This window comes from Pseudonaja textilis, chromosome 4, assembly GCF_049901715.1.
Source record: "Pseudonaja textilis isolate UNSWEBS1 chromosome 4, rPseTex1.2, whole genome shotgun sequence".
Classification (NCBI taxonomy): domain Eukaryota; kingdom Metazoa; phylum Chordata; class Lepidosauria; order Squamata; family Elapidae; genus Pseudonaja; species Pseudonaja textilis.
The window spans coordinates 74158041-74302219 of NC_141993.1; the positions used below are offsets into that span (position 1 = coordinate 74158041).

Here is a 144179-nt window from a genome sequence, read left to right on the forward strand (position 1 = left end):
AGCTGCCTCCCTGCATGGATAGACAGTCCATCCAGGAACACGTTGTTCTTATACCTTCAATCTGTAACCTAATTTGGAAATGTTTCTACTGTCACATCTGGCACTCCCCTTGCACCTTTAGATGAATTAACTATGTTTTATGTATGCGTTAAGCAGCATTCAGATTTCTCAGTCTAATCCTAGAACAAAAATGCCCTAGCATTACCTTCTTGAGTTGTCTAACCTCGTGTGAATAGAATCAGTACAGGATCCAATCTAGGTCAGTCACTAGGATGAGAGGTTTAGTCATGCTGGTGCCTATCATCAAGGAACTTCTCTCCACCAGAATGTGCAGTAGAATGTGTGCTACCACACTAGAGGGAAGTTCCCTGATGATGGGTTCCAGCAAGAGTCTGAAAGCTTGGAAAACTAAACCTCTGGTCCTGGTAACTGACCCAAGTTGGATCCTTTAGCATTATCCTGGGACACGTATTCGATTTCATTTGTGAGAATCAATACAGTACTATGCCACTGATGCCTGACTAGATCATTCTCTGGAATATCCTAATTGACAATACTGAAAGCTTTTTGAAAGTCCTGAAGCAAAGAAAGGATTACATTCTTCTGTGCTGCTCCTGGTAAAGTTCTCCCACAAGTTGATCAAAGAATTTTCAGTACCAAAACAAATGATCTAAACAATCCATATACTTCCATTATGACTAGATCTAATTAGCTGTCATTTTCTTGAGCAAATGTTCTTGATCATGTTGTTGAGATTGGACAACCATTTGTCTGAAATGGTATAGGGTTTCTTGCCTAAGCAGGAGGTTGGACTTGAAGACCTCTAAGTTTCTTTCCAACTTTGTTATTTTATTTATATATTGCCCCAAAACATCATAACCAACTTGTAATTTTGGTCCAAGTACTATGAAATTAATTAAAGGATTATGCTTGATTTGAGGAATTCAAAGTAACTTTTGAATGACAGGTAACCAAGGATACTTAATTGGAATACCTTTTCCATGGCAGTGAAGGAAAACCCTATGTAATAATGCTAAGAGGGAGAAAAATTCACACAAACTTACACACTGGGATGCTTAATTCCTTTTCAAGGATGTATCTGGTCTTTAACTTGAATATTATTATAAGTATATTGTTCCTCTGGTCATGGTGAATTAATCTTTTGGACACAGTTTTCTACAACAAATAGCAACACATCAAAATCAGTGATGTTATTTCAAAATGAGTTATCCTCAGTGGGAGCCTAATGGAAAAGATGTTCTCCTTGAAGGATGAAAATGGGAGCAGGTGTGGAATTTTCTCACACCTGGGAGAATTTATTTATTCCAAAGAACAGCTGCCTGTGCTAAAAAGTCAGTCTCATCAGAAAGTGAGAAGGTATTTTCTTGATACAATTAAAGGTGGGTGAATTTAATGGAAAACCAATTTTCTGTGTAATACTAATATCAGGGAAGGTCCTTGAGGTTTATTTATTTATTTATGGCTTCTGGACATCTACTTTCCATCAATCTATTTTATTTTTTATAGATATTAGAATGAAAATTACCCAAAATATAGCCACACTGGAGGTTGCCATGGCAATAGAAGTGGGAAAATGTATTATACAACATGTAGCAAATGGTTCTTATTCAGACTCTACATGTGTAAAACTGCACAGCTGGGAAGGATTTCAGTTTTTCCATTTACCAATATAAACAGGGACATGGAGGGAATAAAACTGTGAAGTAACACACTACTTTATAGGAAAAAAATGTTATCGCTTATGTCCCTATGGCTGGTAGATTAAAGCACTTGAGAGCTTTCACACAATATTCTTAACCAGCTTTGATAAAAATCTAATAGATATATTTGTACAACATTATATGTTATACTAACATCAGCCTTATGTGTGAAGGGATGTGGTTAGTGTATAATGTTGGGCAAATCCAACCTGCTTTGTTTGTTTATGGTGTAAGATATTGCTTGTACTAAAGGTTTTTGTCTTTTTGAAAATACCTAATAGAATCTATTATTTTCTCCTGAATATCAATGGAGATTCTGAATAATCCAGATCATGGTGCTTTTCCAAAAGGCAACTGAACTTTCTTGATTTTTTTTCCTTGAAAATGTTTTGCTTCTCATCCAAGAAGCTTCTTCAATTATTTTATTTTTTTTCAAGGAAAAATTGTCCAGGAAAAAAATATTCAAAGTACAGCTACTTTTGGGAAAAAACTTTGGGACAAGGTAAATTCAAGTTTTCATTGCTGGAAGGATTACATCCCAGAGTATTATAAAACTAATCAGAGATTGTCACAGAATTTGGTGAACTTTATTAACTACTGGATGACTGCACGGTGCCAGAAAACTGAAGGAGAACACATGCCATCCCCATCTACAAAAGAATGGAAGAAAGAAAACCAGAAAAAGAATTGTCCTGCCAGTTTGATAGTTGTAAAGGAAAGATCTGTAATAGATAATCAAGCAGTGTATTTGTAATATTAACAGAAATCAGCATGGGTTTGTCACAAACCAATCATTTCAGACTAATCATATTTCTCTCTTTGATCATTATTTGCTTTCAAGGCATCCCATAGATGCAGTATACTTGGGCCACAGCAGAACAGATTGCCTCATGATATTCTTCTTGATAGCGTGATATAATAGGGACTTGAAGGTACCACTGTTAGATAGATTCAATGACTCTGATGGTTCTACTTTATCTTGGAACAAAGTATTGTGTGAAGTGCCGGGGGCTCTGTGCAGGGCCCTATGATGTTCAACCTTTTCATAATTGACTTGGGTGAAATGGTTTACCAATCCAGGCAAAAATAATAATTTGATACATACTTTTGATAATGATTTCTTTTACCTAGAATGGAAGATAGGGGTGGCAGTCGTGGTAATAATGGGATTCTAGGCAACACCTAAAATGGAAACAAGGTTTATTTTCTTTCATTCTGGGGAAAAATGCATATACAGAGAACTTATTTCATTCTGTATCCTTGAACAAATGAACAGACCTTCAGTTATCCTTTGAATTTGCACTATTCCACATTTTATGCTACAGCTTTGCAAGAGGGAAACCAAGAGACATAATGAGGAAAGTTAACAAGGACATGGACATATGAAAATAGAGAGTGTGCATTATATTATAGAAAAGTGCTTGGGGAAAAAAGATATTAAAAAAATGTTCATTGTATAAATATGCATACGTTAAGCAGTATATGTATAATATGCACAATTTCTACACATATAATTTTTGAAATATAAATAGCAAGCTGACACAGGAAATGAATAGTTTTGTTTCTTGTTTTTTTTTAAGTTATGTTTTAGAAGCAGCATTTTAATATAGCGATTCTAGTAATTTGAGGTTTTATGCTGATGTACAATTAGGAATGAACTACAAAACAATGGGTGATGCTTTTGCAATAAAAAGGCTCGACTGATGACCACAATTGAGCTCAGAATTTATGTTGCCAAGTGAGACATTTGTTAAGTGAGCTGTTTGTGACATTTTACGACTTTTCTTGCCACACATGTTAAATGAATCACTGCAATTGTTAAATTAGTAATACAGTTGTTAAGTGAATCTGGCTTCCCCATTGACTTTGCTTGTCAGAATGTCACAAAAGGAGATCACATGATCCTGGTACACTGTAACTGTCATAAATATGAACCAGTTGTCAAGCATCTGAATGTAAAACATGGGACCATGGAGATGCTGTAATCGCCATAAAAGAATGGTTACACTTTTTTCAGTGCCATTATAACTTTGAATAGTCACTAAACAGATTGTTGTAAGTTGAGGACTACCCGTATAGAAGCCTTACTAGAATAAAAATAGTTTTCATGGGTGAGGTAAATGTCCATATATGTTACTCCTGGAGAGAAAGGTCAAAGGATAGAAGGAAATTTAGATTAGCTCAGCACTGGATTAAGGCCAGTTGATTCCCCAAGCATAGCACAGAACTGGTACCCCTCAACGGAAGCAAAAGAAATGGAAACAAATAAAATATCCAGGGGTGGGATTCAGCCAGTACGGATCGGTTCAGGCGAACTGGTAGTTCCGGAGAACAGTTGGCCCCACCCACCTGCCCCTGCATTAGTCTGGCCTATATTTCCTTTGTTTGAAGCCCAGCTGATAGGTGTAGCAGAGTGGATTGCCGCGCCTCAGCTGTTTTACTCAGTGGGGCTGCTGTAGAAGGTAAGTTTTAGAGCATGCATACTCACTAAACTGGCTATTACACCACTGGAAATATCTGTTGACATCTTTAGACCCACACTTTTAAACTTTAGTTATTCACCATGCCAAAGAAAAGGTTTGTGTGTGTGTGTGTGTGTTTTAACAATGCAGAATAAGGTCAAACACACCAAATTGTATAGTGTGGCAGTGATCTTGTTAAAGGCATAATAGCTAGGAAGGGATAAAATCATCCTTGATGCTTTAAGTATATGCTTATTTTGCTTAATGGTTAAATGCAAGAGCTCTAAAGTGTCTACTGCATTTTGGGAAGAGTTCTTATCTACTTCTGACTGTTGTTAAGTGGAGTTTTCAGTGAATTGAAGAGCTGACAAAGCAGAGCTAAATAGGAAATGGAAATTGCCATCTAGCCATTTAGATTCCTCTATAAATATGGCTAGAAACCATTCATTGTCTTCCACTTGAAAAAGGAAGCCTTATCTTGTAACTAGGAATAATTAAATGCTCATTTGAGCTTACAAGTTAGATTATGGTCCTGATGGTGATCTTCAGTGAGTAATGCACATTCTTATTGTTTTTCTTCTGATGTGAGAATAATGACCCCATTTCCTTATCTGTTGGACTAAATGCATTTGAATCATCTTTTTTGTCATACCTATTTTATGAGAGTAAGGAATTTATTATCTTCAAAAGTTAAATTTATAAGGTAAAATGCAGTGCCATCCAAGTTTTTTCAGCAGAATGATTCCTATAAAAATAGGAATTTGCTTCCAAAGACTTCATTAGTTTATGCTAATCAGTTTTCCTTTCCATCTTTGAAAAGATCAGTCATGTAGAATTTGGTAGGTACATTACATTACTGAGTTTTATAAAATACTATTATAATAACACTAGGAGACTTCTGATTTTTTTTAAATCGAACCTAAAAGTATTTTCAAGTGAAAGTTTTAGTGAAATCATTATCATTATTCCAGTTGCAGAAATAGCAAAATGCAAGAAATTGGGTAGATTAAGGCTTTAGTTGCGTTGTTTATTAACTATCTACAATAAGAAAATTTTTTGTTAGATTAAAATTATAAAAAACTTTATAATTTTTAAATACTTTATCTTTGATCAGAGAAGGGATAACTGATTTTGCATTTCTATCTATACTTATAGATACTGTAAAGTTCAAGTAATAAGATAACTACAAGCTACTATTATTAGCTAATGGCATCAAATAAAATAATCCACAGGTTTTTAAATGTAAAAATTATTTGCAGATTGCATGTAAGATAATTTAAAATGAACCCACACAATGGATCTTAAACATTTTCCTAAATTCCAACAAACAAAACTTTTCTTTAAACACTTTTCTTAAAGTTTCAGGATTATTGACTTGAGGGTATTGTTGGACTTGCAACTCCCGTTTGAGGAACAGGTGGCAGTTGTGGCTAGGAGAGCTTTTGCACAACTTTGTGTTGTGTACCAGTTGTGGCCTTTCCTGTATCAGGATTTCCTGCTCTCAGTTGTTCAGTCCCTAGTCATCTCACAGCTGGATTATCGTAATGCACTCTACATGGGACTATCCTTAAAGATCATTCAGAAGCTACAACTGGTATAGAGTGTGGCAATGAGGGTAGTTTTGGGACTTCCCCAAGAATGCCACTGCTCAGTGAGCTGCATAAGTTACTAGTTTGCTTCCGAGTGCAATTCTAGATGTTGGTGATTGCCTTTAAAGGCCTTCATGACATGGATCCAGGTTACTTGAGGGACCATCTCACCCCACTGGGATTGGCCTGTACCACTCATGCCCACAGAGGAGGCATGTTTTCAGTCCAGTCAGCCCAATTATTCTGGCTGGAGTATAGGAGAAGGGCCTTCTCTGCTGTTGCTTCTGCCCTCTGGAACAAATTACCCCCTCCCCGCCAATGTGTGGCTGGTCCCAACCCTTCTATCTTTTCATAAGGGCTTAAAGACCTGACTCCATTAGTTGGCTTGGGGCCCCAGATGGGGAAGAGTGCAATGGAGGTGGTTGATTAATATAACAGACCCCACCTCTTCCCCCACAACTCTGTCCTTGCTCTTTTCATATGTCCTTGGTTTTAATGTATGAATTTAACTTTTTATGTTTTAATTGTAAATGTAATGTCAGGGTTCCATAACAAGCAGAACTCTGAGGCAAACAGGTTTCTCAAAGAACAGGTTTATTGGACATATTATATTGGTACAGACTGGTGAAAACCAATTCTAAAGGTTCCCATGGCTTTCAATTAATTAAAAGTAGAAGTTATTCCCTCTTTCCAATTGGATAATTGGTCACATGGTCCAATCAAGGTGCTGTTCAGTTACTTGGAAACTTCACTCCTTCTCTTTCATCCACCTGTGGGAATGTCCTTGGTTCTTATGGGATACCATTTTGTTTTGGCTACAAAACCCCCAGCTATCTCTATTCCCTCCTCCCTATCCCTCAGCTCCATTGTTGGACACTGAAGCCTCCAAGATGGGCTCAGTCAGGCCAGCTTCAGAGTTGCCCTGTAACTGTAAGTTGTCCAAGTTACCCTATGGTAAGATGGGTGGCCAATATATGTTTATAGCTTTATATTTATCTTCTGCTAATTTATAAAGACTTTTGATCTTATAATTAAGGGGTAGCGGCAAAAAACAGTGTATTGATGGGTTTTGAATGCTTATTTGTGTATGCCTGTGTGTAAGCTTGGAAGTAGAATAGAGACAACAGACTTAGATTGATGAATTATCACTTAAACCAAGTAGACACATGCAAAATATTATGAATTTGAAAATTGTTTTTGACCTTGCTTTTTGAAAATGTTCCAGAACCACAATGACCCTTTGAGAAATTCAAACAGGGGTTTAAAGCTCACAATAGAATTCTTAATAGCTGGAACAATGTCAGAATACCTTTGGGAAGGTCCAATCAGCTCTTTGGAGCTCAAAATCTTTTGCATAGAACTAAAGAAAGGATGCATTTTGTGTAAAAAAATTAAGCAAAGACTTCACTTAGCCATTTCTTTTTTCAGCTCCAAATCAAATTTATTTCAAAATAGTTATTGAGTTATATCTTATTTTAGATCAAATCTAATGCCATGATAATATATTTAGACTGTTTCTTTTCCAATACAGTGAGAAAACAGAACAGCATTTTCACACACACTTAAATTGCAATAACCTCAAAGCCCTTGGCAAGCTTTGCATTATCAAATTGCAATAAATATTAAAAGGCCAAAAGCAGGTAACTTTTATACTTACATAATTTCAGGATTTTACTGTCAGTCAAAGCACTGACAGAACTGCTGATCATGTCAGCAGTTGTCAACTTTCAAAGAAGTATGATTTGAATATTGCCAATAGCCAGTTATTTAGTAAAGCTTTGCTTGCCTCAAAGTTACATTAAAGTTAATGAACTGACTCCTTAAAGCGGCAACAACTACCTAAAATGGCACTGTAGTAAATAAATGTTCTGGACTGATCAGAGGTGGTATTCAGCAGATTCTGACCAATTCTGAAGAACCGGTAGCAGAAATTTTGAGTAGTTCGGAGAACCATCAAATACCACCTCTGACTGGAGATTTTACAGTATCCTTCCCCTGCCACTCCCACCAAGCCACACCCACAAAATTGGTAGTAAAAAAATTTGAATCCCACCACTAAGACTGATGCCTTATATGAACCACTCTTTCCAACTCATTGTTGAAGTGTGCACAATCATCTTATTTAGCACTGTGGGCAATATTTTCTATGAAGTTGAGAGTAGGTAAAATATTTCTGTTGTTTCTAATTAGTGACTTTTCAAGTATTAACATCTATCCCAAAAAGTGACTAAAGATCTACATTACAATTTCAGAACAGACTTTTAATAGTTGAAAGAGTAAGTTCTGTTTCTAAACCATAATTTAGAAAAAGGCTGATAATGGCTAAAATACTGAACACACTTTTAAGGAACTCCGTTCAGACACATTAACCATTATATTAGTCCTAAAAATTCATATTTGCAGATACATTTTTAATGGGATTTTGCCACCCTGGAATGTAAATGAGAAAAAAAGAAAGGTGAAATAGTTGAATACTTTTCTATATTATCCTCTGTAGTTCAATATTATTAAAGATCTACACTAGAATCAGCTGTCTGCATAGGGTTCCCCCCCCCCAAAGTTTTCATTATTTTTAATATGGAATATATAAGTGATAAGTTCATTTTTCAAAAATACCAACTTTCATTTCATAACACATCCAAGTTGAGTTTCTCAAGGCAAGATCAATATTTATTTAGTTATTTATTTGATTTCTGTCCTGCACTCAAACTTTACGCTTGATGTGTGCTTAGCCAAAGAATATGTGCAAGCACAATAGAAGATTAAATGAGAAAAAGTATACTTAAAATAATACACAGACTAGAACAGCTAGAACGTCTTAAGAAAATTCTTCAGAAAATTCCGCAGATCTCAGCATCCAAATAAGTCCCCAAGAGAACAAGAATATTTTAAATAACATTGATGGAATCTTCAACTGAGTCTGGAAATTATCTGTGAAGCACAACATATCATTTAATTTTGAATAATATGGCTGTGCTATCATGAAGTAGGCCATAGCAATACTATGGCAGATCCCACCTCAGATAAGCAAAGCTATAAGGTGTGCAAGATCTCCATATCATCTAGTGAAAGCCCTTTCCATGACCCCTATATCTCCTTGGTATCCTATCTAACTTTGTAAAAATAAAGCAGACCTAGAATACACAATGTTTTGGTCCTAGCCTACTTAACCACCACACCAAACTGTTTCTCTATATACAGTACATGTGTGTGTGTGTGTGTGTGTGTGTGTGTGTGTGCATGTACACACATAAAAACACACATATTGTTTCTTTGAGTACATATGAGCATTCCTAACAGAAGCAATCTGACAACAGTCATTGGCTGTTGTTTTCTTGTGCTGCCAAGTCCTCAGGTCCTAAGTACCTGAGAAGCTGGTGGTAAATCAGCAGTCCTGTTGACTGACAAGGGGTCTGTTTCACAGACTTCAACATTTCCCTGCCTATCTTTGTACCTGCTTGGCCAACAATCTTAGTAGCTGTGAAATCAAATGTATCTCCTTGTTGATTGCAAAGTGAGGCTATCAATGAGTTCGGTCTCTGACTTGATTCTGGACAGCCTTCTACATTATATCTCATCTTGAGAACACTGTTCTCAACTAGCACAGTTTTATTTCCTGATAGTTTGAGAGGTTTCTAAGTGTCACTTTTATGGAATGTTTGAATCTCCTTTTTGTCCTTTTCCTGTTTGTCTCCTTCAATATATACCATCCTTTCCATATCTTTTCAAGTATGGATTTCTTTTATTTGCTCTCTCTTGGCAATGTAAAACAGACTTCATCATGATACAACTCCTCTCTTGGGCCTTTTGGGGTATTTTGAATGACTAGAGTTAGAATTTTGTTTCTCTATCTCTATTGGCCGATCTGTTCCTGAGTACAGTTCTGAAAGTGATATACTTCAAATTCTTCTTTCATCTGGCCAGATGACTCATAATTTTCTCTTCTTTTTGGATATTCTACATATTTATTTGATGACTGAGCCTATATTGCTAGCATCTAATTGATCATTGGTTCTACGGTATGTCTACGTCTGTCCAAGAAGACAGCTAGAGAGCATATATTCTGTGCATGCATAGGTGGGGACAAAGGCAGAAAGAAGTGACATTAGGCTAGTAGTCTTGTTGACAATAAACAGGCAGAGTATAAGAAAAGAAGAGATGCCAAGGAAACAATTCAAAAGGTGATGATATGCTAAGATGGATAATGGTTGGTTGGCTGGTCAGAACTGAAGAAGCTGAGAAGTGAAATCTTCAAGAAAAACAAAGTCCAGTTGCCTTTTGAAGAAGCAACTTTGGGTGGGTAGGAGGAAGGAATGTATGAATGAAGATTCCTGGCTTTTGAATAAAAAGATTTGTATTATGATAATACTATGCATACGGGGATGCAGTGGCTCAGGAGTAAGATGCTAAGCTTCCCAATCAGAAGATTGGCAGTTCAGAGATTCAAATACCTAGCGCCGGGTAATGGAGTGAGCTCCCATTCCCTGTCCCAGCTTCTGCCAAACTAGCAGTTAAAAACATGTAAAAATGCAAGTAGAAAAATATGGACCACTTTGGTGGGAAGGTAACAGCACTCTGTGCTCCTTCGGTATTTAGTCATGCTGGTCACATGACCATGGTGACGTCTTCAGACAGCACTAGCTCTTTGAGTTAGAAACAGAGATAAACACCACCCCCTAGAGGTGGAAATGACTAGCATGCATGTGTGGAGGAACCTTTACTTTGAATACCATGCATGTTTCAGGAAAGAGTCTCTATGAAAATATGTTTCTTTGTCGAGAACTATATTTGTGTGGGAGCTGAAATACATTGCATATTTGGAACCTGTATATAAAAACACATTTTAAAATAAGGCAGAAAACAAAGAATCATGGAGGGGGGAAATGTTTATCTTGCACAAAAGTAATAGTAGTACATTAGTCTACTTTAATTACTTTGTTAATTTAAGTGAGTTGTGCATTTTTACTATAATTATGTTGCCATTTAAGCCACACATCTTACAGGAAAAAAAATAGAAAGAAAGAAATATCGTCTTACTTCAGGATATATTTTGGCTATTTGCTGGAGATATCAGTCTAGTCCCTTTTTCAACTAATTATTTAGAACTATTTTTGTCTTATTTATGTTGAATGATTCACAAAAAAAAAACACCACATCCAAATAGTGCTTAATGCAGTCAATTTGTATACTGTTTAGGCTTTCCCTTTGCCTAAATGAATCGTGAGATGCTACAGTATGTGGACATGTACGCTTTAAAATGCTGAGATGCAGTTTTTTCAAGCTGGTGATTTCTAGATAAGTTAACAAGTTGCTTAACAGAGAATTATGGGATTTGAAATCCAAAGCAAAAACTGTGTTGGGGAAAACTGTCGTGAGAATATTTTATTTATTTTCATCCCACCTTTATTATTTTTTATATTACAAACATATCTAATGTCCCTTTCTACCTCTATTTTCCCCACAATAACAGACCTGTGAAGTGAAAGAGTGATTGGCCCAAGGTTATCCATTTGGCTTTCATGTTTAAGTTGGAACAGTTTCATGGTTTCTAGCCTGATACCTTAATCACCAGACCAAACTAGCTTTCTTTCCATCGGAATGTTAGAAAAATAGACCGTTGGCTACCAACTTTAAGAAGTCAGATTAATAAATTGTTGAAGACCAATAGTTCAAATTTATTAAAAGAATGTTCTAGAGTAGAGGTGTTTTTAAAGGGGAGTGGGTAAGATTTGGGATCCATCTGGATTTCTATGAGGGCTAGTAATGGAGGGTTGTGAGAGTTTTGTGTTAGTTTGGAAGAGTGGTTTGGGATAATCTCCCGATTTTAAGAAATCAATTTTGAGAAGAAAAGCAGAAAAGCAAGTGAGAAGCAAGTTGATTAGAAGGATTGGCTTACTTGACTCCTTGGGTTCTATGCATGTTTTAACTTAGTTGGTTTGCCTTTGTAAAAAAATAAACCTAATGTTTTATTTATCTTCTATATGTTGTGTTTGCCTGCACCACCCAGCAGTCAGTTACTATGGCCACTTATCCAACTTTTTCAAAAATAGAGAGACTGGGACCTGCATTCCCCATCAATTTTTTACTTTGAGCTCTGTCATTCCCTTTGCTGAAATTGTAGATCAACTACAGGATAAAATCTGTTTCTGATGTCAGGTTAAAAACATATTGAATGAAGGAATAAACGAGCAATAAAGAAACATTTCTCAAAACAGACTACTAGAAACAGAAGCAGTTTGTTTTTTTCCTCAGATATTAGAAAGCATATTTCGAAGGGGCTTCTGATAAACACATGGTTTGGAAGCATGTGATTCTGCAGCTACTGCTGAAGTACAGTTACCAGTATCCTTTTATACTTACCTCAATGGATGTGATTATTTGTATAACATTTGGATACTACTTTCATTCTGACCCATCAGAATTCTTCTGATGCTTTTAGGCAATTGCTACTACTTATACTAATACACTGCTGTGTAGGTAGTCCTCGACTTATGACAGTAATGGAGTTTATTGTGGCAATTGTTCCAGTTATTGTGTCAAGGTCCACCACCCCTGGGCCTGCCAAGGCTTCCTCCACACAAAGACATCCCATGCTCAATGTCTTGCCCCTCAAGGTCTTTTCTATCAGCCCCCCACCATCTCCCCATCCCCAACTGGGTCCATGAAGAGTCAGAAGAGTCTTTCTAATAGACAACCTTCTTGGAGAGTAGAAGCCAAGGAATACTTAATTATTGCCAAATTTAGATAACTTCTATGTTCCAGATTTTGCATTTACTTAAGTGTATTATTGATGCAGTTGTTCATAAGAACAATTTGTATTTATGGACAACCAGTTTTGTTGCCCAGGCTGCATCTAATACCAACCCTGAAGTAGACCTGACTGAAGCCATTTTAGAGCTTCAGTGTTGCCACACTGAAACTGAGGGATAGGAAGGAGGAATTAAAAATAGCTGGGGTTTTGTAGCCAAAATAAAATTCTTTCACTTGGGAACCAAGGACATTTTCAGACCTGGCCTGAGGAAGAAGAAGTGATGTCACCAGGCAACCAGACAGCACCTTGATTGGACAATGTGACTTATTCTTTGGGTTTGAGGGAAAACTTTTACTTTTAATTATGTGAAATCCATGGGAATCTTCAGGGTCAGTTTTCACGAGATCTGTGCTAATATGATATATCCAATAAAGGTATTATTTGAAGAATCTTCAGAGTTTTGCTTGCTATGGGTCTAATACTTGGGAACCTGACATCTAATAGGTATGGGCATAGTACCACTTTTCAATGCTTCCTGTACATTTTTATTATTATTTACAAATGAAACTATTCCATCAACTATTTCATTCTGTATGTCTATGGGTCCATGTGCGTATGTATCTAAAATATTAAAATTGTGAAGCTTGATGATTCCTTGATCATTTTTAAATATATATATATATATATATATATATATATATATATATATATATATATATATATATATATATTTGGAGCATTGGTCAAGTGCCTTTGCATTGATTGAGAAGTAGTTTTTAATTTCACTTTCTTGTAGTAACATTGAATATTCTCAAGTTTTAAGAGATAGAATGAAGTTCATATTCCCTAATGTTGGCTAGTAAAAAATTAAACAGGCAGCAGGATGATCAATATTGCATTTTAGGCAAGTCAAGTTGCATCAATAGTTAGATCGATTAATCAAACTTATGGACCTCAGTTTCCCTGACTGATTTGAAGATCACATTACAGAAAAGTAAAATGCCGATTTGTGGAATTGTGAGAGTGCCTTTAAGGAAAGCATTTACCAGTTAGGAGCGGTGTGTGTTTTGTTTCTTGCTTTAATAATATGTAATGTTGTGGTTTACTATTTCCAATTGAAGTCAGTTTGAAGGAAGCATGGTAAAATTTCTAGACTGTTACCTGTGTATGCAATTTGCAACATCCAAGAATCACAAAGTAAAATGGACCATTCCCATTGCTTTTCTCTTTGCTCATTTTTTACATTGTTGCTTACATAGGATTTACATAGCCTGGGAAAAGATAGAGAAGGTCCTATACCATTAGCACATAGACTTACATACCACTTCACAGTGCTTTACAGCCCTTTCTAAGCAGTTTACAGTGTCAGCATACTGCTCCCAACAATCTGGGTCCTCATTTTACTGACCTTGGAAGGATGAAAGCCTGAGTCAGCTTTGAGCCTGGTGAGATTTGATTTGCCAAATTGCAGGCAGCTGGCAGTCAACAGAAATAGCTGCAGTACCTCATTCTAACCACTATGCCACTGTGGCTCATAGGTGGCAGACTTCAGCTGATCTTGGCTCAGGTCTAAAAGCTAAAAGTTGGATATGGTTAGTACTTGAAGGTGAAACCGCCAAGAAATCTTAAGCTGTACTTTATATTAGGAAGCCAATTTAAAAGAAAAAAATCTGGAAAAGACAGCGGCAAGTGAGTTCTGTATTATTGGCAACCTTAACTTTAAAAAAATGGACAGCTATATTTCAGATCTGTATTTTTCTGAATATTTAACATTAAGATCATTTGCCGTCAGGCTATTTATTTCCTAGAACCAGGGAATTCTTGATGCATCATGAAACTCTAAATATGGAAACCATCAGTGTCTTCTTTAGAGGATCATAGATTTCTATAGAATTAACACAGTTTTGATGGCTGAATAAGGCAGGAATTTCAGGAATATGAACATGAAAAGAACTCTATAGAAAGGAATGTGAAGGATGTATAGTTTTAGTTTAAGGCACTGATTAAAGCTTAAATAATTACTACATGGAAACCAAAATGAAAATATGTATATGACGTTTTGAAGATAAATATTTAAAACCTGGTTCATTTCTCACAACATTTATGGAACAACATCAGTCCATAGGTTCATTCAGGACTGGAATTAATGTTGGATCAAAATATTCAGAAAATATCTTCCCCGGTCCTCTGTCTAGTTTCTTATTCTGCTCTGAAGAATTCTCTTATCTATTACATAGAGCAACAATGTATCAGATTACAGACAAGAAAATGTGGCTGATATCTGACATCTTTGGCTCAGCCACTCTCATTGTACACATATTGTACTCTGACAATAAAGGTTGATTTGATTTGATTGGTAACTTGCAATCCTTAATTGAAAGCTTTTTTTAAAAAAAAGTTTGATGAAATAATAATGGCTGTAGAAAACATTCAGAGGCATTACAATAGTGCAAATGGGAAGTGACCAGAGCATGGGTGCCCGTGCAAATGCCATGTTTGTTTATTGACATTTAACAATTTATTGCATATGTTGTTAATAAATGGAAATTTTTCAGTGTTCTTGAAGTTTCAGTCTCAAAGCATCAAAAAATATTTATTTGGCTTTGTACATATTACCTATTTTCAGCACATTTTCAACCTATAAAAAGAATAACATCTACAGTGAAATGACCTTTATTTTTCTTGAACATGTCTGCAAAAGTTCACATTAATGCAAGAAAGTGAAGACAGCTGTGTATGCAAGTAGAAAAATCATTTTTGGCAGAAGAGATCTTACCAATCCTTTTCAGATCATTTTTGCTTAGTGAATCTTTAGCCTTCTTCAAGTTTTGATTCTGGCTCTAAACTTGCCATTAATTTTCACAAACCATGGATGGAATACAATATACCTCCAAATTTGACCTTGTGGATTATCAGAGACTTCTTTTTGTTTACGTTTGTATAGCAAATAGCAATGAAAATGGCATTTGTATGCTGTGAAAAGAGCCAAAGAACACCATATAGTTTTACTATTTTGTTAACAATGGTCCAGTGTATCCCTCCTACAAAAACTGGAGATGTGGTTTGGGTAGGGTGATTCAGCCAGATCAAAGCAAACCATAAACAATTTCACTATACCTTGCATTGGAAAATATGAGCATTTCCCAAGAACATAACTTTCAAATAATCAGGAAATTCACCATAATATCCATTAATAAACCCCCAAAATAATACCACTCATAATTCAAGTCAAAAAAATAGCATCAATGAAATCAGCTTTATGAAAATTCTGGGAGAATATAAAGGATTAATGCTTGAAAGGACACCAAAGCATCTCAATAGAAGAATTTGCTGATAGGTTGCTTTAACTAAGAGGATTCTTTTCTTATTCACCACCTCCTTCACTTTGAAGTACAAGGATGGGTCTTTGATGAAATTTTCAGCCTCCAGATGGGCTCGTGCTAAAGGACATCCTTCTGGCATCCATACTTAAGCTGGGCATGACTAAACACTGACTTCACCATTCTCCATTATTTTTAGCCACAGACTAGGAAGGCTATACATTTGTTTGAGCACCAAAGAGGCTTTAGCACCTGCTCTTCAGTTCAGTTTCTACAAGGCAGCTCCATAGCCTAGCTTCAAAAGCACAGTTTTTAAAAAAAATGAAGTGGAATTGATCACAGGTTGGAATGAAGAATAAAAGTAGATGTTTTTAGTTGATTGTTTTAGAGTCTTTCTATAGAAGATTGCCACCCAAAATGTATTTATGGATCTTGAAATAAGCATTCATCTAGATGCTTGATAGGTCCAGGTTGAAATTGTTGCTTGCATAGCAAAAGAAAATTAGGAAGGAAACGTGCTTAGTTTAACAGCATGTCTTTTAGTCCTGTTAAAAATTCCATCCCAATGATATAGTCAAAATGATTTCTTTCCTACTTGCAAAGTGTAAGAAAAACAATCTTTTCCTTCACTTCCTTTGTCATAACAAGTGGCAGCACCAAGGAGATTGTCTGATCTTAAAAGAAAACAAAAACAAGCTTATTCAGATATGGTTAATGCTTGGATGGGATTGCAAGGGGAAATAATAGGAGTATATGATAGATTAGGAATTTGAAGCAGAAAAAAGACCTGGGAGATTTATGTATTGTTGATTGCTGCATGGAAATGACATGCAAATACCAATAAAGTCATTAGGAACCTAGCTTGAGTTAGGGAAGGATTTATGATCACAATTTCTCTTCTCAACAGAGAAGAGTATTTTTCTTCAACAAATAGAGGATATTTTCTAAATATATGTTTGAGGGGGGAAAGGTTATTTTTCTGCAAAGGAAGGGAAATGCATAGGAAAATAGATATAAAAATATGGCATTTCCATAAGATTTAGGCAAAAAACAAAATCTTACTAAAAAGCAGAAACACCAACATTTGCCTATCCTGACATGATAAGATTGTGGCAACAGATATTTAATTCAGGACACAGTCTGAATCACTAATCCACATGGGGTAAAGGCCTCTTTTAATTGACATGAAAATTCTGCACATTAATAATCAGTTCAAGAGTGCATTTAGAAAGCACTTACAAAAGACATGAACATGAAGAGGGTTTTCTTTCTTTCACTTCTTGGGTATTCCAAAAAGAGAGAAAGACTCCTTCCTTCTAATCTTTTCCATAAAGCTCATTGCAATGCGTAACCTTTATTAATTCATTTTTAAAAATTAACTGAGATGTCTTGACTCTAAGTACTTTCCAAAGTCTTGTTATTTATTGCACTAGTATTAACTCTTATTTATATCAAATGAAAAATAAGACCTCTAAGTTCAAACTAAAGATATTTCATTTTTTCCCCTTTTATTAAAATCTTCCTATATTTGCAAAGTACATAGGAAAATCAGAAGTAACTTTATGTTGAATCAGATTTGCCTATCTACCCAAGGACAAACTATGATCCAGAGTCGGGAGAGCACATTGTTAAAATTTGGAAATAAAGTAGTCATTGTCAGATATACAGTATATTTAATGGTTTATCTTGGATTCTTTAACTTTTGGAACAATATTATGCAAAAGGGTTTGGCTACATAGATCTGGTTAGACCATCACGAGCCTTTAAGCTCAACTCCTATTGAAAAATAAACAAACAAGCAACCATACAAAGGGGGGGGGGGAGTTGTGTATTCCAGATTTAGCAACTAAATTTCTCTTCTCAACAGAGAAGTCTTTTTAGATTCCATAATGCCCAAGAATTTTAATAATTTTTTCTCAATGTTTAAATGGTTTTAACCTTCTTCCCACATCCACAATCACATCATTAAATAATCAGAGATGGATGAATCAAAATATTGCTGATATACAGTATGCCAGCTTTAAATATACTACGTCCTCTCCTAATTTTGCTTCTTTCTTAGAAAGCATGCAATTTTAAACAGACTTTTATCCTAATGCTTCTTCTTGTTGTTGAGTTCTTTATTACAAAATTTGGATAAGGGTGATAAAGGACAATTCATGTATCAAGGAACGTGTGGACATTTACATCACAGTTTACAAAGATCAAACGTTTCAAATGTCTCATTCAAGAGTTGTATGTAAATGTACAGATTATTGGTCTTTTTTATGACATATTATGAAGAGGAAAGCACAGGACAAAACATTTTTGGCGATGGGTATATGATCACATTGAAGCTGTTTTCTTGCAAAGTGCTTTTTTCTTTCCAGTAAAATGGGATTTGTTGTTTCAACATTTTTAATTCATTTCACAAAATTAAGAAAATGTGAAATGTCAGGAAAAACACAATAGGAAACTGACAGCTGCTTCCCCTACTTCCTATTAAGTAGAAACAAATATATTTAAATATATACCATGGTAATTAACTAACATTGCATTGCTACATATTGTGTTGAAAATATGCTGATAGGAGTAACTATATTCCCAAGGACAATAACAGTTGCCTATCTTTAGTTCCATATAATATATGCATTAAATGTTATTATTAAGAATACCCATTATCATTTGAAGGTATTCTTGAATAGCTTAAGTTAATATACCATTTTCCAATGTTATACTTTTAGAGAGCTTTTAATGAAAGAGTTTTAAACAAATCACATCCACATTTGTAGCTGTAGTGATGCAATTTCAATTTGTACTTATGGTGGTGCCATGAAAGAACTTTCATTCTTGTATGTATCTGAAGCTTCAAATAAGTCACAGGAAAAGACTACAACCTCCATACATTCTTAGACTAACTATTGACTAACCAATGCCAGAAATAGACATTCTGGATCCTTGCCACAAAGCTATGCTTTGATGAACAGAGCTAGAGTCATACACACATATGTTTACAGAAATAAATGTGGGTTCACATGCTCATAAAAATATCTTAGTTAAGCAGATGGATGGATGATACCTAGATTCTTAACCACTTTTGAACCCATGCATTTACACTGTTACAACTCGATCTTTCCTTTCTGTGATTACTGTTAGGAAGTATGAAAGTATTACTTTGATTTGTCAACCTACTTGAAATGAGCAAAAGAACTACCTAATAATATTAAGTGGTACCTTGGTACTCCTCAATAATTGGTTCTGGGAGGTGCAATGAGAACCAAAAACAATGAATACCAAACATTTTTTTTTCTATAATAAATAATGTAGTGAGTCACAAGGCAGCTGATACTGACAAGCTCTAGTTTGGCTGTTGAATACCAAACAGCAAGTACCAGGACAAAATATTCATGTCAAAATGGATTGAGTACCAAATTTGATGAATTTCAAAGCAGTTGGATACCAAGATATCAGTGTACAGTTATAGTCCAAATTATGTCAAATTTTCTCATATACAATATTACATCATATATTATGCATTTGATTTTAATAAAATGTTCCTTCTCAATACTTGAAAGCTTATTTGAATTTGTCCTAGCTTTAGTTGATTGCAGATACCTTAACTCTATACCACTGATATCATATTCACTGGTAGCATAGCTATATATCGCACCTCACTTTTGGATTTCCACAGCAGGAGACGTAGTAGTAAGTCACTACTGTCTGCCCTTTTCAGCAAATCAGAAACATTTTCTATGTTATTTGTGAAACTATTTTCTCAATCTCACAAGTCAAATACTATAGCAGTAGAACTAGAAATACCAATGGAATTATTGAAACTCATGTACAGAATTGAAACCTGATAGGCTTCCAAATGAGGAATTTGGCAAATCAAGATATCATTGAAGGATTGGTGCTGTGGGACAGATAGGGCCAGGCCATAAGATATCACCCACCCACATTCTGACAGCTATTTAATTACAATATGTCTCTAAACATTCCCAAGACACTGAAGTCAAATTAATCTGGAGTCTCCCAGACTGAGGAGGCTTATTTATTGCAATAAGGCTTATTGCTTTTCTGCTTGGATTTCTAACTTCAGGTAGTTTTCTTCATAATCATTATTTCAATGTTACTGAGGTGATCCCAAAGGTGTTTTTCAAAAGGCAACTAGACTTTGTTTTTCCTTGAAGATGTTTTGCTTCTTGTCCAAGAAGTTTATTCAGAACTGAAGAAGCTGCTTGGATGAAAACTTAAACAGCTTCAAGGAAAAACAAAGTCCAGTTGCCTTTTGAAAAAGTCCCTATGGGAGAACCATGACCTGGATGGCTGACAATACTCGTAGAAAAGTTACTGAGGAGAAAATTCTTAGAATCAAAGAGTTGAAGCGGTACTGACTTCATTGAAGTTAGCCTCCTGATCAGTGCCAGGAATCTACATCATAATAATGGCTCTCCAGTCTGTATATGAATCCTGCTTAAATATTCCACCATCTTTGGAAAGATTATTTAACCTCAATCTGCTTTTCTGTAACTTAAAATAATGTTCTCTGTTTTAAACCCGGGAAGATTAGAAAAACTTTTATTGCTGTATATGACACCTTTTCTGCTACTTGAAAACTGATATTGCATTTTCCTAAATATCAATCTTCTCTTCTTAAAACTAAAATATCTTGGGAAATATGAATGTTTTGTGGGGGAAAGAGTAATGTCCCTTACTTTAAAAGGCATAGTGTTACAGTCTTTTCTGAAGAAGCTCTCCCTGGAACTAGATGTTTCTTATAATTTTCCTCCAATTTCCAAACTTTCTTTGCAAATGATTAAGAAGGTAGTTGTGAACCAGGTTTAGAGGATCCTAGATAAAATGAATTATCTGGACACCTTTCAGTTACAATTCAAAAGTGGGTTATGGTTAGAAATGGCATTGATCAATCTAGTTGATGACTTGTATCAAAGGCTCGATGAACATGTATTACTTTTGATAGACTTGCCAGCAGCATGTCCTATCATTGACCACAGTGTCTTTCTAAACTGTCTGTCGTGTTTGGGAATTGGAGCATGCTTTATGACATTTGGACTATTTCAGACTGCAGTAATATGCAATCAGTGTTTGAAATGCTGGAAACTCAAATGTAGGGTGCTCCAGGACTCAATACATCCCCTGTATTATTTAAAATCTGGATGAGATTGCTGAGAAAAAAGTAATTTGATGGTTCAGGGTGTCCAAATTTTGGGAAGTTGTGTCTAAAGTTTGAAAGTGGAGATACCTGTCTCCAGTTCTACGTTAAAAGCAAAAAAATAAAAATAAAATAAACAGGAAACATTTAAACATTATGTGAAAATGAACAATTCTTTACACATCTAATTTTTGTCTGACTGTAGTACTGACCCTTGTGAATAACAGACACAAATTACAATTATCTCCCATCTGCAAAATGGACATACACTATTAATGTACAGTAGGCATAATTGTTTATAATAAGAACTACTAAAGTGACTACTGTGTCCTTCCTCACTGCAATAATAATAATTATTAATAATAATAATATCTTATAACCCAAGCATCAATTCATAAAGGTTTCTTTTTCCACATATGCTCATGGTTACATTCCTACACATAGCTATACCAAAGGAGCTTAAGAAAACGTAAGGAAAAATATCTGGATAAGGAAAAAAAATAAGTCCCATCTAAGTTCAGAGATTAAGAATGTGGAATATAGAAAATCCACAACTGTGACTACATTAGTCAGTTATTTATACTTTTCTTTAAATCTGAAACTATAGGTAAATCCAAGAGTTAGAAAATATTAAATGAAATATGTATATTCATATAAAATTACTATAAATAAAGACTGGCTGCATTAATTTTCACTTCCCAATTATCTCATTTTGTACACTTAGAAACCAATAGTTTGGAACTTTAACATAATCTTACTGAATAATAGCTTATTAAAAGACTATAAAATAGCCTATTATCACTACCTTTTTATTTGAAGCTTCAATGTATGGTCTCTGACAAAAATAAAGCTGTTCTCCCATACTTTGCCCTCATAGTAATCCTATGATGTAGCACATCAGTTGTCTTGCATCAGTTTTACAATTAAGCAGGAATTTGAAGCTTAAGTGTTGTCAGACTGAAAAAAATACTACCTTTACATTTTAAATAACATATATAATCTACAAGTTGCCACAAACTCACTCTTGCTTCCAGTACCTTCTACAAGAACATTCCTAACCATTCTTAATTATAGCAAGTTTATCTAGAACAAAGGTGCACTGACTGGGACCTTGTAATTATATATACCCCCCGTGTGTGTGTGTGTGTATGTGTGTGCATGCATATGTGTGTTTGTGTGTGTATTCACCAAACTGTATTTTTCTGTATTTTTTCTGCCCGTAGAATTCATATTTTAAATAATCTCAACAATAGGTTATTTTATTTTAATCCAAAAACTTTTTGATATTTTTTTTTGGGGGGGGGGCTGCCTCTCTTGATTTGCCTTTCTTGTCTTGACATGCCAAGGAGGAACACTTTTGCCACAATAGATAGATGCTTGGAATTGCCAATGAAGATTCTGTATAAATATCCCAGTTGCAATTCTTATAAGTGTTAGCCTATCTCATTGTAAGATGGAAATAATGAGCTCTTGCCTTAAGGAAAAAAAGAGTGTGTATTTTAAATCCTCTCTTTTCTTCCCCCTTTTCTTTTATTTCTTCTATCCATATACATACTTAGTTAAATCAAGTAAAACCTAATAGACCTATTAACACAACATACTAAGCTTCAGTGTTAACCTTATTCTGGTTTTCTGAAGGCTTGTTTTAATTTTCAATATATTGTGCCAATCCTGAAAATGAATTATTTCAGTTTAAGTGTATGTCATGGGAGAGCAATCAATGACTTGGTAACATTTAGGCAAGCTGAATGTGTAGCTGCAGCAATCCACCTCAGGGTTTTTAGGTTTGTTTGTTTGTTTTTTAAGAAAAACAAGAATGTTTTGTTCTCACAACAAACTTAAATGCACTGAAAATGAGGAGATACATGTTTAATAGGTAGCTTTACTTAGTATATGCCATAGATATGCAAAGAAGTGCTTTGCATATCTATGTGTGTAGTATGTTTACAATACTTCTTTTTTTTTTTCATTAAAGAAGCCGAACTTTTTTCAGGCTCCCATGCGAATCTGGAAAAAGTAATAAAATAAAATAAAGAATGCTTCTACTTTAAAAGACATATACCATCTAATTTTGGGCCTACGCAAAAGCCTGAAAAAACAAAACAGAGCATTTTAATGAACAGCAGATTAATGCTGTGCTTGTACCAGGCCCAAAGCACTTCTGAATAATTTGCAAAGTTCTGGTAAAGAAGTTCATCTAATGAAACATGTCCTATAAGCTGCAAAAAAACAACCCTCTAAATTCAGTGATGGTGCTTAAAAAATATGCAAGTAAATAAAATCAGAATACATTAGTTGTGTGCCTTAGCTGCTTTTCACCAACTTAGCATCACCCGATGTGTTTCAGTAGCATCTGTTAACACACCAGGAAAAAAAGTAACTGTGAGGGATAAACCAACTTGATGAGAAAATAATTTTAGCCTTCATTTATTCTGCCAGTAGAAGATGATCTGTAAATGTTTGTTTTCAAGGTAACATCCTACAAAGATAGGACTTTTTCTGCTAATACTGAGGGAAATTGGATTAAATTTTGTTCCACCTACCTGTGCTAAGAATTTTCTTTCAAATTTTGTTTGATTCAAGTGAACATAAATTAAATGACCTGTCCCTGAGTCAATGAATCTCATTTGCCATTTTTCAAATAGAAATGGAAATAATATATTTTGGAAGATTAATAGTTAATTTTCAATCATGTAAAATATTTGCATAGGTACCATTAGCAATAGCAATAGCACTTAGACTTAATATACTGCTTCACAGTATTTTACAGCCCTCTCTAAGCAGTTTGCCCCCAACAATCTGGGTCCTCATTTTACCGACCTCGGAAGGATGGAAGGCTGAGTCAACCTTCAGCCAGTGAGACTGCCAAACTGCTGGCAGCTGGGAGTCAGCAGAAGTAGCCTGCAGTGCTGCATTCTAACCACTGAACCACCATGGCTCCTACTTATTTTTGCAAGATATAATTTCAATTGAATAGACATTATCCCCAAATTTGGAAACCTCACATCCCTATATGAGTTTACAAAGAAATCCTGCTCTTTATGATAGGTTTCCTTGAAACATTGTTGACTGAAGTTTAACACTGAAGTCTGAACAAGTATTGGAAGCAAATCCCAAGAATAACAGAGCATGTTTTTGCAAAGGTAAAAATATTTCACATTCAGTTTGAAAAGATAGTTAGCCTAACCTTTTAATGTAAGAAGTTAATATTTTTTTAAATAAAGTAATTTAGGCCCTTGAGGTGAGAGGAAATCAAGTTAAATCTCCTATTTATGGGAATGAAAAAAAGTTATCTTTCCTAATAAAACATATAAAATAAAATCAGAAAAAAATATTCAAACAGTAATTTGTCAGTTTTCGAGAACAACAAAAACATTTTGCTCACCACATAAGAAACTTGAACATCAAAATAATTCTGGTGCTTTAAGGATCATCCAAGGTTATAACACTTATTCAATTGTTACACATCCATTGGAGAACTGACTACAATATGAACTTAATCTTGTACACCTGATTATTTCCCTGCTATAGCAAATGGTCCTTGTTCATCTGCAGTTTGTATAGCATTATAGCAAAATCATTGAATTATCACAATGTGCAGCTAATCATTCTCATAGGGAACATTATAGTCTGGAACAGAAAGGAGAAGCAGAATGATTATGAATATTATTACATACTTTGTGACTTTTTATAAAACTCACAACTCTAGCTCATTTGCGATGAAAAATCTTATTTCTAATATTCACACAGTGTCTTGGAATATTCTAAACTGACTGAAAAAGATCTTGCTAACTTGAATCATATCCCCTAAATAGTATTGAAAAAAAATATCAAGTGAAGGATCAGAAAGCTACATGTCCTTCTCCTATACATTAATTCAGGGGGAAAACGCATAGACACACAGAGATATACACTTTCCTACATCAACATAGTAATGTCAAACTATCAGGTCTTTGTTCTCATAATTATCTTATCTGTCTGTACTGTACTGGCCAAGACAGGACTTTCATCCCATATTCAAAATATAACTTACTTCTTTGTATATGCATAAAAATATTGTTTTTTATAAATAAAAAAAATGAAAACATTATCTTCTGCTGCAAAATTTATCGAGTTTAATACCTATGCAGCCTAGACAATAAATATTCATTCAGTTAGCAAATTGTAGAAGCTGGAATAAAAGCACCCTTGGAAGGTAACAGTATGGACAAGCTTGCACCTAGAATATACAAATCCCCTAAGGATGATGTTGATGAAAATGAAGGTAGAACAGGATATTTTACCGGTCCCTTCATTCCATATACCATGTTTTTCCTAGACAGGCAACTGAATTTTCCTTCCACGCTGGGGAAGTCCAGTGGGGCTACATTCTCATCATTTGTAGCACTTAGACAGATTTATATATCACTTCACAGTGCTTTACAGCCCTCTCTAAGTGGTTTACAGTATCAGCGTATTCCCCCCCCAACAACCTATGTCCTCATTTTACTGACCTTGGAAGGATGGAAGGCTGAGTTAACCTTGAGCCTTGTGAGATTTGAACTGCCAAATTGCAGGCAGCTAGCAGTCAGCAGAAGTAACCTGCCTTTTGCTCTCCAACCACTGCACCACCAAGATAAAAACAGTATGCTGCGTTTAGAGGCAAATTCCAGACTACATACTTTAGCACCAAGTCCTCTTAGCAGCATCTCCTTCTGCTGCTTCACTTTGTTTAAAGTGAAGTTTAAGTAAGTCACTCAATCATTTATAGCATTGATAACCTTTCAGTCAAATCCTCTGTGCTGGGCTGATTTTTCTAAACAACCTAAAAACCCTGGAAAAAGGGTTTTCCATCCCTTTCGACCATCCTTGCTTAGCTTTGATGTTCTGTGGTGCCAAAACTCCCAACAAAAGCTAGCACTTATTATGCTTGGCTATATTTCTGAAGGTAAATCCATAGGGGTGTTGTTTAATATTTAGTTTGACTTCAAATTGCACTGCAATTTGTAGGGAAATCTTTCAGCCGTTTTCATTTGACATCCAACCAGCTGTCACAAGCCATAATATTCCACTACAAAAATGATACCGAACAGTGAAATATTAATTGATAATACCTGTTTTACAGCTGCAGAGCAGACATGTTAATACTTAGGGGGAAAAGATTTTTTTCAACTTTAATTGCTCACATGCAGAGAATCCTACTGAAAAATACCATTTATTTAGCAGATTAACTACTAAACCAAGCTCTGACTTTTCAACACTGAGAAACTCTTCCATCATTGGGAGAAAAAAACCCTGTGTCATCTCTTTCAGTTGTCAACTCATTGAAAATCTCAGGATTTGATCAGTACTTTAAATTCCTATTGAAAATTCCTATTTTATTGTGGGTATATATACATGCTTAATCAGTTAATAACAAATCTTCAGCCCCTATTGCAATAACACTTAGATTTATATACCAATTCACAGTGTTTTTACAGTCCTCTCTAAGTGGTTTACAGGTTCAGCATACTGGCCCCCAGAAATCTGGGTCCTCATTTTACCCACCTCAGAAGGATGGAAGGCTGAGTCAACCTTGAGCCTAGTTAGACTCGAACTACCAAATTTCAGGCAGCCAGCAGGCAGCAGAAGTAGCTTGCAGTACTGCATTCTAACCATTGCACTACCATAGCTCTTATGTATATAAGCATTTATATATTTCATAATAAAATATTTAATTTCATGTATGAAAATTCATGCATGAGACTTTTTTTTTGTCCCAGAAATTAAATTTGTCCATCAGCTTCCCTGCATCTCAGAGGAACTGAAATCTAGCTGAAATACCACCTAATACAAGAATACACAGTTCACATATAAAATATGAGGTATAGGCACTAATTTATATTGGTGACTCAAAAAAAAACCCAGAAAAAAACTCATATCCAAGAGAAAGTAGGCCTTTATCTTTGCAGGTACTACCATTATACACTTCTTGGCAGTTTTTTTCCCCATCTTCACTGTTCAAATATTCCATTCTTAAAGAATATGGTCTAGGTTGTCTCTTGCCTTTTGTGATTTTTAATAGCTGTACGACTGCCAAGGATGTACATATGCCAGGGTTGCTAGGCAGCTGACATTTTTCTACCACCCCCCATGTATTCTACAGACACCACCTCCTCCTTCTGCTCATTGGTGAAGATTATCAAATATCTCTAAGAGGTCAGAATGGAAAATGTCTTTCAGGAAACTAAAATATAGTATGTAGTATAAGCATTGACAATGGCAATCATTTGCTTGAAAATGGTTGCTTAAAAATACAAGAATTCTATATAAAAGCCTTCACTGAAGCATATTTTCATAACACTTCCCTCCTATGAATATAATGTAATTTATTTTTCACAATTATTTCAATTAATATTATTGCTACTGCTATCTAACAAAACTGCTAATGGTGATAAACCATCTCCACTAATTACCCATCACTCAGATTAATGAATGAAAACAGTCACTGATGGGATGACCCACTTTAGAGAAATGAACAGCTATAGTTCTGCCCATTAGCCACTCAATCCTGTAATATTACCTCAATTAACAGTTATATTATATTGAGCAGCTTCATAGCTATGTCTTCAGACCCTTTGAATATGACAGACTTTATTGGATATTTAATAAGCAAGATAATTATTTATGCAAGGAAACAAACAAAATTCAGACTCCATGTTTTTCAAAAGCATACCTTTGAAAAGAAAAATTAGTCTTATACATTTGTTTTCACTTAATATTATTTCAGTGTTTCAGTTCAAAACCATTTTCTATATTTAAGCTTAGATGCCTTTGTGTTTGACAATATAGACAGAATAAAAATATTATTTATAACCATTTATCTCTACTAGATGCTCATGTGATGTTGTATTTCAAGACATAATGAACAATTCATCATGTTTTGAAGATTTTATAAAATCAAACCTTATCCATGCATGCAGCAAAAAAAGCAAAGGGGTCATAGCTGCCTTTAGAAAGTATCTTGGCTGTGATGAGTGGCTATAAAAATTTGAATAAAATTTGAATTATTTTAATTATAAAATAAATGCATATATATGCTTTCTGATAATTAAAAAAAGGCTTGCTGACCACCCAGCCAAATAGGAGAAACAAATGAGCTTATGAAGTGATAATGCTGCAATGACATCTCTATGTTAAAAAAAATCCACTTTTCTAATTTCAGAAACTCTACATTAGAAATGATGAGCTGCAAATGTTTTGGGTACTCAAATGTATTGGATTCACAGCCGGGGATCATTAAGATAAAACCCTTTTTGTACATCTCAAACTTACCATCTTGCCATCTATTATAACAATTATTATGCTGAATCTTGATATATTATTGCACTACAATCATATCCAAAGTTAGTTCTATCCAGCATTAAACTATTTTACCTGTGAATGCCACCCCTTTTAATCTAACTTCCAGTTGCTGGATTTTGAACAGTATTCTAATATAGCCAAATTCCCTAGATTCTTTCTTCCTATGTGAGACAGAGCTGTTGTTATTATGGAATAAAGTAATCATCATGATGATGTAGTCTAGGGAGGATTGTATCCACTTTGCACATGAAAACTCCCAGTAGTAAAAATAAGACATATGGGGAGAAGTCAATGACCATAGGCCTGAGTAAATTCTAGAAAGCTGCTGCAATTCAGACTAGATAAACCAGTGGCATAAATGTTCCTGGACCTGAAGCATACTTAACCAAAACCACAGTCAACTAAATTACACATTTGATGACTTGAGCTTTATACACAAGTTTACTTTGATTCAATATGTCCATGATTAATAGCACAAAGATATCACAAAGCAAAAACTGGGCTTTTGTTACTGCCTTGCTAATTGTAGATCATGAATCAATTATTGCAAATAAGATTCAGTAAGTTAATACAGCGTTGTACTGCGTTGTACACTGTCTGGGTGGAGGAATTTAAATTTAATTTCTATTATTCTTAAGTGGGATACATTTCATATTATCCCCGGGTAGGTGAATACACAGACAAAATTCAAGAGTAAAATCTTCAAGATAGTTCAACTGGCTTAATTTCGAGAGCTTTGATTATGACCTGGCTTTAGAACAGGGGAATAAAGTGAGTTTCCTATTCCAGTTTATTTTAATGTTCTTTTTAAAAGGAACACACCCCGAGTGATTAGCAACCATTTGAAGGAACATATCTTTTACGCCCAAGTTGCAATTTATGCACTAACTATATTAGAACAAATAAATCATGGATCAAAAGTGTGAGAGGCAGATAAATTCCCCACTCACCCCACCCCATTTTACAGTAAAGACATTTTAAATTCCCTGGATAACATTTTAGTAAGACAAATAAATTGCTTTTATGACTTATTTTATTTTTTAAATACATTTCCCCTCTCTTCATGAGTGTATGTCTGTGTGTCTGTGTTATATAAATATAAAAACCATTGCTTGAAATCATCAGAAACAGGGTACCACCACCATATTGGTACATACTAAAAGGAGGTACTTTCCACAGTTTCCCTTTAGTTTGATTTTTTATCTTCATGTAAGGCATTAGTGACATCTGGTGAATTACATTCAAGGTGATGATTTTCTATTAAGGGCAGATTCAGGACTCCAAATGGATAGGTTGTGTGCACCATTCAAAAGTAGCCTCTGGTCTCCGGGTGGCATTTCTGGAACTCGGGTGCCATCTACTGGCCATACGGGATGGATAATATTTTTTTTCTCCACCAAGGAAATCTTTTCCTTCGGATTTTTTTCAGTGTCAACTCAGTTCTACAAGAAACAAGATACCAGCTAGATACCTTGGAAAGGAAATAAACGAAACAAGCAAACTTTTTTTTTCTTTTCTGTAGCTTCTTTTCATACTAGTCAAAATGGTATGGGGCTCTAATGAAGTTAATTTGGCAATATGGCAATTATAAAGTAAAAGAGAAGAGATAGATATATAATAAAAATCCATAGCAAACACAACAAAACCACTTCATTATCTCAGCCCAAAGTATGATTTCAGTAAAACAGATGGGAGTTTGTAGGTTAAAAAGAGTTACTAGGCCTTATTTTCTCAACTGTTATAGAAAAAAAAAAAAACCATGCCCACACACTTTAAAAAAATGCCTCCTGGCCTAAAAATAATATATAATATATTCAATATATTTTTAAAATCTAAACTTAGGGTGGCGGGGAGGGTTTGAAATAAAATAAAATGACTTTTCCTTGCATTCCATGGAGCAGAACATAAATAATAGTACTGATAATTTCAAAGAGTTAAATAAATCTATTGCATATTATTACGTAGGAAGAAGCTCATTCCGATAAAAGCATAACAAATTGAAATGGAGGAAAATAGAAGGAGCAGAAGGGAAAAGGGAAGAGAAAGAAAGAGATTGAAAATCAGATTTTAAAAATCCAAAAGAGCAGTTTGATAGAAAAAAATGCAGATTGTTATTTTGTTATATTCTATTAACATCACAATAGATTGTACTGGTATTAATAAAACAACATGGACTTAACGGGAAGCAAGGGTATGAACAGGGTATAGCTCAAGTTTTTAAAATTCAAGCTTTTGTATCTTCTAATATATATATTTTTTTCAAAATGTTTTATTAGGAAAGCTATACCAGACGCATCACTGTACAATGATTAAACATTACCTTTACAATTGATATTTACTTGAAAGTACAGAATAAATATATGCACATTTGTATTTGTGTCTCTGTGTGAAAGAGTGTGTGTGAGAGCAAGGGAAGAGAAAAAAGAAAGAACATTAAAAGTGTTTCTTCTAAGAAATATTTGTGATTGGTATTTGTGATTATTTTTCCCCCACCTGTACACTTATTATGTTGGAGTCTCAATTAGAAGTGTGGCTGCTATTGAATAGAGCAGTAATAAACTTTTAAAATAATAATAATAATAATAATGGAACTGACCTTTTCTTCCCATAGGAATGCCACAAAACAGACCAAGAGCTGGAAAGCTTGGCTTCAAATAATATTTTTAGGCTAGCAATGTCTCTGATCTCCCTTACACAACTTTTCTTTTTATGTGGAAAAATGGAGGGAGAGTGGGCACCTTGCAGTATAATGGCAAAGGAAGCGGATTGAAGAAGGCTGGGAATAGAAAGTTAAGACTGAGATTGGGGACTTGTGTGTGCATGTAGGAGAAAAAGGAAAGAAGAGAACGAAAAACATTAATAGAGGACAACTCCACCCTCCCAAAAAAGCAGTTTCCAGACATGCAGCTAACTGCATTTTTGCTGTTATTCTTCCCACTTTTGTATTCTTTTAAATAAATGTACATAAACTGTGCCATGATAAAACGGGGGAGCTGAAGATGTTTTCTTGCGTCCACCTCCCACTGTTCAAATGTAAAAAATAGAATGGAAAGGTTTGTGTTTCTATAGTATTTTGTTTCTTAAAAGAAAGAGTGCAGGAGAGAGAGAGAGAGAGAGAGAGAGAGAGAGAGAGAGAGAGAGAGAGAGAGAGAGAGAGAGAGAGAGAAGAAGGAGAAAGAGGGGGAGGATAGTACACACAGAATTTTACTTTGTCAGGATCAAGACAAAGTTCCCCCATGATGCTAATTAATAATAATATTCTTATATCTTAGACAACATGGCACAGTCAAAGTCTCAGGTTTTTGTTTTTCAATATAAAAAAATAATGATTGATTAGCATCTGCTGGCAAAAGTCTGCAAAGGCACTTTTATCAATTAATGATCATCTGAGTTAGGCCCTTCCTCCAAACCAACAACTGGCAGGGGGGAAGCACAGAGCTGTATCTTCTGGTATCAGCATGCGGTGGTCAGGGGAGGAAAGGGAGAGGAGCAGATGTGATGTGAGGGTGCTCTGGGGCTGGGAAGGGAGTGGGATATGCTGGAATTTGGCTGTAAAAAGCTAGATGTTTTTCTCAAAACCTATAAGTGGTCTTCTCCAGGACTTCGAGGTAATCCGGCTTGGTTTGGAGTTTGGCCCTTAACTCGAGGTATTCACTTTGGGGGGGTTGATGATGTTCTGGGAAGCCCTTACCAGCTGAGAAGAGAAGAGTTTCTTTCAGTCTGGCATCCTGTTGTAGGTCTGGATATTGCATGCCAGGGGGGTGCACGTGCAGTTCCTTTAATTTGGGCACTGTGCCATATAGGCAGTCCACAAAGCCCACTGAGCATGGAGGGACCAATGGGGGCCTCTCCCTATTGTCTAGAACGGCACCAGTAGGAGGGAAGAGTACTACCCCACCATTCTTCTCATGGTGGAAGACAGGCGGCACCAGGGCTAGCTCCCCCAAGAGAGGAATCCCCACACCAATTCCTCCTCCAGATGGCTGAGGGTGTGGGTGATGATTGGTTGTCATTATGGTGTTGAGCTGCGAGCTGGACACTGCCACATTCCATTCCTTCTCCTTCTCCAGCAAGGTCCTATAGCAGCTACTGTTCCCACTCTCCTTAGTGGGGTCAACAAACTGTTCCCCAACACAGGTACTACCTCCATTGCCACCTCCTAGAAGTACATCCCCAGGTTGCCCAGATTCTCCTGCTATAACTTCATCTTCTTCGCGCGGCTTGTAGATGGGATTGTTGCACATCTGGGTTACCGGATGTGGGATGTAATCATAAACATGACCCATAGGGGGTGCCTTCTCTGGGGATGCACTCATTCCACCACCACCTCCTCCACTGCCTCCCTCCTCAAAGAGATGATGACATTGCATCTGGATTCCCGTTAAGTCAAGGGCTTCCTGCCGCTGTTTGTTCCGGAAAGGAAGCTTCTTGCGCCGTCGGCGTAAGACAAAGGCAAACAAGCCTGCAGCAATGAAGACTGCAGAGAAAAACAGCACAAGTAGACTAAGGATGAGCACAGAGAGTGGTACTGGCCCTCCTCCAGCTGGGGGTAGCTCATAGGGAGAGGGACTGGTAGGACTTGGGTGACCTGATGGTGGTGGGGCTGGCGAAGCAGTGGCAACATGTAACATTTCTGGACACAGCACCTCCAACTCCACAGAGCGGACATCTCTGTTAGTAAGGTTCTCTGGGCTGGCACAAAGGACATCCCCCACCACAATGACAGAACTGATCGTCTCGATCCACTGCTTGAGAGGCACCAGATCACATGTGCAATCCCAAGGATTGAGCTTCAGGTCAATCTGGACAATGGCATTAAGGTGCTCCAATACACCAGCCACAGGCAGGTACAGGAATTTGTTGTTCCGCAGGTTGAGTCTGGCCAAGGATGTGCCAGCAAAGGCATCAGTAGGCAGGGTCCTCAGGAGATTGTCATTGAGGAAGAGTAGCTTCAGGTTAGGCATGAGACTGAAGGCGGCAGGTTGGATCTCCCTGATCTGATTGTACTCAAAGTACAAATAATGCAAGCACTGCAGGCCTCTGAACATGCCTGGGGTCAATCTCTCAATGTCATTGCCATTCAAGTATAGGCTTTTCAGATTAGGCAAGTTAATAAAAGCCCCATCCTGCACATACGAGATCCGATTGTTCCCAAGATGCAGAAGATCCAAGGAAGAGAAATTCCAGAAATCTGAACGGTAAATTTTTTGTATCAAATTCCCGCTCAGATAGAGTTTCTTGGCATTGATGGGCCTGGGTAGGAGCTCAGAAATATTGTGGAACCCTCTTTCCTTGCAGTTGACAGTTAGGCCCAAATCATTGATGTGCAAACTACAAGAGCAGCCGGTAGGACATATGATGGGTATAGGTGGCCTCGTCTGGTATGCAGCAATCGGAGGCTGGTTGGGTGCAGGGTATAGGCCTCGAGGTGTAGGTGGTGGTTTGGGAGCCCTGGGCTGTTTTGTTGGCTTGGGCTGCTTAATGGATGTTTTATATTCAACAGAGGAAGCAGTGAAATGGAAGGAGGACAACATGGAAGAAGGTTTAGTAGGCCAAGCATGTTCCTTGCTTGAGGGTAACTGAGGGACACCAACGCTGACAAGTTCTGAGTCAGACAACATGGAGCAGAGTTTGTTTCTTTTGATTTCCCTCAAGTCCTTGCCATGGAAGTGAAAGGGGGTCTCACATGTAATGTCTCCCACAAGGGCAGTATACGGAATACGCTCCAGCCAGCTCTTCAGTTGAACTATTTCACAAGTACAGTTCCAAGGGTTCTCTTCCAACTGAATCTCCATCAAGCTCCTACCAATGTGGTCCAGCATCCCTCGATAGGAAAGCACCTTCAACCTATTCCCACGCAAGTCCAAGTGAGTCAGAGACACCGACTTAAACAAATTGGTCGGAAGCATGGGAATTAGATTGTCATTTAAGATCAGGACCCGGAGTTTACTCAGGTTTCGAAATGCCCCACTTTCAATTCGCTTAATAACATTGTAATCTGCCTGCAGATATTCCAGACTCTCTAATCCCAGGAAAGTATCATTTCGGAAAACGTCCAGTTTATTCTCATGCAGATACAGTCGCTTCAGAATTTTGAGCCCATTAAAGGCCCCCGTCTGAATGTCTTGCAGTGCGTTGTTGCCAAGGTTAATAGAAACAGCATTGTTCAAGTGGAGAAAACTGTTTGTGTATAATCTTCTCATGGAGTTTCTCTGCAGGTAAAGTTTGAAAGGTCTTGACCATGATTCCGTTATCTGGCTAATATTTATAAATCCCTTGTTGTCGCAGTGTATATGAAAAAGGCTTTCTTTGACTTCACAGTAACAAGGATCAAAGCAAGGTTCCTCAATTTCATCTGAATCCTCAATCAAAGGAATGGGGGTAGTCCATGCTACTGCAATTGTGCTTAGAAGGGTAATCCACAGCATCCTTCTCTGACGGGGTGGATCTTCCATCGAAGGCTTCATGGTTCGGATGGATTACAAGACTGTAATGAGAATCAACAACACAAAGGGATTACAACCTATCAGCATTTCTTTTAAAAATACATTTTCAAGCAATCTGACGAAGGGGTGAGGGAGAGAAGGAATGAGTTTGCAGGGATTCCTATCTTCATCACAAAAGAGGAAACAACAACAACAATCTAGCAGCACAATTCATATTTACTTACTTTCTTACTCAAGTGATTTAATCAGGCAGTGGCCTTCTTTCCTTTCCTAGCCTGTCCACTCATCTTTATCTAATGTTGTTTAGTACCTAACACCATAATGAGGAAGAAAATGAAGGCTGTAAGGCCCGTGTTATAAATGATCTAGAAACATTTTTTTCCCCAAAAAAACGACACAATGTTCAGGAAGCAGATGATGTGCACAAGCTCAGCCTCATATTTGCATTAATTAGAAATGAAAAGATGCAGCTGAAGAGATTCTTCCCCCCCTTTTTAATCTGTATACGGATAGTCAATTAAGGGTACAGGTTATCACCATAAGCAATAAGTAAACATGCACTTAACTTTCAAGGGAGGGGATCCCACCAGGGGAATATCCAATTTTATCTAACACCACAACATACAATACTGAAGAAAACGGGGACAAACAAGTTTCCAATACCTCTGATTCCTATAGAAATGCTTGCGTCTGGAATTAGAAACTAAATACTGTACTCAGCAGCAATGCCAGGCTCAAAACAAGAAGAAAATTAAGGCTCTGCTCTTCCCAGTGCCCAAAACCAAATTAACATAACTGGGATATAGTACTAGACTTTTTTTTTTTTTTAAAAAAAAAGCATGCTCCATATTCATCATTTCAGCTGATTAAAGCATTTAGAGATTATTAATCTTTGGAAAGAACCGGCTGTACCATCTACAGATCCAAGTTAAAGGCTAAGCAATGAAAAGGCTGATAGGGAGATTGTCTGGCTGCACATTGAAAGGGGTGGTGGTGGGGATACTTTGAATGATGATGGCTTATGCCCAGAAGTCTGCCCAGGGGTGATCCAACAAGGGAAAGGAGGAATGGAGGAAGACTGAAACTTGGGAGGAGATCAAAGACTTTTGCATTAACCGCAAGCAAAATAACCATCCCTTTCTAGTAAAAGCCAGCTTCCATCACCACCACACACATACAAGAATCAACTTAAAAGAGGCTTACCAGAACACAATGACCTACACAGGTTTCTCAGCTTGTCTTTGTTTCCTGAATTCCTTCTTCCACCCACCCCCTTTCCATTCCAATACAGAAGAATAGATCACTGTTAAAGACTAAGCATCCTGACAGTGGTTGGGAAGGGGGGGGGGCTTCGCTGCCCTCCAGCTACTGCCCATTCAAAGGTTTGCCAAGAGTCCTGGTATTTAGTGAGATACCCTGGAAGCAAAAGAGAGATGGATTCTCTCACACTCCCTCCATGCAGGAGAAGACACTTCAATTCCTCCCTCCCGATAAATAAAGCGGGGAGGAGAGAGAAACCTTCACGGTAAAAGGTCATATTTAGGAAGAAACACTGGGAGGGGAGGAGTTAGCGGGATTCACATTAGGAAAGAAAGCATAGGATCCATGTGGAAATGAAGGAAATTGGGGAGCCCCGGAGGAAGAGAATATACGAATAGGGAGGGGGAGGGGGGAAGGAAAGGGACTTCTCAGTTCAGCATTTTCATTTCACTCTTTGCCTAGACAAGCAAGTAAAGTGGCTTCTTCTTCTTCTTCTTCTTCTTCTTCTTCTTCTTATTATTATTATTATTATTATTATTATTATTATTATTATTATTTCTCTTCTATGTTTTTTTTTTAAAGATGTTTGATCCAGGCACACATGGGGGATGGGGAGGAAGAGAGAAAGAGAGAGAAAGAGAGAAGGAGATCCAGAAAACAAAAAGGAAAAAGGAAAAAGGCTTCTACTTACCGGGCTTGAAGGAGAGAGATTTTACCACATTGGGAGAGCAGAAAAAAAAAAGAGGGAGGGAAAAATATACCCTGGAAAATCTTACTTTAGAAAAATAAAGGAGGGAAAAAAAAAAAAAAACCTCTCAAAATGACATATATGCAGAGAATGTCCTCGGCTCTTTTTTTTTTTTTTAAAGTTGCAAAAATAAATAAATAAAGGATTGCTGGTTTCTCTTTCTCTCTGCTCTGATTCTATACTCTAGCTTGGGAGCTGAAGCAAAAGGGAAGGTGGGGGGGGGGGTGAGCAAGCACAGATGAGACGTGGTAGGAATGCAATGAGCCTCTTTAGGATGCAGAGATACTGTTTGGCACAGTCAATGGAGGAGGGAGGAGAAGGGGGCTGCTGCAGGCTTCCCAGTTTCTGCTCTTGCTAGGCTGCCTGGGCTGGGTATCACCAGCCCACATCTTTGGGGAAAGAAACAGAAGGAAGGGTCTGGGGTGGGGTGTGTGGGAAACCAACCAAGGAAGGGAAGAAGAGCTTCTCCCCTGAGCTCTGGATTCCTCTACGGATCTTATTGCCTCCGGATCGGTTTTCCCCACCATGTACTGGAGCTTCAGGAAGACGCACTTGGCACCCAATCGGGAGCACGCATCTGGGAAGTCCTGCCTGACTGTACAGGGTTTTCTCCCTTCTTCTGTAAAGAGGAGGACTGGGATGAAGAAAATATATCTATTCTTCATCTAGATATCTAGCTAGGAAGAGGTCAGAAGTGGGGGAACTCTGAGATGACGGGGGAGGCTGGGACTGAAATGCCAGAATGGATTTGAGCAGGAGGTGGTCCCTGCCCTCATTTCCCCTGAAAAATAATCTATTTGGGGGTGGGTGGGATGAATAGGGAAGCCCCTTGGGCTCTCAAACATTCAGATTCCACCAAATTCTTGAGAGTAGCAGACCTTAAGGCAAGGTATGGAATTATCTTACATTCAGGCAGGAACGATTCTTAGATTCTCTGCAGTTCTCCATCAAACCTAAATCTGTCCCGGGAGAAGAAAATACAAGAGGAGCTTTGTGTCTGTTTGTGTGTGTCTAGATATGTGTGTCTAAACAAGGACCTTTTTTCTTCCCTTACTTTTTCTTATTCTTCTCATCCTCCCTCCCCCCCGCTTTCCCTCTCCATTGCACTAGAAAGTCTTTGCTCTCCCTTCCAACAGGCTATTAAAAAACACACAACCCTCTAGAACGAAGGGTTGAGTGACAAGGGACCTCTTTCTCCCTTTCTGCCCAAATGGAAATAATAGACAAATTTAAGGGCTTGCTGCCCTTCCTCTTATCAAGGTATTTGCTTTCCCCTTTCTCCCCTTTTTACAATTCTTCCCTGAAATCTACCCCTGAGAATAGGCTGCATGGTGAAAAAAAAAAAGAAAAGGGAAAGGTCTAAGCAAATTTTCTGTCTGAATGCAAGAAGATGACAACAAAGACCAGGAGCCTGGAAGGTAAAAGAACATTCAGCCTGTGTAGAATATAGGGGGGCAAGAAACAAGGGAGGTGGCAAATGATGTTTACTCAAGACAATCCAAAAGAAGGTTTGCTGGTATAAGAATCTCCTCTGACCAATTCAGCAAATGGAGTTGATGCTCAGTTGTTGTTGCTTTTTAACCCAGGATCAGTTCCACCCTCAAGTTCTGTGAAAGCTGAGATTGTGATAGTCCATTGCGTGGCTTCCAAAACTGCCCACCTTCCTGGCCTGCCTAAAATTCTCCCCAGGTGGAAACCACAAACTTTATATTCACCAATTGCTCTCGTAAATCGACTTCATTTAGAGCAAATAGAAATATCATTGTTTATCAAATCGGTTTCAGTCAGGGAGGAAGGGGCCTTGTCAGCAAAATCCAGTTGCAGACTACAAAATGGATTTGGATGGTTGCTTCCTGCATTCCCCCTTGAAGCGGGGTAGAGGGAGGGGGCGGTGAGGCTGGCAGGTGGCAGTGTCATTGGATCCCTTGGGAAACCTCCCCCCCAACTCTATTTCTGCTCTCCCTATCACACTCAAAAGACCTGGGATTGTTAAGAACCATTTGAATGGTAGGTTGAGTGATGGGTTCAAAATCAGACAGGCTTGCAAGGAATGAGAGGCTCATGTGCCTGAATTATTCTCTTAGAAGGCCCCCACAAGGGTTACCCCCCCATGTGTGTCTGTCCCACCCCTCACACTTTAAATAGCTCCATAGGCAGTTGCAGCAACAGCCACCCTGTTACCTTGTCCTCTGGCACCATGGAAGTGTTCCTTACTTGTGGAGGAAAAAGCAGTGTGGTCCCTTATTGCTTAAAATGCAATGGACAGAAATCAGGGGTTTAAAAGGCAGGGATTTATGCGATTTCTTGGAGAGCTTGGGGAAAGGAGATAGATGGAGCGGTGGTGGTGGGAAGGACCTTAGAAATGAAATGGAGGAAAATTGGCCGGAGGCAGTACATACCACAGCTCTTTTCCTGCACGAACAGGTCTGGGGAAATCCTTCCTTGCAATGCAACCAGAGCAAAAAAGAAAAAAAGAAAGATGTACCTGTATCCCATTTTACTCGCGCGCTGTTTCCCAGGCATGCAGATACAAACAATCGCCCGGGGCAAATATATATATATATATATATATATATATATATATATATATATATATATATATATATATATATATATATATATATAATGCTGCAATCGAGCTTCAGTCGGTCGCCAGATCTACGGACAAAGAGCAAAGAAGGAAGGGCACCGAATACCTAAGGTGATCCGCGCAGGATGGGCTGTCTGGATATCGGTAGATCGTCCCCGGTGGCGCGGCTTTGCCGACGGAAGGACGGTCGCGTTTTCCTCCTCTTCTTCAGGAATCTGCTTGGCAACTTCCATCCTGGGCCGAAACGCAACCTGGCCAACTTCAGCCCTGCTGGCACGCCGCCGCCGCTGCCTTCATATGCCTCCCCTGCCCCCAGCCAAGCGCGCCCGGTTCCTGATTGTAATCCGTCCCCGCGAGCTCCTTTTCCCGCCTCCCTCTCCCCCTTTGCAAGTTGGCCCGAGGAGAGACGGGGAGCAGCGGCGAGGAAATGCTGGGCACGAGCGATCGCCTGGAGGAGGAAGAGAGCGCTGGATGCAAATCAGTCAAGCGGGTCATGGCGCCTTGGCAAAAAAACGCAGCTCGCCGGACGCGCCGCGCCTCGCCTCGCCTCGCCTTCTGCCTTTCCCACCGCTGCGTTGGCAGCCCGCTTCCAAGGACGAGCGCGTGGCTCCCGCCGCGGCGGCCCCGATGGAAGAGGCGAGCCAATAGCTCGATCCCGACCGTTGAATCGCCGGATGCATTGAGGATGCTCCTTGCCTTCACTTCTCTCTTTCGGGGAGGGGAAACTCGGCCTGAAGGTTTCCGGAATCTGAGGGAGGAGGGGGCATTTCAGCTCGCCCGGCTCAGCTGTATCCTTTTTTTTTTTCTTCCCTGTCTGAGGCAAAAAAACAAACCAAAACCTGGTATTAGTGGGAGGGTCTGCCGTGCCACAGTGATGGGGACTGAGCAAAAGAAGGAGGCAAAAGCTGGATCCGGTCAGCTTCTTATCCCAGTCTCTAGCAGAGCAGCAGCGAAATGGCTTTCGGGGGTGGGGTGGGGCGGAGGGGGGAAAGGAGAGAGCTTTTTTTTTTTTTTTGCCGACGCTTGTAAAAAACTGGGCTGGCGACAGAAAGCGGAGGAAGCCAAGAGAGCTTTGCAGCTTGGACCATCTGCTGGAATCTAGTTGCGGGGGACCATCCCACCTGCACTTCGTTTGGAGTAAGTCTCGCCTAACTTAATAAGACTAATTTGAGGAAACCAGGCGTCCTGAGGGAAAGGAGCTGAGTGGAGGGCGCACTCTTGTCATGTTCAGGTCCACCGTCATGGTGGAAGATGGGAGGGCTCTTGAGGGGAAGAGGGACATGACTTTTCACCTGGCAACCAAAGCCACTAGAGAAGGTTCATTCACATGATGGCAGGCAGTAAGGACCCTCCCACATGGCCACAACACACACACACACACACACACACACACACACACACACAGAGTGGGACCTTATCTGCATTGCACTTGGAGCATTGACTTTCTTCCAAGGAGGGTGAACATCAGAGGAAGTGGTCTTCTACATAGACCTAGGTCAGTATATCTACACTAAATATCAGTGGGGCTCTGAAGGCTTAGAGTAGGAATTTCCCCATCTCTCCCTAGAGATGACAAGGATTGAAATAAGTGTACGCCTCATATTTGTTGCTGACTTTCAGCACACTTTGCATGCAGCATGTAACGGTTGTTGATGGTGTTCTTGTTCTGTAGATGATCTCCTGCTTTTCCTCCTGGAGCTAACAAGATAGCACTTTCTTATCCCGTTTTTTACCATCACAGCTCTGGGAGGTAGGCTGGCTTGAAAGATAGTGGTTGCCAGCCACTGAAACATAATGAAGGTAGTTTTGTTCCCTACCTAAAGCAAACTTAGTCAGGATGCTTTCTTTCAGGCTGCCCAGCAAGCAGGGTGTTCAGTCTAATCTTCTTTGGCATGGCCCATCCCATAAGGATTTTCTCCAGGAGTTATTCCTTCCAACCAGAGTACAAAACAGTATCTACAGGTCTTAATAAGAATTATTCCATTGCAAGCTCAGTATTTGCCCTTTAGCCATACTTTTGTGTCACAGCTGTGAATATATGCTAGTACTTAACGCACTAAAGTGAAAGTGTTTATATGCACAGTCTTTTTCAGGTAGACCATTAGTGATGGTCCATTGCTGGGAGCATCAGGCAAGTGTCAAAATGATCAATTTCAACTGTATGCTTTAAGAGAAAGTGACAATCTCAGTTACTGTGACAGATCTGGATTAGATTAAATATAAAAACAATACAAGGTTTTGGTTTACAGTATCCCCTGCCCCTATATAGTTTATTGGATCTGTTTTTTGAGCTGAATTTGGAAAAGAAGATCAGCAATAGATTGATTCAGCAATGATTGTCAATATGAGAATAATATGAAAATGGAAAGCTTTTTTTTTATTATTCCAAGGATATCATTGGCATTTCACTGATGTATCAAGACCTACACCCCAAAAAGTGCATGGAAAAGAGATGAGAAATAGGCAGAGCCAACAGAGTGAAAACATACATTTGATTTAATTTAGATGTCATTTTAAATAGGATACAGATTATTGTAATTATTTTCCTGTTGTATTATTCTTCTTGTATTATTATTTGTATCAGAAACTAGAATTTTATGGCAACTATTTTGCATTACAGGTTTGATGGCTAAGACTGGGTTTCCTCTTTCAGTGAAGCCTTGTTTCTTTTCTGGACAGGGGTTGTGCACCTGAATTCTTAGTAGAACATTGCAGCTGCTTAGTTCATTTGCATTTGAAAGTAGCTAAGATCTCTGAGGGCTGAATTCTGATCCTCTGTTTTAATTCATGTGATGCATTTGAGAGAAGATCCTTAGCTTGAAAATGGGTGCTTGAAAATGGGTGCTTGGGGACTGAATTGGATCCAGGAAGCCAGTTGCTTATCCCAAATAAAACACCATTTTCTGTTGTATGAATATGCAACAAGGACATCCCAGATGATGGGTGAGGAATGAAGGACATCTTTCTCCGCATATTTTTCCTTAATAGTCCTATATATAGGATTATTCCTATATAGTTCCTTTTTTTAAAAAAAAAAAGTAAAATGTCTGAATTGGGTCTCTCTGGAGAAAGGGAAGAGACTTGGGGGGAAGTTACAAAATATAGGATCCATGTAAGCACGTTCTTTAGGATCCTAAAATGTTTAAAACACTGTTCATGGACTAGTTTCTTTACTGAAGTCACTATTAGAAATATAGTAATCATAAATACTGGGATTTTTCAATTTAATCTTTCTTTCTTTCTTTTTTTTTAAAGGCAATTTGCTCCACAGCCTAGATTATTCATCTGACTTTGTTGCTGAGGCTTTAAAACTACTGATTGTTTATAGCTAGTCCTTTTATATGCATTGCTGTTTGTTGCTTTGAAATGCACTGGACCCTGCAGATTTTAAATCTAGATCTATGCATTGGTTTTTCCAGGAAATAAAACAATACTGTTGCTAAGACCATTTAAATGTTTAGGGAACCAGATTAACCATTCTATGTCCTATGGGGCATTTTATTTGAAAATAGAGAGCCTCTATTTTTTTTTTAATCCTCTCTCCCTTGTGAAGATTCAAGCCACTGCCCAGGCTTGGACACAAACAAGGGCAGGGATGCTGATAAGGAAGTGCCCCTTTCTAAGAATCTTATTTGAGCATTACATTTCTACAGAGGCTTTCCATAAGGCTTACCACACCCCTCTGGAGTGCAGTCATTTTTAACCTTCCATCTTAAACTGTCAGATGAAATCTAATAGGACTTCTCCCTACATTCCTTTTCAAACTGGAACCAGGGAGAGAAAGGTTGGAGTGAAGAAGCTACAGCCACTGTACTGAGAAAAAAAATAAAGCAACTAAAGAAGAGAAAGAGTCACTGTAGGGCTGGCATCTAGTGAGTGGCAAAGCTTCTGCTGAAGCCTGGAGATTGGCAAAGAGCCCACGATTGCAACAGTGCAACCACCATTAGAACAGAGGCTTCTAGAAGTCCAGCAGTAATGTGGGATAATAATGTGTCATGTTGCCTGCTTGTTTTAATAATATAAAATGGTCCATGTGGCATAGCATTTGTTTTTTATTCAAAGGTACAATCAAACAGGTAAACTAGAAAAAGAAAGTGAAGAAATGAAAATAGAAACAAAAAGAAAACCAAAAAAATAAGAATAAAGAAAAAGAAAAGAAACATAAAGAAATAATTTCCCCTTTATCACAATAATTTTAGTAATTTATCACTTTTTCTTAAAATGCAAGTGATCTCTTCCCATATCTATACTTTTACCTATATACAAACCCTTAAAGCTTTTTGTTCAGTCCTGATCAGCAAAGTCCATTAAGGGTTACCAGAGATAAGAATGTCCCTGTTTAAACTTTGATCAAATAAACCAATTCTATATTCCTTTCTTTTACTTTTAGCAATATTGTTCTTTAGTCCCTTGGAATAATGGCATACTATAGAACTTGATTTAAAAAAAATATTTAAACCTTTTCACAAACTTCTTCAAGACTTTAACAAACCTCTTGCAAACCCAATACAGCACAATTATTCAAATTACTCTCTCTTTTTGTTGTTGTTACTTGTATATGCCTTGTAATTGTCCAGGGTAACATTTCTTATAGGATTCTTGTAGTCTTGTCATTTTAAAATCCACTTTCAGATAAGTTCCACCTGTCAGGTAAAACTTGTATCTCTTTCATAATGTCTTTGAAACATAATCTATATATACTGTATATAGAGGCAGACTTTTTAAAAATTAACTTCTAGGTTCATTGTTCAAAACTATCTTTCAGTATATGCAATATTAAAATATTTTGTTTCATTCTGTATTAATAGTCCAATTTAACTGTTCTTTAACTGTGACCTTTAGTTCCTCCTGATTCACTCTACTGTTTAACCTGCAAAGTCTGATCCTATCATCTTTTTTTTTAAAAAGAGAATTCATTTCTCTTATTTTAAAAAGATTTTCCCACAAAAGGATTGTTATAATTAATTCCAAAATCTTATTTCAAATCCATCTGGATCCTAAGTCCATTTATAGATTTCCAAAATCAAGTTCTAATCACCCTTTTGCTGTTTATTGCAAAAGAAAATAATTAAGTCATTAAACTTGTATTTAAAGAAAACTCACTTAGTACTATAAAACTTGTCGATCCAAAGGTTCCCAATAGCTGGAAAGCAGTTAACAAGCAATTTCCAAAAGTGATTAGAAAAAGAAGTATGCAAACCCCATATCCTTTTTAGGGCACTGAACATGGTTTGATCCAAAAGACTCCTATCCCCTTATTTCCCAGAGCTCTAAACCAATTGAGGACCCCTGTCTTATGGTCTCCTCATGAGGAGAACAGTCAGGGACACTTGTGATTGATCTGAAGTCCTTTCCTTGTCCAGAAAGGAATTATGAAGAGTTAGTCTACTTGCTAGCTCTTCATTCCACCACATTGTCTGCTCCACTTTTAGTAAACTGCCTTCAGTTCACAGTTTTTTTCCCTGTAAACTCATGATCTAGCATCTTTTCATCTGCAAGCCCATGAATAGCATTAAACAAATTCATCATCCCAATGCCCAATAAATGGTGCGGATATGCAGAATGTTGGCATTCTGACCCAGCTCATCATACATGAGTGCCATCTGCAGTCATCTATCTTAACTCCTCTTTATAAGCACTGAAGGCAGTAGACATGACAAGTTGGTGCTTGGATCCAACTATTACACTTTCTAGGACCAATTCAGCATTCAGTTATACAGGTATTTATATAAACTAGCCATGACTGAACTAATTTCATGAGCCATTCTGGCTTAACAAATGGTTACTTAGAGAACATTTGAAATTATGACGGATCTTCAAAAAGGTTCTTACAATCCAATTTACATGTTTGCTGAAAATATATTTCATACAGTTTCAAACTTACTGACTATGAGAGCTAGGTAACAAGAAGTAGATCTTATGCTACTAGCAAAATAAATAAATTTCTTCATCCTATGCATGATTTCAAAAAATTCAGTTCTACCCACTTTTTCATTTTTTAAATGAAAAGCCAGAAATGCTTCAGCTTTTCTTTTATTTTCTTTTTTTTTAGAAATTATGTGTGTTCTGCAGTGCCTTCAGCTTTCTGAGATACAACTGGGGGATCTAACAGCAATCAAAGCATTTAGATATATCTTCCCGGCTAAGGGAGATTATGAAAGATTACTTGCTCAAGGACTTACAACTTCTTGGTTCTAACAGTGAGTAATTTCTATCATTGCAGTTAAAGAAGGATTGGCCAGTATGATAAATTGATTAATGTATGTAGTGTAACGTATTTGGATTTTTTTATTCTCCTTGCATTTTTAAAATATTTAGATTCATAGCAACTTGAGGCTAAAGAGGTGGGAATAGAGACTAATTAAGAGATAGAAGACTGTCAAACACAAGCCCAGAGACAAGATAGCAAGATCCAATCAAGTTCAATCCTTTATTAGCTTACACCTAATGGACAGAATCTTGCCAAACTAAAGCTATAATGGTCTAGATATATCTGGAGAGATTCTAGGGTGTAGCTATCCTGAACATCTTCTCTTTTCCTCCATCCAGTAGGGACTGAAATTTTTTAATCTGGACCTCTTTCTGGGAAGGCTCTGAGTTGGCAAAATCTTCCCAACCGAAAAAGAAAAAGCTACTTTCCCAAGTCAACAGCAATCACTTACTGAAGTGATGGAACTTGATGTGAACTCTCTCCAAATCAAGCTAGATATGAGAAAGATAGGTAGAACATAGGGTAGAATGCTGTGGCATTCTGTGGAATATCATGGCAGTAAGGAATGAAATCAGTTGTTTGGACCAACTTGATGCCTTTCAGATATTTTGGATTTTAGTTCCCAAGGGTAATATGGCTCATGGCAATGAACCATGGAGCACATACTAAAACATCAGGAAGGCATATCTAACAAAATGTGTGGTAGATGTGTTGTAATTTTTAGTAATGAGGACATCTTCACTAGCATTCAGCCTCCTGCCTGTAAAATTCCTCTATTACATCACTATAGGTAAGTAGTTAGCAGTTATTCCTCGGTGAATTCAGATAGTCTGCATATGGCGAGAGGTTTTCTAGTTTCACTACAGATATATTTTTGACAGGTTCTAGTTCATAGCTCATAGTACAGCTCCAATCAAAGCCTGAAAGAGGGCATATTGAGGAATGATTGTGTTGTGACATCCCCTTATCCAGCCAAAATCTTTGCTCAAAAAGGAGCAAGAGCAAGAGCTTGGGAAGAATCAGGATTTACACTCTCAGTGCATTATTTTAGTCTCTATTTGCATGTCTAATAATATCCACAGTACAAGTATGAATATGTAGCTTCTCAAACACGTTTTCTGCAGAAAGAACAGAGTGGGTTCAGTGCAGTGATGAGATGGGATTCATCAGAAGAAGAGAACATGTGGCAATTCCAAGTAGGAGGGTAAAACATAGGCAGGGAAATCGTGAAGCTGATTCATTTGATGAAGTAAAAAGCATTTAGGGGAAATGACAAAGACAATCTCTCTCTGAAAATTTGAGTTCTCTGCTGACCATCTGCTATGCTGATCTGAAGTGGATATAATATAAGATCTTTTCTTTAATATACATATGCAATTATCCAGAGAAATATCTAGCACATCAATTTCAGAACCAGTTTACACAAATGTGATCCAGAAAAATATATCTGATGTATTTTTTTTTCTTTCCTACGTGTTATCAATACATCGATGAAGGAGCATTTTGTTTCAAATTTCCTTCCAAGGTCAACATTGTTGAAATTCTTGTGGTGTGAATGTGGTGGCCTTGTACAGATTTAGTTGTAAGGCAACTGAGAAATATGTATAAAAATGTTCTATCTTTCCTTACACATCAGTCAGGTAGATTTCAGAGTGATGGAATGTTGTGTGGAACAGAAAATGACAATTGTATCCTCCATCATCACTTTCAATCAAAAAGCACCAAGATTTTTTCTAAAAAAAAAAAAAAATCTCAAGTACCTTGAGAATCAGTTAAAGAGAAATATAGAAATTGGATACATAAGTAAGGCCAGTAAGTAGGGACTTAACAAAAATAATTTTAATTATTCTTCTTCCTCCTCCTCCTCCTCCTCCTCCTCCTCCTCCTCCTCCTCCTCCTCCTCCTCCTCCTCCTCCTCCTCCTCCTCCTCCTCCTCCTCCTCTTCCAAAAATGAACTTATTCATGTTGGCTTCTCTGAGAATTTTGTATCTGTTTACATAATTGTAACACAGCATGTCCAAACAGGTCTGGGCAATATAACATGAATTAGTGCTACAATTGATCCGTAGAGGCTCCTTGGATTGCATATTTTGCTAGGTGATGTGTAGAAATGACATATGAATTATAATCAGTATTATATATTATTAAGAAAGTTGGGGATTAATAAAATGCAGGAATTAGTCCAAATGGAAGAGATTGAAACTCTATAGCATAGGCAGTCCTTGGCTTTCAGCCATTTCTTCAGTGACGTTCAAAGTTACAATGGCATTGAAAAAATTGATTTACAACTGATCTTCATATTTATGACCATCGCAGCATCCCCAGTCCCATGGTCACGTGATTAAAATTTGGCTTTTTATTTATAATGGTTGCAGAGTCCTGGGGTCATGTGATCTTCCATTTATGATCTTCCATTTGTGAGCTTCTGACATGCAAAGAAAATGGGGGAACCTGGCTTCCCTTAACAACTGCATGATTCACATAACAACTGCAGCAATTTACTTAAATAAGTGTGCACCAAAAGGCACAACTCACTTAACAACTTCCTTGCTTAGTTACATAAATTCTGATCCTAATTGTGCTCATACATCAAGGGCTACCTGTATTAAGATGGTCTGTAAATAGAGAACCCCTAATACGACCAGTTTAACAAAAAGATTGAGCAGCAGCTGATGGGAAATGATACAGCAATCATATTAAAGCTAATTTGATCTGGATGGGACAAGCATCTGGAAAAGAAAACACATAGAGATTTTACTCCTGTCTTAGTTTTAGGATAGCTGGGGAGAGACATAGCTTTAAAAGTCAGGGCTTTCCATAATAAACTAATACATTGTATTAGCATGATTAGAACTCTATCTCTTATTGACATTTTATAACTTGATCCAGTCTTAGTTGGGCTACAACATAAAACAACCTTTAGGCTGATCATCATAAGGTTTACTGTACTGCATGGTGAATTTTATTTTGTAGTTAAACAAAAGGAATTATAGAAGAAATATGAAGTATTTTATCCTTTTTCCATACTAGCATACAAACCAAATAGGCTGCAACAGAGAGCCCAAAAGAGAAATGTTGTTTCTATTTTTCCCATTCCCAGCAGGCTGTTTAAGTATGGTAGGCTACTAACTCATGTTTGTTTATTTAGAAGACAGGTGTAAAAGCATAAACAGTTTCCTGGCCTACTCCAATCTTACAATAACATCTCTATAAATGCTTTTCTTTAAATTGAGAAATTCAATTTTGGTGCTAAAGCTCAGTCAAATCTTACCATTATGGTACTTCCAAATAATTGGCTGTACAAGTTTTTGCTGTAATGATATTTCAGGAAAAGGCTAACCTGAAATTTTAGTAATGAGAAAGACTATCTAATAAACATTTTTCCTATGTTTTTTTTTAACCTAAAGTACACAAACAAAGACAAGCTCGTTGCATGAACAGAGAATGGATCTTTATGGCTAATCACTTCAGTGGCAGATCTGTAACACTTCTTGTAGTTCAAGGCAATTGATTTACATGCAATCATATAAAGGTAATAGAAACACTAGACTTCTGCTTTCATCATTAATAGCAAGGCTTGTAAACCTCCATCTGTAGTGTATGCAATGAATTTTGCTGCTCTCAATGCAAGGCAGTACTATTGCATGATTTTCAGTTCTATGCATTGGGAAAAATTCTTAAAAGTATTTTATGTCAGAGGAAAACAACCAGAACCACTCATGAATACTGAAAGTCAGTAACACCTATGTTACAAGAATCTCACCAGAGTGCTTGCCTTTCCTTGGACCAAATAAGGCTTCATGGATCTTGGGGAGTGGGGCAGTGGTCAAGCTTTTGCCACTTATGACTGTGCAAGGACTCCAAGCTAGACCCTTGCTTGATTCCTCTCCTGGCTGGCAGTTTCCCAACCTCTTAAGAAAAATCACAGCTTTTTTTCAAGTATATTTCCAGTCTTTTTTTTCCCTCTAGTTTTCAGACCACAGTCTATCACAACCATGATTATCAAGGGTGCATATATAATTACATTCCAACAAATTATGGAAGTGTTATATTCTAAAGTGATCTAGAACAACTGCTGCCATAAAATCAGAGCAGCATTATTCCCAGCTCATTAAACTAGGGTGGGATATATTAAATATCATTTATTTATAATCTGTTATAATCAATTTTTCAACAATTCTTATTTAGGTCTTGTAATAAACCATAGGAGAAAACTCAGATGTGTGGTCTCAAATGCGAAAGAAAGGCAAAAAATTCAGGCTTTGCATCCAAATAGTTAAACATTGTATAACTAGAATAAGATTTTGCCAGATGGAAGAATGAAACTAATAGTTGAGTTTTACAGACAGACAAATACAAGTTTGGGGAACTGGCTTTAAATATAGTTCTTTGTGTAGTAGGAAGCAGATGCCAAATGAAGGGCATAACTCAAATGTAGTACAACATAATGCTTAATTCATAGTCATTAAATGGGAGCAAGGCAGTCTCTAGACAAAAACATTCTGTAGTATTCATAGGTTTCAATCATATTAATCATGTTTGAAGTTCTTAATGACTGTATATCTACTTATAAAGTAAGAGGAAGAAGACGTAAGTTCATATTTTCGATGGAATATACTTTTTTGTTGCTTTCCCCCTTTTGTCTAATTTTCTTTTTATCAATTTATCATTCTTCCTCTATCTTTAGGCATGAATTTATTATTCTGTTAGCGGTGACTTCTGAGGATCATAAGGTCACCTATTGGCAAAGAACCCAAAGGGCCATCTGTGTCCCAACTCTCCCAGATCAGCTCACAAATGACAGCATGCTTGAAAAAGGTAATTCAATATAAATAGCATCTGGATAAATAGCAATCAGACCTGGAAGCAAATGCCATCCTTTTCTTAGCAATGAGTGAGAGAATACAATAGTTCAGCGAGAGAATACAATCATTGCTGAGCTCAATTCCCTAGCATCTCTAAAGAATGTTAGGCAATAAGCTGGAGGAAGAGTCCTGTCTGAAAAGAGGCCCCTAGGATACATAGTTTGCATGAAGAAGGTCCCAAGCTTAATTTTTGAGATGTCCCAGTAGGGTTGGAAAAGCATCACCCCGAAACAGAGAAAAGTTGCTCCTGATAAAAGAGAGATTATTACATTCACAAGATGGAAAGCTACTGCCATCCTGGGAAGTCAGTCTTGGATTAAATATCTCAATAGGGCTATTCAGTGCAGACTGAACTAGGATAAAAAACTATATAGTAGGAAGAAGATAATCCTTTCCAGGTTTGTGGGTCCCCAGTCATCTGGTATAGCATCAGTGCTGATGTTGTATGGAATGTGCCAAAAAGAGCTCTGGGGAGCAATTCATTTTACATGCACGGCAGGTTAACTCACTCAAAATATCTACATGGATGTACTTGCCAACTTCATATGACTGTAAAAGAAGCCACCTCCTACAGCAGCTTCTCACCTTCTGGTACCCTACAGATGGGTTCAGAATGCAGTTTGCAGAATTGTCAGACAGCTTGATCTAAAGTTCCTGGGAATGATAGTGCCAACAAATAGGGTGGGCTTTGTTTTGGGAAAGGGCTGCTCTCGAGAATATTTGGAAAGAAAATTTCAGAGGTGAAAGTTCACATGATGTTACTGAAATATAACATATACATTTTGTAATTTAATTTAATTTTGATTAATTTAATTATTAATTTTCATCTCAGCTTTAATTTGTACATTGTCCAGGCAAGATGGATGAGAAGTAAGCAAAAGTCTTTCATTTCAGAGAAGTAACACATTCAAGAGGTCAGAACGTGACCTACTGTAGGCAGTGAATTTAGAGTTGCAGGGATTCAATCTGCTAAACTCTTCGAGAGAAAGCTCTAAAATTATCTGACAGGACACTATAGAACCATGGTGAGTTGTAATAAGAAAAAAATAATTATACACAAAGGTTGTAGAATGTAGGAAAGTTAATGAAGAAACTAAGACCATTCTGATTGCTGAACTACAACTCCCCTTCTTTCCACTCACCATGCAGATTACACTAGCAATAACACTAGCAATAGCACTAAGACTTATATACGGATTCATAGTGCTTTACAGCCCTCTCTAAGGAGTATGACAGTCAACATATTGCCCACAACAATTTTGGGTCCTCGGAAGGCTGAGTCAACCTTGACACTGGTGGGATTTGAACTGCCAAATTGCTGGCAGCCAACTGTCAGCAGAAGTAGCCTGCAGTATTGGGCCGAGGCTAAAGTTCTGAATCTCAGCTTTTAATAAAAGGTTGAAATTGTGTCCCTCTCCCTTTTTTCTTTTCATTAGGGGATTGGAGGCTAAAACATACAAATAATGGTTGCAAGAATTGTGTATGTCTTGTTTAACTAAAGGACTGGAGTAATATGATGGCAGTATTCCAATATCTAAGGTTGTCACAAATAAGGTGGGGGCCTATTATCCAAAGCACCCGAAGGATGGACAAGAAGCAATGAATGTAAACTAATAAAAGAAAGAACCAATTATATTTCCTGACCATTAGAACAATTAACCAGTGCAACAATTTTCCTGTCATCACTGGAGGTTTTTAAGAAGAAATTAGACAGAAATTAGACAAATTTGTCTGAAATGGTGTAGGGTTTCCTGCTTGAAGAGGGATTTGGACTAGAAGACCTCCAAGGTCCCTTCCAACTCCTGATATTTTGTTATTCATATTTCTTTCTTTCTATAAATTCTTTCCTTTTTTCCACCAGTACTGAGATTGACCCAAAATCACACTTTACTCTCAGCCTTTGAACTGACCCTCCCTCAATATAGTAAAGATCCTTATGAAACTTTGTAGGCAAGCTTTATTCTTCACTTTCCTGAATTTATTGTAATATGTGTGTATCATTTTTGTTTATTTATTGTTTATATGATTTTTTAAAATTTAAAAGTAAAAATAAATTTTAAATTAAAAAATGTGTATGCTGTTTAAACCTGGTTTAGTTCTTCTATTTCCCTTCTATATATTATAGCTGTAGCAACCTCATCCCGCCCAAAACCCCAAGCTCTATTAGTATCGAGATAGAATGATAACTTTTCACAGTGAGTCCACTGTAATATTAGTTCCAACCCTAGCAGATCTGCTCATCAGAGCATCAAAAAGTTGCAAGGAATTTCCTTCTAATCCAAACCTCTGCTTATTTTTTTACTATAGGTGGCTTTCCAGCCCCTATTTGAGGATCCTGGTAAAGACCTCATAATACTTGATGAGGCAACCTATTCCATTGGTTCTTAATGTCAGCAAACTCCTCCTGAAAGAAAAGTTGAATCTACTTCTCTATAATTTCAACCTGTTGGTTCTGGTACTTGCTGTACTTGCTAGAAAGAGTGCAGGAAAAACAACAACAAAGATGATTAGTGGACTGGAAGCACAGAACAGTTGCAGGAATTTAATGAAAAAAAAGGACTAGGGGTGACATGAGAGCAGTGTTCCAATATCTAGGGGATTGCCACAAAGAAGAGGGAGTCAAGCTATTCTCCAAAGCACCTGAAGGCAGAACAAGAAGCAATGGATGGAAACTAATCAAGGAGAGAACCATTTTAGAGATAAGGAGGGAATTGCCTGATAGTTAGAACAATTAATCAGTGGGATGGCTTGTCTTCAGAAGCTGTGGGTTCTCCAACACTAGAGGTTTTTAAGAAGAGATTGGACAATCATTTGTCTGAAATGGGTATATCATATATAGTCTCCTGCTTGAGCAGGGTTTGGACTAGAAGACCTCCAAGTATCCTGTTATTCTCTGTCTCAGACTGCTCCTTCATTCTTCTCTTCTGCTGCCTAAGCGTATTTTTAAAAAGTTTTCACTTGTAGAATTTTTTTCAATCTCCTGACTACTTTTATAGCCATCTTCTGAAGATTTTACTTTTTCATAGATTATGGGGCCCAGAACTGGACATGGTATTCCAAGTCAGACTGACCAAGGCCTAATAGAATGGGACAGTTACCAACCATTATGTATTCTTCTACATTCTCTTTGATTATCCTAAGTTCTAGCTCCATCACTCACTCAGCACATCAGCAGTCAATTAGATCTTTGTTTTCATTCTGAGAAGACACAAATCTACATTATGAGATGATGTTCTTAAAACATCTCACTACCAGTTCATTGTATTTTTTTTATAAAAGACCTATAGCTTATTTGTCTTTCCTTTTGCTTCTGATTACCCCCTCCCCCCTTGTGTTCTTTTGAACATTTGCCATAAGGCTCAGCACATAATGTGCTAAAGCCTTCTTGTTTCAGTCCCTGGTGATTGTACACATTTTCTTCCATTTTTCTATATGTGTTCTTTTTTAAGTATTTCAGAAATCTGTAGATGCCCATATTGGCCTCTTCCATGTCTTCCATTTTTCTTTCGTCTGTTCCTACCATTATGGGCAAGTGCACCTTCAGTGTTTTGCAGAATTTCCCAGACATGTTTCTCCTTCAGGATTTCATACCATTAGATCTGTCAAGCCTATATCAGCAGTGCATAACTGAAAAATCTAGACTCATACACAGATCTCAGTGATTAAACTTAATACCAAGAAAAATGGGTAGGATTCAGAATGTTGGATACTAAGTAAACTTTACTTACCCCAATGTTTATTAAGTAATAAGTACATTACTGTAAACCGTTTATGTTTCTATCACCTCTGTAATGGGTAGACTAAACTAAAAATAAGGCTGAAATTTCCATCTTGTCCTTGCCTGATAAATTTTGAAAATAATTTTCCTCTTTCCCTGACTCCCCTGCTGACCTTTTTTCTCTCTTATTTCACTTAAATCCATTTTTTTAAAATAATATAAATACACACACACACACACCAAACTCTTCAGTATATTATAATTTCAAGATTAGCATGGTTGATGGTAGATGATTCCCAAACTTTGAAGATAGATGATTCCCAAATTTCTTCAACCTGTCCTCCCTCTTGGAAAGAATCAAGTCTCAGATAGTTGATTAGATCCAGGATAGTTTCCTCTTCCAGCTTCTGACAAATGAAATTATTAGCAAGAGAGGGAAAGCATTTCTGAGAGCTCAGAGTTGTAGATATCAGGATAGTTGGCATCTCCCATCATTGAAATCAGATGCCTCCCACCTTTTAAAAACGGTTTGTGATATGGCATTGAAAAGCCTTATTCATATCTTGTACTTGTTCGGGTGCCCTGTAAATAACTTCAACAATGATATCATTTTTGTTTTACTTTCTTTTGATTCTTACCAAAACACTTTCAGGATTTCTGCAGTCTAATTTGTAAGGTTTTTTGCACAGGCATATTCCCTTTTTTACCTGCAGCAAAAAATTCTCTTGAATTTGTTTCTTTTGAATAAATTGTACCCATATAGGACCATGTTGCAATTGGGTTTCTCATCCCACCAAGTTTCAAGGATGCATGAGGCAACATATTTGTCCACTTTGGTTAGGATTTTTTCCTGTTTGTTTCCCATACTCCTTCACCATTGTAGTTTCTTGATAATCTCCAAGCATCTTCTCTGGCCTTATGCCTCCTCTTTTGTTTCTCGGGCTGTTGTCTTTGGCATTATAATTGGCTCTAGATTTTTGGTGTCTTCCTACTTCTGATGTAGTTTAATATCCTCCAGATAGATTTGATGACATTCTTTCTAGTCTTCTTGATGTGTAAATTGTTTCTTTTTTCTAAAAGTTCTAATGTTGGTAGTACACTCCATAGTTAAGGAACTCAAACAGTTTTGGTTAGCACCAGTTTTTCATTTCCAGAAGTTTGTTCTTTCTTCTTAGGGTTAGAGTTTGTTCTTTCCACAGTTGGAAAGATTGGTGAAATATACTTGCATTCCCAGATCTTTCACCTTTCTCAATAAATCCTCTCACTCCCAGTCTTTTTTTCTGGCAGTGTTGTTCATCATCATATGAATCAATAGGAAAGGATAGTCATTTGTGGGTTTGAAGAGCATTGCCTGTCCCATGCTAGATATGAGTACCAGGCAGGTAATGCATTCCTTGCAACATTATTTCAGCTCTCTGCTGATTGTCAGTTGTCTTCTTCTTGTCAAGAAATTACTCACCAATGTGTTTTCTTTGTAATAGCATGTGGGAATAACCTTGGGAAATGGGCAAGAGACATATAGCTAAGGGAATGGTCAGACTTGGTCCACATAAATAATGTGGGTATTACAAATGTCTTAGAAGAGACACCTCCCCCCCCCCCCCATAGTGTCTAAGGGCAATGGGGACAATTGTGCTGTCAAACCGCCAAGGTTCTGTTAATGTAACCTTAGTATAAAGTAGAGCTAGTATTTACACTACACTTGATCTTAGACAAAAGACCAAGAAGCGATCATTTCTAGGTGTGCTTTTTGCTTGGACTAACTCACAAGGCTGACATTCTCATTTTTGTTTCTTTGGATTAATAGTTTTAATTTATTTATTTTTTTATTTATTTAAAAAGATGTAAATTGTTTTGAGATATTTTAGTAAACAAGTGTTTAAAATATAGAAAATATATCACAATTCTGTTTACCAACAGAAGCTATTGGGTTGGTAAATTCCCCCTGCGTTTGACCACCTTAATTACACAAAGGCAGTTTTTTTAGAAGCAACTATGATTCAATGATAAGATGTCCACTAGCTTTATTGTCACTGTTTCTAATCACCCCAGGAATGAGAGTGGAGATCTTAAAAATGGCTCAGAAAATATAGATGAGGTATCCCATCTTCAGCCAGTTTGCTTTGAATGTCTCCATAACAATGAGGGATGGTTTCTGCCAACTTTATTCTCATTATGCCCTTTCCAATCTTTCATAAAGCATCATCTCACTGCAACTTTGCCTTGGACTTCCCTCTGGTGTGCTTTATTGTGTCACTATGCATAACTCAGAGCTCTTTCCTGTTCAGCATAGCTTTAACGCTGCAGGAATTCATTAAAATTCCCTTCCAGAGTCTTCACCCAATCTGGGTCAGTCACTTTGCCTGACAGGTGATCTTCCCTTAATGCTCCATAAATGCTCTCCTAGATATTATCCTGAAGGCATTTCTTCTTATCCAGGTAATTCTCTTGTGGCCTTCAAGCTGCAATGTTGGAAAATCAGCATGCCTCTGCACTATTTTGCCTCCTGCTTCCTGTTTTTGAGAATGTATCTTCAACAAACATGGTGCAGAGATCAGTTGCAATGCAAACCTGGGTACCTCAGGTCTACAATATAGGAAGATTCAATATTATGACAATTTATAACATGGATAGAAGGGTAGCAGCCTCCATTGTATGAGCTGTGAGATCACCAGTTCTGTGAAAGTAGATCTAGTCCTCCAATAAGACTTTTATAAGTACATTTTAGATATTTAGGAGATAACAATATAATGCAACAGACAGAAATATCTCTTTTGGCACACAGTTAACAGAATAACAGAGTTGGAAGGAACCTTAGAGATCTTAACCCATCTTATACAAACCATCAACACTGAATATAATCAATAATGTGACCCACCCATTCCTGGGAAATATTGATTCCAAAATATCTGCCAATTTCCTTAATTCATCAAAATTCATTTTTCATGTGAAAGTTATTGGTCACAAGTTATCCACTTGATTCTTTATCATACAAATCAGCTTGTCTCTGTTCATCGTCTTTTTCAATTTTTGATCCAGTGAAGCACAGTATTCACATCCACACAGATATCATCATAGCACAAAGTGCACACAATGCATTTAGTAGTGAAGTTCAGTTGAAGGGAACATCCTTTAATATTGGAGGATTTACTTTTTATCCAACCTCATTTATTACCAGCAATATTTTACTAGAAAGAGGCAGCAGGTCTAGATTCTATTACTTTGTGGCTGGGTTGGCAAATCATGCTAAATTGTGGTCTTTAAGCCATAAGCCATGAATCATACCGTCTGTGTTTGCACTTCATACTAAAGTATACATGGTAGTCATTCAGGTTTGAAGATACACCATTATGCAGTTCATCTGTGGAAGGAAAGTGGCTCTGCAATCCCAGTCTGGAAGTGTCTAGCACAGTAGGGGCACTGGAAGTCCTTTACTATAGTGAGTGTTATTTGGTGATGCTGCTCATGTTTTCTATCAGTTTTTGGTTGTACCTGTCTTCAAAACCAACTGAGACTTCATAGAACTAGATTCACCAGTGTATTCTGTCAGCAGCTGCAGTTTTACTCCCCTTGGTTAAATACCACAGAGGCTTAGGGTTTCTTTCATGGTGTCTTTGTGGCACTTGCATGTTCCACCTGGAGGTCTCAGCAAAATGAAGGATGGAGTGGAGAGTACCCATGTGAAATTTTTGCAGTTGTTTGTCAGGCCTTTGGTACAGAGTTCAGAATTCAAATCCATGCTAATCCTAGTCTATTTTTTTGTACAAAGACCAGTTGCTCAAGATGATGCTTCCCAAGTAGTTGAAACTGTTTATAGTTGTCAGCTGGGTATCATCAACAGTGATTTTTAGTTCTAAGGGATGGTAACTATTTCACATTGGCTGGTAAAGTATTTCAGTTTTGTTCAGGTGGACAACAGCATCTGAGAATTTGTTAAGCATGAACTATAGATCACTGCCTTTGTGCAGCAAAAGTGCACAGCCATCAATTAAGAGGGTTTTTTTTAAAAAAATAACTATATAAGGAGACATTTTGTACATTCAAGCAATGAAGGAAGGTTTAAGATGTTGTTTTTAGTTGTGAAGTCATGTCTGACCCTTTGCAACCCCATGGACAATGTTTCTCCAGACCTTCCTGACCTCTACCATCCCCCGGAGTCCATTTAAGCTCATGCCGACTGCTTCAGTGACTCCATCCAGCCACCTCATTCTCTGCTGCCCTGTTCTTTTTCTTTCTTTTTCTTTTTTTTATGTTGCCCTCAATTGTTCCCTGTATTAGGCTCTTCTCCAGTGAGTTCTTCCTTCTCATTAGGTGACCAAAGTATTTCAGTTTCATCAGGTCTAAGACAGAGCTGTCAGGTCTAACATAGAGCTAAGATAGAACTGTCCAATTGGTACCTGATGTATACTCTCTCCTTCAGAACTTGGACAGCACCTAACAACATGCAAGTGAAGAACACATTGAATAAAACTGGGGCTAGCATACAAACCTGTTTTATCTCATTGGAAATCAAAAGTGAAGCTGATGTATCACTGTTGTAAAGAGCCTGTCCTGACATTTTCTTGTGGAGTAGCTGAATCAATTTCACAAATTTCTTTGGACATATGTAACTTCTCAGGATTATCAGAGAAACTCCCTGTTTACAGTGTCAATAAAGAAACTACATTATAATGGTGCAAACACAGACTGTCTCAAATCACAAATAAACTACATATTTGCTGAATTCAATTTATATATCTTACTGTAGTTTAAGGGATGTGTTTATTCCATTAGAGTAGAACAACTTCATAGAATGGAGATTCAAACTGATCAACCAGACTCATGGATGACCTGATCTATACACCAACTAGTGAGTTTTTTGTTACTTAACTTTATTGCTTTCATCATATTTCTACATCTCCCAGAATTCCAGTCAGCATGGCAATAGTTGAACATTCTGGCATTTGAAATCCATACTTCTATAAAATGTCAGCATTTTCAGTTGCTGTTTAGAATAAGGCAGATTCAAAAGAAAACCATGGTCAGGTTTTAATCTGAATCCATTCTTTATTTTGTAACATGTGAAGATGGCTATTTCTGAGATGCCCTTTTGTGTTTCATGAATCCTTATGAACCCTCATGTGTGAGAAATTGTTAATAAAGTGCCATTTAACTTTGAAAAAGAAAATGGCAATCTTTATTTTAGATTGATAGACTCTCCCATCTCCCAAGTCATTGCTCTATTTAAAAAAAAAAATCAAAACATAATGAAAAGTTCTGAGATTTTAGCATGCTTTCATGCTTATACCCAAATGGCAATTGTTTTGATATCAACAACATTGTGTCTATGGAGATTCTCAGTCATCCAGGTCATGGTTGTCCCAAAAGTGCTTTTTCAAAAGGCAGCTGGACTTTCTTTGTTTTTCCTTGAAGATATTTCACTTCTCATCCAAGAAACTTCTTCAGTTCTCTCTGAAAGTCCGGTTGCGTCTTGAAAAAGTACCTTTGGGACAACAACATTGTGAACAGAGTTGACTTGAATATAAAGTACATGAAGAATGATACTGCTTTATTATCATGTGCTTCCTATTGTCTAGAATTATTGCCATGCTTTCACTCAATAGACATGAGGGTTAACTCGAACTCATCCTTATGGGAAAGCAATAACATTTGTGGTTTTGTTGTTGTTCAAATAAAAAAAATAGAATTTATGTTTCCATTTTAATTATTTAGCTGATAAGATAATATCCCATTCCAGTTCCAATTGCCGATCTTTCTCCCCTTAGGCCACCCTACTCTATGCTTTTCAAAATGTAAGCAACGTCAATTATAAAGTTACCTTAATTTGTTTATTCTGAAAGTATATAAAGTTGATGAGTTTGGAAAGGAAGAGATGGAAGGAAGAAATAGAGGAACTACTAAGTAATGGCAAAACATGCAGAAAATTATATATATTTTGCTTTCATCTATGGTTGCTTAAAGTTTTTCAGTGCACAAGTGTGGTGTGTGTGTGTGTGTGTGTGTGTGTGTAAGTGTGTAATAGGTAACCCTTCATTCAAAGCCAAAATTCCATATTTTGGTATCTTTCATATGCATTACCTTGTAACTCGAGTTTCATGACCTTTGCTCCAGATGACCAACAAATATGCTAGTTAAGAGATTGTGGAATTTCCTGACACTATGTGTCATAACAACTATTTTGATGTGTTGATTGTCTTAGGGCTATGAGCAACTATGCTTTACTTTATTATAGTTGTAGGAGCTTACTTTATCTATGAATTTTCCCAAAGTATTCCAAACAACTAGTCACAAGAGACAAGAGTGCTGCTCTCTCTGTCTCCAACCTTATTGTCCCCTTGGCAAGGGGACACTTTACAGTGGGAGTTGTCATTTGCATAGGGTGCCTTGCACAGGTTTCCATCTAGAAGCTTAGGAAACCTCCTGACAGGGTAATGGATGCTGGTGAATTTTCAATGCTTTTCTGCATCAGTTAGGAATTTAGATTATGTCAACAATCAGTATTTGATGGCTGTATATATTATTAGCTCTTTTTTTAAAACAAATATCTCACTCACCCTTGCAAATGAAGTGACTGGTGTGCCCTAACTTAAAACATATATCATTTTGCAGTTATTAATTTGGGCTAGCACCTCTCTTCTCTTTCTTCGTATTTTCTGGATGAAATTCTTACAGCTCTGCCAGTCCCATCTATCACTTGGAGGCAGCTGTACCATTGGCTTAAAAAGGATCCATTGAACAGTGCTCTACATACTGTTTCAGCCCTGAGGTAAAATCTGTTACAAACATAAATCTGTTGTTTTTCTCCCCCTTTTTCCATGAGCTCATTTATCACATGTAACAGGGTTTAAATTTATCCAAAATGCTCCCACAACTAAAATTTCCCACAAGTAAAATCTGAGTCATTGTGTTCTAGTTGGACAAAAAATAAAAATATAATTTAGAATCCAGCAGAAATAGCATACAAGCTCCAGGCAACATGCAAATAAGTGAGCCATTTTTTTTTGAGGCAGGAAATTGATTAAATAAGTAAGCTACAGGAGGGATGAGCAAGTCAAGATTATGGTATTTTAATTTCTAGCCTGCACTGAAATCTTGTTGAAATTATATAAGCCTGGTCTGGCTGAATCAGATAGTGGGAAATCTCACAAACTATCTTAATTTCAAGCACCAAAGATAGATAGGATGTAAGGCCACAACTATATAAATCAGTTTGAGACACTATGTATGACTCAGTAAAGAAGAGCTGTAGGTCTGTGGAGATTCTCAGTCATCCAGGTCATGGTTGTCCCAAAAATGCTTTTTCAAAAGGCAACTAGACTTTGTTTTTCCCTGAAGATGTTTCACTTCTCAGCCAAGAAGCTTCTTCAGTTCCTGTGTGCTGTCCAGTTGTGACCAACTGTAGGGGGAACTCATTTCCATTTTGATTGTAAAATTGAGCAAATTCACCTTGCTTAGAGATGGAAATTCTGCTCCTAACTGTGGTTGTAAATTGAGCACTACCTATAATGGAAAAGCATGTTTGTATTGTTACCAATAAAAGTACAGGGTCACAGGAGCTCAACTTTACTTGAAGAATACCTTCCCCTGTGTGTGATTATAATATTTTATCTGGAGATTTTTTTTCTAGCTCACTGTTTCTGAGAGATCAGTCATTTGCCCTTAAATAGATCCAAAAGAAGAATGTATGTACTTTGCTAAAGTAAAAGGCCAAGTCCACAGGGTCATGGCTAGCGGTAAAGCACATAAAGGGCAGTTTTCAGCATTTTAAGGAATGGATGGAAAAACTCCTGGCTGAAAGCCTGGAGAGACACTGCCAGTTAATGTTGGCAATGTTGAAATAGCTGTCTCAATACTCTGATTCACTATTAAGGAAGCTTCCTGTGCTCCATGATCACACCAAGATAACCTAAATGCACCAAAACATGAAGACTTTTGAGTGGAACAAGCAGATTAGTCATTGGTTTAACCATGTGAAAAAATGAGGATGCCAATCAATAGTGCAACTGGAGTACAGGGCAAATGTGAATTGTTTTACACCATCATCCCAACCTTCATCTGTTCTTAGCTGTAGAAAACCAACTTCTCCTGAGACCAGTGAAAGTATCTCCCTAGAGTCTATGGAGATTTTCAGTCATCCAGGTCATAATTGTCCCAAAGACGCTTTTTCAAAAGGCAGCTGGACTTGTATTTCCTTGGAGACATTTCACTTCTCATCCAAGGAGCTTCTCCAGTTTGAACAAAGTCTAGTTGCTTTTTGAAAAAGCACCTTCGGGATATCTCCCTAGAGATTACTGCAGTTCCAGGAGGTTCTGAATAGAACCAGGCATGGATGAGCTAATGTTCATCCTATCGTCATCCCCATGTCAAATATTTAGAAAAGGTTGGTGGAAACAAAATACATAAAATAATCAATTTAATGCCAAATCTGATATAATACGTAATGTATTGCTAGTAGTTTGCTGGTCCCTATATTTTGTATTTGCCTGATTTTGTATTGCAGATTCCTCAGTTTATACTGATTGATTGATTGATTGATTTACTGATCCTTGACTGAGCACTCTAATACATACCCTTCCCATTTAGTGACCATTTGAAGTTACAATGACACTGAAAATAGTGATTTATGACCATTTTCACCCTTATGACTATTGTAGCATGCCTATGATCATGTGATTTGCATTCAGATACTTGACAAGTGTTCCATATTTATATCGGTTGTAGGACTCCAGGGTCATGTGATAATCTTTTGTGACCTTCTGACAAGCAAGGTCAGTGGGGAAGCCAGATTCATTTAACAACCATGTTATTAGTTTAACAACTGCAGTGACTTAACCAATGTGGCAAGAAAAGTAATAAAAAAGGACAAAAGCCACTTAACAACATACATTCTGGGCTCAATTGTGGTCCTAAGTTGAGGACTATCTATATTAGACATATTAATTCTATTTAGAAGAGATACTTGTGGAAGTCCATGAAAGCCATACCACGTAAGATTTTTTAGATTAGACTTTTTAGACCCAGCACTTTACATTGTTGCAGAAGTACGTGAAAAGCCAAAAGAGGGTGCCTACGGTAATTGTCATCTATCAACAAATAAGCTGTCATAAAGGCAGACACTTGTATGGTTCATTGTAGTCTAAATTCTTATATTATGATCTGAGTTACTATTGCTGGTGCATATCAGTCCAGCTTAAGTGGCAATTGGTATTCCATCTGAAACTGAGGAACTAGTCATGATGTCCAGATGGCAATCTACTAGTAGCCAAGAAGCCAGAATGATCATCAATTCCACCCAGAATTAAGCATATGGTAACTCCCCATCAGCTACTTTGTTCCCTCCAGACCAGGTAGCCTCTAGACCAGATGTGGGGAACTATGGTCCTTTTATGATTTATGGACTTCAACTTCCAGAACTCCCATGCTGGCTCAGGAATTCTGGAAGTTGAAGGCCACAAGTCATAAAAGGGCCATAGTTCTCCACCCCTGCTCTAAATAATTGGTCAAGACTTGGTTATGGCACAAAAACAGCTTCTGACATGTAGCTACTGGAAACTCACACACAGGAAAGGAAGATGCAAACATTAAATATAATTTACTATTAAAAGTAGCATATTATTATGCAAAGCAAATTAAAATAAAAAAAATATTCCAGTGAATGAAGTGTATTTGTTTAGGAGCAGCAAGTGATATATTTGCTACTTGCAATCATTAGTCTTGGTGCAGAAGAATTCAGTCTTCATTCAGGCTGAATAGAAACCTCATATTAGTGTTCAGGGAAGAATTTCAAGAGCTATTTTCCATTTCTACAAAACCCAGGACCAGCAATTATAATTTTCAGCTACCTAAATTTCATTTAAAGATAAGGAAAAAACTTGATGGTAAGATCTGTATAATAGTAAAATTCTCTACCTAACAGAAGCTGTGAGTTTTCTATCTCTGGAGGCTTTTAAGAAGAATGGTTTAATTAGTTTCTCAAGAATGGTTTAATTAGTTTTCCTGCACACTGCAGAGGGTCAGATTAAATGTTCCTTTTGGTTCCTTCTAATTCCACAATTCTATGATTCTATAGATCAACATACTTTTGGAAATTATTAGGAGATGATAAAAGCAGCAGCAGGGATCTCAATAAATACAAGTTCTACAGATAAGCCTAACCAATCAGTAATTTATATGATATTGATACAATCTGTGCTTATCACAATCAAAAGTTTATTGTCCTTTCCTTGTTAAACTCAGGAACATAGTTCAGGCTTGAGAGATGCAATATGTAACACATATTTAGTAATTAATTAAACAATAATGTCAAAAATGTGGTTTGGCAAGTTAAAGCCAGACACCACTAGCACGACTAATCTTATTATTAAAAATATTTTTATTTATATTCATTAAGCATCTAAGATCTAATTACTTAAGCAATTTTGTTGTAGAATAGCAAAAATGCAACAAAGATATATTGATTTTATGTTAGAAATTAGGAGTCCAGTTCAGAATATATTTTGAAAATCCATATAAATTAAATGAGGCTCCTAAATAGGCTATTTGGTTTGAGTTTTTGGTTGCTTTTGTACACTTGGATAATCAAGAATGAACAGCAAGGATTTATAAAATGGAATAATGTGATACGAATAGTCCCTCTACTAGATGAGTTCATAGCTGATTAAACAACCATAGCAAGTGTGTAGTTCTTAATGAAACTCTATCTATACAAAGGGAGGTTCATAATGAGCTCTACATGTAATTTTGGATTGCCACAACACAACAATGCTTTATTCTGAGAAACTAGAAAGTGTAAGTGAAGACAAAAAGATGGTGAGAGGTTTAATGGCTACATCCTATGAATAATGGCTAAAAGAATTGCATATGTTTAGTCTAAAGAAAAGAAAACAGAGGGAGCATTATATAGATCTACTAATATTTGAAGGATTATCACAGGGAATAGGGTATTGATTTATTCTCTGTAATGGTCACAGTTAGAAGAATCAAAAGGCTTTACAGAGACAGTCCAAAATTCAAAGTGAGAAGGAATTTCATGAGTATGAAACTATTAATGAGTAAAACAGCCTTCTGGACATATGGATAATTTATCATGCAGGCTGTCAAAGACTGAAGATCATTTTTCTGTTTAAGAAAACATATTAAGCTGATTCTGGTAAAAATGGGAGAGACCCAATTTAGAGAGGCAGAACTCCTCTCTATAGAAAGATCAGAAGGTGCAAAAATTTTGCTTCCTAAAAGTCCTTTTGGACCAGTCTAAAGCTGAAGTAGTTGGTCAGGACCTAAGCCATAAGAAGAGGCCTCAGAACTTTTTCTTATTAGAACTCATAGGTATTTACAAAATGGGAGCAAGGTATGAATGAATGACATGTATCATGGAATTGTGCAAACTATACAAAATACATAATTGTGTCATACTCCAGACAACATTGTAGCTGCTAGATGCCTTTGTCAGCCTGGCATACATTTGGAAATTTTTTCATGCCTATTCCTAGCTGGAAACTGATCGCTTTAGTCTGTCTTTGTTTCACCAAACTGATTGTTATACTGGATCTATCTCTTGGCTGTATTAAGCACTGATGATTGTAATGTTTTTCTTTTGGATGTATGATGTATTTTAAGCTACTCAGAGTTATATCTTGAGAGGGACTGTTGTATAAATTGATTAAATAAATAAAATGTATCTGAAGAGGAAATATTTCTATAGGTTTGCTCTACTAGTTCAGGCACGAGGTTAGAAACCAGAAGACTGTGAGTTTTACTTCCACCTTAGCCACAAAAGTCAAATGGATAACTTTTGGCTGTCACTCTTTCTCATCCAACCCACCTCATAGGATTGTTGTTGTGGAGGAAATAGGAAAAGGAAGGAGTATTAGGTATGTTCACTGCCTTGAGTTATTTATTAAAAAATATACAGGATAAAAATAAATAAAAAATACCCTTGACTACCATTGAGATTGTGTTGCTATAATAGTTAAAACAAATATTCCTCCTCCCCACCCTAATTCTCATAGATTTGGAACTCCTGATCCCAAGACCGAAATAAACTTCTTTTTATAAACACTTTTTAAAGAATGTCTAGGCTTTTATCTCTCATTTTCACTTGTAACTCAGATAAATCCTGTAACAGTAGTCATTAAAGGGTGTTAAAATAGTTGCTGGTTTGTCCTTAATTAACTCATGAATGTGCCTTGTGCTCACATCCAAGGGCACATGTAGGAGTTGTCCAAAATCAAATCAGTTATTTCCTTTTAACAGCCTTTAATGACTTTATGATTGATTAAGAGCATTCACTTGACTTGAATGAAATGATCCTGTTATATTCACAACTGCCAAAGTAGGTGAAGGGTGGGGAGTTTCCTGCCTTGCATCTATCCCCATCCCATCATTCAAGTCTCTGTGTGAAGCAGAAATTCTCTTCTGCAGGAATTAACGGAGGATTTCACACTTTGCTGGGTAAGAAGATGATCTGAAGAAAGTCATTTAAAACATCAGATCAGGGGGAAAAAAACATGAAGATTTTTTTTTATTGCTAAAGATGTTATAGGAAACACATAACACATTTCTTTCTCCAGTAGTACAGCTTGACTGGCTGGCTGCTCCTTTACTTGAATTACTGATTGGAAAATAATCCATCTTTCCACATCAACAGTGAAAGATAATTGCCTAGCAGAACTCAAACCAAAAGTTTACTGAAAAGGTACAATGCAGATCATAGGAATTTGTATCAGGCATCAAGTTCCAAATTAATTTCTTTAGCAACTTAATTCTGTGTTGCTTAGTATAAATTCTAATTCAATTCAATGAGATTTCAATTTGATATTTAATTCTATATATCAACAGTGAAGTTGTTCTCTGCTGCTTCTGATGTAGTCAAATCCATATACAACAAGGAATATTAACAGACTTGGAGAAACAGATCTGCAGAAGCAGGAGAAAAAGTCAATAAATCAGTTAGGAAAACAGCCCTGTAAAAACAAAACATGCTCAGTGGCAAAATAAATCCAAAAAAGAATGATTTTTTTTTATAAAAAAAGGGATCTATAAATTCTAGATTACTGACTGCACCTCTAAAATGATGATATTAGTTGGCTTTGCTTTATTTCCAGCTTATAATATAAACAATATATTTGATTCCTCTTTTTACTGTATTTCATAAATGTGTATAATCAAATTCTGGAGTAAGTTGATGAATATCAAATGTAAAGAAATAGATTTATTTAGCATGTATACATACACTGGATAACTGTTCCTGTTTAATAGAATGAATGTCTATGGAGATTCTCAATCAACCAGGTCATGGTTGTCCCAAAGGTGTTTATTCTAAAAGGCAACTGACCTTAATTATTATTTTTTCTTCGAAAACATTTCACTTCTCATCCAAGAAGCTTCTTGGAGTAGTAGTTTAATAGAGCATTCCATGATCTAACCCAGCGGTCCCAACATTTCCATCTTGGCGGCCCGGCTTGGCATGGGGGTGGCATGTGAGTGGCAAGCATACAAATGCGCACACAGCTCCATTTGTGTCATGGCACTCGTGCACCTCTCCTCATGTAAATGGGGCTTCATGCATGAGCACTTGAGCAGAAGGAACTTGTGCTCACCAGCAAAGCTCCATTCGCACAAACAAATGGAGCTTCACATGCAAGTGCAAGCATCCTCTGCTCACATGCATGTGCTTGCCCATTTCTCCTGTGTCCTGGTTTTGAACAGGCTGCAGCCTGACATTCTGTTGCTATCTAAGGTTTTCTGTTGTGCTTATACTTTGATATCTTTGTTTACTGTAAATGACAAAGGCAACTGGTAAGAAGACTTTGTAATTGAATATTATTTGGACTGTTAAACATATATGACCTGGACCATTTTTGGACTGTGCTATTTCTTAAAGTAAACTTTGACTCAATTTAGTGTATCTGAATGTGGCTGAATAATTATTCATAACTACTCTCATGAATGTTTCCATGTACATATCCTTGTTACTCAAGGGTTATTCTGTACATATCATAACAGTTAGTTTGATCAGTATGAATGTAAACTCAATAAAACTTGGGATTCAAATACTTTAACAACTGGTTTTCTGCCCTAATGGTTTCTTCCAACAACCAGTTCACCAAATTGCTCAGAAAGTTAACAGCTGGTTCTCCTGAAGTGGTGCAAACTGGCTGAATCCCACCACTGCTTACAATCACAATTCAGAAGGGGGGAAAGTGGCTGTCAAATGAGTGGTATCTGATTTTACAACCTTTATTTCCACAGTTGTTAAATGAATCCCATTTTCCTTGTTAAATTTACTTGTTTGGAAGCCAGCTGGGAAATCACAAATGGTGATCACATGACCACAATCAAAAGTTTATTGTCCTTTCTTTGTTATGTTCAGCAACATAGTTCAGACTTAAGAGATACAGTTTGTAACACCTATTTAGTAATTAATTAAACAATGATGGCAAAAAGTGTTTTGGCAAGTAAAACCCAATCACCAGTTGCACATGCTGGTTGCTAAGCACCCTAAGCCATGATTATAGCAACACTGCAGTGATCATAAGTTGTAAGTCTGGTTGTAAGGCACTTTTTTCCATACCACTGTAACTTTGAATGATTGCTAAACAAATTGTTATAAATTGAGGACTATCAACTAGTAGTAACTAGTAATTAGCAAGTTCTTGCCATATCTTAAAAAGTTTCAACTATTTGGGCCAGGTTTGGAAATTGAGCTTACTGCTTTAGAAAATAGCACCCAGAGCAGATTTAAGCACAGAAACATTAGTTCTTTCAGCAGAAAAATACAAAGTCTTGATATCAGTGAAAAAGTAGAGAAAAGTAGCCTATAATGCTTCTTAGGCTCAGGGTATTTTTGGTTTTTAATGATATGCCAGTGGTGCATTCCAAAAAGTCACAGGGATTAGGACAAAAAAAATTGGATAGCAATAAGACAAAGGCTAAATTTAATTTAATTTAATTTAATGTACTTAATTATAGATGACCTGATTATTCTTCATGTGTTTAATAGCATTGTCCTACCACATTAAACATTAAAATCACATAGCGATTTTAGGAAATTCTCAAGAGACATTTGAAACTTCAAGGATCACATGTGACCTAAAGTGTTAGCTATATTAAGGCTGGGCAGAGCAATTCTACATCATTGCTTGTTCCTTTGTTGTTGGTCAGTTCATATTTATTTGATGGAAGGAATTTTCTATGGAAATTATTTGAGAAGATAGGATAATGTTATTTTTAGAGAAACTTTCAGAGATGAAGTGTGGTATTCCTGAACTCGGTTGAGGTAATCAAGGATGTATGTGAATCTCCTCTTTCATTTTATAATCATCTCTACTTTCCCAAATTAATCCCAAGAGAAGCTTTAATGAGGAAACTCCATTTGTAGGTCTTTCTCAGAAGTAATGTTAGTTTTTTTTTCCCCTAAAGCAATAGCAAATTTCTCCTAAAAGTTCAGAATTTTTTTTTTTACCAACTTCTCTGCTAATGGCTTTGGGAGAGAAATACAAAAGACAATTTTATTGTAGCTCCACTTTGAGTACCAAACAGTTTAAACTCACACTTGCCCAAGATGAGAGGAGTGGCCTTATCTTTGAGCAACTAATCAGAAAGTTTTATATGTGTATGTATTAATGGTAACAATAATGTAGAGATCCATCCTGAAAAGTAAATAGGAAAGATACTCCTAAAAATTAAAATGTTTTAATATTTGACAAATTCATATATGCATTTTGTATTAGAATGGTATACATTATTGTATAAAAATGAGAGCAAAGCCCAGACTTTCATGTTTAACTGTGATTACATTACAACATATAGAAATAGTTCTCTGCAACTGACTCACAAACAATTTTGCAAATTTTGCAAATATTGCAAAGAGGGTTTTTTTTGTAAATAATATTAAAAATGTTGATTAAAACTGAAATCTCAATTTTGTACATGTTTAAACAAGAGAGAAAGCAGTGCAGAATAAAACCTACTAGAATATCCTTGATAAAAGTAGCAAAAGATTTTTTTTCTTGACTTTCATTTGTAGTTTAAAATAGATCTATGATATTTTTAATTTATTTTCAGTTTTACTCTGATTGCTTGCATAAATATCTGGAAGGACACAACAGAACAATGCTGTTCATCTTTTCAGCAATTATTAATGTTGTATCTCATGCAATTTTATGAATTATCCCTATAAAGCATGTTTTAGGAAAAGCAGCTTACAGGGATTTGAGGGCACATTAATCCATGGGATTTTTCATTGAAATAGAGAAAGTACCAATCACATCATAGCAAACTTAATTGAAATAGACTTGCTCATATTTCAAACATCTTGAACATACTAAGTTGATTGGGAATGATGGAACTGCAAAAGGTTAAGGTCTTGATAAAACATTTTGCTCCCCAATTCCATCTAAAAACTAAGGAGTTCCAAGATAATAACAAAAAAACTATTGCACCAACAGCCTTGCATTTTTACCAAAGGTTCATTTGGATGATCAAAAAGATATCCAAAGGATATTTTATTTTGGATATTTTATACTGGTTGCCTTGATTAAACAAAACTGCTTTAGGTGAAGGATGCACAAAATTTATTAAGTTGAAAGTCAAGTCAGTTTTTCAATGATGTTAGGACTGCATTGCAAAAGAGAAACAAAATTCAAAGTGCTTTAAAATGCGAGGTGAGAACAAAAATGCACAATTTTTGTGTATTAATTAAATTAATTAAATGCTGTGCTACACTTTGTAGCTAGGCAAAAACATACTTTAGAGACTACCTGCAGTTCCTTAAACTAACTATGTGATCCAAGATGTAGCTGCTTTAAAGAGTTCTAGACGGGTTATGTGAGCAGCCTCATTTTTCCAAAGCATTCTTGCGCTCTCAAATCTGAAACATTGCACAGCCTACTCTATATTAATATTAACCTTTGTATTCAATCTAATGATATAACCGCTCAGTTTTAATGCACATGGACATACATACAGATGTATGAATCAAAAGAACAGATATATCTTTTATACATATTTGTTGATGAACACACACACACACACACACACACACACACACACACACACACACACGAGACATATATGGACATTCAAACCTTTCTTATTATTGTCTTAGTTTGGCAACACTTAGATGGAGAAAAGAGATAACAAATATTCAACTACAACAGGGTCCATAGGAAGGAAAGTATCTCCATCCATTTTGCTGAATTGGCTCTGAAAAAGCCCCACAGGGTAATCCAGAACTACAGAAGCCAGACAGAGGCTCACAAAGTCATGGCCTGGAATGCTTATGAGCTGCATAGGATTAGCTGACAGCTCCTGGCAAAGACTGCCAGGCTCAAGCACAAATGCTAGGATTCTGCAGCATTTTAATTTTAAGGCAAAATCCTCTTTGGAGCACCTCAGAGCATAAATGTAGATCCTATCAGCACAATGTAGAACCCATCCGCAGCTTCTTCAACCAAACATGAAAGAAGAGCTGCTTGTACCCAGAAAAAGATGCAGCAGCTTCCAATCTCACATACACCTCCCTTCCCAACATTTTTAACCATTAAACCCAAAATGCTACAGAACTTTATTCAATAAAGCAGCAAGACATATTTCTGTTCCCAAGTCTTGCTACTTGCCTGAGACTTTGCAGGAACATAATCCTGCAAAATATTTGTTTTCTCACACATTTGCTATACCTTGTATCCTGCAACCTCTATATCTATCTATCTATCTATCTATCTATCTATCTATCTATCTATCTATCTATCTATCTATCTATCTATCTATCTATCTATCTATCTGTTAGCCACCCAACACCAGGGTCATAATCTTGGTGTGCCCCTGGATAATGCCAGGTAGCTTCTGGAAATTCTGTAAAGCTCCTGCTTAGCCTTGCCTCAGCTTGACTGATCCATAAACTGTGGGTGAGCTTGTTAATCTGTTTCTTGCTCCAGTATTGTTCTCTGTCCCCAGTAATGTTTCTGGTTTGGAGTGAGGGTTCAGAGGAAGACAGAATAATGAAAGTAACTGTGGAATTGTGATTAAAAAATGTATTCCTTTTTTGTACACTTCTAACGAAAGCAGCACGTTTCTGCAAAACCTCAGGCAGTCCACTTTCTAAGGTCCATCAGTGGCATACAGGTAGTCCTCAACTTATGACTGGTCACTTAGCAGCCATTCAAAGTTATGATGGAATTCCTTTCCTCCTCAAAGCTACTTAGAATCTTGTCTCCCCTGATCCCTGCACACCAGATCCCTGCAGGCCTTGGACCTGCTTCCCATTCCACCAGCTCCCACACCTTCCTCAATTACCTTTCAAAGATTTCCAGAACTTGGGTTAGGTATGGATTACGTTTTGCTGGTCCTGGAAGCAGCCACCATTTTCCAAGCAGCTACATTGAATTGTGGTTGCTCAGAAAATGGCAGCTGCTTCTTGTATTGCACCAAGCGGCCCGTCAATAAAGCAGTCTATTCTCCTTCCCCAAAGAATCCTGTGCAGCATTTTACCAGCACATCAGGGAAAGCAGGAAGTGGGGGCCATTAAGTGAGACTGTCTTGCTTAATGGCTCTCACAACATGTGACCATAATGGCAGGCTCCATTGCAGTCACCTGTATGTACAGCACATAGGAAGAAGGCAAGACAAGAGTATGTGTGTGTGGAGGAGAGAGTTTTCTAAGAATTTGGAGAACAATTGGGGCATACTGGTGAGCCTCAGGCAGCCCCTGAGATATAGATTATGTAACTATGCTTAAAAATGTAGTGGAAACCCTTGAAGAAAGTACAAATTAAGTGTTAATTTTTTTGTGCATTATACATTTATACTAGCTGGGTCATTCAGGGTATAGACCTAATTAAACCTGTCTGTTTTTTCCACATTGCTTAGCAACTGAGCAAAGATGAGGAAAGGTAAAACATGTTTGTCTGGTATAATTGTCTGTATAGACCATGTGTTCCTCTCAAAGCTACCTAGCAAGTCATCTTTTGCTCTATTGGGCTTGCGTGTGTTTTGTGTGTGTGAGTGTGCGTATGTATGTGTGTATATACATACACAAACATATACCCACACATACATGCAGCTGCTGCTGAGCCTATTTCATTTTAGAATCAATCTGTTTTGTGATTCTTAATCCACTGAATTCAATTGGGTTTTTTTTAGAGACACTTCTAATACCTGAACACGTATATACATATTTCATAGGAGGCATTTAACTATAGCCTGGCTAGCCATTTGAAAGCAATTTGTTTTCTGTCAGTGAGAATCAGAATAATTGGACACAATGCAGAAGAAATATTCACTGCAGCACTCACAGATATACAGACTAAAAAAAAGCTACATAAAGCTTTTTATTTCCAGATATTTATTAAATACAAAATCTTTGCTGGGACCTTCAGAAAAATGGACAGGATGTATAAAAGCACACATATTGGTTGTATATGCTATAAAATATATTTTGCATGGCTGATTGTAATTTAAACTGACAAGTCAGACTCGCCACCCACTGAAAATGCTGATGAATACTCACATTCTGGTTCTTATATCTGGCACTGGTTTGCCTTGCTGTTTTACAGATGCTTTCATTACCCCCAGATGGACTTGCAGATACTATTCTCCCAGTATAGAGATGAGTAGGAAATCAGGATAAGTCTATAGACAGAAGATGTTTAAGATCAAAGAGATGGCACTGAATTAATAGATTCTCAGATTTAGTGACATAATACCCCTATTATTATTATTATTATTAAAAAAGGGGAGGGGGGCAGCCAAAGCAAAACTTAAAAATAAAAACTTTACTTAGTTTAACCCCTCCCTTACTTCCAGATCTAATTTCGCTACTCTTTCCTGAATTTAAGTAGCAATAGCATTTAGACTTATATACTACTTCATAGGTTTTTACAGTCTTCTCTAAGCAGTTTACAGAGTAGCATATTGCCCCCAACAATTGGGGTCCCTATTTTACCAACTTCGGAATAGTGGTGGGATTCAAATTTTTTTACTACTGGTTCTGTGGGCGTGGTTTGGCAGGCGTGGTGTGGCTTGGTGAGCGTGGCTTGGTGGGCATGGCAGGGGAAGGATACTGTAAAATCTCCGTTCCCACCCCACTCCAGGGGCAAGTTACTGCAAAATCCCATTCCTTTCCCACCTCACTAACCTGCTTTCCAGCTCCATTCTCCTGTCCAGGGCAACAAAAGAAGACCCACCCAATCAGCTGGGACTCAGAAGGCAGAGAATAGATGGGGGCGGGGCCAGCCAGAGGTGGTATTTGCCAGTTCTCCAAACTACTCAAAATTCCCACTACCAGTTCTCCAGAATGGGTCAGAACCTGCTAAATGCCACCTCTGCTTTGGAAGAATGGACGGATAAGTCAACCCTGAGTTGTTCAGGATTGAACTCCTGACAGTGAGCAATATCAGCCTGCAATACTGTATTTTAACCACTGTGCCATCACAGTTCAAGCAAATAATAATGCTTTCCACTTCTAGAAGATTGGTTTTTGGTCATGTGGATAGAAGATACAGTGTAAAAGAGGAGAAAGACAAGAAGTTAACAAGACTAAGCTTAGAATTTTCTTTGCAAAATGGAAGAAATTTCAAATTGTCCCTTCCTCCTTACCCTTCTGTCTAAAAAGTTCTTGTCATCTTTCAATCAGAGTGATCAATTTCTTTGGTGGTATAATATTTTAGTAGAGAATCCTATGCTAATCTGATGTTTCAAGCTTAAATTTTTCATAGCTTCTTTGGGCTTCTTGGTGCTGTTAATATCTGATAGAGTGTGTTTCAATAAATATTTTCAGCCTTCAAGTGAATTTGAAGGTCAAACAGAATTCATAATTCCTCCTTTTAAGTAGATATGCATATACAATATAAACACAATACTGTACTTGTTGATATGAAATAACTTCCAGGAATAAACAATTGGCTCATGTCATTATTTCATTCAGTCCCAGGATTATGTGGTGATTCCTAAAGTATTAAAGCAACAGCCTGTCCATAAATTCTAGCTATTGGAAATTCTGGCTACTTTGCAATCTAATCAGCATATTCTGGAATAATCTCTTAGTGTCTAAAGCATTATCTGCAAATCACTTGTTAGTCCTTGGCAGCTTTTTAGCCAAAACATGGGGGTTAAAAGATATTGTACAAAAAGTGGCATTTGCAACCCTTCCCTCTATCCCCCTGAAGTTTTCCACATCTGAATCCTGCTCGGAGGGAGGGAGGGAGGGATGGACGAACGGATGATAGATTGGAGAGAGAGAGAGAGAGAGGGAGAGAAAGATGATAGATATAGAGAACAAGAGATAGCATAGATAGAGTAGATAGATAGATAGATAGATAGATAGATAGATAGATAGATAGATAGATAGATAGATAGATAGATAGACAGACAGACAGATAAAAAGTCCAGCAGGATTCACTGTGCATCTGTGTCTGTTTATATATGTGTGTGTGTGTGTGTGTGTGTGTGTGTGTGTGTGTGTGTGTCTATGTATGTATATGTATATATATGCATCTGCGTGTGTATCTTGTCTCCCATAAGGTTACTGCCCATTTCTCATTGTTGATCTTCCTTAATATGTTTTGAATAATTCACTACTTTTTCTAGCTTTTTCTCAAGTCTGGGTTACAATATTTATAATTTGTTCAAACACAAAACAGTGCAAGATTCATTTATCAACCACTTATAAGGCTATTTTGTTGGTCATGCTCATTGCCTTTCTGACTTGCTGACAAACACTCAACCTTACATGCTTCCTTTTCTCTTAATAAATGTATTGCAGGAAATCCTTAGAAGCATAATAGAAGAAAATAGATGCAATATACTTTCATTCAGGTTAGCATTTCTTTACAATATAAATATTTATGCGGGACTTGACATATCCTCAATGCTTTCGCTAGCCTTTATGAGTGATTCATAGTGTGCATTTTGAATTCTCTGTCATCCAATCTTGAAGAGAGGAGTGTCCCCTGCCCCCATCCAAGATCAAAGATGGAATATCTCAGATTTGTGTGATCCAAACATCCACAGCTACTCAATCTTTTAGAATTGACTCAGAGTTGGTTATTCCTCATCCAATTCCACCTAGCTTCATGCTATTAGGACAGACCTCTGGTGTTCTCACTTGGATGATTAGGGCTTTAAAGATATGATTGGGTATCATCAGCATACCAAGAATATGAATCTCAAACCAGCAGATGACTTCACCAAGAGTTTCGTGTAGATATTGAAAAAAAGGTGGGGAGAGAATAAAATTAGAGGCACCCCACATTGGAGAGGCCTAAGGAATGAAGTTCCTACCCAACACCAACTGGGATCAGCTTCAGAGAAAAGAAGAGAACTACCATAACATTCTGTCACCTGTCTGTCTGTCTTTCCATCCATCCATCCATCCATCCTGTTGATGTATATTAACTGGTAGTGATGCCTTGATCCTGAGAGTTTCTTAATGCCTAAATAGGATTTAATTAATCAATATGAATACTGTGCCACTATCTTTAAAAATACATAGTTTTTTTCATAATTGTGTGTATCTAGTCCATTCCATATTCTTATATAATGTTTGCTGAATTTGGTTGAATAGCTCATATATCTGATAAGATTTCAAATATCTTGTGATCTGGACTCCATTTTAAGGGGAAAACTATGAGTTTTGGAAATACAGAAATGTTGTTGTCCTGAATGATACATGACTGAATCTAAATTCAATAGTCAATATCACATTGTATCAGAAATCAAGTGTTAAAGAAAACTACCTTTTAAGTTATAATTAGTATGTTCAGCTTGAAGTTTAAACTGCATAAAGCCATATACAGAAAACTTTACTGCATAAAGCCATATACATGTTATGAAATAAAATGAAACCTCTGGAAATCAACAGTGTCAGAGTTTGGTGTCTGCAGAAATCTTTGCCATTCAGAAAGTTTCTGTGATTTCTTCCATTATTTACATCCTCCATTTTATCTTCAATTTGCTTTTCATTGCTAGAAGTATCTATTACTTCAAAGTGATCTCAGACCAGATGCATATCGAATGCTGTAACTCTTAAAATTAGCAATTACATTAATGACCAAAATATGAAATTGAAATCTTCCTTTTCTTTTCCAAGGCGTTTAATAATGCACAACTAATTATGGTTGCTTCTGAGGAATGTGTACAGTGCTTTTTCTTCATTGGAAAGAAAGCCTTGTGGAAAATATAGCCATCTGCAGCCAATCAAGTGAGTTTCAAAATGACAACATCCAGATGATGATATCATCATGCAGACTCTTTTTTTAATGTATTCACAGCCTGATGCAAGCAGCCTGACTATGTGTTATGAAATTATGTTGCATATTTCATCACTTTCATATTTGACCTCTATCTATGACAGCACACACTCAGATAAATATTCAAATCCAGTCCTCCTTGTGCTGTTACAGATACACTACAAAACTGAATAACTTTATTCCTTCTATGGATATGTGTCAATCTGCTTAGATTGTAGCTCCTTTATTCTTTAAACTACTAATCTCTCTATATGCATAAACTCTGTTAATCTCTCTCATAGTGTCAATGTCAACATCCAAGTATCCTTGCTCTCTCCAATAGTAAACAATTGGGGGAAGACAATTTAGCAGGTAAATGCTGGAAAGGAAAGGAAAAGTTTTCTGCACAAAATATTACAGTATTCTCTTCCCATAACTTTATTCTTTTTAGAGTTACAGATTTTTACAGATTTTTCTAGATACAGGATTACCTATGGTTGATACCTAGCTGGGAAAATTTTTGAGACATCCCAGGGAATAAAGTATGAAAAAACCATAAATTAAATGAATAATCTGCAGTCTGTTTTATGATATGCAAAACTGGCTGCCCAAGATGCCTATTCCTTCCTACCCAATAATACTGCCTATCCTTTAAAAGGAGAAGGAAAAAGGAAAAAACAGAAAAACAGAAGAAAATTAGCTAAATTCTGCACCAGAAATGCACAGAACTTATCTTATATAACAAATATAGTTTGCCAGCATTTTATGTGGTGATTCTTCCATTAAAATTTTTCAAAATTGAAGGGAACAAATTCAGTTTCTGGAATAGTGTATAACTAAATATGGAATTGGCTTGATTTTTAGCCATTTGGCTTTGTTTACAGTTTTTTTGTGGTGAAGAGATTTTAAGGGATCACATACTAGCTATCGTAAGTTGGCTCAATGAAAATAATGTTTTACTATGGATTTTATTTTTTATTCTTTCATTTTTTCCCTTTTAGCCAAGCTATTTTTTATTAAAACAAGCAACTTTCAAATAAATATATTTACAGTGGAATTTGATAGTGAAACTCATTCTTTTAAAGGTTTTCTACCTATCCTCCAGTATTTATCTTTCTATCTTGCCACTGTTTAATTTTGTTTTTATGATCATCATGACCACAATAGCATTGAGAAGACAATGTTTAAATACCTGTCAAAACTGTAAAGGTGTTCTACACACACACACACACACACACACACACACACACACACACTTCAGAGCAGCTTCCAAAGTTGCTATGAGGCAACAACAATTTTAGACTTAATTTAATGTGATCTATGTTAATTTATGTAGTGGCATCTAAGAGTTTATTACACAAAGAGAGACAGAGCTCACAAGGCACCTATTAAACAATTATAATATTTGCAAACTGATAAGAAAATGATCCTTACAGTTTTGTTCAAAGAGTAAAGCTGTTAAAAAGGGGATTACCTAAAGCAGGAAATTAATTAGGTGATTAGCAAGAAGCATAAAGAATTCATTTCTTTATACTTTTCCCTCCTTCCTAAAGAAAAATATGCAGAGTGCATACAAAGGTAATGTTGGACTCCTTTGAAATTATATCACCCCGAAGTAGTCATTTTGCCAACTAATTTCAGCAGTGTAAACTGAAAACATGGGGTAGACTATATAGGGATATATGTTCCTACCACTGCTTTATAAATTATTATTAGCACTTGAACGAACTAAATTGCAGGAAGAAGAAAGTTGCAAAATTATGATGGAGTAGCAATTTTGCAACACATGGGATATTTATGAAGAAAATAAAAGTTAACTTATTTGAAATATTTATTAAACTGAATATCTATGCAGGTAATCTTCATTTAGTGACCACAATTAGAACTGTCGATTCAGTCATTAAGCAAATCAATCACTAAATGTAACAGTGGCTATGTTTACCATCTTACTTCAGTTTTTCATTGCTTTACAAACTGGTTTCTTTTTCATCATCACTGTAACTGTCAATGGTCACCGAATGGGGTCATCACAAAATGAGGACTGCCTGTAATGTTATTTCTCTTTCTATCTCCAAAATAGACATAGAATAAAGTTAATATTTTATCTCTTGGTTTGAAGATGTCAAACAATCATCTTATTAATGATGATTAATGAGTAATTACTGTTAGTTTACCAGGAACGAGTAACAAATTATTACTGAACATTAAACAGGACACTTGCCTTTCAACTGGGGATGGGATGGGATGGAATGGAATGGAATTCTTTATTGGCCAAGTGTGATTGGACAAACAAGGAATTTGTCTTTGGTGCATAAGCTTTCAGTGTACATATAAACATATAGTGTACATACAAGCATAAGCTCTCACCATATATATAAACAACAAAATAATCCTAAATCATAAGATACAATCATAAATCACAAAATACAATCAACAAAGTGATAAATATAAGATACCAAGAGCAAAAGGTAACAGGAACAAAGTGAAGGATAATAGCAGTACAGTCCTACTACATGGATAAATATTAGGCATAAAATGGTGCTGTGGGAATTAGATGTTTACCTATATATCTAATGACCTATACCTTACAAAATACCTCAAAAATGTCCCTATAAGTCTGTGGAGATTCTTAGTCATCCAGGTCATGGTTGCCCCAAGGGTGCTTTTACAAGAGGCAACTGGACTTTCTGTTTTTCCATTGAAGACATTTCTCATCAAAGAAGCTTCTTCAGCTCTGACTGGGTGGTGGATTTATGCTTCTTGCAGACAACTGGTCATTTGCATTCTTTTAGCAGGTCATTAAGGTCACCTGGAGCTTTATTTCTGTCATCAGAGTCACCTGAGTGGTGCAAATTGATGTGGAGCCTTCTTGGAACTGTTGAAAGGGTGTGTTGTAGACTGGAGAGTCCTTTCAACAGTCCAAGAAGGCTTCATACCAATTTGCATTCCATTCGCTAATTACATCCAGACTGGCCTCTTATTACATGCTTTAGATGGGTGTCTGCCTTTGGAAACCAAGTGATCAAGTGATCTCTGAATAGATTGCAAGTTGCCTAAATGTAAAACCAATTTGCTCAAGTGTATATTCTTAGCAGATAACAACACACTATGTGAATGTGGAGAGACATAGAGCCCGGTCATCTACTGATATATTGGCTACAACCAGAAACATGAACCGATAATGATTTATTTTTGGCCAATGAGAAAGCCAAGAAGGTGGCTTCATTCTGGCACTCTAAAGTTTGACTTAGACATGAAACCAGAAGAACCAAGTTATCATGGGATGTTACAATATACTGATTCTGTGCCAGTTATTTGGGTTTATTGGTTCTATACCAAGACCATCATCTTTAAAAACCTTAAATCTGGTTTGAAGAATACCCATGTGATTACCAAGCTCTATCCTCTAGCTTACCACTAAAGTTCAACCAAGCAGATGAGTAGGAAGAAAGCAATTCAAATTGGAAAATTATTGCTGCTACATATTAATAAAAACTCACCACTGTGATATAGGGATTAAATTTTAAAAGCTGCATTATTTTTTGTTTGTGTGAGGAAAGCAACTGAATGGAGCAAGGCTTGAATTATAAAGATTAAAGGAAATATTAATGCTCATTAAGAAATGTATCCATTTATGACTGAATCAGTGGGACAGAACTATTGTAATAAAATAGGCAATAGAAATATAAGAAGGTACAAAAACAATAGATAAGAATACAATAGTGAATAATTCATCTGGATTTTAGTGTTTATATAGTATTGGTAAACATTCAGTGAACACAACCTAATGAACAATTACTGATTTTGTGCAAGAAACTTGCTTAAATTATTCATGCTTTTAGTCTGATTTGTTACAATGTGATATTTAGCAGAAACTTTCAATTTAAAAATTGGAAATCTTATTACAGATTCTCCAAAGATGTTTTTATGTTCCTTAAAACCCAAACAGTTCAAAAACTAGAAGAAATCAGACTAATTAAGAATGATTGGGAGTCCCTTGAGATGTTTTTGATAGATTTCACACAACTTATTTCTTTTGAAATTCCACAGATGTATTATCTATGCCAGCCTTGCACCCCAAGACAGCATCTGCACTTGGTATAAAGCAGGTGAGGTTCAAATCATTTGCCATGTATTTTTCTGGGTGATTCCAGACAGGAATATACAGGTATATATGGAGAAATATGAATTTGTTCTTTGGATACATAGGTTGGTAGTAGGTAGGTAGGTAGATGGATGGATGAATGGATGATAAATATAGATATTGCTTTGAAAAAAATAGCAATATTCCAAGTGCTTTACTGCATCAAACATCTGCAATTCCTCTGAAATACTACATTATTCACTATTCATATCTTGGTAGTTTACCATATAATCTTTAGTAGGGATACCAATAGAAGTGAATATTTGTAGTTCAGGGAGTTCTTGGTGTTCTCTGAGCATGGTTGTTTTCATGGACTTCCAACTAGGTAACATCATCAGTACTAGGAGGGAGCAGGATTTTCTTTCTGTTTATATTGGAGGGAGTGGGAGTGTTATTGATAGTTACTTGGTTAGGCTGTTGTTTACTGTTTGATTGTTTGTCTGAGTTGATAATTCTTTGATTGGAGTATTATTTATTGCTTGGTCTGTTATTAATCCTGGTGTTAATCTCTGTTTATCATTTTTTTGCTAGCATGGTACCTAATTGGTTAATGAAAAGTCTGCAAGAAAATAACTAAGCTCAGTTAGTAAGAATATTATTGTGAACAAAAGCAACACTGTTGAATATACATGGGTGGAGAAGGGATCAACAATGCTGCATCCTATTGAGTATACTTTCTTTCCAGAACCTGTTTCCAGAACCTGACATTGTTAAGCGGTTGCATTGGCATTTATGGTTGGTACGCCTTTTTAGGTTCACTGAATAACAATAGTGGGTTGTAACTATTCCCAATGTAATAATTCTCTTGAAATGTGCAAATTGAAGTTTTGTGTAGAAATGACACAAAAATATATGGCTTATAAAAAGCATTGTAGATCTTGCTGATACTGTTGCTTGACAGGAGGAAAGTCCATCAGCTGGATAAGAACAGTGATGTCAGAGAGGCTCTACTGATATTAGAAGAGTCCCATTTGCCTCTTTTGCAGAGGTTACATTTACAGTAGCTTTGGCCATTGACTGCATGTGAACAATTTGTTCCTCATTACTTTTGACAGCAGGTTGCTAAGCTGACCTCCCTTATCTGCTAAAACCTCCCAGTAATAGAGTTCCACACTTTCCAAGAAGCATGAGTGATGGGTGTATTGAAATCTGTTAGCCCTTCACACTTTTCAGATGTTGTCCAGGAACCTTTGTTTCCTCGACAGTGCATTGTCTCTGTTTTCAGCTTTTTTCTCCCTTCAGGCAGATTTGGAAGGTTAAAAAATTACAGATATTTCATGTATAACAACTCAGAATTATAGCTAAATCTTAATCCTTTGCTGGCTTCCTCACGTTAAACACAGAACTAGAATGAATTGATTGTATCACAAGCATTTTCAGCAGGAGACTAAAGCACAAGCTTACATTCTATTGAAAACTTTTTGTGGAGTAAGCATTTATTAATCTATATTGAATAAGATGAGATCATGGGAAATTCAGCATGTAAAAGGGCTACTGAAACTCACCACAAAGCTGAGGGAAGGTAGGTTGAGTGTTTTGAAAAAGAGCATCTATGGAATAAAGTTACGTGAACTAGGTATCATGTTTCAAACTTTTAGAGCATGGAGAAAGGCCAGCGGCTCACACCCAGTAGTCTTCATTTCATCTACTTTATTAGAATTAGCATAAAAATATTTAAATCAAAAGCAATATGTCTTCCATTAGTAAATTTTGATAGGTGCAATTTATTTTTAAATTAAGTTTTCTAATTGTCGCTGCATCGTATTAATGTGATGGTGGGAAGTGCAGCTTTTCTAATAATATTGACTCTTGCTCTTTCTCATAAATTTTCCACCTTTCAGTCCTACTCTGTTTCTGGCAATATAATGCATCTGCATTACTTATCAATTTAGACTTTTATTTGGAGAGGAAAGGATTTAAGTGGTGCAATTCTGTGATTTAATGTTTTCATGAACAATAGTCCCAAATATGCAATATTATGGCACAGAGATCCTTAAAAGGCCTGGGCAATTGAAATTACACTATTATATCTAACCATATAATTGTAATGGTATAATAAAACAAACAAAATGTTAAAGAAGTTATGATATTTATGTAGTTACTTACCAAGCACATCTAAATTATATTAAAGTAACCAAAATATCTTTACAATCCCCAAGGCATGTCACAATTTTTGAACACCCCTAATATTTGGAAATTGAAAGTTGAAAAATTTGACATGCTGCTGTGATAATGATCATAGGAGATAGGAGGAAAAGCTGCAGACTAGACAATGGCATGAGAAAGATTTCTCAACCTACAGAAGGAGAGCAGGTATGAGAAGCATTTCAGAAAACCATCCCAGTTTTCCAGAGAACAAAAGGAAAGGAAGGGAGAAATGTTTTCAATCTTGCAAAATTCTGTTAATGTGTCTTTACAATAAAGATACAGCTGGTACTTATGGTTGTGCCTTTTGTCTGGACTGTCTCTAAAGGGTAACAATAGCAATCCCCAACTGGCCTCAAGAGCTCTCAGGGAGAATGCTAATGAACAGATGACTGCAAAGAGATGTGATCCTTCCAACCTCACTCCCACCATCCTGTCAGAACTAATCCTTCCCTCACCCCAACCATCTTGCCATAACCAATGAATCTTCTTGGTTAAGAAGCTAAATGTGTTCCTCAAAGGGAAAAAAAAATAGTCCAGTTGCCTTTTTAAAAAGCACCTTTAAGCTAAAAACAACAGCCTCACTAAGAAGTCAAATCCACAAGAAAGAGACTAGAAATATTGGCTACAACAAAAAAACTTATATAGGTCTGATTGTAGTGCATCAACTCCCCTTTCTTATGCTCCATTGAATTAGGGGGGCATCTGCCTGAGCCATTCTCAAACATTATCTCATTGCTCTGGATTTGAAAAAAAAATGTTTGGCCCCTTTTGCTTAGTTAATGGTGCTTCTCAAGGTCATCTTCCCTACCTTACCCTAGTAGTCAGTCAATGTAAAATCATATTTTGCTCCCCCCCCCCAATAGCTGTAATTGTATTTTTTTTTTTAAGACAGCTGGGTAGGAAGCAAGGATTTTGTTTCTAAAAGCAAATATGGGAAATTTGTTGAAAGATCATTGAGGAATTTGTAAATGCTGCTGATATGATGGAATATTTGCCTGCCTGCATTTAAATTTGTTCTTTTAAAAGAACTGGCTGTCTGATACGCCTTCATATTGAAGGATTTGACATGAATTGGCAAGTCAGAATAAATTGGGTTGTCAATTGTTAGAATACAAATGAAGTCATTTTTATGTCCATGTATGTGCAATAAGAGACTGAGAGCAACATGGAGAAACTAATAAGCCAGAGAACATGGGGGGAAAGTACAAATTCTAGTCATGAGAAAAGCAGGAAAAAAAACCCTAAAGATGGATAAATATTAAATAGGGGAAAAGAGTGGGAGAGGAAGAAAGAAAGAAAATTAACGAGGTTGTTGTTTTACATAGAGAGCCAGGCTTCCATCCAGTAGAATGAGGTGATTGACTTAGGCAGCAAATTTTAAATATAGGTATCCCACTTAAACTGTCAATTGCTAGCTGAAACAGGAATGATTTTAATTTCTTTCATGGCAAGGCTTCCTTTGTCTTCTCAGCAAAAATAGAACAGACCAATTCCCCCAGCTGGCAGGCTCTTAGGCCCAGTAGGGAAGAGGTAGCTCCTGGTATGTGTGAAACCTTATACTCTGTGTTGTGCATTTGCCTAGGAATCTAACAGAACTGTAAAAAAAAGCATAAACCTCTGCTATTAACTGCAGTGACAAAAAAACGTGGGGATTAAACTTGTGTTCTGCTATCAGAATACAGCCCAGTGTTTGGTACTGGACACAAGTTGATAAAATATGGAGTTTGAGTTGTGATATCGCTTTAGAAGATACAATGTTGGCTCTCCAACAGGTAAAGCAGGGCTGGGATTCAAATTTTGTAACAACTGGTTCTGTGGGCATGGCTTAATTTGTGGGTGTGGCCTGTGGTCATGTGACTGGGTGGGCATGGCTTGGTGGTCATGTGACCAAGTGGGCATGGCTTGGTGGCCATGTGACTGGGTGGGCGTGACCATGTGGCCATGTGACTAGCAAACCAAGTGCTCCTAATGACGGTTGCTTAGCAAGTGTTCTAATTTATGACTGATCTCTCCAGAGCTACTTGACCTGTTATTGGAGTTTTGACAGCCATGCACACACACACACACACACAAACACACACACACTCCCTTCTAACTCTGTTATTCTTTCATTCTGTAAGAATCTCCTGGAGCAGGGGGTTGGACTAGATGACTTCCGAGATCCTTTGCAGGATAACCCTTCCCTTCTTTCTTCCCTCTCTCCTTCTAAAGCTAGGAGATCCACCTGAAATACATTACACAAACACACACACCCTTTTAATTCTGCTATTCTATGATTCTGCAAGGGTCTCCTGCCGGAGCAGGGGGTTGGACTAGATGACCTCCAAGATCCCTTGCAGGCCAGCCCTAGGTTGCTGTGCTGCTTCATAGAGTATTCTGAAATCAGGGTTTGTGTCCTTCCTTCCTCTCCCTTTTTCTCTCTCTCCCTCCCTCCCTCCCTTCTTCCATGTATTTATCTATCCATCCATATATCTCATTCACTTTCTCCTCTCTCCTTCTCTTTCTTTCTTTCTTTCTTTCTTTCTTTCTTTCTTTCTTTCTTTCTTTCTTTCTTTCTTTCTTTCTTTCTTTCTTTCTTTCTTTCTTTTTTCTTTTTCTCTCTCTCTCTCTCTCCCTTTCTCTTTCTTTTTCTTTCTTTCCCTCTTTCCCTCTCTCTCTCTCTCCCTCTCTCTCTCACACACACACACACACACTCTCACACACACATACTGGTCTGGGATGAACCAAATGATCCTACAAGCTCCAGAAAACAGCAGACAGCAGGAAAAAGAAGAGGAGGCATGTGGTGGCAGTGAGGCAGTGGAGCACGCCCTGCAAGCCCCCCCAAAGTACAGTGCCTCTGTGGGCGGTGGTAGTGGTGGCAGCAGCAAAATGAAAGGAAGCAGGCAGAGGCAGTGGACCTGTCTGCCTCCACCTGCTTCCTTCCTTCCTTCCCGGAGAAGTGGCAGTGGCGGCTTCTCCTTCCTTCCCAGAGAAGTGGCAGTGGCAGCTTGGGTGGAGGCGGCGGCAGTGATGGTGATGCATTCCCTGGAGGGGGAGGGTACATTCCCCCATCTGGATCCAGCCACGGCAGCACTAGGGGGAGAAAGAGCATGTTCTCTTCTTTCCCAGCCAGCATGGCTGAATTGATAGCCAGGCAGGCTGGCTGGTTTTGCTTTGCCTACTTATCCCTTACCTAAGTCAAGTCCCACCCACCCCCACCAGGAAGAGCTGTCTTGCAAGCCACCTCCTGCCCTCTGCTTCACTGCCATAGCTGTCACCACCACACCATGCTGCCAGCTCCATGCAAAGGATTGAGATCACCCAAGCCTGTGGGGAGGCTCCAGTGGGGATTGGCAGTGAGCAAGAGAGCTCAAAGAGTCCGGCTTCACTCCAGGCAGGTGCAGACTCGGCTGAGTTGGGATGGGGCTGAAGGGCCAAAGGCAGCAACTTTGTGAGTTCAGGAAGTAATGTCTGACCCGGCTTGGACAGGAGGGAAAAGGAAAGCTGCCTATAAGGAAAATATGCAGTTTGACTGATGGCAGAACAACTTATGATCCTATGGCTGGTGATTGCCTTCACACTCTTTGGTGTTTCCTTTGCATTTACACGCCCTGCTTCAGATGATTGGAAGAGCAGCTGGCTGTGAATAGTGCGATACGCTGCGCGTTTGTGTCAGATTACATCTAAACCCCTGGGCACCCATCCTTGGTGAAATTCAGCTAAAGTTATTTCAAGATGAAGCATGCATGGGGCGGGGTGGGAATAGCCTCAAGTTGCTCAAGTTGTGCCCCTGCCTATCCTTTGCCTATTATTATACCAATTGATAGTCAGAACAATCTATATAAAAATATTTTTTCAGCTTTACTGCGTGGCAGGCAGTAATACTTACATGCCTCCCTTCATGAGAGGGGGGGATTCTCCTGCTTGATCCCCCTTTAGGAAAGCTTGCACTGCTTTTCTGCTGCACTGGAACCATTCTGAAGGGAGGGAGACTTGCAAGCTTTTTGCTCTTGGGAGAGGCTCCTTCGCTCTCCCAGCTGGAAGGAACAGTGGAGAGGCTCGTGAGTTGTGTCGACTCTGGGTTCCTTCTCTCACCTGCTCTTGCTGGGGAAGTGAGGGAACTAAAAGTTTGCAAGCCTCCCATCAGAAACAGCTCCCGGGCAGCAGAGAAAAGCAGGATTCAACCAGACTGCTTCTCTGCTGCACAGAAGCCCTTCTGAAGGGAGGGGGACTTGCAAACTTTTTGCCCTTGGGAGAGGCTCCCTCGCTCTCCCAGCTGGAACAGCAGGTGAGTTAAGCAGCCGCTGACCTGGTTGGAGCCAACAGCAGCCTCTCCAAGTGTTCCCCAGCAGAAGGCAAGTGGTGGTAGGTGGGTGGTAGTGGGGAAAGGCGACCGGCAGCAATGGCAAAATGCAAGTGGTGGTGGGGAGGGAAAGGGTGAAAGAAAAGGCAAGTGGTGGGAGAAAGGCGACTGGGGCTTGCACTCACCCAGGGAGATCATTACATGGGGCAGGATCGCAGCAAAAGGCAGGCAGCAATGGCTGGCCAGGCGGGCAAAAGGAGGCTGCAGGCATGTTGAGCATTCACATGATGTTGTGCATGCGCAATAGGGACTGACTGAGCAGGGAGCAGAGAAGTGGGCGGACAGAGGCGGGGCCAGCCAGAGGCCCGATTTATTGATTCTCCGAATTATGGAGAATCATAACAACCAGTTCTAGTGAACCGGTCTGAACCGGCAGAATCCCACCCCTGAAGTAAAGATTTGGAGTCATCATTCTCAAAGTACAGTAACCAAGAATAATTATTGGCAAGTAATCCATTAATGTAAAAAGAGATCTGCATAAGATGGCAATTAAAAATAGTACTGTTTAAGGAAATGTGTTTTGCCAACCCTTTTTTTTGTAATAATTTTTTTTTATTTTTATATTTTAAAAACATCTCTTTCAGTGAACAACATGGTTTGTTGTGAAGCCTCTAATTAAGGTAAAACAAATTTATGTAATGCAAATCAGGTATGTAAATATCAGAAAAACACATACAGTTAACTGTACAAAATAATAATACTAAAATAATAAAAGATGTTCCATCAATTTGGTATTATTTTTCAAGAGCAAAATTGGGGAATAGAAACCCCTAATATATTTTCCCCCTTGGGAAAAGGAAGAATAATTGAAATGTGCACACAATCTGCAGATTCCATGGGAAAAATCTTTAGAATGGTGGATTGGAAATACCATACACTCTTCTTCCAACCCCAGTTGCCTAATTTTCTAGGTATTAGCCTTGGCTCATATCATTTGAATATGCTCATAAAAATTAATGAGCACAAGTGTCATCATGCTTGCTTTCTAGACCTCATAGTGTAGAACAACCTTGGCTGAAGTGCATTGGATTACACCTGTAATATAGTGAATAACACTAAAAACCATAAACCTCACTATAATGGCAAATGGCGGCAACAACAACAAACTGCATAGTTGGACTGTTAAATTGTACCAACTATAATGTTTACAAGAAAACAGATACATTTTAACATGTCACCTTAAACTTGAACTATAATTGAATAATTCCTTCAGAAGATGTTTGAGAATACTTTTTCTGAAATGCAGTAGCATCAACAACATTTGGAATATCATTTTTCCATGCTGGAAAACTTTCAATATGGCCTCTGCATACTGAAAAATGAGCTTAAATCTATTGTTTACTAACTATCACATTATAAGATTTATGCACTGGTTCATCACAACCAATAATGAGTCAAGTACAGAGGGCCTGTACTTGCTAAAATCAAGTCTAAAAACATCAATTTCATCCCAAGCTATCTGAATCTGGTTCATCACATTCTTAAGTATCTTCTCATGTATGGAAATATTACTATCTGATAAGAAACTGCAATCTTCTGTGATGCACAAAATACAATTTGTAGCCTCATAACTAGCTTTTACACTGAGGCCCTTCTGTCAGTTAAGTACCTAAATTAACCCAGCAATAGTTTGTACCTACTACTTATAGAGGGGGGGGGGGAGGGAGGGAAGGAGGGGGAAAGGGAAAAAGGGAGAGAAAAGAGCCCAAACAAAGCTGCTACCCTCCGCATCCTGAAAGACTCTGAAAAGGTTGATCATGGAGAAGCCAGGGTGTTCGGCACTGTGGTTGCTGCTGTGCAGTTGAGTGGCTGAGAAGGAGGGAAAGGGAGGAAAACACACACACACACATACACACGTGCGTGCACGCACACCGAGACCTCTTCCCTCAAACTTGGACAAGATTTGAATCAGTTTCTTTAGCAGTTTCCTCTCATTTCGCTTTTGGGGGGGAAAAAGAGGGGGGACATGTTTGCATGTCCCTTGCTCTGCTTTTCCAAGCTTCTGTTTTCTTAAACTTTCTCCCTTCTTCCTCAACTCCCCCCCCCGCAACTTTCTTCCGCTCAGCTTTCCCTACACCCTCTCTCCATCTCTCTTTGCAGCCCCTTTCCTTGCTTCGCCCCCGCTTGGCATCACTTCGGGCATGGGTGTGTGTATGGGGTGGGTGGGTAGGATGGACTGTTGGAGCTGTATTTTTTGCAAGGCAGGTGGTGTCCAAAAAGGATGGGTTTTCCCTTCCTTTGGGGTTGGTGGTTCGGGTTGGGGTTGGGAAGGAGGAAGGAAGCAGCCGCCAGCAGTGCCAGGTGGTTGTTTTTTGGGAAAGCTTTGTTTCTTGCTACAGTTTGAGACAGAAGAAATAACTGGGGGCGGTTTGGGAGGCAGCCAAGCTCGGGTGTGCTGTGGATGAACCCCGCCGGGTGAAGTTCAGTCCTTTGATCTCGTCGGTGTGCGAAAAAGAAAGGGAAAGCAAAGCAAAAGTCCGGCTGGAAACCAGCTCCAGTGGTGGTGTGGGATCCCATGCTTCCCACTGTTAGGGCCAGGCCGGCACAGCTCAATGCTGCCAGGTTCACCAAGTTGCCAAGCAAGGGCCAAAGGCTGCATGGACTGGGAGGGGGGTCAAAAAGCTAGTTATGGGGCTGCAATTTGCAGGAGCCAGAGAGCTCGCTCAACTTTTTGGGGAAATGGTGGGCATGGGGAGGGCAGGCAGAACTCTATGGCTGTCCAGTCTCTTGTTAAAAGCTTCCAGTGTTGGAGCAGCCAGTACTTCTGGTGGCAAGCAGTTCCACTGGTTAATTGTTCTCACTGTCAGGAAATTTCTCCTTCCTTTTAGGTTGCTTCTCTCTATGTCCAGTTTCCATCCTGCTTTGGAAAATACACTGTTTGCCTTCTGGTGCTTTGGAAAATACACCCCCCGCTTTCTGGAAGCCCAGTGAAAGCCTGTTGCCTATCACCCTCTTGGGCAAAGCATGTGAACCATATCCTCCTTTCAGTGGTCCATGAAAGTACATCTATAATACGTAGATAATAAAGTCAACAAAAGGTGAACAACATTTTTCAGAACTATAGATATGTTGAGGCTGGGTGTGACAAGGAATGGCTGGGAGGGGAGGGGCCAGGTGAGGCATCTCTTGACATGAGTGACATTGAGTTGGCCACACCCACCCAGTCACCTGACCACCAAGCCATGCCCACACAGTCATATGACCACCCCAGTCTCATGGCCACCAAGACACGCCCACCCAATCACGTGACTCTAAGCCATGTCCACCAAATAAGCCACACCCACAGAACCGGTAGTAAAAAAAATTGAATCCCACCACTGCTTCATAGGACATAATCTGAAAAGATTCCATACAAAGTGATCAGACAGTTCCCTGGATGATTCTTTAGGAACCATCCTAATAAGTGATATGAGAACTAGGGCAGGCAATTTTATTCACAGAATGCCTTCCAGATTTGTCATAGCAAGCCTCTAAAGGCTCCAATGCTTCTTTCAGCCACATTGAGAGATCTACCAATTGAGAAATATGATCTAAGAGTGCTATTACGATGAAATTGCATGTTAGCAAGAAGATGGTACTATCATAACTCAATGGCAAGGCAATAGGACAGTTTTATATACCAAAGGATGCGAGTTTAGTCTCCAGTGTGGGTTGGAGAACACTCTACTCTGAAATTCTGCGACTATCAATTAATGTAGACAACAGACTTGATATGAGGTGATTTCTTGTACTCCTGCCATGCAAAATAATGATTGTATGTCAACTTCTCCTTCTGTGTAATGTTATACAACTTCCTCATATCTCATTATTTTAGCATTTTATTGCCCTATTTCATGGCAATCAACTATGAAGTAAGAAAAAACAGCATCACACCATCAGAACAAACATTGTGACGTGTTTTTTTTTAAAAAAGAACAAGCTTTAGACAAGGAGATCCTTGGACTGCTTCACACTTTTTACAAGTATACAAAAAGTTTTTAATATATATAATCTGTTGTTCTGCTTTTAAATTCCAGGTTCAGCTGCATATAATCCATAGGAATCAGCATAGATCATCAAAATGCTAAGTATCTTTATGCACATGGATATGCTTTTTATTCCAAAGGATCTTCTCACAGAGAAACGAAGCACACACAGAAAATTTATGCATTGTTCTCTCTCTATTATGAGTTGTAATCATCATTCAAAATAGCCAGAGATGGAGAATTATAAACTTGAAAATACCCTTGTACTTCCAGTCAATGGAGAAAAAATAGCTTTGAAAAGCATTAGTGCTTGAATGATTGAAGCAATTATGTTTTGCACATAAGCAGGCAAAATGTAAGGAGGACCAAGCATTCATGTTACAGAAGTGATAAGCTGATACTCAACTGACAGGTTGATTGATTATGTGCCATCAAGTTGGTGTCAACACTTTGTAACCATGTAGAGACTTTTCTTCAAGATGATCTAGCACATAAGCTGGCACATTACTCTGAAATGCTATTACCTAAAGATAGAAGAGACTTGGAGAGGAAATCATTCAATAAACATATTGTAAAAGAGTATAGGAAAACATTGGGTTTGTCAGTCAATCATATCAGAAAAACTAGTAGTATTGTATTATAGTCATTGACCAGCTCAAGAAACTGAAGGGGGAAAAATTAAGAGGCAGCAAATAAAAACCACAAAAAAAAAATCAAATAATTATAATTGGAGTGGTCAAAGTAGAGATTGTTTTGCAAATAGTAAAAGAAAGAAAGCAATGTTAAGAGAAATAAAACCATAGTGGTTGGATAACAACTACAAATAAAATGTATGTAGGTGACCTGAAATATGACAACATGGAGTATGATTAGCTGCAGCTGGACATCTTAATGGGAGCAACGTAACAAAACTTTGGTTAATCTTTTTAGAACTTTTTTACTACAGAGACAGTATCTTTGTTCAATGATATTTTGTTCTGCTCAACTGTTCAGGGGCCATTAAATATTGCCAAGATTATAGTTCTTCTGAATTTGGGAATTGCTACTTGGTTTAGATATCTAGCTGGCTTGGGGAAAAAAAAAAACTCTGTCTCTGTCAAACCCAGGGAAGATGCATATCCAAATATGTGTTTAATTGTGAAAAAAACATACAATAAGAACCTCTATTATGGTCATGACCATAATTTGTTCCATAACTTTGGTCACAACCCAATTTGGTCATGACCCAAACCTTATTCCCCCATTATTCCCACAACAGGAAATTTGGTGCTTCCAAAAAAAATAATGCAGAAGGGGAAATCGGCCATGGACAGATTTGATCACCACCTGAGTATGTGTTCATTATCAGATTCAAAAAAGTTGTGAATGTTTTCGTTGGAACCTGATTTGGTCATGGTCAGAAGGGTTCATGATTAGAGGTTCTACTGTAATGGGAGGAAAATATGTTCTTTTAGAATTTAAATTACACCTTGTTTAAAAGTCCCATTTGAGCTCCAAACAAAAATTGTATCTGCACACTAGTTGAAAATACATCTTATTCTTTCATACAACAAAATGGTCAGAAGCACCTCTTATACACAGTTATTTCTTTCTTTCAGGAAAGATTCATTACTCACTACAGACCATTGCATTTCCCTAAGAAGCACAACTATCTTCTTTGATATTATTTTTCATATAGTAACCTCATTATATCATATAATCATTTCTTGCAAATCATTTGGATTTACACCTTCATGATTTTAATGACATCATCCTACAAAATATACATGCATTCACATTCCTAAACAACATCCTGCTGTTCCTCATATATTTATCAATAAATACATTCAACATCTGAGGTGACATCAGATAAATTTGTCTTAATGCCTGCTCAGTGCATTCCTTTACTGCAGTTTTAAACTTTTTTAAACTTTTAATTCCAAACACTCTGTGGGAGATCCTTTTTTAACATTGCTCATCCATATCCAAAACATTAAAACAAAATTCTACCAAAATCTCTCAACATTCCCTCTCATTTTTTTAAATTTTAACTGTTCTTTGTTCTGACAGCACTTTTGAAATTATTTTTTCTATATATGTATTGTAAGTATTTTTCTCTCAATCTTTTTACAGCAATATCTCTTTTTTATTCACAGTTATGATTTCAACGTTCCCTCTTTTTTGTGCTTTCTACTCCACACACATCTTTAACATAATTTTTTCTTGTGTTCCAAGACACTTCAACATCTTCTTCCCTATACATTTCTAGCAGTGCTAGATAGCAGAAAAGAAATTCACTAACTCTTTGCTGACAGCTAGTAATAATCCAAATTTTTTGCATTCCAAATGTAATAGCCCTAAAGTGATGTCTCAATAAAATCTGTGCAACAGTCATGTTTTTGTTGCTTTTGCTGATTTCCTGGGAAATGTAGTTTTATCTGCTTTCTATTAATGCCCCTACAATAGTTCTGAATGTTTCTACTTATACAAAACCTATCATTTCCAAATGAAAATGGTCATTTGCGTGCTCACACCAGTTGGAAATCCCAATTTCTACCCACAATTGAGCTCCTTGCAGTTGATAAGAAACAATGGCTATATTCTGTGCCGTTGGGGAGATAATTATAGAGATTCTTCTAGGAATTGGCTTCAAGAGGTAAGATTTGTGTCACCTGGAAATAGCTGTTCTTCCTGACAGGTAAGTTGTTCATGGAGCCAATTTAGGCCTAAAGAAGCAGATAAAAATAAACTGTAGAATGAGGCAGGCTTTTTAAGAGTATTCTTTTTCCCAGGAATCTTGTTTTAATGATACAAAAGCTGTATTCTTGTAATAAGACATTATGTCTCTGTTTACTACCTACTTGGATACCCTTTTATATCTGCACTGCATTGTTTTTATAGCCAGGCAAACTAAAAAGTCTTCCCACTCAAGAATTTAACAAATATGATGGCATTGACAACTTTCTACATAGTGCAAATGCTAAATATTATATAAGAAAAAGTAATTTTTATATAGTCTTTACTTAAAACCAGTTATCACAGAATGGATAATATGCAGATCAAGGTAAGTGAGATCCAAAAACAAAAAAACATAAGGATACTTATATCTGCTTGTGTCAATAAATCTGGAAAATTCAACTCAAGACAAAAAATAAAATAAACCTGGGCAGGAATTTCTTTAGAAATTTAATGTAGATAAATATACAATGGGAGTTATTTTTTTATCTACAGGCATATTAACATCTTATTAACATTAAGAAGGGATTTAGAGAATCATACCAACTTGTTCATTATTAGAACAAATAAATAAGATTTCTTTTTACCTTCAGAATGTTACCACCAGAATATATTACTGGCGCTGAGTCTATAGAATTCAGAAATCATTATTAGCAGTATCTACCTACTTTGGTGCTTGGGGCTAGATCCCTTCCAATTGTATTATTCAATGTTCTATGCTGATTTGAAAAGGTATGTAGGATTGGATCAGGTTAGTATTAGAAGTGGGGACTAAAAGAAAAGCCAGGAGTGTAAACCAGACTGGGAAGTCTGAAAGGGCATAAATAGAAATCTTCCATATTGTTGCCAAGAAAACTTTATGGACATGTTCATGATGTTTTTAACACCAATAAGAGTATCTTTTTTCTTCTTATCAAAGTTTAACGATACAAACAGGTGGGTGAATTTGTGCTTATGTGTGTGTGTGTAACAGGTATATTATTAGACATTTGACACTATCTGATTTTATGGATACAAGCTGGGCAACCTCTTTATTCTTTCCTTTATTATAGCCCGAGATTCTATAACAAAAATCATAAACATAAAACATTACAATTCATAAGAATCATATTAAAAACTACAATCAGATTAAAGAAAACTACAAACTGGGAACATGAATGGATGAAGATGGAATCTTGTATATCATTCCACCAACTATATCCAGAATGGAGCACTATCATTTGGGCTCCAACCAACAGGCCCAAGTTTTAAGGCCCTTTCAGAAAGCCAGAACAATGGAGGTGGATCTCATCTCCACCACCAATCTGTTCCAAAGGGCAGGAGCCATGACAGAAAAGATTACTCTCATAGGCCCCATCAGCTAAAATTTTAGGTCTGCAGCAGCATAGCCCTTCTACTGCAGTGAGTAGGGAAGCCAATCTCAAATCAAATGATTTGTTTGATTTTTTTGTTGTTCCTATTCAAAAACAAAAGGAAGACATTTTCTTGTTGGAGGGCAAAAAAGTAACTCTCTTCAATTATAGGTTCAGATGGTGCCAGAAATGGAAAATAAAGATATGGATTAAATTTAAATATTGAACAAAAGAACCCACATGGCAGCTTTCCTCCCCTCCAGTCATACTGGTAGATCTATAATGTTAGATCTTACATTTTTTTTAAAAAAAGGTAAAGGTTTCCCCTGACCCAGTTTCTGACTCTAGGGCAGGGGTGTCAAACTGGTGGCCTGTGGGCCGAATGTATAACGTGCAGGCCACACCCATCCCAGCTCCATGAAGGAAAAAAACTTTGTGATATGTCACGTGACTGCAACATAGTGCGGTAAGTTTGACACCCATGCCCTAGGAGGTGGTACTCCTCTCTGTTTCCTAACTGAGGGAGCCAATATTGTCTGAAGACACTTTGATAGTCATGAAGCTGGCATGGCTGTACACTGAAACACACAGATTGCTTCCCATCAAAGTGGTACCTTTTGTCTACTTGCATTTCCCTATGCTTTCAAACTTCTAGGTTGGCAGCAGCAGGGCTAAGAATGGGAGCTCATCCCATCACATGATACTTGAGTCTCAAACTGCTGAAAAAGAAATATCTAATGTCAATTGACATGCATTCTTATGCAGGCAATATTGAAATTGGCATCTTTCTTCAAAATATTTTAAAATAAAGTTTACACAATTTGTCCTATCTTAGAGGCTACTCCGCAGAATATGGATGGATGAAAGCTTTACTGCATCTTAACTCTTTATTTATTCCAACTGCTTGTGTTTTTTTTCTAACACCAACAGCTACATTAAAAAGCATATAGAAATGAAAAATATTATAATAAACCCACTGCCACATTAAATTGAAAACTGGGTTTTTGATGGGATCTTTTTCTCAAATAGAAATTTTGAGGTGTGAATATTTTAAAAGAAATAAATTAAGTTTGGATTGTTGAATTATATATGAGAAGCTGAAATATATATGCATACTAACTGATACATCTTTCACAACTCTTATTACATGATTTCCAATTTTAAAAAGTTCATGTAAAATATATTAAATATATGCACAAAAATATGTTTTACCATAGAATAATTATTTTCTGAAAATATGCATGCTGGGAAAAATGTCTACACTCTACATACATGTCAGCAATGGAAAATGAATAGAAAATGTATATAAATATTAATGCAAACTGAATTGATAAACTGATGTTGAACACTGTTTGGAGGAGGTAAAATGAGAAGTTTGGCACATGCTGAATGAAAGTTTTTGTGATAGAATACAATAGGCCAGATTCCTAGTAGGGAGAGAGAGAAGATTCTAGAGGATGCATGTATACATGTATTGAATTGATTGATTGGTTTTTATCCTATTTTATTACTTTGTAAGTAATTCAAGGTGGCAAACATACATAATATTCTTTCCTCCTCCTATTTTCCCCACAACAACAAAGTTGATTTGGGCTAAAAAGGATTTACTGGTCCAAAGTCATCCAGCAGGCATGCTCAGTTCAGAGAGTTTGGGGAAAGGGTAAGGACAGCTTCACCCTAATAGTTCTCAGAGTATATGCTTAATAGAATCTTTGGCAAGATTCTGTCTAAATGTGTACAGCAATAAATAAACCAACTGGGAAGAATTATCATGTGACTTTCTTGGGATTGGGGTGGTTATTTTTCTTTCTTTCTTCAAAACTATTACAATTTGATATCAGCAAAGCCAGACGTGATCCTTATATATGCTAAACAGGGGACACAATAATGACTTTATTGTTTAGAGAAAAAGATGGTTGATGGGGAATAGCAATCGATATCACTGTAAGATATGAAGATGGCCTTCTTCTGTTCTTCATTAATATGAGACCTCTGCAGCTATGACAATCTGGGCAGTTTCACCATATCTTTCAAGGAAGTATGTATTCAAAAAGGCCAAGTCTGTTCAGACAGTAATAGAAATTATTGCACTGAAAGAAGCACAAAGAGGGAAAATGCAAATAGCTATACAAAGGAGAGAGTATCTCAGCCTTTGCGAGATGGAACAACTTTAGATTTTTTAAAAAACCAAATGATTGTGTGATTGATCAATAAAGTTAGGTCACTGAATTAGGTTTGATTGTCCAATCACCAGCTGACCTTATGCCAGAAAGATAGTCAAGAAGTCAAGCTTTATTTTTGACTAAAGAAATTATGTTAAAAAAGAACTTGTTTATAAATATTTTCCCATCTATATAATTGAGATGAGAAATATAACTTATAACTCATCTAAAAATATCCTCTACACAATGAATGACAAAGAAGAAAATATATTTCTACTCTACCATACCAACCCATTTTGTGGTCCTGCAACTCTTCTGGTGTCAAATCCAGAACTTGAATCTTGTTCGTATATTTGAAAACCATAAAATCACTTTTCCTTGCCTTTTAATAAGTATAACAGAGAAAAGGAAAGGAGTAGGGAAGGGGGAAAGGAATTGTTTTTTGCATCTTCTCTTTTCTCTGTTTTAGTACATATATAGATTACTTTCATATGCCTAGGAATTTAAAAAACACATCCTGATTAGTGATCAAAAATATATTCTTGCAGCTACCTATCTGGGAGTTAAGCCAACTGAGTTCAATAAGATTTAATAGGACTGCACTGACATCGTGACAGCAAACTCATGTCTATTGAGCAGTTGTAAATCCCATTGTGTTCGGTGGAGCTGATTCCCAGGTAGGGGCATTCATAATTGCAGGAAATGCTTTGTAACACTTGGCGATAATCACTGTAAAATGGCACACATTAACTTTCAAATCACAAATGTCTCTCTTCTGTATTCTGTGACACAGTGGCAATAATTACAATGGAAGGGGTTTAAATAATTTAATTCTTATGTGTGGTTTGCCTTTACCAATTCTTAACACCAAAAATCTTTAGTGTCATTGCTTCAGAATTTATTCTGTTGGTTATAGCTTCAGTAGATTGATCTCTCTCTCTCTATCATGAAGGTAATTGATCATCAATACATTATATTTTTTTATAGTGAAAACCTGTTATGCTGTAGCACTGATTGAAAGACTAATTCTGACTAAATGAGTTGGTGAGAAAAACATTTAAACAATGCAAATTAATCTCCATTTTTACTGATATAAATCTTATGCAGTAGCACATTGCATTCTTGGCAAACAAATTTTAAAAAGCTATCTTTTTTAGTTAAAATGCACTGAGATAATTTTAGCTGTAGCATGGTAACTAAGAACAATAGAAGGATTAGTATTAGCCCTAAGGAATTAGAGATGTGAAATACAATATAGAAAATGTCATAAGGGCGAGAAACTCCCAGAAAATTCATCTTTTTTAAAATTTTAAACTGCAGCAGAGGCAACCAAACCTGTTACCATAGCATTTCTTTTAATGCAAGAATACATCTGTACTTTTTATTTATATTATTCATTCTATGGAGGCACTAATGGGATTCCTTTTAAAATTCAAGTTAATGAGAAAATAATGGAGAATTGTAGATATAAGCATTTATCCTCACTGTCACTGTCATCAACATTTTATATAGCCAGAGGGCTCTCTGAAAATATATGTCAGATTTATTTTGTGTACTGCCAAACCTTCAACAATTTTCACCCACAAGGTTTCAGATTCCAGTCTGGAAAAAAACTGGAGGAATCCCACCTTGTTATCTAAATACATTTCTAAATCAGTATGCCTTTCATAAAATTAGTTTTAGCTCTAAAAACATCAACAATAAATACTGTGATTTCTAGAAATCTGCCTTAATAACACTGTGCCAATGAGAAACTATATATGGCAAGCAACCAAACACTGTGTATTGATTAATAAACATAGCCAATAAATAAATGCCTGATAAAGCAGAATATTAGTAGCTCAGGATTGATATGAAGGGTCCTTGATGCTCTCTGAACTACACTGATTCCATGTAGTTGTAATAGTCTGTCAGTAGTTTCTGAGACGTTTTTAATGCAGAAGTCACTGTTGGAAGAAATATCCATCTGGTTCAGTTCCAAGCTGGGAGAAAGACACTGGAAACATGGAGGCTGATTGGAAAGATAGTTTATTGATGAAGCAGCACCACATGGGTTTGTGGTTTGGGGCAGCTGACCACATGGAATTGAGAGTGAGGAGAGGGGGTTATACCAGTGGTGAGATTCAAAAACTTTTACCACTGATTCACTGGGTGTGGCTTGGTGGACACTCTTTGTGTGCGTGCACACACTTTGCATGCACACACACACACATCAAACACACATTTTGCACAGGTGTAGAGGCATTTGCACAGGCGCAGAAGTGTTCCAACTCACCTGCAAGCCTGCACTCCCGGTCACTTCAACAGCTGCTGCACAGCACTCTTCTGTGCTGCGCAAAGCAGCTGAGCTTCAAAATCAGCAATAAAAAGCGAGTATGGGAACTCGGGCAGCAGAGCGGCAGAGAGAACCGGTTCGGTCTCCACTGCTCATCTCTGCTACTGGCTTTGCAGAACCAGGCCAAACTGGTAGCATACCCAGTAGTGGGATTCAAAAGTTTTTACTACCGGTTCTGTGGGCATGGCTTGGTGGATGTGGCAGTGAAAGGAGGCTGTAAAATCTCTAGTCAGAGGTAGTATTTGTCGGTTCTCTGAACTACTCAAAATTTCCACTACCTGTTCACCAGAACTGCTCAGAACCTGCTGAATGCCACCTCTGATTATACCTTCTTTGGGAGCTTCTTGTTCCTGTGAAAGAACATGTATTCTATTGGCTATTGTCAGATTCCTATGGGGTCATGTAGGGGTTGTGTAGGAGTCATAAATGATTCTATAGGCAAAAGAGGAAATGCAAATCCTAGGTGCTTGTCTGAGCTCCCATGTTTGGTTGAAGTGTGGAATTCTCTAGGATGATGCAATTAAGGGGCTTGTGTTGTGAAAGGGTGCTGGGCAATTCCTATTGTGGCTTAATGGCTGTGTCCTGTGTTGGATCTTGTGTGAGGGCTAAACCTACCATTCTGCCTTTCTTCAGATTTTGCTGCAGGGAGTTTCAAAATATCCTGTCTTGAATGGATCACCAAATCTGCATTTCTAAAAGCTGCCTCCTCAGTATCTGCTGGGGGCTATTAAGAAAGGACAAAACACTAGGGAATTTCTGGAAGTTTGGTATTCTGACAAATTGGCCATCAATAGCTAAATACACATAAAATCTATATATTTTGCAAGAGACAAACAGCAAACCTTAAAGACCAAAACAGAAATCTAAACTGGGAAGTATAAAAGGAGATTAATAGATATTACTTCCATATTGTTGTCAAGAAAACTATGGACATGTTCATAAAGTTTTTAACACAAGAGTATCTTTTTTCTTCTAATCAAAGTTTAATGATACACACAGATGAGTATGCTTGTGCTTATGCATGTGTCTGTAACACCTATACTAGTAGATATTTGACACTATCTGATTTTATGGGTATAATAAATTTATTTGCTTATTTATTATTTCTTAAATTTGTATGCATACCATCTCACTATCCAAAATGACTTTGGATGATATACAATACAATAACATTGTCAGGTACAAGGAATCAGAATAACTCTCTGAGTTGGCAAAGTAATTTCTTTATTGTTATTCTCTTGTTTTCAAGAATCCACCCAAGCTAACTGTATTCTCTTGAGAATAGGCAGATAAAAGTTTCAAGACAATCAGATGAACATAGATTAACATCAAAATTAATATCAGACCAACAATCAAGATGTAAACAATACCCCAATCAAGGAACTGTCAAACAAGCTAACAGTAAACAATCTAAATAAAGAACCTCCACAATCACTCCCACCAATAGTAACTATAATATAAATTGAGAACAAACCCCACTTCTTAGCACTGATGAAGTTACCTAATTTGGGTAATAAAATGTCTGAAAGAAGACAACAAAACTCAGACCTCCAAGCATCCTTCATGGATAAAGGTTTTCAGGAATTGATGGCATAAACAACTAAAGCAAGCAAGTAAATAAATAAACATACAAATTAAATATAATTTATTTACTCTTATTTGTTATATAATATAATACATACAATATTGTTGGCCCTATATAATTTTCATTATTTGTTATTTTGTTTCAAATAGGTGGCTATAGGAATCAAATTAATAAGCTAATAAATAAACCAAATTTATGTTATTGTAGGGTATGTTGCAGTAATAATTTGTGTACTGAATGTTATGTATGTATGTAGATATTGATTATATACCATGCATTATTCAAATTATACTACAACACATTCTACAAGTTTGAATTATTTTGACGATCTCTCTAATTGTCTAATATCCAATGAGCTGATCATCATTATAGGATGGTACAGGGAACACTCCATCTTACTCTTTATTATTTTAATGAATGTAATGTTATTGTTGGGCTAAGCAAAGGAGAAACCAGCAGATCAAGAGCAACAAGAACATTTACTTGCAATATTGTGGATTTAATATTTTTTAAGCTTTGAAGAAGGATTGCCTTGGTCATTTCGTTTCAGAATTGTCTACATCTTCAATCACTGAAGCCTTGCAGTGAACTGAGCTCTTGAAAGAGGTTGGAGATAGGTTAGCAGTGCAATTAGCTGTCATTGTTTGATAATTATATCCCTTGTAATTGGAATCTTGTGGATGTTTAATTGCATTATATGGCAGACTTGTGGGAAATTAAGCTGTATTGCATGGTTTCTTCGGGGGGCAAGTTCATTTATTGTTCATGCATTTGTACTTGTTGAATCTGTTCCTTTTTGTTTGTATCTTTGTTACTGAGTCCATGCTTTGTTTAACCTTAGTAAACTTTACACTGATCGGCATCGGTGTTTACAATATTTAATAAATTAACAGGACTGTTTGGCTATTGGATATTGTTGAAGTGCTTAAGAGGTTTGCAATCATTTCCATTTATATTTAGAAACTCAAGAAATCAGTAGGTAGCATGTACAACACTACAGTAGTACATGGTAATCAGAGGTGGTATTCAGCAGGTTCTGACTAGTTCCAGAGAACCAGTAGTGGAAATTTTGAATAGTTTGGAAAACCAGCAAATACCACCTCTGACTGGAGATTTTACTGTATCTTTCCCCTGCCATGCCCACCAAATCACACCCACAGAACCAGTAGTAATTTTTTTTAATCCCACTACTGATGGTAATGCTTGCCTTGCATATAGACCAGAGCAGATTTGATATCCAAAACATTTTGATTGGGAGGGTGATTCAGTTTTCTGTAGTGTTCAAAATGTCGAACTAAGAGCATGTTCTACTTACCCTCTCAACCACAGAAGTTCCCTGCCTGTCTTTGGACTAGTCACTTTCTCTCTAGGGCCAATCTACTTCACACAGTTGTGAAATAAGATAGGAGAAGGAGTGCTATGTATGCTGCCTGAGCTCCTAAATGAAAGGTGGACTATAAAGCTAAATAATTTTAATTGAAATAACATAGCAACTTTCAGAAATATATCATCTCAGATACTGGTTTCTTTTCCTGGCTCTAAGCAACATAAAACATAATGTCTACATCAGTGTTTTTCAAATTTGGCAAATTTCAGAAGTGTGGTTTTCAATTCCCAGAATTCTAGTTTCATTGGAATTATGGGATTTGAAGCTTACCAAGTTTTTTTTTTTTTTAAAAAAAACCACTGATCTGCATGCATCAGGAGATCCACAAATACCTTCTTTAGCTCTTGATAGACATTGCCTTAGTAGACCATTTTTTTAAAAATGTAATATTTGGGTTTCCAAAAATAACTCTGATTCTACAATATATTGTAGAATATAGACATGGTGGATTGTTGCAATCTAGAGATTTGTTTGGAAGAGAGCTTATTTGTCCACTCAAAGTTTAAAATACAAGTGTGACAAGGGGCATTTTGGAAGAGCAGATAGGATGACAGGGAGTAAACTCATTAGTTAACTTTTGGTAAATAGCCATTCTGTGAATAGGCAGCTCCTCCTTCCAGCTACGGCAAGCAAGGTTTTACAGAAAGACTGAAAGGCTAGGCTATAATAAATCATAATAAATTATTTAGATCACTGGAAACTGTTTTATACCAAATGCACCATTAATCCATGTAACTCAGTATTTTTGTTCACTGCCGTTTCATAACTCTCCAGGGTTTTAAACTTGAATCTTTAAGAATGATTTTAACCTTCATCTCTGGGCCTGTAGGGATAAGATACTGCCTGTTCCTTTAGTGGATTTCTTCATTTTCTCCTTATGACAGAATAAGTGTCATTTATTCAAGTAAGAAAAGCAATATAAAAATGTTTAAGTAAAACAGTTAATATTCTGCATGTGGGGAGAAGATTGCAATAGATAAAAATATGATATGCAAAAATACCTTATTGAACTTTATAAATTTACAAGGGACAGTAAGTGCAAAATAGACTCTTCTTATATCTCACCCTGACATTGATAGGTATTTAATTTAATCATATGAATTAAATGTGAGATTTAAGACTGAGAAATTTCAAACTGGGAGTCAGATTTTCCATGAATATGTAATAACACATAGTATAATTAGAAATCTGAATTCCTCCCACTCCTATCTTATTTATTTTTCAAGCAAGCTTTGCCTACACAAGGAATTGATGTTTTTTGCTGTTCAGGATAGTTAATCAATAAGAAGAATCTCGGGAGAATTTCACTTCTCTGTATGTGTTTTTTAAATTTTCTGTAGCTTTTCCTATGCAACAGTGGTCTGCTAAAATATCCTTGGAGTGAATGAAAGTTCCCCTATTACATTCATGGATGAGACAAATTTAAGCTATTTCTCTTTTTTCTTCCCCAAATGTTCTTGGTTTACAATACAGTTTAATTCAAATATTTTGTGCTTGCATGGATTTATAGTCATCCTTATAACACACAAAGAAACCTAAAGAATATGTTCTTGAAACCTGTACTAGTTTGGTCCTTTTTAAGAAGATGGATTCAGCAGGTTAAATCGTTTAAATACTGAGGGACAGATTTTTATGTTGCAACCTTACCTAGAATGCACAGGGAATATGCAACAGGAAATACTAAAGAACAACAACCTCATTACAATCATTTTTCAGTAGTAAAAAACTTTATTCATTCCAAGTATTCTTAGCTGTTACTTGGGGCTCAATTGGAACCACAGTGTACTCCAGAAACAGTTGATATCAAGTTGCTTAGGAATGAATTTCAAGCGCCCTGCTTTATCTAAAATATGATTCCTATTATGAGACTGGTGTCAGGAGCATTGAAACCAACATTTAATTATATATTTTCACATATTGGGAAACATTCATTTTATTTCTGTGTATAATTGGACCTTAATTGACAACACTGGGTCATGGCAAAAAAAAAAAAAAGTCAAATCAAAAGTCAAGGCAAGGCAAGGCAACGCAAGGCAATCCTTGGATTTTCATTGGCTCAATTTTGAGCATTCAGGTGTGAATGATCCTGGTGGACTCAAATTTGACTCAGTCTTCCATTCTTCCAAGATCAGTAATATGAGGGTTCAGACTGTTGGGGCAAAATGCTAACTATAAAGCACTATGGAGTGGTATATAATTCTAAGAACTATTGCTATAGCTATTGCCAGTAATAATGTTGAGGCATTGGATTACAGATATTCCTATCTAATTAAACTTGACATCTCTTTCTGAGGATATACTCTTGACCAGCTTGGTTGTTCTCCTTAGACTTCTTAGATAACTAAGTCAGGTTATATTCTCTACACAAAGGAGGACATTCTTCTTGCTTCAATTTGATGCTTTCCTACTACAGTTTTAGAAACAAGATTCAAATATTTTGCCCATGTGGCAAAGACATTCTCAAAATTACTAAACAACTTTTATTACATTAACAGTTGTTGTACTAGGACTCTATCAGAATTAGTAACTGCACATTTAAACAAATTTCTCAGTCATGCTGATCAATTTACGTATAATTGTTTCAGATATCCATGACTTGGTTCCTCTAATTGTGGCAAAGTTCTGTTTTGTTGTGTATAAGATGTGCAGCCAACTGATTTATATTACCATTTAATTTTATTCTTATCATCTGTTATATTTTTGAGTTTTATTATGTACTTGTTTTTGATAACAATAAAGATATTTGATTCGACTTGAATTTTGAAATAGTGATGTTGATGATGCAGCTATATTTTTACTATTTTTATTTAATTCTGAACAAGCAGACCTTGTACCTGCAGGAAAAATGCTAGGATGATGATGATTTATTTAATTCTGAACAATAGTAAAATCTTCTTCTAACTATTGGTTTATCCTTTGATCAATTTAATGCAGTGTTTAATCAAACTACTCCTAAAACTAAAATCTTATGGTATCTCTGGACAACTGCATAAATGGATAGAAGCATTCCTGTCAAACAGACAACAAATGGTCAAAATTGGGAGTGTCCTATCAAATTCTGTACCTGTCAATAGTGGTGGCAGTGTTCTAGGACCAACTCTCTTCATACTCTACATAAATTACCTCTGTGATCATATCAAGAGCAACTGTGTTCTCTTTGTTGATGATGTAAAGCTGTTCAGCTGCCATGTGAACTCTAAAGTTGCTCCTTTTCCACTATGTATTCAGAATGGACAGTGATGTGTGTGTGTGTGTGTGTGTGTGTGTGTGTGTGTAGCATGTGTATATGTGTGTTATGTACATGTTTGGGTAGATACACACGTTCTCTTGAGTGCAAGCAACAAAATTTCATTTTTAATGTGGGCTGGTGTGCTCACAGTAAAAAAAAAGGCAATAAAATTATCTTATCAGTTATTTAGCTGGTGTTTTATTTCATACACATTCTTCACAAGAATCCAGGGTATTGTAATGAAAGAAATCTGACCTTTTGTAATTGATAAATCAATATTTCATAAAATGTGCATATTCTCTAAGATTTTTTGGTAGGACACCAAAGAATGGCACCTATGCCTTAATAACCACCAGGACCATAACAATCACTTTATGTCATAATTTTTAATATGGTACATTTAAAACTTTTTAAAGTATTTATTTGGTACAGAAAGGTTCTCAAAAATTAACCAGGGAAGCAATGAGACATCTCAACTCCTCTTGCTATATTATACTCAAAATTACCAGTTCAGCTCATGTAATATCTGTATATTTAAGAGTGGCATGGTGGCCTAGTGGTGAAGAGACTTGCCTCCCACTCAGAAGGTTGTGAGTTCAATCCTAGGTAAGTACAGACATTTCTTTCTCCAGGGACTAAGAGAAAATATCTGCTGCAAACTCCACATAGGCTTCTGGAAGGACATCCAGCCAGTAAAAGCTCAATTCCATTCCGTCACCCCGACTCTACCCCAAATTAAGGGATTTGGGTCATTAAAAACCCTATATATTTAACAATATATTCCAATTTTGCAAAGTGCCTATCAAGTTTAAATTAAAAATAGCATAAACAAAATCTTTAAAAAAAAATCTGTACATTTGCACATATACAAGCAGACACACAGAGTAAAACAGTAAGTTGAACAATCACTTAAAGCTGACACTAAGCAGTGATCCAAAAGCATTAATTAAAAGTCTCCACTGTAGCATGAATAGAAGTCAATATTAAAAAGCCTGAAGGAATGAATCTATCTTTTCCTAGTGCTGAAAAGACAATAAAGTAGGTATCGAGGTACTTCAGGTGCCTCTCTAGTAGGATATCCCACAAATTAGGGATCTGAAAGTTGTGTGGAAGAAGAAAAATGCTTTCTGGGATGGCATTAACTTTTCAAGCTTTTCTTTCCCCCATAGTTTCTTTCTCTGCAGATACATTATGCATAGACTTGCATAGTCTCTTTTTGTATATCATAATTCATGAAGTTATCATTGGATTCAAGCATTGTGGTTTTTACAAAAGTGATTTTTACAAACCACTTAAATATTCATCTACAGATAGTTCCCTTTCTTTTTTCACCATGGAAATAAAAAAAAAAAAATACAGCATAGACAAAATGTGGATCATATCTTCATGTGACTTTATGTACTACTACTTCTCACACATCTATACATCATATGCACAGGTACATTGAAGAGCAATATATTAAAAAATGAGGAAACAAATCATGCTCAATGGGCAGTTGAATACCAGAGGAATTAAATGATATAAAGAATGGGGATATACCACTCTCTTCTGACAAATAGTTCCTACTGAAACCAGGGACGGGAAGAAGAGCTTGCTACATGCAAAGCTTATGTTGAATGCTAACCAGAAGCAAGAAAGACGCACGCTTGTGATGGATCCCCAAAGCTTTACTGAGCTGTTTCAGTGCATTATACAATATACAAAAACAAGAAGTAAGGCTTTCGGTCAAGAAATCCAGTGGCATTTAAAGAAGGTAGCATTATGAATTATCTGACAACTACCTGAAAGAAGTAGACAAGAAGTAGACACTCTCAGTCTGTAGGTTTAGTCTGTAGGTTTAGTTAATACAGCAGGAGAAACTTCACACATTTATTTATCTACTTTAGAATCTTAAAGTTCCCTGATCAAAGTTCAAGTTATCAGGATCCTTCACACCCAAAGGTTTACAATCAGTGGTCCTGGGGCTACATGACCCAGCCTTGAATGAAAAGCCAGAAACCTCCAGAAGTTATTAACATATGACTGAAGATGGCATTATTAAGCTGTGATTTAATATCTACTACATTTGTATAGTAGATGTAAAGGTAAAGGTTTCCCTTGCCTAAGTCATGTTCAATTCTAGGGGATGTTCTCATCTCCATTTCTTAGCCAAGGGAACCAGCATTGGTTGCAGATATTTTTGTGGTCATGTGTCTAAGTACACAGAACGTTGCTACCTTTCCACCAAAATGGTACTTACGGTGTTTATCTACTCACATTTGCATGCTTTAGAATTGCTTGGACAGGAGCTGGGGCTGGTAATGGGACTCACTCCGTTGCAGGGTATCAGGTCTCAAACCTGGGCTAATAATTTTCCAGCCAACAAATCCAGCTTCTTAACCACTGAGTCATCGAGCCACTCGTATACTATAGTAGACATACTATTTTCTGTATTTATCTTCTATAAATCACTCTACCAATAAAATACCATATGGTTATTTCTATTTGAAATTAAAGGTATAGTATAACAGATAAATTGTACGTACATTAGTATATGCACAGACATCAAGATTTGGCTCAATGTCATAACCCATAGCTTCAGAAATAGTCTGATTACACCAGACAAATTAATGTATTGTCTGATATAATCTTTCTGCCTGAGTTAACTTAACAAAGCACTTCATTATTTTCATAGCTATCTCTGTTCCCCTGATCACCCTGTTCTTTGAAGTAGAGTAGGATAAATATTGTAATCAAGTTTTTGAACAATGGGCATTCATAAAAAATGTTGATGCTTTTGCTTAATGTAATGGTCCTGATTGTCAAGAGTTTTGCAAAGTTACAATCACATGAGTCAGAATGTTCAAATGATTTCCTTAAAGAATTCAGTAGTAGAATTGTAGTAAATATTAAAAATAGAAGACATATGAGTGAGAATAGGAGAGAAATGTAATATAAATTGCAAGCACTAAATGAGGACTAAGCATTTTGTATGAAAAAAAAATAGAAAGGAAAAAGGTTAATTTCACCAATTTCTGTGTAGAATGACTAATGAGAATAGTTTTCTGAGCTACATACAGCAAATTATAATTTAAAAAATCATATTCAAACTGAGTTGGTCATAGTTCTTTGTCAACTAGCACACTATAACCTAATATTTTCTCGGGAGTTCTGATCTCTATACCAGTTGTCCACGAATATTATTTTTCTAAAAGTACCTCAGAGTTCTAGAAGGATCAATCGGGGTTGTGCTGTACCAAGTGGGACAATGTTTTTGTGAAGGTATCAGGTCTACAGTACCTGGCTTGGCTGGGGAGGGGGGGCTCACAGGCATTCTGCCATAAAAAGAAGTGGGGAGGATGAAAGATGAAATGGCAATAAAGCTTTGTGTGTATGTGATAGGAAATTGGGAGGGGGGAATGACAGATAAGAAGGACCAGAGCAGCTGGATCCTGTTTGTACCAGTATCCCATGGCCAGGCACCCTGAGAAATACACCCAAACATCCCAGAGTCTCAAAACATCTTTGAAAGCTCCTGTTGGCTGGGAGGGGAGGCAAGGGATGGATTGGGGAAAGCCTACACCTTATTTTTGTATCCAGCGAGCGAGGTACTTGCAGAACTGGCTTGACTTTACTGCAAGCACCACTCTTGGTAAAAGAACCCTTTGTTTTACCTATATGAAGTCAAAGGCTTTTCTTTCCAAAGGGATCAGATTGTGCCAGGTCTGACAGAAGGTACAGGTTTAGATGAAAGCTAAATAAGTTTGGTCTTATTTCAGAAAGGGGTGGTCTGAAATTCTCCAAATAATCTGAGTTTGGGATTTATCCAAATCTAACATGCATGTGCAATGTACATGATGTTCTCAAAACTGAAGGGATAGCAATTTGACATATTTCCATTTGGGTTTTGTTGTTTGTTTAAAAATGAAGGTTATTTGAAATAGTTTCTTCAAGATCATGAAGTGACCATTTATATATCCATAAAAAAGAGTTGGTGTACAGGTGTAGCATTAATTAACTCTTTGATTTTCTGCATTGATCCAACATGTCTCTGTAGCCAGGGGTGGGCTTCAAAAATTTTAGCAACAGGTTCTTTGCCTGGTTCCTGGGTGGACATGGGCATGGTGGGCATGGCCTAGTTGACCTCCTGCACCACTGGGGGGAGGTGGCATTTTGGCCCTCTGAAGGCTTTCCTCAAGCTTCCAGGAGGGTGAAAATGACCTCCCCAAGCTCCGGAGGCTCTCTGGAAGCTGGAAATGAGCCCGTTTCTGGAGGTCTGTTTTTCCAAATTTCCAGGAGGCCTGTTTTTCGCCCACCCTGAGCCTCTACACATGACTTGCATTTTACCTGCATCCAAAATGGGCTGCGTGGGGACTCCTCGGAGGGATGGCACAGGGTGGGTGGGCCCAGCCAGGAATGGGATTTGGGGGTTCTCCAAACTGCACAGAATCTTAGTTAGAGGCTCTCCTGAACCCCCAACAGCCCATCCCTGTCCATAGCACATTAGTAAAGTTTTTACATGCCAATTTAAAAGCACAAATTGAGCCTTTCTCCTGCTCTTCCTACCATATGAGTATATTGGAAAAAAACTTAATGTGCATCATAATATTATGATATTCCAGAACAAGTGCCCCCTGTACATTGATCTTTAAATGTGAGCAACATAAAATATGCATTATAGTGGTTTTAGATTATTTGCCTGTCTAGTTCTTTATTTATTCTGCATGATAATGGCTCTCCAGAGACTCAGGAAGAAGTCTGCTTTACTTGACCTTGTTAATTGGTCATGCCGGAAACTGAATCCGGGATCATTTGCATGCAAAGCATGTGATTTTTCTCTAAGCTACAGTCCCTCTATGACCAGAGAACAGAGTATACATGTCACAATGCAGACTTCTTGGCAGATGTCATGTTTACTTTCATTTCTGAGCCCATGGCTTTTACCAGTAAGATAAATATGGCTCTCCTCTATTTTCGCTATACTTTTAAGAACCTGTTACATGAATTGGTGTTGTTTAAGAGTGAGTAATTCCCTGAGAAGATGCCTTATTTGATTTAGATTTGGGTTCAGACTATCATAGCTGACCTTTACAAACCTTCTGGAGCCAAAATAACTACTTTATACAGTCCAGCACTTTTACAGAAATTGGCCAATGTTTATTTATTTAAATAATTTATAACTGGATCTTCATCTCAAAATGAAGGTCAGTGTGGTAATTTTGAACAATCATGATATGTAAAAATTATATAGAAAACTTTTCTAAATATGTTAGAATAGAATAGAATAGAATAGAATAGAATAGAATAGAATAGAATAGAATAGAATAGAATAGAATAGAATAGAATACTTTATTGGCCAAGTGGGATTGGACACACAAGGAATTTGTCTTGGTGTAAATACTCTCAGTATACATAAAGAAGAGATACATTCATTAAGAATCAAGAATCATAATGTACTTAATGATAGTCATAGTCAACAATTAAATCAAATAATCAGAATAACAGATATTATTTCAGTGAATACATATCTAAAATGAGAAAAATCCTGATAAAGTTAGAAAGGAGGAATGGCTAATCACATGCAGATATTCACATCTTGAGCGTTGGTATCTACAGAAGGAAAGGTGGCCTTTTTTGGGTGGTCAGAAGGAACCTGGAATGCTACTTTGAGATCTAGTCCTAACTTCAATGCTATTGTATTTCACTGCGTGACTTTATCCCCATTGTATAGTGTTTGGTCCAGAAAACATGAGTTAGGATTAAATCATTCTAGACTTCAAAAGCTGTGGGAAGCCCTGAAGAATGTGCACCCACTCATTCTTGCTTAATAAAAGCTAAAGATTCAATGCGTAAGGTTGGGCAAGTTATTATCTTTCAGGGATAATAGGGATGCGTTGGCATAAGGAATAAACTAAGAAAAAATGTTTTATATACAGAGGCCTTTCTCCCACACATGCACACCTACTGTACTAGCAAGTATTATTTTGAGAAAGAATTCTAAACAGTGCACAACATATTATTCTATTCCTCACACCCCTAGTCTTAGGGGAACCATGGATATATTTCCAAGCATTTGAGAGGTGGGGGAAAGCTAGAATGTTAATGGATTCCATTTTCAAACACCTTTATTCTCTGTGATGACAGATAGCTCAGATGTTATTATGTTGCCAGCTACTTTTGGAGGTTAACAGTTTAGGGACACATTTTGCTTGCAAATTGTCAGAACGATTAAGTTGCTGTGTTTGCAAGGAATTTAGCTGAACAAGAAAGGTTTGAGCTTACCCTCTTTAATCACAGAAATAATCCCTTAGCTATTAATATCTAGTTGCCCTTATGATACACAAATTATTGTATCAGTAGCAGACAGAAAGAATGAGGGGAGGGGGGAATTCTTCTACCACTCAAACTTCTGAGACATGGTTGTAAAGAAAGCTACTATTTTTTTCTATTTCATTCCCGAGCCAAAAGATTAATATAATCTTTTAGGATTTTTCAGGATTCCTCACCCAAAACAAAAAGGAACTGGTAATGTAGACCACTGTTTTATTGGGGATATATATAGAAATTATATAATGATTCCTGAAGATCAGCCAATACCACATATAATAGTTACTTAGTGTTAGAAGCATAATTCTTGCCTCTTACTAGAACTGTCAGATCTGAGCTGCAAAACTCCATAAGTAGGTAGCAGCCAAGAGTGTTGACAACAAGTAGTTAGCAACCAAGCAAACTCAACACCTGGAGTTTCCAAAGTATCAAAAGTGCTTTCCTCATGTTCTTTTAATACATTCAGTATGACGAAGCAGTTAGCTCAATCTGAAGCAATCTGCTGTTGAGATGGCTTCTCATGCTTTTTGGACCAGTGTCTACATTCTGATTTTAAGAAGAAAATTATGTGTACCATCATAAAGAGCAGCAATTAGGGGGCCTTGTCTTTGCATAAAATGACCATCATTGGTTAATTTTGTGCTCTCAAATAAGTTTTGATTCCTGCTGACTGCCTAGGCAAGTCTCTCCAGTTTACTTGGCAACATTTTCTGAAGTGCTTTGGTGCTTCTTTCTTTCTAGAACTAACAAAGAGATATTGAGGTCCAAAGTCACCCATCTGGCTGTATGCCTAAGGCAGGAATAAAACTCATGAACTTCTGGTTTCTTTTCATTGATTTGCCATAAAAGGAACTGGTGAGATTCTTTAATTCTGTATTCATTAAGAATGAAATTATAGTCCCCACTATACAACAAAGCTTAATTGTTAAGTTTAAGCCAACCAGTATTTTTTCAATTCTAACCTATCTGACATGATAAATATGTTATATAACAGTAGTAAGGTAGATATCCTTCTAAAAGAATGGCTCAAAGTGTTTACTCTTTTATGGCCTGACAGGTTGATCTCCTGATCTATTATTATTATTTATCATGATGACCACCAGCAAATACATTTTAAAAATTGTCCTTTCCGTTTCAGAGTGGCACAGGACGAGAAGGGCCTATGCCAAATGAAAACAGACAATTTTCAAAAAGTTAAAATGTTCACAGGATTGCTGTTGAAAGGCAGTCTCATTTTGAAAGAAATAGCAAAGCTACCAAGAGAGCATAATTTTAGATTGGGATAAACTGAATCTGCAGATTAAGTGGGTGGCACAAATTGAAATTTACAATCCACAAATTGAAAGAAAGAAGCAGATTTTAAAGGTTGGCTTATTGTACAGGAACAGAGAGAATTTAGCAAGAATACAGACTTGCTTTCAGGAAACTGGATTTCCTGAATTAAACAATTTGGCTGGTTCCATTGCATCTGATTATAGAACTCCTGAGGACAGTAAGCCAATTCTGTCAGCCAACCTATCCTTGTGATTTGTCAGTCTCCTGCAGAGTCTCCCCAGATCCTCATTTCCATACCTAAAGCAGTTTCTTTGAATATCTGCAGTTCATTTTGCTTTTGTTCCAACTCACACTTTGTGTTCTACGACCCACAACAGGATAACTGAATAGAAAAAGCTGATGATTATCTCTTCTATGATAATGAGCACCGAGGCATTTTCTAAATTAGGTCCCTCCATGGACTCACTAGGCTGACATACATCGGTCAGTGTTTTTCTATTTTGTAACTTTTGTGGTTCGCCAGCATCTGGTACAGACAGCAGTAGAATCGGACAGTGGGGAAGAACAGGAACCAGACAGGAGAGGACTTGGATGAGGGTTCTGTGTCCAGTTCAGAGATGGGGCCATGACCATCTGGGAGTGGGGTGCTGACTCCGGAGCCTTCGGAGTCTGGCAGCAGTGAGGCAGAGGACCAAGGTGTGTGCTTGTGTGCTTAAGGCTGGGAGGTGATTGCCCCTCCCATAAGGGATAAAAGTCAGGCCAAGATGACGAAACCTTTGCAGGAAGTAAAGTAGTTCGATCAGTTCCGAGTCATCGTTGAAGCTCTTTGTAATTTGGTTGGTTTTTCTTGTACTTTGGTTGGTTTTTTTTCTGATTAATTTGACACTTCTGTTTTGGCAGCACTTCACAGAACTGAAAGATGTGCTTATCTTGGGAGACTGTTTGAACTTAATTCCGTCTGGGAATGAAAACAATTCCAAGCATTACAATAAAATAGGTTTTGTTTTTAAAACAAGTTTGTGAATAATTACGGTTTATGAAGCCTGGGTCAGAACAGTAACTCTGGCCTTAGCTGGCTGATATAAGTCTCAATTCTATATGAGATTTCAGTAAAGGCAAATGAAATCACATATAGAATTGAGACCTTTAAATAAAATATCTGAAAATATATAGCTGTCTACAGAGATATCTGAATTGTACTTGCAGATCTTGGAAGACTGTTGTTTCCACTAGTGCTGCTAATTGTCTTATACTGCTGCTTCTGGGCTAATTCCCAGATGTTTTTATATATAACAGCAGATATTTTTCCAAATTGTGCAAAAGGAACAACTTGAGACCAAATGAGAAAGTGAGTCTATAGTCTAACTGTCAGCTGGTGCTCCATTCAAAATCCAAGAAAGAAATACTTAGACTCCTTTAATCAGAGAAAATACATCTTTTACTGGAAATCAAGTGGTAACAACAAAAAAATTCTGAATCTGAGAAAATGGGTGCATAAATCACATATACAAAATAATGGCAATGTTCCCACTCCCAACAGTTCAATTGGCTCATCCAATTAAAAGTTGTGTATATCATCATGTGGGCATCTCCAGGTGATGATGAGACTTCTGTCCGTTGACCTTGACATAGTTTGATAAAGGGTTGCAACTGTGCATAGCATAGGATAGAAACCTAAGCAAGAATGTACCCCCCCACCCAGTTTATACAGTTCTGGTTTGTAACACCTCCAGCTCACTTCCCATAATCATTCCCCCCTCCTTCCCCCATTACTTATGACAGCCGAAAGATACAAAACAAAGGGAGAAAATCTTGAAGGCTGACACTAACATTATTTATGGTCCACAGTTATATGATTTCTGTTGTAGCCCAGGTAGCACAGTTAGATAAAGCTGAGAGATTAGCCAACTTTTTCTAGGAACCATCTCAGAAACCTGTTGGAACAATGAAAGCTTAAGCAATGTATGAAGGGAGTGGAAACTTCATTTCTGGATGGTTGGAACAATTTTGGCTTTGATTAAGAAATGGACTTGGCTAGTATTAATGATTTATCCTCATTTTTGCCAACCTAGTTTCAAAGTTCAGAATATCTCAGGGAACAATGGAATCCAATTAACTCCCCCCACTATTGCAAGCTTCTTAAGCTTCCCTGTGAGTCCCTGAAGCTGTTCCCCATATGAGCCTTTATGATCCAACGTTTCCCTTTGTTAGAAATATAATTAGCACAAGACACAATCAGAAAACCTCTGTGTGAGATTGTCAACCTTCTCTTATGTATTTGCAAGTGCAGCGTTCCAAACATTGGGATACAACTGTATAAAGGACTGTGATTAGCTTTTGAGTGACATGCCAGTCAGTCTGTAAATGTAAATAGGACCAAAGTGAATACGGCCAGGACAAACATTTAAAGTTGATTGAACATAAGTGAAATTAAAACTTTAGTTTATTAAATACAATCAGTGTAATTTCTCTCAAGATCAAGGGAAGTACTAATACCATTCTATAAAGCCTTAGTAAACCACACCTAGAGTACTGCATCCAGTTTTGGTCACCACGTTATAAAAAAGATGTTGAGATTCTAGAAAAAGTACAGAGAAGAGCAACCAGGATGATTAGGGGACTGGAGGAGGCTAAAACATACAACAAACATTTGCAGGAACTGGGCATTGCTAGTCTAGTAAAGAGAAGGACCAGGGGAAACATGATAGTGGTCTGCCAATATTTGAGGGGCTGCCACAGGGAGGAAGGGGTCAAGCTATTTTCTAAAGCTCCTGTAGGCCAGACAAGGAATAATGGATGGAAACTGAACAAGGAGAAATTTAACCTGGAAACAAGGAGAAACTTTCTGACAGTGAGAACAATCAACCAGTGGAACAGCTTGCCCTCGGAAGTTGTGGGAGTGCCATAACTTGAGACTTTCAAGAAGAGATTAGACTGCTATTTGTCAGAAATGGTGTAGGGTCTCCCGCTTGGGTGGTGGGTGGTGGACTAGATGACCTACAAGGTCCCTTCCAACTCTGATTATCTGTATCTCTCCAACTGTTTCTCTTTTTCTTTTTATTTCAAATTGACATTATAATCCAGCAGCAACTTTTGGAACAGACCTGAGACTGGCTCCAAATATTTGAGACCTTGGTTTATGCATTTCTTTACTCATTTTATGGTATGCTTTTTTTTTTTTTGTATGCTTGGTATACCTAACACCAAAAACATCATCCAAAAAAAAAGCACAGCAAATAATGTTCTTTCTGCACCAACTCAGAAAGCTCAAACTGTCCAAGGAGCTGCCGATACAGTTCTACAGAGGAATTATTGAGTCTATCATCTGCATGTCTATAACTGTCTGGTTTGGTTCTGCAACCCAACAGGACAGACACAGACTTCAGAGGATAATTAGGACTGCAGAAAAAAACAATTATTACCAACCTGCCTTCAAGTGAGGACCTGTATACTGCACAAGTCAAAAAGAGGGCTGTGAAAATATTTACAGACCCCTCACATCCCGGACATAAACTGTTTCAACTCTTTCCCCTCAAAATGATGCTATAGAGCACTGCACACCAAAACAACTAGACACAAGAAGTTTTTTTCCAAAAGCCATCACTCTGCTAAACAAATAATTCCCTCAACCCTGTTCAACTATTTACAAAGTGTGCACTACTATTACTGTTAATCTTCTCATCACTCCTTATCACCCATCCCCTCCCACTTGTGATTGTAGGACTGTAACTTTGTTGCTTGAATCCTTACGATTTGTATTGCCTGTTTCCTAGTATGATTTGATTGTTGATTGGACCCTATGACTATCATTAAGTGTTGTACGTTATGATTCTTGATTCTTAACGAATGTACCTTTTCTTTATGTATACTGAGAGTATTTACACAAGACAAATTCCTAGTGTGTCCAATCACACTTGGCCAATAAAGTATTCTATTCTGTTCTGTTCTGTTCTGTTCTGTTCTATTCTATTCTATTCTATTCTATTCTATTCTATTCTATTCTATTCTATTCTATTCCAATTACCTGAGACACTGGCTATCAGAAATTTACACATGCACATTTTCTTGAAGATAGAATGTAGTGTGCTAATGAAAACAAAAGAACAGTCAAGGAATAGAAGAATTTAATTTGTAATATTGCTTACAGTAGCAACAACAACAAAAATTACACTGCAACTGTATGCATATTTTGTTGGAAGAGAATGTGAATGAATACAATAGGATTGTTTCTAAACAAATATATACAGGACTGTACAATTATTTCTGCTAGTTGTGTTGTTTTCTACCACTAGGTGGCTGCAATGTGGAGGTTTAAAAATGTGTACTTCAATCTGTCATGTCATAGTTTAACTTTCTGCCACGAGTGTATTGTAAATAATATGTTTAGCATATGTGGTCTCCGCAAGATTATAATATACATACTGACCCCGTATGTGACATTCTTTGCTTGTTTGTTTTTTGGTCTCTGTATACTTTCCCCTTGCTGAGTCTATGTAGTCCTTGACTTACAAAACTTCATTTAGTCACCAAAAAGTGACTTATGGCCATTTTTCAGTCTTGCAACCATTGCAGCATACCCATGGTCATGTGACTGAAATTCAGATGCTTTGCAATTAACTCATATTTATGACAGTTTCAGTGTCCCACAATCATGTAATCACCTAATCTTCTGGCAAGAAAAGTCAATGGGAAGCCAGATTCACTTAACAACCATGTTATTAACTTAATACCTGCAGTGATTCACTTAACAATTGTGGCAAAAAAGATTGCAAAATGGAGCAAAACTCACTTTAAAAGTTCCTCACTTAGCAACAGAAACTTTGTGCTCAATTGTGGTTGTAAGTCAAAGACTACCTGTACTCAAATCTTGCTATAAGAAAGGTGGAGATAATCCTTTTTGCTTGTCTAAAAAGAACATTGTTCCATCTAGTCATGGTAATAATGTGATGTAAGCTCCCTCCTTTTTTTATGGAGTTCATGATGCCACACCTAAAAAGACTGGAAGCTGAAACGTTCATTGTTCTGACAAAAGCATGAGATTCTGTGAACAACACTACTGTGCTGAACTGTGGCATCTAATCCCAAGTGGGACAAATTTAAAGTTTCAATTTCATGGAGGAGATGACATCCTGAGTTATTTTTGATGCTGCAGCCAGTGCATATGAAAGGATGGAGATGGCAACTTCGTTGTCAAGAATACCTCAGATAGTTCAGGAAGAAACATAGATCATTGAAGAACAAACAAGCTGTATCCTTTCTAAATAAATATGCACTTACTGTCCTTCCCATCTTCAGATTAAAAAAAAACCCCACCACAATCTAAGTAGGGATTAATGATGGCAATGTTCTGTGTTTTGAGTCTGCTGTAAAGAGAAACCAGACAGACAAAACTGGAAGTTTTACTTGCCCACTTTTGTTCTGGTTTTCCAAATTACCAATCGTCTTCCAAAGTTTGGAAATTTCTTATTTTCCCATTTAACTAACTGGCATTCTGCAGCAGAATCATGTCTTTTACTATGACCTCTAATGACCTCTTTTACCAGAACCTCTAATGTGGGTAAGGAGAGGGAGAGATGGAGGGGGAGGGGGAGAGAGAGAGAATGACAGTCCGTTAATGGAAACATTTTGATAAAGAACAACTAATACTAATGCTTACTTATAAATACTGTATCACTTAATCTCTAGTTTGGCTTAATTTGTACTGAAGGTCAAAAATAAGTTGGCATTCAGACAAAGCTACAAAATCTGTCCTGAAATACCTTAAAATATATGCTGCTTTATAGCTTGGTCACAAACATACCAAATGATCCTGCTGATATTTCAGGAGAACTAAAGGAGATTAATATTCATTCTTCCAGGACACATTCATTGAGAGAGACTAATAAAACTTACAAGTACAATGAGCGTTGTATCACATCTGGGGATTTGAGACTGGGTTTGGAGGAGTGAGAGTTTCACCCTGCCTGCGAGTCAGCTTGCATCAAAAGTATGACATTTACTCTACATGCTCCAGGGTTATATAGCGGTGTGTTCCAGCTGTTGTTGCTTGCTCGCTGAAAGCATTCTGGGAAAAATGTCTCTTTGGATATCAGAATGCTTTCTCATTTATTGCAGATCCTATTGTCTTGAAGCATATGGAAACTTTTCTTTCTTCTCTACACTTTGTAATCCATACAACCTCATGCCTCCTGTTTAAAACATGTTCCTGTTTATTTTAAATATCTTACAGGCTTAATGTCTCATTTGGGACAAGCTCAACTACTGATGATTTCATGCATCCATCCAAGTCGTCTTCTTGGCAGTGATAGAGAAACGGCTTGCTTCCAGAATGGTTTGGTTTTGTTTTAATTTCCCCCAGCCTATAGCTCTGGCTTTCCTTGGAAATCTCAGACATATTTCTTAGTTGAAGTCTTTAGACGAAGTCTAAAAGCTCTCTGCAGATGGACATTGGTGCAGAGGGGAATATATACTATTGCATTCCTGATGTTTTTTGTTCATCCTTTCCAGGGACACCTGCTCACCTTCACAATGAGACTCCACACAGCATGACTTGGGTGTATGTCTATTTAAATTTAAATAAAAATATGTTTGCAAATTTCAGAAACTAACCTGTCATTTTACCAATTTAATAGGAGCTTTGTCTGAAAACAATTAAATGCTGATTATTAGCAGGCTGATTCTAGTCAATCAAACTCAAGAGGCAGAAGTGACAAAAAAATGTCCAACATTTATACAGCATTTACAGACCTTTCTGGAACTATTGAATGGAATTACTGATACTGATCTATTTGGAAACTTTTCTCTTAACTGAATTATAATAATCTAATATGTTTAAAAATACACACTCTTAAAACCTCGCTTGAGAAATCTGGTAGAGCAAGCAGACCTTCCAAAGGTATGTCCAAAAATTGTGACCCTCTTTTGTATCAAATACACTAGTGTGCTAGTTTGATTACTAGTTTGATTACTAGTTGCTTCAAAGTTCTAGCTCTAACCTTAAAACCTTAAGATATCACCTGGCCATTTGCTGAAATTAGTTCTAGGACTTATGCTTATATGTCCACAGATTTGTATAGCCAGATTCTTGGATAAGTCTTTTGAGGAAAAATAAAGGTATAAAAGTATAAAACATTAAAGGTATAGCCATCAGTGGGAAGGACAGACTCACCACCTTCTTTTTGTTAACTTTACTGTTCTCTTGGCAGCCTGGAAGAAAGAAGGTAGAAGGATCATAAGCTAAAGTACAGTAGCCCTCACCATAAATGCAGGTACAGTAAGCTAAAAAGATTGAAGGCCAGTATTGACAGAGAATCTGAAGTCTTTTTTAATAACTTACCTTAAGGTGAAACCACCAGCTGTTCCCCAAATGCTTTTGTAGCCAATGAAAGATAAAGGTAGCCAGGACTTTTGCATAATTTATCTTACACCATATTTGCTTCTTCTTAGTTGTTGATTAAAATACCAAAGTTATTTCTCTTTGGCAAGACACAAAGAGATAATTTCAGCAGCAGCTCAGGTTAGCTTTTGCGTGCCAGCTTGAGGCTCCAACATAAGTAAACTCCAAAGCACACATTTGCAGATTTAGTTTGTTTCTAGGATTGTTGCGACAATATCAATCTTCTAGAGAGAAGGTATATTAGGCTTAAAAAGCACAAAGAGAGGCCTACTGAATTCTTCATTCATTCTCTTTAGAATAACATTTCATTAAAATGAAAGCATTAAGAGCATGATAGCTACAACACAACAAACAAAAACACAGGCTAACTGCCATAAATACGTTTTGAGTCCCCATATTACTTATTCTTAAATAGTTAACTGCTTTGCTTCCTACTTGCACTACATTATTTATAGCTGTAGGATACTTTAATCCAGATTAAAATTAAATGGGAACACAATGGATTTAAAATAACATTTACTAATTTCATTACTGATAGATTTCACTGTTTGATTGACACATGACCTAGCATTTTACCTCAATGCTCCCTTATCCCGGATTGACACAATACCCAGAGATCTCAAATCAAGATACACAACTGTACAGTGAAGGGTAGACAACTTTTGAATATGGTTTTTGGAATGAGGAATGCTACAGTACTAGGGGTTTATCAGGTGCTATCTTCCAACATTGGCTATATACCTTTATAGTATACTAGCTAGTTGCCTATGCTTTGCTATGAAACTATGTGATCGGGCTTAGTTTTGGGGGACGAAAATAAGGAATAAAAAATTCTGCCTCTGCCTACCAGCATCCATTGGTATTCATCTGGCTAGCATCCTGTCTGCGTGAGAGCGAGGTGAGGGCTGTTTGGAAACTGAAACAGTATTTGCTATGTGAACAAGAAGGATACAGAAAGAATGGTTCATGCACAGTATTGGAAAAATCAAAATATACCACCAAAAGGATATAATAACGACAATAATGGTGTGTGCAGAATCTGATAGATTAACTTTAGAAATGGATTCAGAATATTACGATACTTGGAACAAGTTTTATCTGTGGGTGCAAAAAAGATGGGAAGGTCGGAACAAAAACAGCTAGGAGGATTGGAAACAAAACGTAAATATTGTACCAATAATACAAATGTTAATGGGTTTGATTAAACCTTTGGTATTTATGGCAAAGTACTGCCAAAACGGCTGTACTGTGTTTTGTATTTGTAGTTGTAAACAATATATATATATATATATATATATATATATATATATATATATATATATATATATATATATATATATATATGTATGTATCTGTATATATATGTATATGTGTGTGTGTGTATGTATGGCATTCAACTTTGTTCGGGTATTTTCCCACATCATTGTAGTTGTGCTTTTAAAGTTGTGCGCGTTTCAGCAGAATCTCATCTGCCATCATCAGGCTTCTGTATACGATGGCAGATGAGATTCTGCTGAAACGTCGCTACAACTTTAAAAGCACAATTACAATGACGTGGGAAAATACCAACAAAGCTGAATGCCATACATGTAAGTACCAAAAACTTAAGAAATATATATATATATATACACACATACACACACACACACACACACACACACACACACACACACACACATATATATATATATATATATATATATATATATATATATATATATATATATATATGGATCTTGGTTGTTCGGTTTCTCCGCGTAAGATTAAATCTAGGCAACGTTTCGATGAAGTCTCATTCATCATCTTCAGGCTTCTGTCTCCGGCTCTGTGCTTTTCAGAGTAATGTGAGATTGCAGCTGCTTCCTCCTTTTAACTGCCAGTGGGGTGGGACTTGATTGGGTGGGGCTTGGCTGTGTTCTGATTGGGTGGGGGTGTGTTCTCATTGGTAGGGGGTGAAACTGTTCTGATTGGTTGGGGTTAGCCGTGTTCTGATTGGTTGGGGGCGTGTTCTGTTCAGGTGGGGGCTTGGTTGTGCTCCGGTTAGTCTTAGTTGCTGGGGGATTTGAGCTGGTGAGTTGTGATCTTGCTGTTTGGCTTCTAGTTCGTGGTCCTGTTGCATCTTCATAGTGGGTGTCGGTTTGCTTCATGTATGGCTCGGAGGGGTTTGAAGTGGGTAGTGATGCAGCTGTAGTGCAGCTTCTGGTCCATGGTCGTGTCTCATCTTCTGAGTGGGTGATTCTGCCAGGATTAGAGTATCTAATAAATGAAATACCAGTGAGTAAGGCATTGAGTATAAGCAAAAGAAAGACACAATATTATAATGGCTAAATTGAAACAAATGCAATGTACATTCACATATACAGTAGCTGGGTATAAGAGGAATTGCCCTTTACTTTTCTTAATTATTAAAAACATGAAAAGAAGCTTGGTGCTTTGAATTTCACTCAAGTTAAAGCATGCCTATTGAAAAAACTCAGCATGGATTAGAGTAATTATGAATAAATCAAGCAGATTCAGGCCCTAAAGGTCCCCAAATCTATGGATAGGTTTTTTTTTTTTCATACTTGACAGTGAAAGCATCAATGAGCATTTGTCATTCAATTTAAATCCCTGTAGAGTTATTGTTAATACTGGACAGAAAATAGGTAAACACCATTATGACCAAGATAGGTGGCACATTAGTAATGCAGTGGAGTGAACATGCACTAAATTATGTTATGGAATTCAACATCACTAGAGATATCCAGATTTTTATGGTAAAAGATGATTTGAAGTCTGTATTGCAGACTTTATGTAGCAGTTGTGGGCTTTAAAACTTTTAGCAAAGGGTTCTCTGCCCAGTTGCTGGGTGGGCATGACCATGGTGACTATGGCCTAGTTGGCCTCCTGCACCATGGCAGGAGGGTGTTTTTTCCCTCCCCGGGCTCCAGAGGCTTTTCTCAAGCCTCCAGGAAGGTAAAAATGACCTTCCCGGGCTCCAGAAGCTCTCTTGAAGCTTTCCTGAACTTTCAGGAGGCCCATTTCTCACCCTCCTTAAGCCTCCGTGTATGCCCTGCAGTTACCTGCATCCAAAATGGGCCATGTGGGGACTCCTGGGAGGGGCGTGGTGGGGTGGGTGTGGCCAGCCAGGAGTGGGATTTGGCGGTTCTCCAAACTGCACAGAAACTTACCTAGGGGCTCTCCCGAACCCCTGAAAACCCCCAGCAGCCCACTCCTGGTTGTTACAAATGTGTTAAAGCATTTTCTGGATTTATATGGTTGTTTTCTGGCATGTGTTTCCAAGAAAGACACATTTTTTAGTAGAAGGTGGTTCTCACAGTGCTGTATGAACTAACATGCGCCAAGTCATATTTCATCATTCTAATCCAGATCCCTGCACAGTTTTAATACCTTGATTCAAGCAGGGACAGAACAGAAGGCAGACCCAAAGCAGACAGATTCATCACTAAGAGGAATTCCATCTGTTAACAGTACTCCTGACTTTTACAGATCCATTAACAGGTTGGTACAAAGCACACATACGGTATACTGTAGATGCAATGCATTTACCATTGTAACCTGTAACTTCCTTAATAAACCTTATTTGTCGTTTTCTGTCCTTGTGCCTCAGACATTTTTTAATGGAGGTGATTTTACTCAAATGTTGTTTAATTGTTTAGTTGCTTCTGACTCTTTGTAAACCCATGTACACGGTTTTTTTTATCAAAACTGGAACTGTTTTTATGAGTTCTCATAAGTTTGTGCTTGTTCCACCATCAATGATAAAATCTATTAAGTGTTGATCTCAAAAACTGCCTTCAGTTTTTCCAAGCACCAGTGTCTTCTCCAATGATTCTAATTTTTGCATTATGCGTTCCAAAATATGTAAGCATTAGCTTCACATCTAGAGAACAGGCTAGTTTTATATCAGCTAGCACTGAATGATTTGTCATTGTAGTCATAGGAATTCTCAACAGTTTTCTTCCACAACAATTTTAAAGACATTGTTTTTGTTTTCCAAGCTTTTCTGATGCTCTAGCTTTCACAACATATGGTACAACTGGGAAAGGAAAAAAAAAACATGGTCATGACAATAAGTATTTGCCATCAGTGTGATGTTCACATTTTAATCTTTTTTCTAGATGTACTTGGTTTTTTAAAATTTACTAATCAAATTTATCACCTTCCATCTCACAGAAAGTAACTCTGCGCAACATACAGCAATCCCAATCCTTATATCATAGGACTTCAAAGATGCTTCTTCAAAAGGCAACTGGACTGTTCTTTTTTTTTTTTCCTTGAGGAAGAAGAAGAAGAAAATTTGCTTCTCATCCAAGAAGTGGTTCTGGCAGACAACTATGACCTTAATGACTGAGAATCTCCACAGACATTTTCTGATAGGACATGAACACATTAATGTGTTTTCCTCTGTTTCTTGAGTGGGGGAAGGTATGATTTATTTATCATCTTCGTCACATCTTAATAGCAAAACTAGGCAGTGTTGCTGCTCTCATACAATTTAATGTGAAATAATTTCAGTGAAGGAATGATGGATTACCTGATATTCTATCCCGTCTCTCTCAGTATTTCCTAGCAGGAAAGACAACCACCAATTAATCTCTGAACATGTGTTACAACAAAACTGGGAATTCAGGATTTATATTTTGTTATTTATTTATTTAATCTTAGCTTGCATTAATTGCAGTGTGCATTTTCTGATAGGATGTAAGAAGAATGATTTTGATGGAAATATGCAGGAACCATTACCTAAGCACAGGGGAGTGAAACATTATTTAAACTCGAGGGGAAATTTAGTATTTAGAAATGGCTCATACAGACATCTCCCTGATTCACTGGATATTAGAAAGAGGTAAGATTCATACAATCAGACTAGCAAGATTCTATTATTGTAGCCAATCTCAATAAAGTGTAATTCTAAATTCCCAAGGAGCCGATTTCCTAGTCTTTGAGGTGGATCAAAATGAACTGAAGTATGGAAATAGCTTTGAAGAAGGAACTGAAGAAACTGTACCAAAAAAAGAAAAAAAGGGAAAAAAAAGTGGAGTGGGAAAGAAATTCAAGATAATTTTACCATGATCCTGTATGCAATAAGAATCAGAGAGAATGTGCAGATGGAAACTCTGATGGGCTTTCAAGATTTTGTTCTTAAATCTCATATATATAAGTTTTCACAGGTACTTACATGTATGGTATTCAGTTTTGTTCAGGTATTTTCCCATGTCATTAGAGTTGTGCTTTTAAAGTTGTAGCAACGTTTCAGCAGAATCTCATCTGCCATCATCAGGCTTCTGTATTGTGTTTGTGAGTCAAACTTTCACAGCCATTTCAGTTTTAAATTTGGTGCTAGCCTACTGCTGTGCCAGAATGTTTTTTTCTTCATCCTGATTGGTTGGGAGTCTTGGTCTGTGTTTATCTTGTGAAGACTCGATAAACCTCATCTATTCCATCCATCCTCTTCTCTTTAGTTATTTCCAAAGCTTCAGCCAAAATTTTTATCATTATCTCAACTAGGTTTTGTCCCTTTTCTTCCTCTATGTTTTGGAATCTGAGATAAAATTCTGATCTGTCTATCTGCCATCGCAACATCCCACTTTTATCTTGTTCAACCACAGTTAATCTGCTATCAATATCTCTAATCTTCTTATCTCTTTGTTTATCTTCTTCTTCAATTTTTTGGAATCTCTCATCATACTTCATGATCATTTGTTGAATGTTCTCCACCTTTTCATCAGTTTTTCCTGTTCTTTGTTCAATGTTCTCTGTTCTCTTTTCAATATTCTCTGTTCTTATTTGTATATTTTGAATTCCTTGCATAATCATCTGCAGCGTCATTTTTTCCTGTTCTTTTTCTTGCTGTAACATCATCTGTATTGAGCGTTGTCCTCCAGATGGTGAAGAGGAAGAAGTAGAGGTTGAGGGACCAGGGGCTTCTAGTTTCCTACTCATTTCAGACAATTCAAAATCTTAAGGTTCTTCTAGATCTTAATCAATTTGTGAAATAATCAATTGTAATTCCAAGTAAAAATAGTGGGGAAAAAGAATCATCATCATCATCATCATCATCATCATCATCATCAATTTCTTCAGGTTATTGTATATCTTAATCTAATCAATTGGTTAGATAGCAGCAAAAACTCAAAAAAGGAGGAAAAGACCAAAAACACTCACACAAAAAGAAAAAAATTGTTAAATTCTGGAAAAGGTGGAAAGGTAGAAAATAAAAAACTGAAGAAGAGAAAAGAAAAGTTCTTCAGGTTCTTCAACACCTTAATCCAATTAAAAGTCTCAGGTATAAAAGAATGCATAAGAAAAAAAAAGAAAACCACAAAAAAACCCCAATATGGAAGATAAATAGAAAAAAAATACAAGGGAGGGAGAGAGAAAAAAGAAAAGAGACTACTCCCTTAAAAAGAAGAAAAAAAAGGAAGGATTAATCATTAATGCCAAAGCTTTTCCTTTAAAATAAAATGCAAATGTAAAAATTAGACTTCAAAAACAAAAAGAATGACAAAAACAACTTCCAATAGGCCAAAAATCCAAATAGCTATTACAAAAAGTAAGCTAGTAAGGAGTGGGTTTGTTAAAATAAGAAATAGTCCAGCTTAAAAAAAAAGTAGAAAGAGCACACTGCACCTTGTTTGGTTATCCAGGGCTTTTGTTAAAGTTTATAACTCTCTTCTCCAGAGTCTTATCATCTTTTTTTTTTCTATAAACTTCAACACCAGACTCCAGTTATTGATAGAAACCCAGAAGAGCACCTGCAATAATACTCTCCCATGCTCTTCCCTCTATCTTATCAAACAGGCAATGTCCTTGAAAAGAAGTCTCAGTTCTTTCTCAGCTTTGTCTGGTCAAGAAAAAAAAAAAAAAGAGATACAATATTTCCAAGCCTCTAGTTGGCAGTGTAACAAAGTTTCTTCTGCTTTCACTTTCCCCTTCCTTTTCCAAACAATATATAATAAAAATTAATTAAAAAAGGAAAAATATATTTAAAAAAGATGACTAGAAGGGAGTCTCTAGCCTAGAATATTATAAAGTCAAAAAGGAGAGAAAGGATAGGTGGAAAATAAAACCAGTCCAGTTTCAAAATATAAAATCATGTGTAGAAAATCCAGCAATGAGAAAAAAAAAATACTTTGACTTCCTGTTTAAAATCGCCGCCTAACCACTTCCATCAAAACTTTTACAGATTCTTTCTTTTCCTTAGGGTGTCCTTTCAAATCTTAAAGTAAAGAAAAAATTCTCACCAAACCGGCACACTTTCTCTTTCCATTCTCTTTCATTTCAGAGCTGTCCCAACTTCAGCAGCTTTAATGGCTGCCTCTTTGCCACTGGCAAAAAGAGCTTCTCCTGGATCAACCAGGGACCTTGCGGTATCCCTGAGATCAACAGGATGCATTCTTTGCATTCACTGTCTCTTCGGGACGGTTTAGATCCATTTGGGCCATCCAGGAGCAAAGATATCGGCAGCGATCTCAGACCTCCAAGATCGCATGCCGTATCATCGTGATGCCAGCTCTGCCCTCTAATAGAAAAAGAAGAACTAGCACAGAAAATCAGAGGTGCGAAACAGAACTACTTTGAAGATGCAAATAAACTAGGTAGATGGTTAGCATATAAATTGAGAAAGGAGAAAGAATCAAGGAATGTATTGCAATTAACAGATGACCAAGGCCAAGTTTGCTATGGTAGTAAAGAGAAGAAGGAAATCATTTGAGACTTCTATGGGAAACTGTATATGCAAGAGAATATTGATGACGAAAAAGTTAAACAGTACATACAGAATGCTAATCTACCCCAGATACCTAAAGAGATTGAAACAATGTTAAAAAGCAATATAACGATGATGGAGTTAACTGAAGCACTTAAGAAGCAAAACAATGGAAAGGCACCAGGCCCAGATGGACTTCCGGCAGAATTTTATAAAACGCTACAAGAATCATTGAACCTTCCATTGCTAGAAGTTATGAATGAAGTTATGTTAAAGAAGAAGATAGCCAAATCATGGTCAGAAGCTTATATTACACTTGTCCCAAAAGAGGAGGCCAATCCATTACAAATCAAGAACTATAGACCTGTTTCCTTACTAAGCACAGATTATAAAATTTTTGCTTCAATATTGGCAGAAAGACTTCAAAAACACTTAAACAATTTTATCCATCCTGATCAAAATGGATTTCTGCCAAAGATACAAATTAAAGACAATATGAGAGTAATCTTGGACACTTTGGAATACTACAAGGCACACCCTGAAAAACAAATGGCTTTGATATTCTTAGACGCACAGAAGGCATTTGATAATGTGAATTGGCAATTCATGTTATTACAGCTGGAACAGATGGGTTTTGGTAAAAAGTTTATTCAAGCAATAGAAGCTATATATCATAAACAAACGGCAAAGGTAATGATAGAGGGAGGACTGACAGACTCTATTGATATAAGAAAAGGAACAAGACAAGGGTACCAACTATCACCTTTGTTTGTGTTAACCTTGGAATGCTAAACAGAAATATTAGAGAAGAAAAGGATCTAAAAGGGATGAAAATTAAAAGGGAAGAATTTAAGTTGCAAGCATTTGCAGATGATCTGGTTTTCATTTTACAAGACCCACTAGAAACAGCATCAAAATTGATAGAAAAGATAGAGGTATATGGAAAGGTGGCTGGTTTGAAAATAAATAAAGATAAAACAAAGATCTTGACAAAGAATATGCTATCAAGACAAAAGGAAGAACTGGCGGATGTATTGAAAATTCAGGTCACAAATAAGATCAAGTACTTGGGGATACATTTGACAGGAAGATTTAGTACACTAAAAGAGAATAATTATATCAAACTTAAGCAGCAGAAAGCGCTAGATTTGGTGAAATGGGAAAGTTTACAACTGTCATTAACAGGGAGAATATCAACAATCAAGATGAATATACTACCCAGAATTTTATATTTGTTCCAAACAATTCCAGTTAGGCTTGGAAAAGATTATTTTGAAGATTTAAATAAAATTGTGTTGAAATATATATGGGAAGGTAAGGAAGCGAGAATAAAGTTAAAACTTTTGCAAGATGCCAGAATAAGAGGAGGATTTGCTTTGCCTAATTGGGAGTTGTATTACCAAGATACAAATTTGATGTGGGTTAAGGAATGGATAACATTAAGAAATACTAGATTGTTGACATTAGAAGGACATGATCTGTTGTTGGGCTGGCATGCTTTTCTATGGTATAAAGGAACTAAAACACAGGGGTATTTTAGGAGACATTATATACGGGAGTCGCTGTGGTTAAACTGGGATAAGACTAAAAGACAATGTTATTTGAAAATCCCAGTCTGGTTATCGACTATTGAAGCATTTTCTTATCCTATAATATATAAAAAGAAACAAACAATTAGATATGGTGAAATATTGAATGAAAAGGGTGAACTTAAATCTATGCAAAAATTAGAGGAACAAGGTATAAAGATGAATTGTTTTTCATATGTGCAAATACATTCAAGGTATGACAAAGATTCTAAAACAGAAGGTTTCTATGATAAACTGACTGACTTAGATAAGATTTTGACAGGTACTGATGAAAAGGTGATTAAAAAATTGTATGGATATTTATTAGAAATTAAACTAGAGGAAGAACAAGTTAAAGAAATTATGATTGCTTGGGGGAAGAATTTTGGATATGGGATTGATCTAGAGAAATGGCAAAAACTGTGGTCTCAAAATTATAAAATGACAATGTCAAAAGCATATAAAGAAAATTTGTATAAAATGTTTTACAGGTGGCTTTTTCCCCCAACAAGAATAGCAAGAATTTTCAAGAACAAATCTGAAAAATGTTGGAAATGTCATCAGATACCTGGCTCATATTACCATATGTGGTGGACTTGTGCGGATGCCAAAAAATATTGGACTAAAATCCACACGTTGTTGGAACATGGTTATATCTTTAAACAGGAAATGTTAATAATTAGGTAACAAAATCTGTTTTTTTTTTTACTTTATGTCAATTAATTTCTTAAGGTGATAGATGTGAAAAGGGGGTTTAAAATGTTCCAAAAGATAGGATGATTTGGAGGACACATGCTGTCCATTATTTATTGATATTCATAAGAAATATTGTATGGGAGTTTAATTATCTACATCATGAAATGTACTGCAGCCCATAAGTGATGTTACATGTGACTTTAGAATGACCTGAAAGAGGTTGCCATGCTGGTCTAAAATAAATATAAATATGATAGTTCAGATTTCTGACTATCAACAGCATCCCAACCCTCTCTCATCTATTTATCTATCATATTTAAGAATTGCCCATCTCTCTCATGGACTCTGTGTAGAGTACAATAAAGTATATGAAACAGGGACATTCACAAATTGTGTATTAGGAACTCATTATTAATCTTAAGATACAATGTTAATAAACACTGATATAGATGTAATCTTAGATGGGCTTTGTACCTAGTGGTAGGTCATCTCCAGAAGAGTTTATCTAATATTTATATAACATCATCTCTGTTGGTAGTCATTCTGGCAGCCGGCAACAATAAGCTCCATAGGTTAATTAAGAATTGTGAAACAGAATATCTTTTTCATTTGTCTTTCATTCACTGCATATAAATTTCCAGTTCATAGATCTCAGGTTTTGTTCAAAGAGAAATGTCTATGAATAAATAACAATGACCAGAGGAAGTGCTGCAAATGCAGTCAAGTGATGATTAACAAGTAAGATTGGCTGGAAATTCTGGCTTTAAAGTCTCAACGCATCAAGAGGGTCTCTGAATGGGGAGGATACATTGATGAATTGGCTTAAGAAATATAAATGTCTGTAATTATGAAAGAGACACCATTGACTGACTTAATTGTTTGATCCAAACTGAAAATGCCAGATGGAAGAAGTTATTGTAATAGTCATGCAAAAGACTCTCAGGAAAATTTTCACTTTCTTTCTCGAATCTCCAAAGATTTAGTTTGGACCAATACTGATCTCACTAAAATTAAAGAGAGAAAAAAGATTATTTCAAGCAATTTAAACATCTGGATATTACCTGGCTCTTGAAGTGTGGGATTGTTTAGTCAGCATATCAGATAGATCTTGTATGGGGAGATGATTGGGCATCCACTGAGCCACTGGTTTGTTTGCTTGTCTTTTTTTTTTAAATGCATTTTTTCTGTGCTTTGAGGAGTCTTACCCTTCCTTCCTTCCTTCCTTCCTTCCTTCCTTCCTTCCTCTATCCCCCCACTTACTTAGCTTATGAGAAGCATGCATGGAGAAAGTCACTAGGGAAGCTAACAGAAAGTTGCAAGGCCAGCAGGCAGTTAACTGGTTGTGATTGAATGGGGAAGGGAAATTGTCTGGGAAATTGTCATGCAACATTGAAACTAAAGACCATGTGGCCATAGCAACAGCCGAGCAGCCAAGCAGCACCTGGTAGCACTGAAACAACCACACCATTCTCAAATTTTATTCTTTCAGGAATCATGTGTCCCAGATTTGGACACATTCTGAAGTTAGCCCGTCTAAGATACTTTAATTCAAAAACTGATATGCTATGATGCCCCCTTTCACCCAGTTAGAAGGTCAAAAGTTTTAATACATATGTTATACATCTTACCTATGTCCAGAATCTATCAAATAAGACAACAGCTCAGGTGCCTTTGATGCAACCAAAGGTTTAACCTATATTGGTATTTCAGAATATTTGAATTGTTGCAAATTGGGAAAATCAAATTCAATCTGGAGTCTGGAGAAATCCTTATGAAAATCATTAGTAAATAGTTTGAAGTAAGTCATAATTCTGACTTCTACTCAAATTTTGCAATCAAACTTTTTACCATCTTTTTTTTAAAATATAATATTCATTAATAGTGTCTGTTAATGGCTGTCTTTGTTAAAACCCAGTCTATGGACCAATATGTTTCAAGATGTCTCACTGCATGCAATCCTAGAAATGAAACAGTTTTTTTACTATATGTTGTTCCAAGAATTTCCCATGACTACAAGAGAAATGAATAATAACTTTCCAACATAGTCAATTAAAGACAGTATTTCAGTACATTTTCTTTCCACATGCTGATAGCTGATAAAAATATTAGCTCAATGATATTTATGCAAATCAGATAAAGTTATCTCACTTGAATAGTAATCTCAGTGTAACTAAAGAAAATCTTGGAGATGTATTATAAAAACAAAAAACAAAAAAATGATAACTTTTGCTCCTGATGTTTAAGCACTCACTAGTCCTGCGAATGACTTTTTTTTTTAAGTGTTCTCTACTTTGGTTGAAAATTTGAGCCTTGGTTTTGCTAGTTTGATTAAATAATTCTGCAACTATGCCAGATGCAATTTATAAATTTCTTAAGAGACTGGACAGCCATTGGTCTGGAATGGTATATTTTCTCCTGCTTGAGCAGAAAGTTGGACTAGAAAACCTCCAAGCTCCCTACTAACTCTGATGTTCTGTTATTCTGTTAGGACTGTTTTTTCCGTGATTTGTTCAAAATGGATAGATAGATAGATAGATAGAACTGTGTGTGTGTGTGTGTGTATCTGTATGTGTGTACATTTATATTTTTGAGAGTGGGCGCCAGAATTTCATTTTAATAAGTACCATTGTAAGCACAAAAAAGTAAAAATAAAAATTATTTTAAATAATATGCATTTCAAAACTTGCATATTGTTCAACTGAAAAGAATTGATTATCAGTTACTTCAGCAAATTCTGACCACCCAGATATTTATAATCTGCTCCTTTCAGTAAGAATATGGAGTTTTATTATTTTCACATATGCATATGGCCTTTAGTAAATGTTTTACATTTCTCTTTCATTTTTGTAATTTCTAATTGTAAATATTTACTTATTTTTTGCTTAATGTTACAGTAGGGATTTTAAAAATTGATCCTTGCTGGACTATTGTATAGTAAATATCATTACCTCTTCCCCGGGTTTATGTCAATATAAATAATATAAATATAAATATAAATATAAATATGTGTATGTGTATGTATGTATGGTATTCAGCTTTGTTCGGGTTTTTTCCCACGTCATTATAGTTCTGCTTTTAAAGTTGTAGCAACGTTTCGGCAGAATCTCATCTGCCATCATCATGCTTCTGTATTGTGTTTGTCTGTGAGTCAGACTTTCACAGCCGTTTCTGTTTTAAATTTGGTGCTAGCCTACTGCTGTGCCAGAATGGTTTTTTCTTCATCCTGATTGGTTGGGAGTCTTGGTCTGTGTTTATTGGTCTTGGTGTTTACTGTGTTCTGCTTGATGGTTGTTGTTGTTGTTGTTTGATTGGCTGGCAACATTGTGTTTCCTGTATTGGAGGCTTTTAGTGTGGCTTGGCTTCGGGTAAATGGATGGCTATCATTTATTGGGAAGCTAGGTTTCATCTGGGTGCCTGGTTGGGGTGTGTTTGAGCTGGAGGTATCAGGGGGGTCTGTTTGTGCCCAGGTGTTTGCTTGGCTTGTGGTGTGGAGATTTTTTGTTTGTGAGTGCAGGCTTCCAGATAATTGACAGTCTGGTGAAGTCATCTCTTCTATTCATGCTTTCAGGTCTTTTTTCAATCTCTCTGGCTTCTTTGATAATTCTGTAGCTGGGGTTTTCTATAGTGGCTAGGGTTTTGGTGCCATTGAAGTCGATGCTATGACCTGTGGCTTTCATGTGTTGGATTAGTGAGGAAGTATGTTCCAGCTTTTTTACTGCATTTTGGTGTTCCTCCAGGTGGGCACTTATTCTTCTATTAGTCTGTCCAATGTATGTGGAGAGGGCATGATGCTCAGGGGATTTCATACATGACTTGGTTTTCCAGGTCAATTTTATCTTTGGGGTTTCTTAGGATGGCTGCTATATTTCTGTCTGTTTTGAAGGTAGTTCTATAGGTATGTTCATCTTCTAGGTCTCCATTATGTCTCAGTGTGTTTTTGTGGATCAGGCCTGTGATTTTGCTTTTGTGGAAGCTGTTGGCTGTCAGTAGTTTAGTCAGGGTGCGTAGTTCAGTCTTTATGTGTGTCTTGTCTGCCAGGCATTTGGTTCTAGCAATTAGTGTTTTGGCCAAGGAATTTATCTGTGCTGGGTGGTGGTGGGATTGGGCACAACTATAATGACAGTGGAAAATACCTAAACAAAGCTGAATACCATACATATAAATACCCATGAAAACTTAAGAAAACATATATGTTATCTAGTACCAGTACAATATGACTATTAACAAATAAAAACTTTCTCCATATTTAATATACTTGATGTTCACAGATGTATTGAATTAGACATTTAATTCTTTTTTTCTTCAATTTTGGAATATTTGCCTAGATGGTAAGAAATGTGGAAACCATAAAGGTAAAGGAGTCCCTACGGATTTTACCCAGTTAGCTATAATTGGCCTTAGGGGCTGGTGCTCTTTTCCATTTCAAGGCCGTTGAGCTGTCTTAAGATATTCACCAGTCATGTGGCTAGCATGACATCATGGAGCACTGTTACTTTCCCACTGAAGTGGTACCTATTTATCTATTTGCATTGCATTATTTTGAACTGCTAGATGGGCAGGAGCAGGTGGACAAGGATTGGAACTCACCATGTCATATGGCACTCAGGTCTTGAACATGGGCTGCTGGCTTTCCACCAACAAACCCAGCACGTTAACCACTGTCACTGCACTACTTCTGTGGAAACCATAGAGGGTCTAAATGAATAAGAAGACTACTTTCTGAAGATATTATATAGGTAATATGACTTTGAAGGAATATGTATTTACACATCTTTTTCAAAGATTGGGCTCAAAATAATTTCCCTTTGGACATTTATTTCAGAAACTTATTCTAATGATGAGGCCGGGAATTTCTAATAATATCTCATTAAAGCTTGTCAAAGGACTTATTCACAAATGAGAACAAATTGGTGTGTCACCATAAGTTATTATGATAATTTGCAACACTATTAATGAGATATATTCAGAGTTCATGAAAAATAAGAGCTATTTCATTAAAGTAGTGTAAAATCATTTTATCTTGAAATGGGTGGGGTGCTGATATTCTATCAAATATGACATTTCTTCACAAAACGTCTGATATGAGGAATTAAAATTTTGCTCTCCATGGGCTATCTAAGATTCAAGAGACAAGACTAGAGTTTGGAGAGACTTTGATCCATTTTATTGTACATTTGACTAGAAAGCTACCTCTAATATTAAGTAATCACAGCCACATACAGTAATTCCACCTTTAGACAATTTGGTAGTTCTTATGGGTTTTATGAACAACTGTTATCCTAAAGTCTTATTTCCAGCAGACAAAATACAGAGAGTCCTTTTTTTAAAATCAATATTCTTCTCCCACTTTATCATCTTTTGACACTGCTAAAGAACTATAGTTCCCAAAGTGGTATATCCTTAATTAAAACATATAAAAGTAGCATAAAAATAAGTTATATTAATAAAACTCCCAAACAATATCAAACAAAATAAAAGATATATAAAATAAATTTATAAAAAAACAAGAGACAAAATAAAACAAAATAAAAATTCAAAATCAAATTTCATAGCATCAGCAATAACAACAATAAGTAGAATATGATGTTAGGATAATATGGCATTTTTTTCACTAATAGGTACTTCCTATTAGTGGGGGAAAAAAGCCATATTATCCTAACATCCTACTTCCATAAGCTTATTACTGGATTGAGGTACCTGGAACAGGGTGAAGCTTTAAATAAAAATGTTAGAGGCTTATGTGGTGATGTTCTTTCAATAACCTGGCCTCAAGCTGTTTAGATTAAATTGAGTCTGGAGCTAATTTGGCAGGTAGTGCAGATGGCAAAACAGTATCACAATGAGACTACCAGTCCTGGTAGCATTTCAGAAGTATGGCTTTGAATTAATTGAAGTTTCCAGACCATTCCAGTAGCATCCCATTTCAACTGTTTAAATGGGAGATCACAATTTAGAAGCTAATCTAAACAGAAGTTTGCCTAAATAAATGTTGGAAGTATAATTTTTATAGAGCAAGATGTTTAGTTATATTCTCAAAAGGCTAGCCTGAAAAGAACCAGTTTGGTTTAGTGGTCCAGGTATCAGGCTAAAAAACAGGAGGCTGTGAGTTCCAGTCAGTGGTCGGATTCAAAAAAAAATTATTATCCCTTCTGTGGGCATGGCTTGGTGGGTGTGGCTTGGTGGGCATTCATGTCTTTCTACATGAATTGACACATTCCTGTAAACTTTATAAAATATATAACAAATTAACCTTTGGTGCAATATGCTGGAACATGCAGATGCAATAAACAATAAAATCAATCCTTACCACAAAAAATAAATAACATTTAATCAAAGTAACTGTCTACACCCAAATTATATTGCTTGCTGGCCAAAAGTTAACAGAGAGGAAGCTAGACTGACATAGCTTGCCAGAGAGCTCCAATGCCGGGGCCATCTTGCATTTTGACCAGTCTTACCATAATTTTTGAAAAATCAAGAATCCTCCGAACCTAGATTTAAATCCTTTACCCAATTAAATTGTGTACTTTATCAATGTGGATCCAGATGGAAAGTGTTTTATAGAGATACAGGATATGTAGCTAAGTGCAGGTAGTTTTTGAATCATAATTAAACTCAGGATTACAATCCTAAATTGTGCTGTTCATTACGTGGGGCACCATGTAACCATAATAATTTTACAACCTTTTTTGCATCAGTCATTAAGGAAATGCAGCAAACCGATTTTAGCTAATGGATTTTCCCCCCATAAACTTGAAGTAGACACTGGTTTCTTGCAAAAATGCAATAAAGTGTAGTCATCTGATCATAGGATGCTATAAATCAGTGGTGGGATTCAAATTTTTTTACTACTGGTTCTGTGGGCATAACTTTGTGGCCGTGGCTTTGTGGGTGTGGCTTTGTGGGTGTGGCTTTGTGGGTGTGACATGGCTTTGTCGGCATGGCTTTGTGGACATGGCAGGGGAAAGATACTGTAAAATCTCCATTCCCACCCCACCCCACTAACCTGTTTTCCACGTCCGTTCTCCTGTTCAACAAAAGAAGATCCAGCCAATCAGCTGGGACTTGGGAGGCAGAGAATAGATAGGGGCGGGGTCAGTCAGTGGTGGTATTTGCCGGTTCTCTGAACTACTCAAAATTTCCATTCTCCTGAACTGGTCAGAACCTGCTGAATACCACCTCTGCTATAAATGACTGTAAAAGTGAGCTGTTTGTCAAGTACTCAAAACCTGATCATGTTACCACAGGCAGGTACATCTTCTGTAACTTCAAAATTGAGTCATAAGTACTTTGGGGGGTGGGGCCATTGTAATTTACCAGTCAGGTTATCAGAAACAAGTCTCTCTTTATCATCTGTCTGTCTATCTCTCCATCTGTCAGTTGTAGCCTCTTCTCTGAGCTAAATCTAACTGACCTACCATAAGACCAAAGAAGGAAGGAAGGAGAGAAACTTATATACTATCAGAGTGACCTAGACTAACACATCATTTACGATTTTTACTTCCTTTTGTCACATTGTGCTTTGTAATCTGATGAGATGAAGATTTCATCCATACTACTTGGTTCTTTTTTTCCAGATTTGCTTGTGTTTTTTTTCCAGATTTGCTTATTTTCATTACCTTCAATCATAACCATCACTCAAAAGACTGTGGATTGGGTCATTGAAAAGCAGATTCTTCTACAGATTTTGCTATTGTGCTCTCATTTGAGTCACTGCATTTTTGTGTGTTACAATAAAATTGCTGCTCACTCACAATAGGTACCATTGAAGCTTTTTAAGACTTTAATTGAAAAAAATAAACCCATCTTCCTTAAAGTTTCTATTTTTTCATTACTTCCTGTTCAGCATAGCTGGGCAATATTTGATGAATTGCCACTTATTTGTCCCTTAATTAGTTATGGTTTCTGACCAGTTTCTTGTTTCTTTTATAATGAAATGGTGGTAATTCTATGTCCATGTTATCAAGAGCCATATGGAGCTGCTGTTGTAAATCTGCTTCCAGCTGATTGGAAAAAAGCAATCTCAGCAGTGTCAAAGGGTCCCAGCATAGAAGACAGACTTGTCTACTCCCAAATTACTTGCTATAATTAAATAACTTTTTAACTGAATGGGGTTGGCTCTAGGAATTAGCGTCATGGGGCATTTATGAAGGCCCACAGCCTAAAAAGTAATGCTGGTGGCATACTATTACTTAATAAGCAAGGTGACCTGCTTGATTGAGACCCCTTCAACATTTCTCTCTAGTAAAGGGCATCACTAACAATATGAAGCAGGGACACTAGATTCACTTTATATAAGCATAAGAAAACATAGCTTTTATGGAGCTTTGTTTAGTAGCATATACATGTTCTCCTTTCTTTGTAGGAATGGGATAGCAATAAGGTTGATTAGCAATAATTCAAGCATATAAGTAGGAATAACAAATTGTAGTATAAACATTAGATTTAGTTTAGTTTAGTTTACTTTATTGTCATCTCACCTTACACAACAAAATCAAACACCAATGCACAACGTGACCATGACCATGAAAATAAATACAAATACACATCCTTCACCCTGCACACATTGAACCGAAAATTCCTGACACCGTACCAATACTGCAATATACAGCAGAATTCAAAAGAGCTACTGCTCTGGGATAGAAGCTGTTTTTCAGCCTATTTGTCCTTGTTTTTATTATTCTGTACCGTCTTCCAGAACGTAATAGTTCAAAAAAAAAAAAGGGTTCCCAGGATGAGATGGATCTTTGAGAATGTTTTGAACTTTCTTAAGGCAGGGGAGCTATAAAGCTCTTCCAAAGAGGGGAGAGGGCAACCAATGATCTTCAGAGCAATGACATTAAGCCTCTGGAGTGCTTTCCTATCTGCCATTGTGCAATTGGTAAACCATACAGAGGTGCAGTAAGTTAAAATACTTTCTATGGTGCAGTGGTAGAAGGTCACCAGCAGTTTTTCATTCAGTTGTGTTTTTTTTTTTTTTTTTGGGGGGAGAAGTCACAGATAATATAAACTCTGCTGGGCCCCTTTGACCAATGCTGCAATGTGACTACCTCAGGTCAGGTCCTCTTTTATGATACACCCAGAAACTTAAAACTGGCCACTTGCTGCACTCAGTCTCCATTGATAAGCAAGGGCTGGGTGTCTGATCTATAGTCTTCTATAGTCTTCTATAGTCAACTATAAGCTCCTTGGTCTTATTGGTGATGAGGACCAAGTTATTGTCTCCATACCACAAAAGCAACCGGTCCGCCTCATCTCAATAGGCAGACTCACCCCCCCCCGAGATAAGCCCCACCACTCTTGTATCATCTGCAAATTTAGCAATAGTATTACTAGCATGAGTGGGAATGCAGTCATGCACATAAAGAGTATAGAGTAAAGGACTCAACACGCAACTCTGTGGTGTACTAGTGTTAAGAATAAGGACTAAAGAGGTATGATTACCTAATCTGACCCTTTGTGAGCAGCCAGACAGGAAATCCATAATCCAAAGGCAGATTGAATAAGAAAGGCCAAGGTCCAGAAGTTTAGACACTAGTCTATTTGGAAGAATTGTATTAAATGCAGAACTAAAATCTACAAAAGCATCCTCACATACCCCCCATTAATCACTACAGCCTTGATGGACCCAGTTGATTTTAAGGAGAACATGGAAGTTGATTTATTGAACTTGACCAACTGCCATAGTGGTGACTTGTTTGAGGCATGGATGTCAAGTGTGGCAAAATCAGAATTCCAGGCCAGTTCAAATGAATATAAGGGTTTATTGCAAACTTCTGTTCTCTACAAGAATATGAACTACTAATGGTCAAAGTACTTTTTGGACTTTGGTTTGCCACTTGTTTAAGAAGCAATCTTTGGATACATCATGATCAGAGGTGGTATTCAGCAGGTTCTGACCAGTAGAGTAGTTCAAAGAACCAGCAAATACCACCTCTGACTGGAGATTTTACAGTATCCTTCCCCTGCCATGCCCACCAAGCCACGCCCACAGAACCAGTAGTAAAAAAATTTGAATTCCACCACTGATCATGATGTGCAAAGCCTTACATGGTTTGATCAAATTATCTGCAAGATTTCCTATTCCTATGCACTTAAAATTTTCAGTGGGGGCATTATTTTTATTCAACCTACTCTTAGACTGACAGTAATTATGTTTTTTTCATGATCTGCATATAGTAAAGCAAACGTCTGTTCGGCTTTTGAGGGATTTTAAAAATCATGATATTGTTATATGAGTTTCAATGACTATTTTTGTACAGTAATCCAAATAGGCATTACATTTAGAAAACAACAAACCTTTATAAACAAAACTAAAACATAAAAGTTGTGGGGGGAATCCATATTTTCTACTCTCTCCCGCCCCCCATCCACTTTTTTCCTTCGATTCTGGCATTTTGTAGAAAAAAGCATCTTTAGTAATATATCAATGCCACAAGATTTCAAATTATATTTGAGGAGGAGGAGGAGGAGGAGGAGGAGGAGGAGGAGGAGGAGGAGGAGGAGGAGGAGGAGGAGGAGGAGGAGGAGGAGGAGGAGATAATGTAGTTCAAGTATCAGTCCTAGTGTCAGGGTTCCAAGTAATAATCCCAAAGCAAAGAAAACTCTGAAGCCAGTAAATTCCTCAAAGAATAGTTCTATTGGATATATCATATTGGTGAAAACCGACTGAGGGTTCCCACAGTTGTCACCAAATTAAAAGCAAAAGTTTTCTCCCTTCCTTAAACAATCAATCACATGGTCCAATCATCCAGTTGCCTGGTAACATCACTCCTCCTCTGATTAGGTGTGAGAATGATCTTGGTTCCCAAGAGAAAGTATTTTGTTTTGGCTACAAACCCCAGCTATTCCCTTTTCTCTATCCCTCAGCTCTACTGTGACAATGCTGAAGCTCCAAAATGGCTCTGGTCAGGTCAGCTTCAGAGGTGACACCTAATGGACTCAACTGAAGTTAAGCCTCTTGACCAGTGAATCTCAAATTCTTGCAAGAACTTCATTGTGGCTTTCAATGAGTAAAGTTTTGTCAGCCTTAGATTGGACAGGAAAAATGACCAGATGAGCTACTTTATTGAAGGCTACAATAAAGACTACAATCTAGTCTGAAAGCAATCTAGTCTGAAAGTCTGAAGTCTTCTGCTATTTTTTTTTACCAATTGAAAAGTTAGGAAAGTTCATTTCTGAGTTTCTTTCTCTGCCTGTTATGCTACTGCTACTACCAGCCTCTCTTATCTAATCTACTCTAGGTAGCATCTCTTCCCCTTGTCTTTCCCAATATTACATCTTATCAGCAGAACTCTTGGAAACAAAGTAGTTTTTGTTTTTCATTTTAATCTAGTAGTCTGGCCAATTTAAGCAAGACTGGATTTATTTTTGGCATTAGTAAACTATAACAATATAACTTAGTTACTTTTTCATTTTTCCATTTCTTGCTAATTTCCCTTTTGGTTTTGAAAGAAGTAAATAGATCTTGCTTGAAATCCTAGTGGAGCAAAACCCCTTCCTTTTTTTCTTTTTTCCTCCATAGTTTTGGTTGATTTTTGCAATTTTAACTTAAAAGATCTGATCTCAAAAGTCATTATTTGACATGATATAGATAATTGTTATAAAATATGCCTTTCTTAGTACATTTCAAGTTATGCTTCCTTGCAGACTGTCTTTAAATGAGCATTCATCATAAGCTCTCAGAATGACACTGATCAATTTTTTAGCTGTTTTACATTGAATTACCAGGAGGGGAAGGAGGAGTGAAGTGGGAGGAATGGGAAGGTGGGGTGGAGTAGACTAAGGTAGCTCACATCACAGCTTTCCTATCAATCACATGTATAGTAATTACATCTTTCCTCAGAAATTTGCTTTTTGTCTATAATCTAATCAAAATAACTTTCCCTCAATCTACTGTTTAGCGTCTTTTGGGGACTCTCCTTCAGTGAAATAAAGTGCATGTGTACCCCCAATGATTATATGAGGAAGCATATGCCTCTGATAATAAAAATGAATTTATTTGTGACAGTTGAAAAATATTAGATAAGAGCATAAGACACTTATTTCAAAATGCATTATTAATACAGGTTTCTTCTAAGTTTGTTATTCAAAAATAACAGCGAGCAGACGACAGCACCGAGCTGACTAACCTCAAACAGTTAAACAAAGTCAGACCTGGTTAGTATTAGACCTGACCTGGTAGGACTAGAAGCAGAGGTGGTATTCAGCAGGTTCTGATCAGTTCTGGAGAACCAGTAGTGGAAATTTTGAGTAGTTCAGAGAACTGGCAAATACCACTTCTGACTGGAGATTTTACAGTCTCCTTCCCCTGCCACACCCATCAAGCCACACCCACAGAACTGGTAGTAAAAAAATTTGAATCTCACCACTGACTAGAAGACATCTGAGGTCCCTTCTAATCCTATGAGGACCCAGATTGTTGTGGGCACTGTGTGCTGTAAACCACTTAGAGAGGGCTGTGAAGCACTCTGAAGCTG

General features: G+C 37.0%; 1 protein-coding gene and 1 long non-coding RNA gene across 8 annotated transcripts; one reads left to right on the forward strand and one right to left on the reverse strand.

The window, feature by feature from the left end:
- Positions 1–13394: 13394 nt before the first annotated feature.
- SLITRK3 (SLIT and NTRK like family member 3) lies at positions 13395–40298 on the reverse strand. 7 transcript variants are annotated; one of them, XM_026705685.2, is made up of 3 exons: positions 39469–39583; positions 32010–34805; positions 13395–16517 (listed from the first exon to the last, which is right to left on the reverse strand). In XM_026705685.2, exons 2-3 carry the CDS (start codon positions 34783–34785, stop codon positions 16435–16437), a joined length of 2859 nt encoding a protein of 952 aa, XP_026561470.1. In that variant the 5' UTR covers positions 34786–34805; positions 39469–39583; the 3' UTR covers positions 13395–16434. The 7 variants fall into 7 exon arrangements, with proteins under 7 accessions (XP_026561470.1, XP_087789514.1, XP_026561469.1 ...); XM_087933388.1 differs by lacking the exon at positions 13395–16517 and adding an exon at positions 29332–29760 and having other exon boundaries at positions 39469–40298; XM_026705684.2 differs by lacking the exon at positions 13395–16517 and having other exon boundaries at positions 31404–34805.
- Positions 40299–40513: 215 nt separating this feature from the next.
- Positions 40514–94352, forward strand: LOC148125890 (uncharacterized). The gene is made up of 9 exons (XR_015743617.1): positions 40514–40857; positions 45415–45562; positions 50261–50391; positions 73024–73046; positions 75917–75969; positions 77243–77353; positions 81432–81490; positions 82211–82260; positions 92035–94352. It is a non-coding gene; the product is annotated as an uncharacterized LOC148125890 (long non-coding RNA).
- Positions 94353–144179: the final 49827 nt, after the last annotated feature.

Excerpts from the sequence above, each read along its gene's own strand:
- SLITRK3 (XM_026705684.2), bottom strand. The coding sequence starts at position 34,785 with ATGAAGCCTTCGATGGAAGATCCACCCCGTCAGAGAAGGATGCTGTGG.